Raw genomic sequence first — 144,179 nt, 5'->3', positions numbered from 1 at the left:
GTGTCATTAAACGAACAACAAAATGCAGCCTGCGGTTAAAAGACTAGATCCTACTCCCATCCATGCAAATGGCATTACATGATCTTGATGAGAGGATATGTGCAGGTAAACAGGTCGTGGCAGCCATGGCTGGATGCTCAGCTCAGCTTAGCCCGTGCTGTGCTGCAGAATGGGCAGGTGTCCAGCCATCTCTGTCCAGAACAAAAAGTGAAAGCATTGCATGCGCATGACACTGAAGCCAGCTAGATATCTGCTACCCAGGCTAAGATCTTGATGAGATATACCCGCAGCTCTGGAGCTAGTCTGCGAAGCATGCTACAGACATACTTTTCAATAGAGCAACAATTGTAATAATGCCTTTTCCTATCAGGAAAACACTCCTCCATAAGCCTCACTAAATGATTTAGGCTGCTTCTCATGGTTCTTATCTTTGTAATGGCTTAACTACTACAGTAGGTAAGTATTGCAGAGGAAGTTGCACCACTTTCAGGAGATATTCATTACTACAGAAGAGCAGTGGAAAATCTGTCATGAAGAGAGTGATGTTTCTAGTGAGCATATTGAGACATAGTGAAAATAAGCTCCAGGCTCTAGAGTAGACCTCCACCTTTAGAATCTTTAAGCATCTTTAGAAGCTGAAGAAGTGACTCCAGGAGAAAAGCTAAGGCAAGCAAGCATTCAAGATAACTCTGAATGCAGACAGACCCACACCTAACAATTCCTAAATTATTAGGAAACTAATTATGTTATCTCACCAATCTCTACTTACTTCAGAATAAGTTAATCCAACCTCAAAGTGTTGACCCTTTCATTCAAAGAAATAATTTTACTTAACTTCCCTTTGTTGTTGCTGATGTGAAGGTTTAGCTACCATTACAGAATCACAGAATCACAGAATCTCAGAATAACCAGGTTGGAAGAGACCCACCGGATCATCGAGTCCAACCGTTCCTATCAAACACTAAACCATATCCCTCAGCACCTCATCCACCCATGCCTTAAACACCTCCAGGGAAGGTGACTCAACCACCTCCCTGGGCAGCCTGTTCCAGTGCCCAATGACCAATCATTGAATATTTTGAATAATATTGAAAATTATTGAATAATAAGTAGGCTGAAGCATGAATTTACTGTGTACCAGCTACTCGTCATTAATGCTATGGATGCTTTAATCCATTAAAACAGTGCATCGCTCCTAAGTAGAGGAAAGGGTCTCTTCACTAATTTCCCTCTATAGACCAATTCTAATTACACCATACTACTTCAGTACAGAGATGTTGTGTGTTTGTCCTCATGTAAATGCTGAAGTCCCACTTGGCAAAATATAGAAAAACCCAAGCAGAACAGTGTGCAAAACATTGCTTTTAAAATTGTATTTAATCTAATGGATGCAGTAGAAGGGGTGTTCAAAGCATGGCATGAATATTTGCCATGCTCTGAACATTTGACTGGAATGGAAATGTCATAATTAGACACTTGGGAAAGGAATAAGGCAACAAGAGGCAGGCATAAGTGAGTATTAAAATTTCAGCTCAAACTTCTAGATAATGTTAAGAAAGATCTACCACTTTTGAACAGAAATTCTGCTGCTGGGGGGAAGAAAAGATACATTTCAATATAGGCTAAAGAAGCAATGATAGCAGCTTCTTTTTATTACTGAATACCACTCAGATGCAATTATAAGCAGTCCACACTTACATAGTAAAAGCAAGCACAAATTCATTTGCAAAAAAAATGAAAGACAAAAAGTGAAAATTGCTGAGGATAAGACAGAGAGTCAAGAAGCTGGGTGTCCAGACAGCATGACTCACGACACAAACTTTAAATCTGACACATCTCTAGCCAGGAAATCACTCTAATTTGTGACATTGATTGCAATCAGTGAAGTGGCTACTGTACATAATAGCTTCTCTTCTGTGCAGTACATTTTGTGCTGTACTTGGCTGATGCAAGCCTATTTAAAGACTGGTAGGTACTAATCCCCAAAAGGGAGGCAGTCTTACTGCTCCTCTTCTCTGAAGCAAGCTTTTACTTTTCTTCCTGTGTTTCAACCCCATTTGTAAGACCTATATGAACACTTCACTGTTCTCTTGGATGCCAGCGTACACCAACGCTACTTAGCTGGCAGTCATAAAATGCAATACGAGGCTGCCTCAAAGAACAATGAACCAGTGGAAGAAAACCTACAGAACCAAGGTTCAAGAGAACCAAGCAAAGAAGGTGGGTAGCACAATCCATAAAGAAGGTCTATTTTAGTTTCCTCAGTCTCTAAAATATCTGTCACTGTTAACAAGAACAGCAGAAGAAAGGACATGAATTTTGCTTTACTTTCTCTACTCATTTGCTGTTATATTCAGTGTTTGACAGGCATATAACTATATATAAAACATAATAGATGAATGTATCTAATATAATAAAATCAGGCTCTTAACATTAATAGTAACAAAGTACAAATAAATTATAATGGAATGACAATCAGCTTTTCTAACAAGAAAAAAAATGAAAAATGGCAAGATACTTCTGGGAAAAGTATACAGAGCCTTGCAAACTCTTTTTTAAAATATAGCCTCAAAGTTATATCTCTCAGATTGGAAAAGATGTTTCCTGAATGCTTAACTTTTGAGTTCAGAATGGACTACTATCACCATTTAGTCACCTCAGTCTCCTTTACTGCACAAGCAATAGAATTTCATCAAGTAACTCCTACTTCATGATAGAACTCATTGATATAAGGCATATGTTACTTTTAACAAAAACAAACTAAACCAAACCACCAAAAAAGTCAGTCCTGGTGCAAATCTACCTACCAGCAGGTGAGTTGCTAGTGGTGACCTGCTTTTTAAGTTCACTTTATGTAGCCCATGACAGCTGGCACAACAATTTCAATCTATTCTGACTGACACCAAGGCTCTGCAGAGTTGTATTGTCTATACCACAAAAGACTTTTTCTGTGAGAAGAGAAAAAGACCTTTTGTAATAATGAAATGAAATGAACAAACCTGAGCAGAACAGATGTATGACTACTCTAGGCAGTAGCTGGTTATGAAGTTTTCGAAGGACCAGATGTGGCATTCCAAAGACATTCCTGACTCAATCCAATTTCTTTGTGATTCAGCTAGAACCAAAACATGGTCTCTTCTGTGTCTCTCTTCATCTTAGTCCTCACCGCTTCATACTCAGCCACTGAGCACAGAGCAGCCTTCTCCATCAAAGCTGCTATTGCCATAGCTTGGCTGGGTGAAACTACTCTCTTTGCAGCAGGTTATGTTCTACACTGTGGCTTATTGCTAGCTGCAACACCTAGTAGTGTGTCTTCAAAGGTTCAATCAGCATTTGAACCCTAGACATTAGGATCTGAAAGTAAGCATCTCAGAAGAGTAATTTATGAGTCCCCAGGCTTCAAGATTACAACTCTCTCCAGCTGCTGTCAGGGGATGTGAAGTCATAAAGTCCTGGGAGGCAGTCTAGTTTCAGTGGTTTGAGAAGCAAAATGGATGGAGAGAAAGTCTTTGAACAGCCCGTGCTTGCTGTGGTGCACCCCCGTTTTCTTCACTTGTAAGACATTCTTGATTTTTCACTTTGTCCTTTCGCTGTCCTCTTCTCAGTAACTATGACCAGAAGCTAAAATAATATTGCTTTAACACATATTAGAGAATCTGTCAAATGTAGCTCCTGCATGGAGACTTTCCTTCCCATGGCTATCTCTTTCCTGGAGCATATTCTGGTTTCTCTGATGGATGTGAGAGCTGGAGCACTGAGCTATGCTGCCTTCTGGTGGCACGACAGAAGTCATCCTCACAGAGCTTTGCCACAGCTAAACCTTATGATTTAACCAGGTAAGTACTTGTGAGCTCAATCTTGCCTACAGAACTTGCAGGTTGTTGTGACAAGGTGCTAAAGTTGAAGCTAGTGGCAGAGTGAGTAAATTATCCCCGAGAACTTTGGCACTGTAAAGCTGGGGGAAGGGGGGGAGGAGGGAAGGAGGAAGATGACTTCCAGAATTCAAACAGAAATAATGAAAAGAAAGGAAAAATAGTCTATGAGGTTAAATTATATATAGTACAAAGAAACAAGACTATTTGCTTTTCATTTTCCACATCCAAAAAAAAAAGTGCAATTGATCACAAGATAGGAAAAAGAAGTGCATTTACAAAGTCTTCAAGTATGGGGTTACTCCAGCTGTTCAGTTCAATCTGAGGTTTATTTTGAAATATTCTTTTAGCAGCATTAGGAAGGATAAGAGCTGTTATCTAGATGCATGTATTATAATTACCAAAAAGAAAGCACACTTCTGTTAAGGTGAAGTCTAACAGCTACTTCATAAGATATGCTTCCTTCATTGTGAACGCATCAATGAGTTGTGTCTGCAAAGTAACTGATTCAGTAAGTACAAATGTAACACTATGTTTTTTAAATTCAGAAATATTTTTCTTTTCTTTTTTTTCCTAATCTTTAATCTTACCTTTCAGCCTTTCCAAAGCAAAAAGCAATCTACTGGTTAAAAAAAACCCCACATTTATTTTAGATACTGAAACTGCCACTTTAGCGTAGTCTCTGAGGCAAAGGGCTCCAGAGTGGACAATCACGTGTGGGGGTCCTTCCTGAAAGTGACAAAACTGCTTCCAGAACTGCAAAGGTGTTTTAAAAGCCCAGAAAGAGAGAGTGCCCCAGCCCCTCTCCCCTCCAGTGCAGGTGAAACTTGAGTTCCTGCTGAGCTCTCACACCACATTGACTCACCAGGGGCAGAGTGAAGGGTGACAGAGTCACCCTTCAGGAGCATGAGCAACCAGGAGCACAGTGAAAATGAGTGGACAAACAGGGGCATTCCTCATCAGAAGGGCACGGTAAGGCAATTTGTGAGGCAGTTCACACAGGCACCTTACACACTGACATCTGTGATCAGGATGTAAGTTCAGTCAGGGAGAGGGAGCCCAACCATGGTGTCTACCCATCAGGAGGCTGCATCCTCTATACCTGCCAGAAAGGGTGTGTCAACCCAGACAGAACTCCCAGGAAAACATGAAGCTGTCCAGGTCTCTCGCTGTAGGGAGTGCCACCAGATGGCACAGGACACAGAATGCAGCAGAGACAATAGTTGTATAAGGTGTGAACAGGTGGAGTCTCTCCTCAGCCTGGTGGCAGGGCTATGAGGGGAAGGCTAAGGAGCATCAGAGAGCCTGAACAAGGAATAGACCAGTGGAACCACAACCTGAGCTTTCTGAAACATGAACAGAGACAACCACCAGATAAAGCCCCTGATCAAAGAGATTCCCTCACAGTGATGTAAGCAGGGACTGAAAGGGAAGTAGTGAGTGGAAGCTAGACCACAAACAGGGCAGTCAGTGAACCCCTTCCTTGCTCACGCTTCCCCAGGTGCCTCTGCACAACAGATACAAGGCTGCAGCTGTGAAAGACCAATCAGCGGGTGCCGATCCATTTACACCAGAGGAAGGGCCAAGACCAGAATGACACACACACACCATATTACCACAACCGCCATGAGGAGGAAAAGATGAGTCCTAGTTGTAGGACACTCCCTGCTGAGGTGAACAGAGGGTCCAATATGTTGAGCAGACCTTGCTGATAGGGAAGTGTGAAGCCAGGTTAGGAATGTTGCTAGGAAACTCTTCAGTCTTGCATAGCCCTCAGGCTACTACCTGGTACTGCTTTTCCACATGGGAGGTGATGAAGCTGCAGTATGTAGCCCAAGGATGATCAAAAGAGACTTCAGGGCCTTGGGACAGCTAGTGAGGAAGTCCGGGGCCCAGGTGGTATTTTCCTCCCTCCTTCCACCTATGGGCAGTGACTTGTGGGTGCTGATTGATGAGAAGCTCAATATGAGTCAGCAATGCGAACTCACAGCCCAGAAGACCAACCATATCCTGGGCTGCACCAAAGGAAGTGTAGCCTGCAAGTCAAGGGAGGCGATTCTCCCCCTCTACTCTGCTCTCCTGAGATCCCACCTGGAGTGCTATGTCCAGTTCTGGAATCCCCAACACAATCCTTTCCAAGAAGGATATGGAACTGTTGGAACTGGTCCAGAGGAGGACTATGAAGGTGATCAGAGGAATGGAGCACCTCTGTTATTCATTTGGCATATGCAATAAATTCTGCATTTGTAAACATGAGTAGTGTTATACAGTACCTTATTAAAGCACAACAATTAAAACATATCAGATATTAATTATGCTGAACTGGTTTTAATCTCAGTATATACCTTAGGGAAAAAATGTGTTATTGACCAAGAATAACAATAATCTCAAACCAGAGTATTGGTTACAGAACATTAATATATTTGGGGGGTTGTGATATTAACTTTGAAAGAGACTACAATAAAGCATTTAATCAGCATTTTGGTATATTCAGAATTATGAGACTAACACCTAACTTTCTGGATACCCAGGCTCATTAGTTCAAAATGCTAGTTCAAGAAGCATGTCAATCTGTTCATGTAAGGGGGAACTGCCAGAGCATCAGCTTTTACGATATAACACAGGAAACTTCTTATATATTTTTTTCTTTGAATAATATAATAACTAAAAATTTAGAAGTTATGAGTTAGTAGTTTAACCTTTACTGTGAATGAGATTGTTTAAGAGAAACTGGTGTTATCAATTGTCATCAATAATTGGTGTTTATTCTAAACTTGTTACTGTTGCTTATTAAAAACAGAGCTGGAATTTACAATGTATTTTGGTTACTTAATTTGACAATTGTGTAGGATTTTCAGAAACACCTCATGACTCCAGGCACTTCAGTTTTTCAGATATTCAGGGGAGGTAGAAGATGGTACTTTTTTAATTTTTTTTAAAAAAAGGCATTTCTTAAATTATTGCTGGACAGGCAGTTCTAACTCCAGTGTTATTAATCTCTTTGGGAAAATCTTGGATAATCAGTCATATGCTATAAATGGAGCAGGTACCCTGATATTGTGTGTTTCGTGCCTGTTGAGGGGAGCAGGAGTAACTGTACATTAGGGATTTTTTTTAAGTGTATACAAGTTACAGACAAGAAAACAAGGTACAATAGGGAAAGATAAAGCATGTCAGGCATTAAAATCCAAATAAATTAAATCAGTGTATTTCACTGTTGATAGTCATTAGTTCTGTTTCATCCCCTGTAAACTGGCTATTGGGGTGCCAGACTCTGAAGCATAACTCATAGGATTCAAACTGCTTTCTCAGATTAAAAAAAAAAAAAAATCATCTGATTTTATGATGTCTGTGCCTCTGCAGAGTTGTCAGGGTAACACTCGTAATTCCAAGGGAAGAAAACCAGTTCTTTTCACAGACATTCTGTACTAACCAGACCTATGAACTAAGCATCTCTAAGTATTATTAGGGTTTGGGTTTTTTGCATCTTCCACTGAGCCCCTGTCTAATTGATCTTGAGTACAAGGCATCAGTATCTCATCCAGCAGGAGCCTGATCAGCAGGATTATGCAGGTCAGGGAGCTCAGCAATTTGAGGAGACCTGCAGGTTCCCAATGGAGAGCAGCACTCTGTGCCCTTTAGAGCACCACAGTGATGAAAGAGGAACACCATCTTGTCAAGCTTCTTGTCCAGAAGGAACTGTTGTGCAACATACTAGATGGGAAATAGTGCAGGAGGTGTTCAAGAAATCATGGACTTGGAACCACAGAGACAAGAAAAACTCTCAGCTCCCTTAGCACTTACATTCCTTTCCTGTCCTATGCTATACAGTGAAAAATAACAAATACTCGTGTTGGAAGCCAACCTTGCAAACCAAGGAAAAAAGTAGATGTTTTATCAGCAGACACTTAACAATACATGGTCTAAGAAGGCTCATCTGTGTTATCATCCACCTTAGCTTACCTGGGATAATTCTCCCAACCACATTCTGGATACCTATTATCTATATAAAGTAACGCTAAAATGAATAAAAATAGTAAAGACACTGGAACCCTGTGCTCATTAATATTATACTGATTAAGATAAAAGAAAGATGAGGGGACAGTAGGGAGTCCAAAGAGAAAAGTGTAAATTTTCTCTAACTAGTCTGTTTCTTTTACACTGAATTCAAGGAAACTAATTCATTTACATACTGATAAAATATTTCTACAAACTGTATGAAAGCTGACAGCAGAAGCTTTGGAAACATCTCCTACTCCTACAGATAAAACAAGCCCCTAGATTGGAATAAGAAGTCCACAGAAGGGATATTTTGAGATTCAAGTACAAGAAAGTCTCAGAAGTTAGAACTATGGATGCATATATGAAAACAGAATATTTGGGTAGTGGGTTAGTTCAAAATTTAACAAAATACATAAGTTTTATGATGTTAAAGAGCACTTTAGATGAAAGGAAATAAAGCAGAGAACAATAATGACAATAATGACCTAATGACAGAGAACCAAATCCTGCTTATTTTACTCAAGTTCAATGTGAAGATGAAGGAAACTCTGTATGATCAAAACCAGAAGAATTTGATCTAGGATAGTAGTCTTACTCTTCTCCCACTGATGGAGGCAAGTTGAGATCTTATATGAGTAATTCAAGTGAGTGACGTTACAAAACATTTCTGTGTGCAAAATCACGGCCTGAAATTCAGTTTTAAGAAAGGAAGCTAAATATTAATAGACAAATGACAAGATATGACAGTATAAAATACATGTAAAAAAGTTGATAAATGGTAGAACCCCTACAGACAACGTAGATTTCAAGTAGCTATGTAAACCATGAAGCAGAGAACATTGCAGAAAAATCAGGGAAAACAAACTGGGATGAAATACTGAAAAAGCAAAAAGTAACACTATATACACAAAAACTGAGAGAGGAAATTGGGAAGGGAGTAATTCATGCTTATATTTTGAAAAGCAGAGAAATGCTTAGGGATGTACAGCAAAGGTGGAGGAGTAGCTAGTCAACACTAATCATAAACAATCTGTGTTTGTAAGTAGGATGATAGACATACATAGATGGACATAAACAGATCACAACTAATCAGAATAAATCTTGGAGGGACATGGAAAATACAGGGGGAAGTGATATGCGATAGGGCAATAGAGTGGAAGGGAACAGTGGGGAAGTTGAGAATGCAAAATAATTAATATATGCCCAACTGCTTTGCGGCTCTTCCCACAGTTTTTAGAGAACATTAGACTGATGAGTAAGGAAGCACAAAAAGTAACTGAGACTAAAAAACAGATTAAAGAAGGATTATAGAATTAAGTTTGCAAAGAAACCTCAAGGAAAAAATCAGAAGACAAGAATGAAAGTTAAATTGCACAATAGGTTAAAACAAAAAATGAAAGATTTTTAGAAATTGAAGAAGGAACCACTAATGGTAATTGCAACAAACTTTAAGTGTTTATCCAGTTCAGCTTCCCTTTGTCATTAGCAGATGTTGAATTCAATGAGATCAATGAGTTCCTCTGAAGTATTTGAGTCATTCTTATTCTCTAATAATAGATGAAAGCTATTTTAAGTTGTAGATTAGATTGCTGGTGTCATGCCTGAAAGCAAAGGTACATGAAAAAATGAAATCCTTTCTTTATAATGTGTTTATTTGGGGTATTTGTCAGCACTTCAGAACTATCTACATCACTGGTTTTCTGAAAGTTCATTCCCTTTCTTCATCTCCACAAAACAAAAGTGTATGCCAATAAAAGCAGTAGCAAAGCAGGAGGTGGAAAAGTAGCAGGAAATGTATATAATACATAGAAGTGTCAATAATTTATGTTAAGAAAAGTTAGACATGCTGCAAACACAGGTCACTTTCAAAGATAATCTCTGGGAAGAATCAAATGACATGATGTGACTTTGTGTGATGTAGGAATGTCATATCCCAGTAAGTCAACACTCACAAAGCCAAAGTATTAACTCTCCTGAACAGTCAAAAGTAAGATAGTAAACACCACCAAAATGTTGCTAAAATGAGAAAATGATTGAAGTATCTCAGAAAGAATTACACTTGTCCTCCATTTCTGAAAGACTACATGTGCCTACTTATGTTAATTTTGATAAGATTTGCACATACCACTGAGTCTTTTAAGAAAGAAGAAAGCCCCCTATCCTGAGTCCTCTTTCTTCTCTCAGCTACCTAATAATGAGTAGGTTTGGGTTTTTTTCATAATGATGTCAGGAAATGTTCTGCTCTCGAGTTTTCAAGAATAAAAATCATCTCAGCTTTCTGATACTGTGGATGTTTACTCTAAAAGCTATCAATTTAATACATTCTGAGTTTTGTTCACATATATGGGCAGGACATAGCAGAATATTTCAAACAGTGATTTGGAAGTGAGACCTTTATGTAGAAAGGTTGAGAAGTATAAAGCTTGAGAAAAGACAACATTCATAAAATTTTGACCAGATATATGATGCAGAGGGGAAAACCTTATAAAGTCATAGCATACAGCTTAATAGAATTTAGAATATTCTATAGCCCACAAAGCAAGGAATCAAATATAAAATGGAGAAAATAGATCCAGCAGCAGGCAAGTAATAAAGATCATATTTGGAATAATGGGCATCGTTCTGGTCACCTTATTATGGAAGTGTTGAAACCTCATTGGCTGACACCTGATATGAGGTGGTTTTGGATGTCGTCTTGTTTCCTCCATTATTAATTTTGTGCTCAAGGGCAAATGCCAGCAGTGCTCATTTTAGTTTTTACCTCCTGCTGCAACTTCAACTGTCAGAGAGACAGCAGGAGTCAAAAATGAAAGGAGCCACCTTATAGAAATGCTGTGCCACTATGTCATTTTTAAACTGACAGCTTTTTACAGTCCAATTTCTCAGGGAAAGAGAAAAAGGACTTTCATTTTCACCTCCCACTGCTGCTTTGACAGAGAAAGACATTCACCCAGGTTGGAATGCTGGTGGGAGGCAAAAATGTAAAACTGTGACGGAGTGTTTGTAAGTGGGTTTTGACTACCTCGTAGAAGGATAAGCTGATTTGAGACAAGTTGAACTCTAGCCTTTGCTTACTAGGTGGCAACAGAGAAAAATGTGTACACCTGCCCTTAATGAAATAGATAGAGACTAGTCTGAAGGATATATGTGAAAACAGAAGAGCCAGATACACTGAAGGATTTCAGTCCATCTGAAAACATGAAGTCTGATTTATCAGTCTTTGGCATTCAGCAAACTGGCAATTGAAAAGATTCTTCAATGAGAACAACCATTGAGAATGACAGAATTTAGGAAAAATACAGCATGCTATTTCTATTAGTAGTATGTAGAAAATATATAAATTATAACATAAAATATAAAACATATATATTAAATAATATAATATACAAATATACAAATATATAACTAAATAAACAATAAACAATAAACAATAAACAATAAACAATAAACAATAAACAATAAACAATAGACAATAGACAATAGACAATAGACAATAGACAATAAATAATAAATAATAAATAATAAATAATAATATATGCGTATATAAATTATATGCCCTCTATAGTCAAAGGACTCAGAAATAGAAGCTAGGAAAAACCTAAATGCTGAAGAACCATGCATAGTAATTTTTCTAGTTATTAACAGAATAGGTACAAAAGAAAAATATTTATGATGGTGAAAGGAAAGTCATAAGGAACAGTTGTATTTAAGTACATCTGTGAGAATTCCCTCTAGCATTGTAATCTATCTGGCTTCCATGGCATGTATAGAATTTAGAAAATTCAGAATCTAATAGAGTAATATAATGTAGTAACAGAACATAAGAGTAAAAATAGCCCCTAATCACTGCTTGATTCAGTTTTTCATTTTCAAAGTATGTTACGTACTCTTCTGAGCTCAGAGTTCAAATTAATTGCAAATGACAATGCCATTCAGGCTAAAGAAATTAATCTCCTATCATTTAATACTGTCTATTGTTGAGCTTGTATTCCTTGTTTTGGGTCTCTGCTTCCGACAACGTCTATGACCTTCTCGGGCTTAGAAGAATATTCTTGACTAGAACATGCAAAATGTTCAACTCTCAAGGACAAGGACACTGAGTATCTTCAAATGCACTGCTTATTGAGACTACCTAGAATAGCAACAAAGCTGTGGTATCTGGAAAACACACATATTTTCCAAAGAAAATAGAAGAGATAGATATAGATCTAGATCTAGATATAGATATAGATATAGATATATGGGTTATGCACTCACAGATATGCACATATATATATGTATTAATATACAAAATATTATGCATTAAACACGAGCTGTATCTGGGATTTTCTAATGAAAGTTTGGAAATCTGAGCCTTGTAATGAAAACACGTCACCAACTGATATCGTAGCAATGATTTCTCAATTTCTAATTAATGTCATAGACCTGGCTCCAAACTTTTTTTCAAGCACATGAGATAGCAAATAGCATTGCATGGAATATAAAATAGAGTTCTGCATCTTTTACAAATTTTATTTTCTACTATTTCCTTTGGAATTATTTTGAAATCCTGTTTTATTTATCTAAGCTCACTGGTAAAATCTTTTTTCATTACATACTTCTTACTTCCTGATAATTTCAGATGAAGAAAGTTATTTCCAGGTTCATACCATCATTTTCTAAGATGCTCAGCTGATGCCAAGAAACCACAGTCCTATCTTCCCTGTGTGTTTCATTTTCACACAACACATCCTGATCCACAATTTTCCTTTAAAATAAGTGGGCTTTCTCACATGGATATTCTCCCATACAGTCAACTCTGTGGTGAAAGATACTGAAACAATCCTCAGTAGAGTTGCCTTGAGAGTTTCTAGGCCTTACTTCTATAAAAGAAAGCTTGAACACATGGTCAAAAAATGTCTGCATAAGTGCCCTTGTAATATGAAACATTAGCAGCTGTATTTATGAAGGGTTTATTGATGGAAACATCAAGATAATGATGTAATACACAAAAAGAATGGAAAGGTAGAACAGCATTAAACACATAAAATAAGCAGTACTGCAGTGGCTGAACTGGAACTTCTGAACTGATTGCATAACCACTTCTCAGTTTAATATTGTTATTATTATTTATTCTGAGATGCAAGGTAAGTTTCAAACTCTCTATCAGAACAGTTTACGGCAATTTTAGAGCAGAATTTTAATCTGGTTTCTCTGGCTGAAGCCAGTAATAGGTAAACCAAGGAGCACAGAGATATTATATGCCATCATATTTGAAATACTCATGCAAAGAAAGAGAGAGGCAGGCAGCTGGAGCAGAGGCACAGGTAGCTTGGGAACAGGCTTTGAGGAAATGGGGAGGGAGGAAGTACTCAGGATAAATAGAGCAACCGTCTCAGTGATGTGAGTCTCAGAAACGGAGTATAAGAGCCCAGGTACGTTTGGAGGTAATTGCATGGAATAATAGAGATAGGTTTCTCCTAAGTAATAACCTTAGGGAAGAGAACATTTTTATCTTTGATAGCAAAAGCAAGGCAGGCTGCGGAGAAATTATATAAAGAAGTTTGGGTTTTTCTTTTCTTTTCATGTGATTAATCCAAACTTTTCTCAGTTTCTGTCTGAATTCAGGGCAGCTCATTTGCCTCACTGCCTTCTCCACTTACAATTGTGTTGGTTTTCTACTGCCTTTCTGTGGTGCATCTGCTCCTGAGTCAGTTTTGAACATCAGCTACAGAAAGGGACATAACTGCCAAAGTGTCTGCATACCCAGTGATTTGAAGGAGGGGCCAGTGGAATTTCACCTGTTTTGCAGGAAAATCCCATCAGCAGTGGAAGAATCAGGTGATTCTGAAAATGTTCTGCTATGTATCCTTTTCAGTTGAGAATTTTAGAAACTCTGGTTCTTAACCAGGCTGATAAAGCCAAAGGCCAAGTCAAACAGAGTATATGCTGGCTGTATACTGTGAATAAAAGGAAAAGGAGGTGTCAGGAGTAAAAAGGGGGGGAAGGAAAAAAGCAGAAGAAAAAAACTGAGATAATATTGGTTTAGACTTTGCTCAGATACTTCCTGATAAGAATTTTAACACAGCATATATGAAGTCCAAATTCCTGTTATTTGCACTGATAGCTAGAGGAAATATTTTGACTGACAAGAAGTCAGCTTATATTCTGATACACAGCTTTTCATTACTACAGTGTTATATAGGTTCAACATGAATCCCCAAGAGCAAATCCATAGTATATCATAGCACTCTGTTCTTTTCACTCCTGACGGTTGAAATCCTAATTGAAATTTTGTTTATTTATGTAAATTTTTCTTTCTCTCACTCAAATCCTTAGTGATTTCATTGCAATATCTTTCTTTTTAATAACTATTTGACCTGCTCTGCGTCTCACCTTGTCCATGCTAATGCAAATACTCTGATAAATTTTATGGGGCTAAATACAAGCAGAAAAGACACTTCAGTGTGTTTACAAAATTGTACTTTTGTTTGGCAAATTATTCAGGTGCAATTATTAAAGATACTGGGTTTTTTTAACTGACAGATTGGTTGAATGATGTAAGTGCAATGAGCTACGTTTATTTCTAGTATAAATCCCATGATGAAATGGCTGAGAAATGAACATCATCAGGATATGGCTGGGATGTTGTTAGAGGTGAATCAACAGCTACAGAATTGACTTGACAAAAATTGCAGTGAGCCAGCAAGAGAAAGCTTTGGTTGTACAGCAGGAAAGTAGATGCCAGGTTAGCCAGGAGGGCATAATAATGAGAGCTCTTTCTATCAACTCCTTCCCTCACAGAAAAACAAACAAGCCAACAATACCACCAACAAAACAGTAATTACACTCCCTATTTCTACCAAAAGGGGAAACAGCTTTTTCTAGCCAATCCACCAAGGCATCCTTGGAGTGATAGCCTTTTAGAAATATGTTTGGAAGAACCACGCCTGAAAAGAAACCTGCTTTGCCATCTCTCCAAGTGGAAGAAAGCTCCAGATGTAAATGATGTACTCTGCTTTATCAGAGTGAGAATATTTGAGAATTTTTGCTATGGATTACTGAGTCGCACAGAATATCCTGTCTTCTGAAGGCCAAACAGAAGAGGGGCTGAACTCAAGTTGAGGCTCATGATTAGTTGTTAAGCAAAAAGAAAAAGCTGTCCATTGCACTTCTGATATCCCCAGAAGCAGCTGAAACATTTAAAAAAGCAGTGCATTCATTTTCCTTTGGGTTTTTTTTTTTGGATAGAAGGAGAGGAAAAATAAGACCTCACAAAAAAGCAGTCTTCCATAAACAAGGGGTTGAAAGGCTTGGACAAAGACTGACATCTTTACTCTTGTAACCAGAAATGAAAAATAACTGTCTTATACTCATTTCATCACCATCCTGCTGCTATTATAATTAGTACATATTACAATACCGATACTTTAAGAAACAGATCAAGTAGTTATTAAACAAATCGTAAGTATTTCACAGGAGCAGATTACATTTTTATATGAGTTATATAAGTTATTGGGATTTGTTTGAAATAGCAGTATTTGTGAATGTTGAAACAATAATAATGAAGGTCTTAATACAGAACCTTTTCATTCCAGAAGAACACAGATACAAATTATTCAGTTGTATGTACACATGCATATAAATAGATGCAGACACTCATTTAAAAGTATTTCTATACAGAAGTTTTTAAACAGGGCACAAAATTCTTAACACAGGAAGAAAAAACCACACAGCTAGTGTGATGCTGAGGAGCTGCATCAGAGTCAAATCATAATATTTTTAACTTAAAAAGAAATAAATTCTTTAAAAGTATGTCTCAATTCACCAAATGGTTTTGAAAATCTTGCCCAACAGAGAAGTGAGCCTAGAGACAGACTAGTTAATTTCACTTCTCTGCTAATACAGTTAATTTCTGATTCTGCCAGGATAATGGACAATGAAGCAGTAAAACTGGGCTGCAATTATGCAGCATTTAAAGGAAAATTTCTACTACAGTTTATGGAAAAATCACACTATTGTCACATTGATGAGGAATTTGTTCATCTTTTTACAAAACCTAGGATGTCCCAAAAATTCTGAATGTCTTTTAAAACCTTGATCTTAGACTAGGTACCTTTCTTACATCAGAAAGAGCCTTGGGAGTACCTATCTGTATTTAAAAGAATTTTAATTACACAGAATAGCCAAGATTTATAAACTCTGACTTGAGCAATTCATTTGCTATTATTTAGAATTTTAAAGCCTCACTAATAGTGTAAAACGTAATATTTTTAGATACCACAGTATTTAACTTGTGCACTTAACTTTGAATCAGATCTGTAAAGATAAGTGAGGCAAAGTTCAGTTGCTATCTCTAACTGCCTAAAATCCACAGAAAAAGAAAAGTAACATTGCCGGTGTTTTCTGACTTTAACTCAGTTGGGAGGCATCAGTGGTAAGTTTCAACTGCTGAGATGCATTTGATGAAAATCTTAAAAGCAATTGAGTAGTCTAAACTGTTGACTTTTATGAATTTGTATTGCGAATTACTCTTTGAAGACTCTTTACCTGGGAGGCTTTGAAATGCTATTGTTGTGCTAAGCTTCCTGTATTTGGAGATAACAAAAATTAACTTTTCGAAGATTCAGTGGTCTGGAAACTGGGAAGTTATTTAAAAGATTTAGTTCCAGGAGTACAGCAACACCCTGAACCCTTAATTATTAAAGACAGTCACTAATGCTTATCATCCAAATAAGAACAGGTCTATTAATTATTTTTTTTAAAAACAGATAATCTGAGCCCTTTCATTTGTGGATTAGTTGGACATTTGTTTCCACAGAATTTTATGGATTATTTGATATTGCCTTTGAAATGGTGTCGTACACAGCAGTTATTTACTTAATTTTTGATTTATCCCTGTAGATTTTTTCACACAGTCATTAGGATCACAAAAGTAGCTTCATAGTGAGTTTATCCCTTCCGTTTGTAAGGCATTCCTTAATGGTAAGATACATATTTTTTTGATTTTTAAACAAAAAGGGCCTGATCCTGCATGGTAATGAGCACTTTTAGCTTCCTTCAAAGCTAATAGGCAGCAAGTTTGTTCAGCATACTGCAAAATATACCCAGCAGGATGAAAACCTGGGCTCAGAGTGATTTAAAAAGACAGTATGTTTTTCTGAGTCCCATTCAAACTACATTTCTGTATAAGAAATTCATTTCAACATGACTGAAAGACAAATCAGGCATTCATTTTCTTTCCTGCGCATGTGAAACCATTGACTAACAAACTCAGGAGACACATTGTTTACTGCAGAAATGTGGCCACTGCAGTGCTAGCCCATTCAATCTATCTAGTAAGAAACTATGTTAATTATAGTACCGTGTAAATTACAGCAAGTAGACGTTGGAGATAAACCTCAATACTATCACAAGCTTGCCTGAACTTGAAGAAATGCACTTGTTTTTAACATCTGAAATACAGATGATGAAGACTTCTTTGTTTCAGCATCCAGTAAAGTTTGGAAAGAATACAGACGTTTCTTGTTATGACTAGGGCTTATCATACAGTACTTCACAGGAATTTTTAACCACCAGTTTTGCATAACAGAAGGCTCATAGACTGCAAACAGCCATCTACAAGGTCAGACAACTAGCAGACAAGCCAAATATCATTCAAATCCAGGATGCAACTTTTTGCCATGAAACATTCATATGATCCAAAATTAGGGTTGTCTCAGAAAAAAAGAAAAAGCAACAAATTTTTGCTACATACTATTTTTAAAAAGTTATACTACCAAAAAGGGACTGTAACTATTCTGTAGGGAAAAAATAACTAGGGTTTATCATATCTTTAAAACAGAAAGTAAAAATCCAGTCTTGAATCTGACAAGGTCTCTCAGCATCATGATCATTGGATGTGTGCATGCTTTAACTCCTGGATACTCAGAGTCTCATTGACCAGCAGTATTTCTGTATATACCATACCATTACAATAAGCAAAGCAGATTAGCAGGAGAAAAAGTTGGAACAGACTAAACTGGAGACAGCCTAAAACCCATTCAAAACCCACACACCAATCAGATAGAAATATATTCAGGCAATGCCACAAGAGTAATAGAAATAAAAAGAATGTTTTTTTCTTTTCCTGCACACAGCTGCAAAATACTGACTGACAAGGATCAACATTTCACTGGATGAAACGTTGGATACAGCAAACCCTGGAAGATGAAAATGACAGTGATAAGAGTGAAAATATGCTTCAGAAAACTACTGAAAGACTATTGTTATTTTCCATTGAAGACAATTGCCCTTTGTTCATCAAATGTCAATCTAACTTGCTACAGCTTTCATAATAAGGACTCATGAGTAGGTGTAAATGAAAGAAGAGTCTCTTATTTAAATTTAAATCCTTTTGCAATTCCATGGTATGTAAATTACAGATTATGTTATATGCTGATAGAGATGGTAAAAATAGATCTGGCAGACTCTAAGGGAACTTTTTTGAACTTTTCTAAGTGACACACACCACATCTGAATTTGGCCTTGAATATAGACATAGAGGCAAACATAGAAAGGAAAATTTAACTGCTAGTAGAGAAACTTTGAATGTGTCTGTAGGCAGTGCAGAAACGAACAGGCACAGCAAGGAAGATGATACATCCTCCCTTACATTCAGGGTCAAACAAGGATATCAGTAAAGACAGGCATTACACTTCCTGAGGAAAAGAAAGTTTCACAAAATTGTTTAAGATTGAAAGGGACTGTTAGCAGTAAAAAGTCTCCAAATGACAGCAAGACCTAACACCTTGTGAAATCCAACCCTGCTTAGTACCATTGGAGATGTAAAGCACGAGAATGAAGGTACCATGACACAGGAAACCTTTAAGTCTATAATGGTGACAAGGATTTTTTTAATCAAAAAAACTTTGACAGAAGCATAAGCTTGTAAGTCTTTGGGGACATAACATATGGCCTAGCCTTTTAAAACATCTTTGTTTTTTAACTGAGAAACCAAGCATTTTAGACCTGAAGCTGCAAACTTCAGCAGGTCTGCTAATAACAGTATATTGAACTTGTGTGGCAGTTTAATACTCTGGCCTTTCTTCGCCTACTGTAGATGATATATGCTGTGCTGGAGGATAACATTTTTTATATTGTCACAATCATCAAAACTGCAACTGACAAGAAGAAACTAAAGGGTGGGCTTAATAAAAAGGATATGCATCATCCTGGCTCTGAAAGGAACATTACACATTCATGTAATAGAATACCTATATCGAAAAGTTAAATGCTACAAAATAACAGAAAAGTAATATACAGTATCCTGGCCATAGGCAAGGATGACAGAATGATAAAGCACTTAAGGATCAATCTATAAGGTTATTTAGGTGTCAAGCTACCTATATTCATTCATTTCAATGGAAAGTAAGATACTAAATAGAATTTAAATAACTAGAAGTAAGTGTGGATGCAAGACATTTCATTTTATTTTATTTTTTTCTTTTGATCATGCCTTTTAAATGGCGACTAAATAAGCAGATGATGTTTTCCACTAACCATGCTTAGCAGTACAAATATGTTTCAAAATGTAAGTTCAGTACTACAGATGCAAATATATACATAGCATGAGCAGCATCAATAAGAGGGAAGGACAGGGACAGAAAAAAAGCCAGATATGCAGCAGCCAATAAACCTGTGTAACAGTTTTCAAGGCAAAATCTTTTTTATAAGCTGTTTTAGATTTAAAAGTCTTGTCTGCACAACAAATTCTGTAGGCATTTGTGTGACATTCACAGTCAATATAAACAATTTTTTTTTGTATCCTATTCCAAAATTCAAAAGGGAGGAAGTACATGACTGCATAACTAAAGATGTTTTTCCTATCCTATCTGAGATAAAAAAAATGTATAGTTAAGGTAAGTGTATCCTTTTGACAGAGAGCAACATCTGTACTAGAAATGCTCCTATTACCTTGTTAAATTTCTTTAGATAAAAATCTTCTCATGACCCTTAAATCAGAAATGCTAACACTATTGCTGACATTCAAAAAGCCCTTTTGTAAAGCACAGGGATGCTATAAGTTTGAAACAACTGAAAAAAAAAAAAAAAGAAAAAAAAAGAAGCCTTATAATGCTCTATTAAATATATCCTGACACAAATAGAGATGATGGTGACAGAAAGAAAAGTTAAGCAATCCACCACAGTCTTGACCTTAAGCCAATGACAAGATTGGCACTCCAAATCTGTTCTGGCAAAGTGCATTTCATAGCTGCATGAAGAAGCTATGGGACACAGTGATTTATAATTCTCACTCTGAAAAAATGAAAGCCCAACATTTTCACACTTGAGTAAAATTGGGTCCAGACAATAGGGAACCAAAAACTCATTTGGATACATGTAGTGTTTTAAAACACATCACCAGGATCTTAAAATTGAAACAGTACCTAGTGGCCGGCAGCACTGAGATCGCAGCACAGAGACGTATTATGACTGGCTATTGTGCATGTTTAAAATCTCAGTGGTTGCATTATTGTACAAGTTCTTGTTTTGTGAAAAGAGGCCTGAGCGAGACCTTCAAGCAGGGAATTACAGTAATCCAGACAAGATGTCACAGAAGCATGAATTAATGTTTCAGTATCTCTATGTGACAATGCTCTCAAACTTGTTATATTTCTAGGTTGATAATAGGAGTTTTGTTCCCCCTGAAGGCACATGATCCCCAAAGAAAAGCCCTCAATTAAAGTTTACCTCTACATTTTGCACAGATGAAGACCAAGCAGTATTTATGTGCAGTACAGTGAAGGAAAAAATCTTCAGACACAATGTTAACAGCATTATTAAGCACAGTGGTCTCATCTTTTTCATGTTTAAAGCAATTTTGGGGCAGTCAGAACTACACTTCATAAGAAATAGGGATCAGATGCTCCTATTGAGTCTGTAGCAAAATAATGTAAGTCTTCTTTCCAACAGCTGTGCAAGCTTTTTGCTTCTGCTCTTCTCATCATCCCCTGGATCTTATTATCCTCTTTTGTCTACGATGCTTAATCAGAGACACAGCAGTTTAAACTGCTATATGACCTGAGAGATGACTTCTTTATCACCTCTGCACTTTTATAACATAAGTAAGTGACAGATAAATTGTATAAGAAAGCCTAGACTGTGACCTGAACTAATAATTTTTGTGGGCTAAGTCCTGGCATTATAAGTCTTGCACAGCGCTTGTTCAGGCAAAACCCACACAGGAGTGAGTAAGAGCTTTATGAGAGTCAAGTCTGAATAAAAGCAGAGTAAGGACCTAAAGATTTTGCCCTTTTTTACCTTCTACTTAAAATTTCTTGCAAGCATATTGGGTCACATTTTCAAAAGAATTCAGAAGACTGAAAGTCCTCTCTACGTTATTTTATAAAACACCACAGTTCCATACCTACATTATTGAGGTATTTTACAACTATTTTCCAAATAAATCTAATATGCTGCATAATAGCAGTTCAAGTTTGCCAGTAAAATAATAAAAAACTTTTCCTTCACAAATTACTTTGGCTAGAAGAGGTAGGGTTAATACTGAAATGCCTCTAATACATCTTGTTATTTTATAAGGTCTATGCTTTGCAAATAAGCTTAGTGGTGCTTACAGTATCAAAAAACTCCATATATTCAGAACTACAGTCACCACTCGACAGTCTTCACTGACAAAGCAAAAAGAAGGCGCACATTTTTCATTTCTCTTCATCAGCCTATCCCAGGTAAAAGGGTTGAGGGTGCTTTCTCCCAGGAGAGCCTCAGCCCCAGTGTCCAGGCGTGAAACTCAAAGGCAGTAATTGGGAGCAGCTCTCTGGATCACCTTTCAGACTAAAGGGGGTTGCTGTGTAGAGCTGTGGGATACATGATGGGATGAAGGGAAGAAAGGTTTGGAAAGCAGTTTTGCAGTAAAAGGCTTGGTTCCAGTGGGCAGTGAGCTGAACATCAGCCAAAAACGTGCCCTTGCAGCAAAGGCAGCTAATAGGACATGCTGGGATATGGCATGGGGAATGCTGCCAGCAGGTCAAGGAAGGTGATTCTTCCCCTCTACTCAGCACTGGGGAGGTCACACCTGGGATAGTGTGTCCACCTCTGGGCTTCCCAGCACAAGAGAGACATGAAAATACTGAAGAGAGTCCTGTGAAGGGCCATAAATATGAGTAAAGACTGGAGCATGAGGAAAGCCTGAGAAAGCTGGAGCTGTTCAGCCTGGAGAAGGCTTAGTGAAATCTCATCGATGAACATAAATTCTTGAAGGGAGGGTATAAAGAAGACAGAGCCAGGCCCTTTTCAGTGGTGCTCAGTAACAGTACAAGAGGCAATGAGCACAAACTGAAACACACACGGTTCCCTCTGAACAGCAGGAAATACTTTTCTGCTCTGAGGGATCGAGCACTGGCACAGGTTGTGCACAGAGAAATTGTGGAATGCGCACCCCTGGAGATATTTAAAAGCCATCTGGACATGGTCCTGGTCTACTAGCTCTAGGTGGCCCTGCTCAAGCAAAGGAGTTGACCAGATGACTTCCAAAGGTCCCTTTCATATATATAGATAGATAAAGATGGAAAGGTATCACATATTTTAATAAGCTAACATGTATAAGGATTTTCACTGGTTATCTCTATACACACACTTCCTATAGCAACTCTGACAATACAAAAAGGCCGTTCAGATTTGTAACAGAGAGTTGTAAAAGTTTTGCAGAGCTTTTACAGGTGACTGGCCACGTTTTTTTGTTTTCCAGTACTTAACAGGGAAGTATTCTTGGTTTAAAAGTTTTATCCTGGTAATAAACAACCTATATTGTTCTTAAACTTCTGTTGCATTATGTTGCTACTGCGCATCCTTACTGAAACAGAATGGCAAAGAAATGTTTTAGCAGGTTGGATCCCTGCAGGTGCCACCTGCAATTGCAAAAGACTTCTGATATTCAGGTGAATTGTTACTTTTAATATGGACAGCAAAAAAAAGAAACATAAAAGATAGTACAAATTATCCTGAATTGCAGCATATATTTTAACAACATCCAGTAGTCTGGATGTTCCTTGACAAAACAAACCATGAGAATCAGAAACTTAAAGGTGTGTAACAGGCCCAGTCCAAAAATAAATATCCCAAATAATTATTGTCCACTTGACAATTACAGCAAGGGTGCAGCCTATCAAAGGAATAGAAGGATAATTGAGACAATTTGACAGAAAGTGCTCAGGACAAAAGAGTGCTGGGTCAGACAGATGAAACTATCAATGTTATAAAGCACCACAAGAGCAAAAGCTTCTAAATATAAACGTTGCCCATTGCCCTAGAATAAAAAATATATGCAGCTTAAAAGACAACAAATTAAGCAGTCAAGTCACATAATGAAATTTGAGAAAGCAAAAGGTTGCCTATAGAGAACTGGGCAGACAGTTAGCTGCGTATGAGGTCATTCTGAAAAACAATGAAGATTGAATCTGCCCAACAGAAAGTATTTAATTAATTCACAAGGAAAATGAGAAAAAGAACGTCTTGGCTCTATATAATATAGTACTTGTACTTTAACATCTCATATTTCATATCTACAAAAGGAAGATTTAATATTGAATTGATGAAATCATGCAGGCAGCTATCCATTGCATGCATAGTGAGTCTTAAAACAGGAATTGCAAGTGATCCTGCTGATGGTCTCCACCTCCACATTATCATCTTTTGGCCCTACAGTGTTCTGCTGCAGGTCTCCAGACAGAGATGCCAGCTCTCACCAGCTCCATTGGGTTCATGTTCCTACTGCCTCCAGCCCACGTCTCTGAGACTCCTCTGGGCACTTGCTAAAAGACCAGTGCTGTGAGAAAAGAGAGGAAAAACCAAAGAACTCGTAGACCGAGCTATCCATATTCTTCTTCTGTTCTGAACATCAGTGCTTAGAGCTCTGATACAACCAGAGTAGATATACTTCAGAAAACTCATTCTAATAAGAGCATTTCTAATTCCTGGCTATAGTCAAGCTTTACTCACTGACTGAAATTAACTCTTCCTGCTGAGGTGACTCAGCTATACATGCTCCTTTTAGCACCACACTTCATTCTGACACTTCAGGTGTAAGTACTAGAGCTGATAGGGTCTACTGATTCACCTGAGCTACCTCTAAGTACCTTACATGACTTCTGAGGGCTTTGCAATCTACTACGACCTCATGAACTTTCTACTTAAGGTGTACATAGAGTATGAATTCTTATAAGAATAAAATAAAAATGTAGGACTATGAATTGCTCAATGTTTCTTTATTGCAATCCAATGTAAAATATTTACCCAGTGCAGTTATTTCTGATTAGTACTGCTCTGCTGTAACTTGGCTACAAATTATATACTACATTGCCACCTAGTGAATAAATATGTAAATTCAAGTACAATAAAATAACGGAGTGTACAGGAGTATTTCAAGTATCCTAAAAATTATCTCTGGCTCTATTATGATAGTTATGAGGTGTGTAAGCAGGTATGTGTAAGCAAGTTTGCTGATGACACCAAGCTGAGTGGTGTAGTTGCCACACCGGAAGGACAGGGTGTCATAGAGAGGGACCTGGACAGGCTGGAGAAGTGGGGCTGTGAAAACCTCATGAGGTTCGACAAGACCAAGTGCAAAGTCCTACACCTGGGTCAGGGCAGTCCCTGATTTCAGTACACGATGGGGGATGACGTGATTGAGAGCTGCCCTGCACAGAAGGACTAGGGGGTTGGAACTAGATGATCTTTAAGGTCCCTTCCAACCCTAACTATTCTATAATTCTATAATGCACTGACCATCTTAACCTTTGTGCCTGTGTGCATGTATGTTGTCCCGCATAACCGTAATGCAAATATGCATAACTATGGGTTTATTTGCAATATATTCACTTTGACAGATGGTAAGTTTTGCCCTATAAAATATAGATACTTTCACCAATGTGAAGGAAGAACAGAAACTTTCATGTGGTACTGTCTGTCATGCTTGTTAGCAAACCACTATGCCTAGGGCACATCAAATCTGATTTGTTAAGAGTAATGAGGCAGTACAAATTCTGTTTGGATAAAAATGTTGCATTCATCAGATCATGCTGGTTTACTCGGACTTTGCTGCCAACAAGGTGAACTACATGAAGATTCGCCATGTTTTCTAGGATAGGCTGTGGTACTAAAAGATCTGTGGTGGAGCCCCTGGTCTGACAAATTGCAATTGATATATTGACAACCACCATATAAGCTTTTATGTTACACTCAAGGCACTTTAAGGAATGACACAGCAATGCCAGACAAGAGTAGACAAGATGAAAATGTGCTGATCAGAGATTACGAAGGCATAAGGCAGTGCTGTACGGAAGTCTTTTGAATGTACTCAATCACCCTAACTGTCAGCAGAGTTTCAGATGACATCTTTCTCACTGCCATTCTCCATTCAGCAGGCAAGGTCAAGACCTGAGAAATTTAAGGACCAGTTTGTCATTATTTTCTCCCACAGGAAACATCCAGTTCCTAAGCAAAAGATGACAAAATGAATTTCATGACAGAGACTGTCTGTTTGGAAAACTCTGGATCCTTACAGAGAGAGACTAATTTAATGCCATCGCTGCTGGCATTTTCTGTGAGTGTGACTATATAGAAAGATACATCCATACAAAATTACAATCCCTAATAAACATGAAACAAGTGTAAATTATTCATGGCATATATGTCAGCCCAGATATTTTTTTCTAATACTGTTGAGTTTTAATCAGGATTTCACATTTTTGGACCAGTAAAAAGTAAAGCATGCTTCACTAGCAGCTGGAAATGTACTAAGTTCCTTGCAAAGACATCCTTCATTTTAAGTGGATACATACAGGGGGCAATGAAGAGTTAACCTATAATTTATGATTTATTTTTTTTGGCTTCAAAGTCTGTTTGCTTGCATGCATATATATTTGCATTACATTTACATCTCTACTGCCCTCTAGAACCGTAGTGGACAATACAGTCAAACACAGCTGATCCAGACGTGCATCTAATTGCTATATCATTTGCTGATCAAGGGTCGTTCCCAGTGGTGGACTTCCTAAGCTGGGTTCATTCTTGTTAGTATAAAAAAACTAGAATGCCCTCAAATATATACAGTGTATAGAACCAGATGTAACTTACGTTTCACAAGTTAAGCAATGAAATCTGCACCTTGAAAGCACACATGCCTATTTTACAAAGTTCAGTGGAGAAGTAGTTCTATGTCTCATCTGGTTTTCAAGGGAATTTTATTATATATTTTAGATATATTTTTCAGCTTCTGGGTATTATGTTTATTACATGGATTGATTTGTAATCTGTTTTCCTTCTTGACTGAAACCGTTTTTATGAGTGAGATACTGAAATAACACACTTTTTCATCTGTTAGTTCTTAGAGACTATAGGTAGAATCATAATTTTGTACTGTCTGTAGCCTAGCAGGAGTCTGTATTTGCTGCTTCAAAGCCACATATGTGCAAAGTTAATGAATGCAAGCAGAGGTATTGTTTCTAACTAATGCTTGTACAGTTATAGGAGTAAATACTAGTCAAACATAACACCTTTGTTGGAATGCCTTTTAATGAACAAAAAATAAATTTGACAAAAAAATGCCAAACTTCTAGAACTACAGACTTACTCATTTTACATTATCTGATCTACTTAATACCTGATTCTAGATTTTATTTAAAAACACGGAACAGACTTAGTTTCCAAGTATGTCTTTTTACCTACTTATGTAGAAATGTAAGTGCCACAGACCATATGACAGAACAGCAGTACACACACTACCGTGGGGAAATTATAGAAAAAAATCAGTGATATAAATTATTACTGTTTAACTTTGAATACAAACATTACAAGAAAGAAGGCTTAGACTGCTGAGGTGATAAACATTGTAAACTAAATTAACACCAGACAAGGTGAATCCTTTGCCTGAACAAGTACCTGAAAGAATGGCGTGTCACTGCTGGACATCAATGGAGCCATTTTTAATAAAGCATTGGATGGTATTTTTGGTATTAGAAAATAACACAGTCCCTGATTCTGTACATTTTTTTTTGCATATTGTAAACAGGACTCATACATTGGATAGGAAATCATACGCTATTAGAATGCATGTTTGATCAGCGCAAACTCTGATAAGAGCAATGAATAAAACATAATATCCAATTTTAGAAACTGAGTTAGAGAAAAGTAGTGGCACTGTCCAAACTATCATATACTTGAAATATCATACGATACTCACTCTAAATATAAAATTTTAAATATAAACTATGCCTTTTTCACTCTTTGCCTTTAGTAAGTCTGCTTACAGGGGAGTCAGATATGATAAATTAGTCCTATTATGTGAAGCAACATAAATGTGCAAGTCCTGGGCATTTCCTGGTAAGTGAATTGTCAGTACAAGGGTTAATCCAAGCAGCAGTACACCATCTATTAGTCTTAAAACAGATGACACCCATGTATTTGTATTACTTGTGATTATGAATTTGAATCTTCAGCTCAAATACAGTCAGCTAGAGCCAGGTACCATATGGTATCCATACCATAGTTCAACAGATATCACTCAAGCTACCCAGCTGTGCTTAATGTATATGAAGAACACATGATAGAACATATAATACATCAAATGTGTTTGTATAAATAGAGGGAAAAGTGCTAACACAGTTCCTCTCAATAAGAAATGTATATACATCTTTACGTGTATACATATTACAAGTGAAAATTCTGGCAGATTCTCTTTACATCCACATCCAAAAAGCATTATTTCTATTTAGAAGCTTGATCATTTTTATCAAGTTGCAACAAAGGCATCTGTTACCAGAGTAGCTCGAAAAATTAACATCTGTTTGGATGGAGGTCTGTACAGTAACACCATAGTTCCAAGATAACATTACCTAGCTTTTCATCAAGCATTACAGCTCCTTTAAATAAAGCCTAAATGATATTACTGCTACAGTGATTGACAAGATTTTAAAATTTAAAGTTTTGTAGCAAATTTAAATTTTCTTCTAAATAAAGAATAGTGAGAAGGCTGTTGGGAAAATAAACAGACAATAAAGACACTGTATGTGACCAATTTCAGCAATTTTAGCCCAGTGATGTTTCTGTTTAATATTTTATAAACTGTTTTGTGAAAAAGTATATATGAATCTTTTTTATGGAAGACTTAAATTCTAGAGTCACATTGAAAGAAGAGGCATTGCTTTTGTAGCATAAGTATGAATACAGATTGTGGATAAACAATAGTTAAATTGACCTTTCAGAGTCTTACTGCTGTGGATGGTCCCATTGGATCACTGCAGAGGTATCTGGTAAATAACTACTCCCTCATAAACAGAACTAGTTCACCTACAAGGCAATTGCCTGGAGCTCTGTTACATGCAGAGACACAGCTGGCTAATTTAGGTGGTCATTTGGAAATAAATGCACACATACCTAACCTCCTTACCTGGGGCTCCCTTAATCTGTAAAAACACAAACCTGGGGAGAAGAAAACACAGGAAGTTATATATTTTATTGAGATTTATCTAGCGTATGTGATGAGTCTAACTCATAACATTTTTCCAAAAGCGAATATCAAAGATGACAGCAAATGCATAAAACAACTCCTTTTTTTCTAGAACTTGAGAAACACTTACATAGAATGAAAATACACAAAATTTGAAGCAAAATTCTACTGTTGCTTCAATCTCTACAGTCTCCTTTGCATTCTGTAGTGCTGGACTAGTGTGACCAGGAAAGACTGAGATTATTACACTCAAATAATCAGACTAAATTTTTGCAAAGTAAGTAAATTCAGACTCACACCTGCTACTTAGCTGTTGGCTTGCCCTCTTGTCTCTGGACTTCCTAACCTATGATTAAATCAGTATAGAAGGTCAATTTCTGGAACAAAAACAAACTTGAAAATGTAGTGGTAGCTCATAACTTCGTACTTCTGTGCTTTTTATCTCAGCCATTTCAACTTAAATTACAGTTGGTAAAATGCAGTCAAAAGGGGTTTTGTTTGAGATTCTAGTTTGTCATTCTGAAGCCAAAAAGATGTATTTCCCACTTAATAACCCCTGTGGTTAGTCTCAGAGTCCAGCAGAACTTGTAAAGGACAGTAATTGAATGGTTGGTACATCGCTGAAACAGATTCTCAAAACGACTTTGACCTGATTTGTACATTTCTTCAGTGGTTTAGAAACGCTGCAGAGCTGTGGATACATCCAGTTCAGATATCATGGAGTAGGAACAAGCTCTTTACCGCTTCTCATCCCTATTCTTAAAACCTGTCTTCAAAGTTTTTCAGCCGCCTCTACACTGAACATTAGGAGGCTGTGATACATCAGCAAGCTTTACATGGATGAACTCGAGCACAAGACACAGCCAGCATAAAACAAGGGTTTTGGTTTGCACAGCCTAACTACATATGGAAAAACACAGAATGGCATTCATCTGTCCTAACAAAGACTACAGAGAAAACAACTTGGGCAGAGCACTACGCACAGATATCGCACAATTTTCTTTTCAAGGTCAGGGCTTACATATTGTAAATTACCTCCCAAAGCCATTATTTATTGCTTTGAGGTATTCTAACCATTAAAACATCAGTGTTGCATGTGTCCATACACCCTCTAGTCTTAGATAATCATAACTCAGTGAGGATCCTGATTAATTGGTAGGCATACCCAAACCACATGAAATAGCTTACACACTGCATGTTGCCATATATCTCAAATAATATTTATATAACATAAGTCTGTCTACCTTCCTTTCGACATTGAAAACTTTAAGTATGCTCATTTAACAATGTCAAGGTAACTTTCAGACATGGGAGAAGCAAATAGTAGTTGCTGTATTTGTGCAACAACTTTATTATTGCCATGGATCACATTTACAAAGACATCATAAGTTACAAGGAGTTGTAATAAAAATGCAGTTCCAACACTGGAAAGTGGACTATTACATGTTCCATATGACAACTTTATTACTGCAGTGGACCAGTATAGCAATTACAAGTAGGAAATATATTACACATAACTTGTTTTGAGACAGAATACTACAACAGGCCAAAATAACACTGTAAGAACACACTATTATATGACAAGCAAGAATTATTTTGACGCTACAAAGTAACAAAGCCTGCTACTATAACTTAGAAATCTGATATAGAAAAGTAGTAACAAAGGCAAATTTAGCCATGCAAACATGACTATGTTATTGTTGCTATTGATAGCTGCTTGGTTATTACAATTAGCATCTGCAATTTTTCTCACTATAAATATTAATCATGTCATGATTAATAATATCAGTCATGGAACAGGAGATCTTGAGTGCTATCATGAGGCACATGCAAGAGAACTGGGTGATCAGGCCCAGTCAACATGGGTTCATGAAAGGCAGGTCTTGCCAAACTAACCTGATCGCCTTCTATGACAAAGTGACTCGGCTGCTGGATGAGGGAAAGGCTGCGGATGTGGTCTTCCTGGACTTCAGTAAAGCCTTTGACACAGTTTCTCACAGCATTCTGCGTCGGAAACTGTCAGCCTCTGGGCTGGACAGGCGCACACTCTCCTGGGTGGAAAACTGGTTGGATGGCCAGGCCCAGAGAGTGGTGGGAAATGGTGTGAACTCCAGCTGGAGGCCAGTGACAAGTGGGGTTCCCCAGGGCTCAGTGCTGGGTCCAGCCCTGTTCAATGTCTTTATCAATGACCTGGATGAAGGCATTGAGTGCACCCTTAGCAAGTTTGCAGACGACACTAAGCTGGGTGGAAGTGTCGATCTGCCGGAGGGTAGGGAGGCTCTGCAAAGGGACCTGAACAGGCTGGACCGCTGGGCTGAGTCCAATGGCATGAGGTTTAACAAGGCCAAGTGCTGGGCCCTGCACTTGGGGCACAACAACCCTGTGCAGTGCTACAGACTAGGAGAAGTCTGTCTAGAAAGCTGCCTGGAGGAGAGGGACCTGGGGGTGTTGGTTGACAACCGACTGAATATGAGCCAGCAGTGTGCCCAGGTGGCCAAGAAGGCCAATGGCATCTTGGCTTGTATCAGAAATGGCATGACCAGCAGGTCCAGGAAGGTTATTCTCCCTCTGTACTCGGCACTGGTGAGACCGCTCCTCGAATCCTGTGTTCAGTTCTGGGCCCCTCACCACAAGAAGGATGTTGAGGCTCTGGAGCGAGTCCAGAGAAGAGCAACGAAGATGGTGAAGGGGATGGAGAACAGGCCTTATGAGGAGCGGCTGAGAGAGCTGGGGTTGTTTAGCCTGGAGAAGAGGAGGCTGAGGGGAGACCTCATTGCTCTCTACAACTACCTGAAAGGAGGTTGTAGAGAGGAGGGTGCTGGCCTCTTCTCCCAAGTGACAGCGCACAGGACAAGAGGGAATGGTCTCAAGCTCCGCCAGGGGAGATTTAGGCTGGACATTAGGAAAAAATTCTTCACAGAAAGGGTCCTTGGTCACTGGAACAGGCTGCCCAGGGAGGTGGTTGATTCACCTTCCCTGGAGGTGTTTAAGGCATGGGTGGACGAGGTGCTAAGGGGCATGGTTTAGTGTTTAATAGGAATGGTTGGACTCGATGATCCGGTGGGTCTCTTCCAACCTGGTTATTCTATGATTCTATGATTAATGCTTATCAATGTATTATCAAGGAGTGGTAAGCTAGGACACACTGATGCTTGATGCTGTATGAACTTAAAATGAAATTACAACCCACACCCAAGTGACTTTATTGTACAGGTAAAACAGAATAGAGAACACATGGAAGAGGATAGTTGGAGAAGACATTAAAACATGTGAACATTATGGGAAGCAGACATCTGGATAATCGGATGCTTAAAACATTACACAATTTTACCTCACACCAATGCTGTGTTTTATGGAGGCTTCAGGTAAGGATAACTAATTAGCTTTGAAAACTTTTATGCTTTTCTCAAACATAAGAAAGAACATAAGGGTCTTTCTCTGAAGACTAAGGTTACGGGGACATTCACCAGTAATACATCTTTTCATTCTTTTCAATTTCATTCAGTGAATGAGTGAACACATATATTGTAAGAAGTCATGAAAGAGATTGAAAGAGTAAAAAAAAAAAAAAGAATTTTAAAAACGGAGAGTACAGAGCTTCCACGAACTTACTCAAACCAGAAAACCACAATATAGGGTGATTTTAAAGTGTTTGGGTTTTGGGTTTTTTTTTTAATTAGAAGCATGATGGATTCAAAAGCCAAAGTATCAAAAAATCTCATACTTAAGTAAATTTCCATAGTAAATGCTAACCAGTTGATTATTTTTATTAAGAAAATTATTCTCAGATTTGCTTTACATGTGTTTGTGTGTGTTAATATTAGAAAGTGTAAATAAAATCAAGGTAAAATGTAAACAAATTACAGATATAACTACAATACTTAATTATATTTCAAAGCATACTTGTGGAAAATTTGAGGCAGTGAAAAGGAGCTAGTCATGCGTTTTTTAACAGCTGGTGCTAGATAAGGTCACATAGATATAATTGAGGTCAGAATTTGGCCACAGTAGGAACAGACACTCAGGAAAAGGGGTGAATCTCCTCCTGAGTTTTTCATTAATTACTCAGTGCCATTCACAGTGTTGTCTTTTGTAGATCCTCTCAGTAATCCCTTGTCCATACAAGTCTTTCTCTAGACCTTCAATATTGTGCATTTAAAGAAAAATTCTGTTTGTGAAAACATTGATTTGCTTTTTAGCTGCAGAGATAAAACTCTATCAGTATCACAATTTATCTTAGCTGCAGTGTCTAAGAGAACAGTAAGCACTGAGGAACAAACAGATTGACATGCATTTTTACTGCTGATTTAAGAAGAACTGATATAAAATAACATCTAATTTTCATTAAATACAAGCAAGTTTTACATTCAAAGAACAATTTTAAAGTATTTTATATCAGAGACAGAAAGCAAATCAAGAACCCAGATGGATGTAGCAGAAGTGACTTGCAGAGTTGTCTTGTACAGAAACTGCTTAAATTCTCCCCAGCTTTCAGCATGTAAAAACAGAGTTTTATTGACCTTGCCATTGATTTTACACACTGTATCTGAAAGCAGTGCTTGCTTTGTGAGTTTTTTCATACTTAGCATGAAAATATATGAAATCAAATAACATTGTATACAGTAAAGCATGAATTTATCATTGCACTTATTTCTAGCAGGAAGTCACGAGAGTTAGACTTTGATTCTATGATCTTTAAGGCCCCTTCCAACCCAAACCATTCAACGATTCTTTGATTCTACGATCTTTAGGGTCCTTTCCAACCCAAACCATTCAATGATTCTTTGATTCTATGATCTTTAAGGTCCCTTCCAAGTCAACCTATTCTATAATTCTCTGATTCCATGATTCTATGAGTCTATGACCTTTATGGTCCCTTCCAACCCAAACCATTCTACGATTCTTTGATTCTATGACCTTTAAGGTCCCTTCCAAGTCAACCTACTCTATGATTCTATGATTCCATGATTCTATGATTCTATGACCTTCATGGTCCCTTCCAACCCAAACCATTTGATGATTCTTTGGTTCTATGACTTTTATGGTCCCTCCCAACTCAAACCATTTGATGATTCTTTAATTCTATGACCTTTATGGTCCCTTCCAATCCAAACCATTCAATGATTCTTTGATTCTATGACCTTTAAGGTCCCTTCCAAGCCAACCTATTCTATGATTCTGTGATTCCTTGATTCTATGACCTTTATGGTCCCTTCCAAACAAACCCATTTGATGATTCTTTGATTCTATGACCTTTATGGTCCCTTCCAATCCAAACCATTTGATGATTCTTTGATTCTGTGACCTTTAAGGTCCCTTCCAAGTCAACCTATTCTATAATTCCGTGATTCCTTGATTCTATGACCTTTAAGGTCCCTTCCAACCCAAACCATTCGATGATTCTTTGATTCTATGATCTTCATAGTCCCCTCCAACCCAAACCATTGTATAAGTCTATGATTCCATGACCTTTATGGTCCCTTCCAACCCAAACCATTCGACGATTCTTTGATTTTACCATCGTTAAGGTCCCATGCAGCAGCACCCCCCACTCCAGCAGCGTTCCCCCCGCCGCGCTCCCTGCCCTTCCCGTAGGGGGAGGGGGGGGCCCTGGCCGCTCCTCCCCCGGGCGTTCCCCCCACAACCCCCTTCCGCGCATGCGCAGCCGCGGGCCGGGCGGGGGCGGTGATGGCGGCCGGCGGGGCCTGGCGGTGGCTGGCGGTCGCTCCCTTCCTGCTCGGCGTGTCGCAGCCGGGTGGCGCTGCCTCAGCCGCCGCCCTGCCCGTAGTCATCAACACCTGGGCGTTTAAGACGGCCGCGGAGACAGGTGCCCCCCGCGGGGGGGGGCCGGGCCGTGCGCTCCGTGCTGACGACCCGGCGGGGGGAGGGTGAGGGGGTCTGCTTGCTGGCTTGAAAACCGAGTTTAAAACCTCGCTTCTGGAGGCCGGACTCCCCGCAGGGCTCCCCGCGAGCCCGGGTACCGCCGGGGAGGCTCCACGCGATTCCTGCCCGCTCGGACGGGGCGCGGGGGAGCCGGGGACCCTCCTGTTCCCAGCCGGTTTGCACTGATGGGGCTGTCGCTGAGCCCTAGGAGCCTGCGAGCAGATGGTTTAACTTCAAAAACCGGGGGAAAAAATGCGTTTGGAAAGAAGAAGAGGGAGTTCTGAGCTGTGGGAGAGGTGGATTAAAAGCATTTTTTCGCTGATAACGTGATTTACACTCTTATGACTCTTCACAGTGGTGATTTGTTTTTAATTTTGCCTTTCTGAGATTCATTCCGTCCCCAAAGATTTAAATAGGTCTGAATATGATACTTTATTGGAGCTTCTGTGTTTTCTGATGTGTTACTGACAGTCAAAGCAGGTTTTGCTATTGCAATGTAAATTTATTTGTGAATACTTACTAAAACACTCACAGGCTATACATAAACTTAGTTGTAAATAGTTATTAAAAGTCTCATAGGCTGTTTTAGCATGATTGAGTTGTAAACACCCCCTGATTAGAGAAGCCTTCCTACTGAAACGGGTTACCTCTAAGACCTTGTATTGTTCTGAAGTGAAATACAGTTGTGCGAGGTCCTTGCTTTACAGCTTTTTGAAAGCTTGTGCTAAGGCTACTCACGGTGGTAAAGGTAATAGGAATTGAAGCAGTGCCCCTCACACTGAAGTTTGTAGTAAAGACAAGCATATGTTGAGTAGGAAGCTAGGTATTAAGTCTTTTTTTTTTACTTGGTGCAGGTGGTTTCATGCAGTTGCATGCAGCATGTGTGAAGGTGAGGCTTGGTGAGAGAGTGTAATAACTTCTGCTGAAAAGAGCTGGGTTGTGTGCTTCTGCCTCCCATGTGCTAGGTCTGGCAAATGGTGAAGCACCAGAGCCGGCACAAGGAGGAGGAGGCAGGATTGCAGCAAGCTCAGGCATCTTGGAAAATCTTGCCTGAGGTCCAGCCTTGTGAAATGTCGTGTGCCAAGCCTTCAGGCCCGGTGTATTCAAATCATGTTGTTTGACATGTCTTATGAAACCGCACCATGAGCTAGAGCCTAGAGAAAAGAAGACTATCGCTTGAACAGGAGAATTTGGAGACTGCTATTTCTTGTATATAATTTGCAGTTCTTTTTTATTCTTACGTAGTTACTAATGTAGGTTTAGATCTTTTGGGTCACCATGTTGTAGGCAAAGGAGGTTATGTGGTATATAGAAGTTGTGATGATTACAGTAAATAACACCTTACAAGTCATTAAACCAGCTTCATTTCTCAGTCAAAACCACTAATCAGATATGCAAAAAACCCCAGTGTGTAGAAAAGTAATGCTTTACATTTTTTTGAATACATTTATACTTCAGTAAATTTTAGTTTATTTTTTTTAAATCCACGTACATAGTGTATCTTAATTATTTCTATCTTTAAAACATTTAAAACAGTAGCAGAGGCTGTTTTCACTGGTGTAATTTAATTATTTGTGTTGATTACAGCTTGGAGAGTATTACAGTTGGGAGGTTCTGAGCTGGATGCAGTTGAGAGAGGCTGTGCTCAGTGTGAGATTGATCAATGCGATGGGAGTGTGGGATATGGAGGGAGCCCAGATGAAAGTGGAGAAACAACACTGGATGCCATGATTATGGATGGGTAAGAAAACTATATGAGAAAAGAATAATCCTTGTAATTCTTAGCATGTTGTAGTGTAAAAGTTGTTACAGAGGTCTTGTTGGTTTAGGTCTGACTGTGGGACAAGTTATGTGTTCACTTCTGGAACTAGGAATAATACTTACCTGATTGGTGGAAGAGTAATTAAGCGTGTTTGTTATTGAATCTTTACATGTAATGCAGTAAGCATATGGTCTGTAATATTGTGAAGTTTTCCCTTTACATTCTTTCCATAAATATTTCACTTCTGGAGCAATTGTCTTCTATGCCTTATTTACCATTTAAATCTGTACTGTTTAAAAAGTAATGGCAAGTGTTTGGCTCATGTTATGAGTTTAGGTAACAAAATATTAGTGTGGATGGAGTTATTGTTAGTTAAGCAACATCCCCATGCCTGTGTAAGGAAATAGATGTATGAAGCTTTTCCCTACTGGTGTGATGCCATCTGTCTGTAGCATAAAGCAATTAAAACAGTGTGTTAAAGGAGGAAGCTTTCTAATTTAGATGAGAACAGATTTTGTCTAATTAAAAAATGAACAATTACTATTGTATTTTTAATAAGTTTTTAAATATTTCTTGTTTCCAGCAACACTATGGAAGTTGGTGCAGTTGCGGATCTCAGACATGTAAAAAATGCAATTGGTGTAGCTCGAAAGGTCATTGAATACACTAAGCATACATTATTAGTGGGAGAGTCAGGTAATTATTTCTTTAACTGTTTCCAAGTCAATACCCTCTTATTAAAACATTTCCTGTTAAAGTGGACATATTAATCTTGGTAATATAGGTGGAAGGATTTCCTGACAATCAAATAGATCTGGTCAAATAATTCAGAAGTACTTACACTCTATAAATTTGGGTTTATTCCATTATTTGCACATGAAAAGAAAAATACAATTTTATGGTCTTCCCACAAAATTAGCTGCAAGTATTAACTTGTAATCCCAAAGCTTTTCTAACGTCACTGATATGAAAGGTATCAAAGATTATTTGATACAAGACACTATAGAAGTTATTAGATGTAAATATTTCATTTAAAACCATGGAATAACATTTTCTAAGGAATGACATAATTAAGAGTCACTACAGTTACATTTTACTATTTCAGTATATATCGAGCACAATTACTGTATTTAATTGTTCAAAAATATTAGTGAGAACTTGAACATAAAAATATTGCATATGGGGTTGTACTCCTACACACAACAGAAGAGGGAGAGCGGCCTGGAGGAGAAGTTAAGCTTTTCAGATATAAGCTGCTGCTGTTTGCATAATACTGGTTTCAAGAGATGTATGTTCCAGGGAGGTATACGAGAAGGGAATGGAAGGTTACTTGGCTCATAGTTAAGGACTTTCACTTTGTATCTGCCTGCTAAGAAAGGCATTTACTCAGCACTCGTGAGGTCACACCTTGCATACTGTGTTCAGTTTTGGATCCCTCACTGCAAGAAGGACATTGAGGTACTGGAGCTTGTCCAGAGAAAGGCAACAAAGCTGGTGAAGGGTCTGGAGCACAAGTCTTGTAAGGTGGGACTTCAGGTTGTTTAGTCTGGAGAAGAGGAGACTGAGGGGAGACCTGATTGCCCCCTACAATTAACCTGAAAGGATATTGTAGAGAGGTGAGTGTTGGTCTTTTCTCCCAAGTTACAAGTAATAGGATGAAAAAACAGGAAAAAACATCAGGAAAAAATTTTTGACAGAAAGGGTCATTGGGCACTGGAACAGGCTGCTTAGGGAGGTGGTTGAGTCACCTTTCCTGGAGGTATTTAAAAGATGAGGTGCTGAGGGGCATGGTTTAGTGATTGATAGGAATGGTTGGACTTGATGATCCAGTGAGTTTTTTCTATGCGATTCAAGCAGTTGGTCATGATTAGGTTATGGGTGGGTTTGGTAACAGATTTCACTGGTGATTGTGAAAAATAAATTGGTCAACTATTAAATAGAGGAGGAAGAAATGGTCGTAATACTTCTTTCACTGTCATTGGTAGCTATCAAAATATTTTTAATTTCTGATTGGTAGAATGAGCAGAAAAGGCAAGGAGGATGAAGAAACGGAAGAATTCAAGTGCTGATTTAAAATACCCTTTCAAGCCTAAGAAGATAGGTCTTTGCGTAATAGTCATGTGGATAAGGCTGTTATGCTGAGCCCTTACTATCAGGGAAGTCTTCATCAGAATAAATTGTCTAGTGGTAGCAGCAAAAGACAAACATAAAAGCTGAAAATATATCTGAGTAAAAATTGGGTATGGTGATGAGTGTTAGTGAATGATTCAAAGCAATGGAGAAATTGAGAGAGTAATATTGCTTGTGGAGGAATGTATATTCTTGTGGAAGCAAAACCTTGGTTCAAGGAAAGTATAGTCTTCATTACCAGATGAAGATTGTTAAGGAGGAAATTGAGCTCTAGCTTCAGAATAATACCTTTGAAACTTCAAATTAACATGCGAGAGAAATAACAGTTTATTTTCTAAATAAAAATATCTGCATTTTCACCAGAAAAGCTAGCTAGAATAGTAAAACCCTTCCATATAAATCTATATAACCTTTGCAGGCTTTTATTATTCATTGTGCAAAACTGCTGTGATTATTCCCTATTCTTTTCCCGATAACTAAGCTGCACTCTGATTTGAGTATGTTTAGTGATATAATATAGGAAGTTCTTCTTGGCTACTAAAATTTCATTTCTATGAATAGTTGATACTAGAGAGGAGAAGGTGGCAAGCTGTGACATGCATTAAATTGCAGCTGATCATTTTTAAATGTGCGAGTGGTACATTGTTTCTGGTGGTAAAGTTTTAATGGCAGCAACATAAAATTTCTGTTTTCAATGTTAAAAATATGGATGGAATCTGTTAGAGTGCCATGTCAGCTAATAGTCTTCATAGTTCTGTTTACTTTGACTCAAAAAACTGAAATATTTTAAAACCTTTGGTACATGGAGAACTTAAGGAAGAGGATGTATTACAGTATCGCGGAATGGTTGAGCTTGTCAGGGACATGAAGACTTCTGTTTCAATCTACCTTCAACTAGGGCCACCTGGAGGTGGTTCCCTGGGACCATGTCAGGATTGCTTTTGAGTATCTCTATAGGAGTATCTGGGCTACTCTGTCACCCTCAGAGTGTAAGAGTGTTTCCTGCTGTTCAGAGGGAACCACCTGTGTTTCAGGTTGTGCCCATGGCCTCTTGTCCTGTTACTAGGCTCCAACAAAAACTGCCTGATTTGGAATATTCTCTGTTGAGATATTTTTGTACACTGATGAGAACTTTCTGAGCCTTTTCTTTATTCAGGCTGAACAGTCCCAACTCTCTCAGCCTTTCCTCACTGGAGAGATATTCCAGTCCTTTACTCACCTTTGTGGCCCTTCACAGGACTCTCTCCAGTATGTCTACATCTCTCTTCTGCTGGGGAGCCCAGAACTGGACACAGTGTGGCCTCCCTGAGTAGAGGGGAAAGATCTGATGGCAACAGATTATGATCCCTTTCTTTAGGAAAGGTCACAGAAAACTGGCAATAAAGAGTCTGGTGAGGGATGTTCCGTGCAGAATGATTACAAGTGAGGGGAAAAAAAAAAAAGAATAATTTTTGTTATCATCTGCCAAGAAATTTTCAAGTTTGTCTCCAATAGATAGGAAAGTTCCATAATCGCAGTGTTCTTGTGCTTTTCCGTTTTTGTCCAAGCAATACTTTGACCAATAATCCAAGTGAAAACTTCAGAGCATAAAAATGACCGGCTTTGCTTCCTGGAATAGAAACAAGGCTTCAAAAGTCATGAAAGAATGACTAACAAACATGCAAAAGCACAATTTTACCTAAAAAAAAAAACCCAAAACCAAACACCTGCCTGCTTGTTCTAGAAATGGGAAAATAAGTGCCTGTTTTATTGAAGCTGTCAGTTTTCTTTTTCTTGAGTATAGCGAGTTCTATTGTGTCAGTTTTTAAGAAAAACAAAGGAAAGCTGTCCAGAAATAATGGAAGGCTTTTCTCGATTCCTGGACTGGAGAAGCTTGTTCAGCTGTGTATTACAGTGACGTTATTATCAAGGATTGGTAATGTAAATTGTTCAAGCATCTGCATCTAGCAATAATATCTGTTACTAGGTAGTATCAAAGGTATCTCTAACTAAAGGATGAAAGAACAGTTGATCTTATTTCTTTTTCTCTTCCCCTAATATATAAGACATTCTTGGAAGTGCAGCATTCTTTCATTGCTTGTGTTGGTATTTTGTTTGCTCCCTTGGCACATAGTATATTAATTTGCAAAAGAAGGAAGCAGTCACTTTTAAAACTGTAAAGAAGCAGCGTAATATGATGTAAGCTGGTGGATTGATTCCTGTAAGTATCGGTGTTTTAATGGCAAATGTGCTGTTACTTACGTTTCATAGTAGGCTAATTTTCTAAGGAAAGTATGCTGTTATTTGTATCATTTAAATATTTCTGTGATGCACTCACCTCAGGTCACTTTTGCTTCAGTTTATTTGTGTCCAGTTGATTAACAGAGTTGAATTTTTTTCTCATTCAATGGTAAAACTTCACTGCGTTAACAGACGTACAGTGAATTGGGAAAATTTGATATTGGCTGTGAAGGGCAAGTTTGTTACTGTAGTTGTGCATGACTGTAATGGCTGATACTGCTTTCTGAAGATTTATTTCTCATCTCCATAGAGAATATAGAATTTCTTTGTTTCCAGATAACACTACATAAATGCATTATCATAAGATACATAAAGTGAATGAATTAATGCTTTTTGTTTTGTTGCTGCTTTTTAAGCCTCCCTGTTTGCTGTAAGAATGGGATTTCCCTATGAAGATTTAACTACCCAAAAATCTCTCTCGGTATATTCACAGTGGCTAAATCAAAGCTGCCAGCCAAACTACTGGAAGGTACAGTGCAGTGGTGATGTTGAAGGGTGGGTTTAGAAAGTCACTGCAGCATAGCCTTTTCCTTTCAGCTTGTATAGGTGTTGTGTTTTTCACGTGAAGAAAAAAACAGATTGCTTATTAAGCAGAACGAACTTGGAATTACCAAGTATTTTGTAGACTCAGGAAGAGCCTATGTCTAGCTCTTACTTCTTTGACCCTGCTGGTTTTGACTTTGCTGCAGTACTATTTTGGTGGGAGAAATATTTTTTCAGTTCTAAATTTGGGTAGAATTTCTCAAACTAAATAAAGCTCTATGTGTGTTTATTGATGCATGTATGAATTTCTGAAAAAAAATCTGCAGTAACAATATATTAAGATCCTTAAACAGTTAGAGAGGCTTTATGCAGACCTGTGAACACATCATATTAAGGCAGCTCGCCATGTTAAAATTGCCTGTTATGGTGGTTGGTTTGGGCTTTTTGTTGTATTTTGTGGTCAGTGTTGCAGATTTCTACATGTTTGTACAGTGTCTTCGTTGTTTCTTGGATATGAAATTCATTGCTGAACTATTTTAATTCAATACATGTTCTGTTTTTCAGCTGGGAAAATAACTTGACTGTAATACTGACTTAACAATAATATCTTGACTTAGCGTTAGTAAAACAAGCTGAGTTCATGTGGTTATTTTTTTTTACCTTGAAAATTTTCTTCATTTTCCTGAAGAAGGAGCTGCTTTGTTTTTATCATTAATTTGAATAACATGACTTTTTAGAGAAAAAACTTTTTACTGTATAATAACGGTCAGTCTTTATTATTTAAGTGGAACACTTTACAAGATTTCAGTGCAGCTGTATAATTTAAGTATTGGGCATCTGATACATGTATAGTAGACCTTGTATATTGATTTTAGTATTTTTATCTGTAATGAAACATTATATGTTATTCATGCAAATAAAATAATAATTACAGAATGTGGTCCCGGACTCTTCAAAATCCTGTGGTCCATACAAACGGCCTGAAAAAGTAACTTGTAAAGAAGAACAGACCATCTCACAAAGAAGTGTTCATGATCATGACACTATTGGTAACAAACTTTGGTAACTCTGATGCTCTGTTTGTTTTTTTTCTTTATTCCCCTACAGATTAAATCATACTGAATTTAAATAGAAGTATTTCATATAGATGTTATTTTTTATTTATAATGGTTTCAAGATTTGTCTTCTATTAAGATGGAGAGCCTAAAATTAGGATTTGTTGGTTTGGGTTTTTTTCCAGTGCACTGCATGCATAGCCACTTGTTTTGGTTTTTTGCCCTTAGCTATTTGTTCATTGCCCTGCTGCTTTTCCCTCATATATCTTGGCATAATTACTTGGGCAGCTGTGGATGCTTAGAAAGCTGATCAAGGTTAAAAATAATTATTCTTATCTTGATTATAGTTTACTTAGGTCAGTTCTCCCCTGTAGCTGTCAGGCCAACTTAAAAGGCTCTGCTGTAGTAGAAGAAATGAGTAAACAGTTTGCCAACCAAAAGGAATGTTTGTCAAACAGTCCTTAAACTTATAAAATAAAGCTCCTTTCATTTTTTTCTGTTCTGTCTTTGGACTAAATCAATAAATTTCTACAGAAACTACTATGCCTAAAACAAGTTAGAAGTAGTAGTCCCCAAAGACTTCAAGAGTTTACTGACTGAGTACTGTTAATTGCTTAGCCTATAAGCTGATTAATGAGCAGATCAGAGAAAGGACTGGAGCAGTTACAGATTAATGTCTTTCAAAGCTTTATACTTTGTAGTCTTGAAACTTACACTCAGTTTAGCAATTCAGAACTCTTTGCCTGACAGTATTTGCAATACCAAGAATTGACAAGTTGTTTCAAGTTTAAATCTTTCTTCTTTGCTTCCAGTCCACTCTACTAATAACCAATTAACGTTCAACAGAAGTCAGGCAACTTACCAAAAACTTACCAAATTCTTAAGTTGGTAGGTGGCTTTCTTTACTAAGATATACAGTCTTCAGTATGTTCTATAAAACTCAAATTCCAGAGTGTCAAGATAAGAGGTCAGTCTGCTATATACAATTCAAGCATTGATGACACTTATATTTGTACTTCAAGTTCTCCAACTTCATTGTTTATGTATGAAATGTCTCCTTGACTGGCACATGTTGAGAAGTCTTCATTCAGAATGCATTTAGAAAGTTGGTAGGAACTGATGCCCTCCCAGTCTTTTTGCGGAGGCTGATGTTGGCCATAGAGTTGGTGCCTCTATGTTTTAGCTCCTATTGGTCAGGAAACTCGTCTATGAGAAGGAGGTACTGCTTAATGAGATCATAGAATTTGAATTCTGCTTCTTGGCTCTTGCTTCATTCTGGAGTTTGATGCTAGCAGCAATTTCTGCCTTCTCTTAAAGAGATGAAGTCTTGCTTTATGGAGAAGCATCTGATCCCAATCCTGTTCCAGATGCCAGCCTAAGCTTTTCTAAGGAGGCAGCGGCTTCCTTATCAGCACAAAATTAACAGTGGGTAGGCTTATCCACACATCTGATTGCCTTCCTTTTAATTTTGTTACTTTTATAGGCAATATTTCACCTTTTGCCAAATATAAGCTCATTGTTCTGACATGTTTCTTAATTTCCCCTAAGTACCATTTATAGTTTCTAAACTTTGTTCTTATGATACTAGCGCAGGATATGATGATGCCAGTTACTTGTTGTCTACTGGTTAATATTGGTGTATATTAGGAGACGGTGGTTGCTTGGGCAGCAGTAACATACAACTTTGAACAGTGTGGCACTTGCTGATTTAGATTCCATTCTGACTTCTCATAATACACCGAAAAAGTTTCCAAATGTGTTTTAGAAAGGACTTGTTTTCTTTAGGAGTGCAACTTTTCTGTGTTTCAGGATGTCAGTAATTTGAATATTCTGAGTATTGTGGTTCTGCTTGATAACAAATTTGTTCAATTCACACTTTGGTGAGGAATGTTTCTAAGTGTTTCAACCCTATTGAAAATTTTAGGTATGGTTGTAATTGGTGCGAGTGGAACTGTTGTTTCGGGGACATCTACTAATGGTGCAGTCCACAAAATTCCAGGGTTAGTATCTCTGGTTTTACATCAAGGCTTTGCTCTCCACCTCATTTCCTATATTAAACTTATCCTATATTAAGCTAAAGTTACACGTCTTAGATTGCAGTGATCAAAACTGGCCTTGCTTATTTCTGGACATTGCCATAAATCCCAGTGCTGAGAGGCTAATGCAGTTTCAAGATCATTTGTGTTTGTTTGGGGGAAGGTGGTTTTTTTCAGCTGGCTTAATTCACTGTACATACACAAATAAGTGGCAGAGTTGTAAGGCAGTCTGTAACACAAGGCACTGGAAAGAAATGAGCATTGTAGAGAGGTGCATGCTCTCTGAAGAACTGTACATAGATTCAGAGCCCCAGGCTTATATTTTGTCTTTGAGATTTTTTTCTACCCAGTTAGGAATCTTCTGTGTTTACCAAGTCAGACAATTTTTGGATTTAGCAACAAATTATTGAACATACTAATGTCCCCAGCTGCTTACTGTTGCCTGCTGGTTAAACCTTACTGCTCTAACTATAGTCAGTATAAATAACAGACAGTTATGCATTAGAGGTAGATTAAGCCTCAGGTCAGTCAGGTTACCACAGATCACTTTTATTGATAGTTTTAAGACAAGACTTCTGACTGCAGAGCAGTGACCTCTTTACCTGTTCTGTTCTCCTGTGGGTTTAATGCTAACTCAGCTGGAGGCAGTAAAGTTGACAAAGTTAAAATTGTACCCAAGTCACAAGAACGTGCTGATGTGAGGCCAAGAGCTATTACATTAATGCAGTCCCACTGGAATTAGTAAATTATAGTTTTCTGTAGTTTCCAGGTTTTGTTTGTTTGTTTTTTATTTTTCATTGTTCGCTACAGCCGTGTAGGAGATTCTCCGATAGCTGGAGCAGGATCCTATGCGGATAGTACAGCTGGAGGAGCTGCAGCTACTGGGGATGGTGACATCATGATGCGCTTCTTACCCAGGTTTGTCCTTAGGGCAGACTTGCTAGTGTTCACTAGCAAAAATGTGAACTCAGTAAATGAAGTAATTGAATAAAAAGACAGCCTGACTTACTGGCTCCTAAAGTGGGAGTAAAGGAAGGAATGCAAGGGGAAAGAACGGTAGCAGAATCAAGTCATCTTTGTGATCTGTCTTAAAAGAAGTGACTTCTGAAATATCTTGATGACAGATCCCCTAAATACTGCCAAGCTGAGAGCAAACAGGCAATGATGAGTATATTCCTAACCTGTATGCTTTTTAACAGAACTGATAAGCTTTCTCCTCCAAAGTATTTTGTTGAGTAGGATGTAAGTGTTAAATTGTAGAAAGTGTGAGGGATGAGTCTGGGATTGCACAGGAGGGTAGGAAGGTGTCACTGTAACAATCCTATTTAAATTGAATCTAATTTGAAACTAAGAGGTGTTTTAGTGCTGTCATCATCATTGTGTAGTTTGTGTAAAATATGTCTGTTTTCCATCACTGAGTCGACAGTTGTGTGTCAGTCTCAAGAGGAATGATTTAAGGAAGTCTGTGCTAAACATTATGGACACTTATGCTTGGAGGGATATATAGTAGTGGCGTCCATATTACTCAGGTGTTATTTCTGAAACCGGTAGTTATGAATGCCTACTTAGTTGTTGCATATTTACAGATGTCCTCAGTGAGTTTCAAGCTTGTTCCAAACCAGTCTCGAAATAAAAGGCAATTGATAGCTTCATGAATTATCCTAAGGTATCAGATACTAACAGTAGTAGTGAGTTGAACTCCACTATGAGGTCAATCAATAAAAGCTTATATTACAGTTGTGTAGCCTGGAGGATTTGGCTGTATTGCTTGAAATATTCTGTGTGGGCACCAGTGGGTTTTAGAAAACAACCCAAACTAAATGGTTAATCACAGGTTCCTTGTACATAACAGATCTTTCCTAATTCCGTGTTACTTAGCTGTTCTGATGTATAAACAAAGAATAGAATAGACCTGCCAGAAGTGAAGGAAGTAGCGGATAAAGGGCAAAATTTCTAATATTTTCTGTCTGCCTTCTTTGAGATAGTAACATCTTACTGAGTTTTTGATTAGTGAAGAGACCCTTGTAAAATACAGTTTTGTATTCAGATAATTATCTTTAGATAACTTGAACCTGTTTGATGGTTAGAATAAATCAAAGGTAATGGGGAATCTCAAAATGCAAGGAAAGTTCTCTTCTGCAGTGCTTTGATAACATCTATAGTTAACGTTATCTGTAGATGAGTCAGTGCAACAAGAGTTGGTCCACGTATGTGCATCTTTCATCAAAATAAGAATCTAGTGTTTGTTTGTAAGTATATTATGCATTATCTTTTAATCTTCAAGTTCTTGAAGAAAATGACAACAAAACTAATTTTTTGCCTCCTTAAGACATTTTGGAAATGCAACTGATCCATCTTAAGAAATGCCCTTATATTCTAATGATACTGTAGATACAAAAAAAAAATTTTTTGATTACTCTTTCATTTACAGTAAGATTTTTTTTTTTAAATTGTCTTGCAAAAAAATTGGAAGTGGCTCATAGTCTTGATCAAAACATTTTACCTTCATATTAATGAAATAAAAAAGTATCAATTTTGAGGTTTTTAGAAACTTAAGGTTTTTCTGAAAGATATTTTTAATGCTTACTTAAGTCAATGATTTATCAGTAATGTAACATCAGAGGTCAGCTTCCTAAAGAAAAGAAAGTCTAGACTTTGGGCGTTTTGAAAACTAGTAATAACTTTTGATATCAGATGTAGTCATGCAATGAAAAATAAAAGCCACTAACTGTTTAACTGCTTCTTTGCAGTTCTTTAGCTGATCTGCTGCTTAGCCTCTTCTATTGAAAGTTATCAGTGTTATCCCAGGCTTGGTTCTGCCTTAGAATTGTAGATGACATAGATGGCATCTTGCAGTCCCTTTTAGTTCTGCTTCAGATTACTTTCCATGTAGAACTTGGATAACAATTGATAATAGGAAGTTTGGTTAAAGGTTATTTATCTTGTGTTTCTATTATTCAAAGAAGTAAAGGTGTCTTGATGGTATTTTAGAATATATAGCCCAAGTATGGTTCTCTCATTGTGGGATTGGGGTTTTTTTTCAGTTACCAAGCTGTGGAGTATATGAGGATGGGAACAGACCCAACAGTAGCCTGTCAGAAAGTTATTTCCAGAATCCAGAAGTATGCTCCAAAGTTCTTTGGTGCCATTATATGTGCCAATACAACTGGAAGTTATGGTATGTGCTTTGGTTAACAGACAAAGCTTATTGACCCTAACTATGTCACAGTAGTACAGGTGGATTTTAAAGCAGAAATGTTTAATTTTTCTCTGATCGCTGCAGCAGTACTGGCCATTCATAGTATCAAATACTGTTTAGCACCAATATTTGGTAGCTGTGCCATAGTGTGGACTTGAGATATTTGAATTTTTCCTCTGCCTTTTGATGTCTTAGACTTGCATAAACTTTTGAGTCTTGGTAAGAAACAAAAATATTTACAAACTTCATGTGTTTTCCTGAGCTGTGTATGATTAATTTGGAGGTTTTAAAAAAGAATGCTTATGCCTCCCGTCGATGTGGCATAAGACAGGGAGTATATGAATGTTAAGCATACCTTCAAAGCAACCCAAGATCAGTCATTGTGCCAGGCATCTCATTAGTGAACTCTTAGATCAGTAGGAAATACGATTTGCTAATCAACGTGGCTTATTTACTTAGACTGCTTATCGCTGTTCTTTGATCTCTTATTTCCCATAGTTCTGTATTTTAAGAGATTAGTGTTGGAGGAACTCATTAAGTTAATCATGACTGAAAGAGAAAGATATTTTCCTAACTTATGTTGCTGTGTTATAAGGGCATGAATTGCACTATAGCAGTCAGTAGCACTGTGTTTTTCATAAGAAGAAGTATTTTCAAGATGTCTTGGGTTAAACAGATTGTAAAAGAATAATTTTACGTTGTAGTAGTATTAGTAACTGAGTCTTTAGATGATAAAGTACAAGGACAAAGACACTAATCCTAAATGTAGCAAATTATAATTTCTTTTTCTTCTTCTTCTTTCCTAGGTGCTGCTTGTAATAAAATTCCAGGATTCACTCAGTTTCACTTCATGGTTTCTAGCCCTTTGCTACATCAGCCAACTGAGCAAGTAGTAGATTGCATTTAATTTCTTTTGTCCTGTTAATGCCTTGACTTAGAAGAGGAAGGTGCTAAGGTTCCTCAGGTGTTACCTTTTTAAATGGATGTTCACATTTACAGTTGCATAATGTCAACAAGTACAAAGGTGTGCTGATGGTGCATCTACTACTTCACTGTTTTTATTATCTTCTACTTTATTATGGCTTTGTGTAGTGCAGCTAAGCTTTATCTGTAGTTTCCTAGTGTAATTATCTTGGTAACTTATTTCTAAATGAATGTAGACTGGTACTATAATCTAGAGAGAGGTTTAAAAAGCTGCCTCTGTGTAGTTTGAGGGAAGTGAACATGATTGAAAAGTTAAAGCTGACACTTTCACAGTTAGCATAAGCAGTTAATCTCTGCGTAAAAATTTACATCTCAGTGAAATAGATGGGACTGATGAGCTTCACTTCTGAGGTCTCTAAGTCATGAGTTTAGTAGGCATTACCTTACATCCCAACTCAATTTTTAACCTTTTACAAATCTGACAATCAAACTGTGATTCTAAATACCACAAGAGGTTATCTGTTTTATGCTTACTTCCAAGTAGTGCCAAGTTACAATACCTGCTTTTTGGGGAAAGTAGAGCCTTTGTCACTGGATAAAAGCTTTCAAAGAGAGCACAGAAGGTGAACAGGTGGTCTACACATGCAAAAAGACCAAGCATCTAATGACTCTTGTAGTCTGTCTGTTTTCATTAGAACTAAGTAACCAAAAGTGATGAATCGTAAACATTGAATTGCACCTTTGCTTTTCCAATTAAAAACATGTTTGGGAGAAATCTGGATAAGGGGCAGGGAATGGGAGCGGCTCTGCCTCTACACTTGAGACTTATTTTGAGAGTATTTCATTGTCTCTTTCTGAGATTCAGCCCAGGTTTTCTCTTCTCTTGAAAAGAAAATTACGTGCAGATGCTGACAACCAAGGAAAGGGGGTTGAGAAGTAGTGAAAAGATTTCAAAGCTTTAGTTAAGAGGTAAGGAGCATCTCCTTGTGGACCTTTTTAACTTGTTTCACGACAGCTGAGAGTACAAGCCTTCAGAGTTTTGCATTGACTTTAACTTGATGTGAAGACAGGTGGAAATCTTCCTGTCACCTTTTTTTTGTAGTGGAAGTTAAGTTACAAATCTTAATCACAGTGATTTCCTTGTCACTAATAAACTGTACGCTTGCCCTTTCCTGTAGCACATCTACCTCTGCAACAAAGCAGTTGCATACCTACAGGGTGACAGATAAGTGCAACTGGTGAAGCTGGGTTTGTCACTTTCCATGATTTATTTGTAATAACTTCAGCATTTTGAGGATCCTTCCATAGATATTTGAAGATATGATCATATTCTTAACTTGGTGGCTTGCTGATCATTTGATTGAAACTCTGCTAAACTTAATTAGGAAGAATTAAGAGGAAGGAGCATAACACTTTACTTACACTGTGTTTACTAGAATAAAATTATTGGGTAATAAAAGCAGACCTTAATGGATCATCTACAAGTAAGGTTTAGATGCTTGTCTGCGGTGCTTTAGAATGGTTGTTGCCATACTAACTCAGTTGGTATCTCTAAAAGCTGAACAAAAAACCATTCAAACTAGAATAGTCAAGTTTAAGGGCCTGCTGTTGAACTTCATCAACAGAGTGATTTATTTGGAGAATTTACTTTTGTTACAGGATCTTTAGAACATCTCGTAGGACTGAGTTCAATGTAGGCCTCAACAAGCTTTAGTCAAAGGAGCTCTTACTGGATCTATCTGTAGTGGTTTCAGATAAGTTGTCTGTCTGTTACCTGACTCTACCTACAACTCTTCTGCCATGGCTGCTGTACCTTCTAATAACTCAGGCAGTCAAGTGCAAGTAGATTGCTATTTTGAAGATAGCACTGTGGATTGTAAATGCAGAAGGTTCGGTACTGGCAGCTGACTTATAGTGTCTCAAACTGCTGCAGCTAAATCTACCGTGATTCATTTTTGAGAGAGGTTGGGAACATCCACAGCTTACTTTCTAGTGTGCTTATGCCACTTTGTGTTAGCTGGTGTACACCACTAGAGGTTTTGAGTGCCCGTGCTGAGAGATGAGTGCTCTGTAACAGTGTGCTGTTACACTTCCTAACATATTGCATGGTTGGCTCATCTATACATGAGAATAGAATTATTTGTATCCATGAGACATATGCACTAATACATGTGGCTTAATAATGTTGGTTGCTTTGTCGTGCTGAATTAGTTGTCGTAAATGAAAGGGTTACTTTGTGTAAATTTTAATATACTGTTACTTTGACAGTATAATAAATTATAATATTTATAAATTACTATTTCAAATAAAAAAGAATGTTCTTACTATTTTGTATTAAAAAGTATTTCTTTAAAGATTGTTAATAGTAGTGCTGTTTTCTTGCACTTAGCAGATACATGAAAGCTTTTTACAAGTACAAACCTCTGCTAAAAGTAAGCAAAAACTCTCACAGTTTCTGCTAGAGTTGCAAAAAAAATTATTTTACCTTTTACAAAATTCCTTGAAATTATATTTTTTTAAGTTTTTACTCTCCAGCTTCTACTACAAAAAGCAGAAAATGAGTATTTGCAAGTTAGTAGTACAGTTGAATGCATCCTGTCTGTAAAGTTGTGGGACTTTTTAAAATCCAACTGTGTTTTAAGTTCTTTTGCTTCTAGCTACTCTACTTTTTTTTTATTTCTAAAACTTCTTACCAAATTATGGCTTCATTTAATGTAGACAGGAAAAGAATCTTATCTCAGTAGTCTGACTAATAATGTCAATTATGCGCTGGTTTTGCCTGTCACTAAATTGTTATTTAATAAAAGTAATCTATGTGAACCCTGACAACGCTTTGCGTGCACTTACTGAAGAAAACTTCCCTGTCATTTTGCTGTTTATAGGTTACCAATGAAATATGTTCTTTCACCTGCAACTGCCTAAGTAAAGAATAATTCAGATTTTCAGAGAATTCAAGGTTCATCTTTCAGATAGTATTTACAAATAATAACTGTGTAAACTCAAGTAAATCTACAATCTCTTCACAGGGTAAAAACAACACTGGCGCTTCTTGCTTTTTAATGTAGAAATTCTATTAGCATTCGTTGTTTGGGTTTGGTTATCACCTGAGTGTCGTAGCTCATTAACAACTTTGTTCATCCTTGTTTTGAAACAGTATGTGTTGGATTTCAGAGTTATGGTCTGTGGTTTGTGTATGTGAGGAACAATCAGTGAAAATTTGCTCTAGCTCTAATACACAGCTAGTATGTTATATGTTAACCACTGAACTACAGATGTTCTCACCTGAGTGTCTATTCATTCCTCCACATAAGTTCCATTAAATTTACAGCAAAAGAACTTTACTGAAGTGTCCATGAACAGATGTGCAGAATCCCAGGATTTTGAGACTGGTTTTGTTGTTATTGTTAAAGCTTCTGTGTCAGGTAGCAAACATTTTTACACGTTTGTGCATTTAACAATATTTGTTGTGTTTTCATTCTCTTTTTTTTTTATCCCTGACTGTTGTAATTAACCTAGGTAAATGCACCTCCTGGTGCAATGCTGTCTTGGTGCAATCAGCTGACATTTACAGTGACAGGTGATGATCTGTGAAACAAAAGCAACAGTAACCTCGAAGTGTAACTTTTCTTTTTTCCTGATAGGACAGGGAAAAATCTTTAAGAAAAGGTTTTGATTATGCTTTTCTCAGGTAAAGCTTGACATAAACAGTTGAATTTTAAATGTCAGGGGGGTTTATTGGTTAGAAGTGGTGATTTCAGAGCTCTGCATTGAGAAAACCTTAATGTGTTAGATGAACAGGCTTGTTACGCAAGCAAACTCTCATAACAGGAGAAAGGCTTTATGTGAAAGCGTCCACTTGAGTCTTTATTTTCTGACTGCATTTGCAGACTGTGAATACAGTCTTTGTAGCATGTCACAGTAACTAAACAAGAAAAATGCACTGTGCTACTCCGACACTTTAATTTTTTGGTTTTGTGGTTAAAAGTTCAAACTGTTTAAGATACTTCTATGTAGAAGATTTAGTAACTTGAATTCGCAAATTGATGTGGTTTCAGTTACAGATGAGCTTTTTGTCAAACAGATTTTTGTAGATTTTTTTCCTACTGATTAATTTCTTGTAAAATAAATTATGTGATGGTAATATTTCATAATATTATATTAAGCAACCATAATATTAGATCAACTTGTAATTGCAAAACTGAAATGGTAAGTATAAACCAAGTAATGTCTCTCACATGGACTTCTAGGATCTGGATGTTCTGCTCTTTGAAAGTCTAAAGAATGTTTGCCATCATGTTAGATTTCCAGAAACTACGTTACCACATTCATTTTACTCTTAGCCTTCACTTAAACTGCTGTATAGGTTCTCTTTTGTTGCACAGGACCTTGACAGATTATTCTCTTCAGCAATGTGGGATAAACAAGGCTTTTAGGCAAGATGTTTTCTCTTGTCATGCAAATTCTTCAGCACTCCTTCCTGTCCTTGGTTTCTGTAATAGATACATTGCTCATACTTATTATAAACTACAGCAATTTTAAAAGTACTCTGTGGTGTGTCTAAAGCTTCTTCGTGTATAGACATGCTCCTTTTCCTACCTCCCATCTCTGAAATCGGAGGAATACTGCTGATATTTCTTCCCGATCTCTTGTCATTAATGGTACTTTATACTTTCTTCAAATGTGCAGTTCGATTTATAATTTCTCCATATTAAGTTGTTTTCTTGTTGCTATCTGCAGGCTTGTCTCATTGTAACAGCTTTTGTGACACATTCTGACTACACCCATCTAGGTTCAACTGTTAATTTTCTTTCTGAAATTTACTTTGTGTGTGTGATGTAGGTTGTCTTGTATAGGTTGGTGCAAAAAATAATTGCCAATTTCTGTTATGAACCTTAAAGGAGATAAGAACCATTGGAATCTATGGATTTTTGCCAACAAGAAACAAGTCATTGCAGTAGCATAGAGTCCTGGATTTTTTGAAGGTAGCTTGAGCAGCTGCTTGGTTGTGGAAAACCTTCTCTTGCAGGAAACTGTCAAGATGATTCAAAATGTTGTAATAGGTGGGAGAGAGATCTGGAGAGTAAGATGAGTCAGGTAGAGTTTTGTAGCCCAGTTCAGCTTCTGCAGTGGCTTGTCAGATATGTGGCTGGGCATTGTCATGGAGATCAGCTGGTCCTTCTCCATTCACCGGTGTTGGATGTAAACATTGCAGTTATTGGTGCATTTTGTCTCTTCCCAGGCAAAAGTTCTCTACTGTGATGGTTTTGCCATGATTCAAGAAGTCATAGTGGGTGATTCGCTTTGCTAACTAGCAAACAGTGAACATAACTTTTTTTTATACAACTTTGGTTTGGGGAGGTATTTTAGTGCTTCACCTCTGTCCTGTCATTACATAGAACACCATCAGCTGTCAGATAGAATCCATTTATCATTGCATGTCACAGTGCAATCAGGGAATAGTTTGGTTTTGTTGCACAAAAGAAGTGCAGAGCAGCTTTTGTAACAGCGATTTTTTTTTTTTACTTTATTTTTGTTCAGCTTATGCAGCACTTATTTTGAGCTTTTTTGATTTTTTCCAATTTGGTGCAAATGTCAAACAACTGTTAAATGGTCAGTGCTTAGTTCTGCAGTCTCTTGAGTTGTTTTGTGTGGATCCACTTCAATAATGGCCCTCAGCTGGTTGTGGTCTATTGCAGAAGGATGTCTGCAACCCTCCTCATCTTCAAGGTGCTTATTTCTATTATGAAATATTTGGAACAACGTAAAGCTGTTTGTTTATTAATGGTTTCCTGCCCAAATGCTTTGTATATATTGCTAGCAGTTTCTGCTGCTTTACATCCTCCTTTGAACTACAACAAAATCACTCAAATTTGGGTTTTTTCCATCTTTAATTTGACAGTGTAATAAAAAAAAATAAAGACAAAACCAGTGAAAACAAAACCATTATCATAAATAAGTAGAGCAAATTTCATGCTTTAAAATGGTATACTACATGAAACAGTTAAAAGTTTAAACCAAAATAAGCATCACAGTTTACAAAGACAAAATAGGCAATTATTTTGCACTAACCTAATATTGTTTTGCCCTTGATGGGGAGAATGCAACTTCTGGATGTTAAGTCTTCCTAAAGGTGGTGTAATGCCTCAAGCAGTTACTCAATTTTCTTCCTGTTCAAGGAATTATTCAAGCTGAGAAGCAGTATCACAGTACATTCCAGTATTGCAATGCTACAGATTTAGGGTTATATTTTGGTAGGTCGTGAATGTGTGTTTTCATAAGTAGATGCTTGATGGTAAATGTGTTTTTCTATTAAATACAATGTGACAGACAATTTGAAAATAATAATGGTTGTGCTGCTAGCTTAATGCTGCTTCTGGATAGTCATTGTTACAAGAAAAATTTCAAGGCAAATTATCATAAATCTTCTGTGAGGATGAAGGTTGAGTTGGCAGGCTAATACATAGAGAAGTACAGGGGAACAAAATTTCCCCAAAATTAAAATTTTTATCTGCAGCACTTTTACTGAGTATTTAGCAGCAACACAGGACTGACAGTTTCTTGTCAGCTGTATAATCAAATCTTTAAATTGGATTTTTAGATCAGAGCAGCCTGATCAAGCAGGATGTGTCCCTGCCCATGTCAGAGGGGGTGGAATTAGATGGTCTTTAAGGGCCCTTCCAACTCAAACCATGATTCTATCTAGGTGAGATTTTTTTTTCCTGAAGGATTTATAGTAATAGTTGAAGTAAAACATTATGGATTTAAAGGGTGAATATATAAAATATTCTAAACAGGTCTAATTCATATGCAACCAAGTGTGTTTTGCTAATTTGGTTGTTACCAAAGACTAATTTGTATGTTATAAAGTGGAAGACAAATTACATGGAAGTAGCTGCAGTGTTAACTATTTAAATTCAATCTCTACTCATTCATATGAATCTGTCAGCATGAAAAGTCCTGTAAGGTCGCTACTCAGCAAGAGGTGTGACAGTTTTTGTACTGCTTAGTCAAAGTGCTAGCTCCACAAAATGGGTTTTAGGGAGCTAGCATTACTTTGCCGCATAGGCTTAGGGATGTTAACAGCCTATAACTGATTTCTGCAGTGCTGATTCTCCCTGCTCACTCTTATCTCTTTGCTGGGGGTTGCTGTTCCTGTTCTAGGACTGGCAGACTAGAGTGTACGCATTCACCCTAACAGCTTCAAGCCAGATCAAACAGTTTAACCTCTCTGACCTCCATCTGCACTTTGCACTGAGAATAGCAAATGCCTGCACCCCTTTCCCCTGGCTCTACTGTGGGCTTCGTAACTTCTGATCCAAGAGCAGTAACAAACAGCTCCAGGGCAATCTGACTGCAGCTCTTTGCTGGGAAGGTATGCATCAAAACCCTCAGGTATGTACATACTATCCTCATTCCTGTGAATTGAGCTCCTAAGTTTATAGTTACGGAAGTGGTGGTAAAAATCCATAAAAAGCAAATATACTGAACAGAGAACAATTAGCTAATCGTGAAGTGCTGTAGACAAGGTTATGTTTTAATATTCCATCTCTGGAGTATGAGTTCAGCTGGATAAAGATTCTGCTGCTCTAAGAGACTAATTCTGCAATGAAAATCGTATGCATTAAATCAATTGTTTCCGGCTGTGGAACTGCAGGAAGGAAGCAAGGCAGTGTCTTTCTGTGCCAACTTCCTTATCTTGCAAGACTGGTCTTGCGTGCCAAGAGAGGTCATACTGCAATCCTGCCAGCAGAGGAAGCAACGGCAAAATGATCACTAGAGACATGTCTCACCAAGGACCCCAGACGCATTTCTAGAACCTCCAGAAGGGGCACTGCACAAGTGCACAAAAAAACCCCTCCCCTCAAAGACCCTAATCTGTGAAAAACACTCTGGAGATATTGCCAGCGTGTGCATCTGCCATTCTCAGAACCTGGTGACAATGGTGGTGATACTTTACTATTTTATCTTTCTCCTTTTCTGTTTTACCATACAGCCCCCCCACCCCCGTCCCAGCTGCTAATACCAGCACAAGGTGGACTGCAGGAATATGCAGTAGGGTACTGAGGAACATGGGAAGTTACCCAGCTGGTGACAGCGCATACTTGGATCAGCCAAAGCAGGCTCTTAAAAAATTTCTTGGGAGATCAACCCTCAAGCTAGATGTACATCCTTCTATTTCTCCTCAGTAAAATTCAGTAAGAGACATGAGAAATCAGGATTTGAATCCAGGACTCCCACTACTTCTGGAAACATTCTCATCAACGGACTAGTGTTATGTTCCTCATCTTTTCTGTCACATAAGTAATTGTTTACCATAGGTTTCCTAGCACAGAGTCTCCATACAATTAGGTTTTTTTTTCTGATTGCGTTCTCTTTGTTAAAATGGGGATTTTAATTTCCTCTTACTGAGGAGGCTTTACAACTTAAGTCTCGTACTTCAGAGCAACTCCTGTTACCACAGTGCATTATGAAGATGTGGGTACCGTGAATTCTGTCTCCTTGACTGTCTGAAGTCACTATGAGATGTGCTTTGTGTTTACACCACGGTGTTTTGGACAGACTACTGTATTGGGCTTTTGGGGCTTTCTGTCACAAGGGTTTCTGGTTACTGAATCACAGGACTTTAGGCAAGAGGCAAGCGCCAATATGCTCAGCGGAACCAGAATAAACTCTCCAATCACATTCAAGAATAGAGCTCTAACCCTCTAGCTTAATTTGAAAAATCAAGTCTCTTTCAGAGTTGAGAATAGAAGTTTGATCTTGCATAAAGTTGCATAAAAATCATTTAGTGCCTCACTATGAGAAATGTAACTTCTAATGCCAGATAAATATTCCATCTGTCACTTATAATTGTCATTTATGTACCTTTGGTCAGTCTTGGCTATTCATAGTATGTCAATCAGTGTCCTACTTAACCATTCTACTTTGCTATAAATGTTCTGCTTTTTAGCTGTGATTTTTCCAGGTTTAGCATTTGGGAAGAACTTCAAATGCATTCCAGAAATTGAGGCAATCTGGTCATATAATAGACCATCTTATGTAAGTGCCTCTAAGGCATTTCTCGCAGTGAATAAAAATTACTGAACAATACAGAACTACTGAAGCCTTTAGTCTCAGTATGCAAAGATTTGAGTGCTCTGTCCTTAGAAAGGGAAAAGTTGCCCTTTCTTGCAAAAATCCGAAAGGGACTTAACCAGAGTCTAATGTTGTAAGCTTTATAGGGACCTCACTACTTTGTCTCAAGTGCTGCTTTCTAACTTTGTAGGTATCCCTAATCTCCTATAGACGTTTCTGTTAGCAGGGATGCATACAACCAGTAAGCCCTCAAGTTATTAAGTCATTAGTTATTAAGCCCTCAAGCTCTGGTCATTCTCTTATTTTTCTAAGCCTAGGGTCTGATCTGATGAGGATGTTGACACACTGAGTGCTGCTTTGCACATGGCAGTAAGAAACATGAGATGGTGAGGAAGACAAGACATGAAGATCTGCTTCTCTATAAGACTGAAGTAAAATTCCATGAGGACACACAGCCTGACACGTCTGTTCCTCTGCCAGTATTGGTTAGGTAGTATACAATACCAAGCATCTGGTAAGTGCTCCTTGAATACCAGCAGAGCCTAGAAAACTGGCTAAGTTCCTGAACAGTTCACTAACAACAAGAATTTAGGGGCAACTTTCTGGTGAGTAAAGAATAAATGTAGATTTCTGACATCAAGAATCTTCTATCAGTGAGGTTCCTTATATTCCCATCTACTGAATTTCCACCATAGTGTCTGTTCCCAAGGATGTTATAAAGGCGTGTGACATAATAGTGCATAGCTAACAATATACCTCTCTTCTGCTGAAGCATCACAGGGTTACAAGCTAGACATTCTTCTCATTTGCCTATGAAATGTGATTGAGTAGACTTTATTCACAAGAATTCATGAGATTTGCCACACTAGGCACAACCTTTCCTTTTATGTACTCAGAGTTTCACATCTGCCATTCCCTATGTATTGAGAACAATACAAATCTCTCCCCTTTACACTGTTGACAAATTTCAGTGTTTTTTAAGGATGTTCTGGCAGTGCCGGCAGCCTATCCACAGGAGAACAATTCAACAGATATCATTGTAATCTGAATAATTAATTAATGAACAGTAAATTTCTCTTACATGTAAGAACATTTATTTTAGCCTTATCTAAAGGGGTTACCAGGACCTTTGTTCAGATGTGATGCTTCAGATTATGCTACATGGTAAAGTAGTGTTATAGCCTGAAAAGTGGATGTACTGTCTGCTGGTTTAGGTGAGAGATTGTAATTCTGTGTATGCTAATCATATGGCCAAGCACACAAGATGTATATGTTTCATGATATTTTAAAATTGTAAGAGCTACAGTCATTAATTCTTGTTGCAGGAAATAAGTGGGAATTCTTTTGTTTTCTTCTGAAATCTGAATATATATTTTCCTGAACCTTGACTGTCTTAAACTGAAACCTGATTTGGAGAGTCTTCCAAAAGTGTTGGAAAGAAGGTAGTTTTATCTCTTTTCAGTTCAAAATGAAAAAAAATATGCTTTAGTTGTTCATGTGCCAGTAGGAGAGAACTAGCAACAGTTGGCAGGCCCATGAAGAAATTATCATAGAATAAATTATCACTATTATTTATCATTATCAAAAAAGATGTGAATGGACTTAGAGGGTATTTGAAGGTCATTCCTGTTGACCTTACACTACTTCCAATGCAAAAGTTTTTTACTATTTTCAACATCTAGGAAATTATATTTTCGGTGGATGCAAACAGTATTCCCTAATTTAGATGCTTTCCATAAAGCAAGATAAAGTAAGATAACAATTCTAAGCAACTTGATTTTAAATACAGTGGGAGTTAGTTGGATGTACTTCTCATTTTCAGAGTTCATGCAGGTGTGCTCTTTTAGCACTGACCAGCTGATGTGCATGGTTCTTGACTCACTCATGAGCAGATTTGCAGCTTGCTGCCAGTTGGTGACTGAATCTGCATAGGAGTGGAAGCAGCGAGCTGCAGATTCTATTTTCTGCCCAGTGTCATTCTTGTTCCTAGGAAGTAATTCCTCCCTTGGTTACAAGTTTTTCATCAGTAATCTCTTCAATCAAGCAGCTAAGCAATTTGTAGATAGAGATTGAATATAATAACCTAAGCAATAATTAAAAGATTCATCTCAATCAGCAGAGCTTTCTAACTGATTGTCACCTGAAACCTTGTAATTAACACAATGACTAGTATTTTTGACAGAATAGCTGTGTGGCTTGATTAACAGTGCTATCTCAGGAATGACCTTTTCCGGTATTTATCACCATCAAAGCTGTCAGTCCTGAATAATGTGTAATTTTTTCAGAGACATTACAACAGATAGAGCTACATGGATATATGTGAGATGAGCTTTATCTGGCTTCTGGAGATGTAAGTAACAAAGTTCAAGTGCTTGAATTTTTTAATGTATTCCATTTATTGATGTAACAAACATAAAGTAAATCCATCTTGTGCAATGAATCGGAGGCTTTAAATTGAATTTAAAATCCATGTATATTAGGTAAAACCCAAACAGAGATTGTGTAGAGCAGTTGGGTGGCGGGGTGGGGGGAGAGAGAGGGAAGTGACAGTTGATTATTGTTATCAGAGGCCGAGTTCAGTATTACAGCACCTGATCCATTACATTCAAACAAACATCACATAGTGACCACTCATCTAGACTGTTATGTTTCAGTTTCTCTAGGAGGAGGCTGTGGGAAGCTAGATCAAAAGCCTTGGAGAAATCCAGGTAGACAATGTCCAACTTTCACCCCACATCAACTGAGCAGGATAATTTGTCATTAAAGGAGAACGAGTTTGTCAAGCATGATCTGCTTTTGGAAAATCTGTGCTAGCTTTTCCCAATAGTGTGCTTCATTAGACTCATGATAGCCCCAGGGAGGATTTGGTCCATAACTTTCCCTAGGGACTGAAGTAAGACTGATGGGCCTGTAATTTCTTAGGTCCTTCTTTAAGCCTTTCTTGCAGATGGGGGTGATGTTACTCTTCTTTCAGTTTTGTGGGACATACCCTCATCTCCACAACTTCTCAGAGATTATAGAGAGGGGCCTTGCAATGGCATCAGGCAGTTCACTGAACACATTCTGGTGAATGTTGTTAGGGGCCCATTGATTTATAGGGGTCAGGCTCCTGTAGCAGTTCATATACTGACTCTTCCTTCACTGATGGTCGGTCTGTGTTTGCATCAGCTTGGGTTGAACTTGGGAACCTTTGTTCCCAAGGCCTGGTAGGCTAGATGATTAGTGTAATCCTTTCTAGATTTAAAGATATGTGAATAGATCCTTCTGAGGAATAAGATTCTGCCAAAAGTGCGATGTATAGAAATACATTTTTCATTTATAGGAAATGATAAACTCTTGTTTTCCTGGATCCTCTAATCAAAATGGGAGGGGAAGTCCTCTTCAAGTTGCTGCCTAGTGCAAGCTGCATATGTACATTTCTTTAAAAAGCTGCATTCGCTCTGCATAAACTACAAACTAGTGGAATATGGGTGAGTTCTTATACAATGATGCGATGCTCGAGCTGCTGTGGTAAGACCCACTTTGAGTACTTCTGGTTTTTGGGGCTGACTGGAATCAGCCTGCCTGGAACACAGTCCTGTCAGCAATATTCATGCATAAGCCATTTTTTAATCTAGTGAAATGTGGTTAATGTGAGCGCAAAGCATTCAGATTGCAGGTGATTTGTTTAGTTGATCAAAAATTCAGATGGAGATAATATGGGTTGGTGTAAAAGACCACATGGACATATAAGGAAGGACTTAGGTTTCAGCTCCCTCGGTAGCCAAATGGGTTGTCTTGCTTCACTTTTCCCTTCACTGTTCCTAACTATGTAGTTTCATCCAGTATTTAAGCAGGGCTCTGCTGCTTGGTTGTGCCTTCTGATAAGTCTTCCTTCATTCTGCCAACTCTCTGTTAAGGTCTCACCTGAAACCTTAGTATTAAAAGAAGCCTAGTGTTAGCATCTTCCCACAGTATGGCCACATGACTAATTGTGAGAAGACAGTCATGTTGTTTGCCGTTAATTTTATAATAAAATCGTAAAGCATACAAACTCTGCAGGGACCTGCACTTTGTGTAGGAATAGCAATTCAATAGGCTAAATAACTAAAGCACTGCCTATGTTTAAACAATACTCCGTACAGTCTGAATTCTACTCACCCCTAAGTGTGCCTGTTGCATTTTTAATAAGCTTTTATCTGGAAAACAGTTTTATCATTGGGTTGGATTTATTTTGTTGTTCCACTAAAACGAAGCATTGCATATTTCCACACTTCTCTAATTGGATTTTGAATGCATATTTTGAATATTCAAGTAAAAATTTGACATAATAAACAATCTTTCACGCATTAGAGGAATAAAAAGGCAGAAATGCAGCTTGTTAAGTTATAGTAGATGCTGAATGCTGACTGTCATCAGCAAATGTCAATACAAATGTAGCTGACAGCAACTTAAATTGCACAGTGCAGAAAGGTGCAAGAAAGATGTTGAAAAAGTTTTAAATCTTCTAGAGATTTTGTTCAGAGAGAAAGAGGACCGATATAGAGTTGCTGGTAAGTCCATAAAAGACTTTACGGTACCTTCTGGTTCCATTTGAAAGATACTTCGCAACTAATGATGAACATTCATACAGTTATTAAGGGAACTATGGCATCTGCCACTTCTTTGGAAATCCCATTCCACCATCAAGCTAAAATGCTCATATATGTTTTCCATTGCAGAGAAACAAGTGAGAACTAGCACCATTTTACACAGGAAGATGTATGTTGGGAGGCAGTCCTGAAGGTCAAAGGGGTCCAAGAAGGCTGGATATTCTTCAAAAAGGAAGTCTTAAAGGCACAGAAGCAGTCTGTCCTCATGTGCCAGAGCGGGAAGGATGACTGGCCTGGCTGAACAGGAAGCTTTTGCTGGGACTCAGTAAGAAAAAAGGAGAGTTTACTACTTTAGGAAGAAGGGGTAGGCAACTTGGGAAGATTACAAGGATCTCATTAGGTCATGCAGTGACAAAAATCAGAGAGGCAAAAGCCCAGCTAGAACTCAATCTGGCCACTAGTATAAGAGATAAAAAAAATGTTGTTACAAATTAATTAACAACAAAAAGAGAGACAAAGAGAATCTCCATCCTTTATTTAAAGTAGGGGTGGCAGGGGAACATTGCCACCCAGGATGAGTAAAAGGCAGAGGTACTTAATGCCTGTCTTTAATAGTCAGACCAGTTATCCCCAGGGTGAGTCCCCAAGGCTGATCACCAGTCCTCATTAAGAGGGGTGGTCCCAGATGACTGGACACTTGCCACTGTGATACCCATCTATAAGAATGACCAGAAAGAGGATCTGGTGAACTACTGTCCGCCTGACCTTGGCAATGGAGAATATTATAGACTGGTTCATTTTCAGTGCCCTCAGCAGGCACATGCAGGACAACTAGGGGATCAGACCCAGCCAGCATAATTTCATGAAAGGCAGGTCCTGCTTGGCCAGTCTAATCTTCTATGACCAGGCGATGCACCTAGTGGATGAGGCAAAGGCTGTGGATGTTATCTACCTGGACTTCTGTAAAGCCTTTGACACTGTCTCCCACAGCATCCTCCTCGAGAAGCTGGCAGCTCGTGGCTTAGACTAGCATAGTCTTCGCTGGGTAAAAAACTGGCTGGATGGCAAAGCCCAGAGTTATGGTAAACAGAACTAAACCCACTGGTCACAAGTGGTGTTCCCCTGGGCTCAGCACTGGGGCCAGTCTTATTTAATATCTTGAGTTATCTGGATGAGGGGATTGAGTGCTTCCTCAGTAAATTTACAGATGAAACCAAGTTTGTTCAGGAGAGCTGGTCTGCCCAAGGGTAGGAAGGCTCTGCTGAGGAACCCAAACAGACTGGATTGATGCACCCAGGTAAATTGTATGAGATTTATAAAGGCCGAGTGCCAGATCCTGCACTTCAGTCGCAACAACCCCATGCAACCCTACAGGCTTGGTGAGGGGTGGTTGGAAAGCAGCCTGGCAGAAAACGACCTGGGAGTGTTGGCTGACAGCCAGCTGAACATGAGCAGCAGTGTACTCAGGTGGCCAAGAAGACCAGTAGCTTCCTGGCTAGTATGAGAAATAGTGTGGCAAGCAGGACTAGGGAAGTGATTGTACCCTCGTATTCAGCGGGGAGGCCACACATCAAATACTGGGTTCAGTTTTTGGTCTTTCAAGACATTGATGTGCTGGAGTGCAGCCAGAGAAGGGCAATGAAGGTGGTGAAAGGCCTGTAGCACAAGCCTTGTGAGGACTGTCTGAAGGAACAGGGATTGTTTAGCGTGGAGAAAAGGAGGCTGAGGGAAGAGCTTATCACCCCCTACAATTACCTGAAAGGAGGTTGAAGTAAGGCAAGTGTTGTCTCTTCTCCCAACAAGTGATCAAACAAGAGAAAATGGTCTCAAGTTGCATCTGGGAAGGTTTAGATTGGATACAAGGGAAAATTTCCCTTCTGAAAGAGTGGTGAAACACTGAAGCAGGCTCCCCAGGGAAGTGATGGAGTCACTATCTCTCAAGGTGTTCAAAAAACATGTAGACAAGGCACTTCAGAAGGAGATGGTTTATTAGACGTGACTGTCTTAGCCTAACAGTTGGACTTGATGACCTTGGAGGTCTTTTCCAACCTTAATGATTCTATGGATTAAGAAAAATGCACATCTGTCTTTAACAAACAGCTGATTATAGAAGTATTTTAAATCAGGGTATAAAAGCATGGAAACAGACATAGAATCTATTGCTTCTAACCTGAATATCCCAAACTGGAAAACAAATGTTACCCTCAAAGTGAATGGTATGCTCTACCTAAAGTTACTTAAAAATGTAATCGTAAATAAAGTGTTGCCATAAAGCAGAAAGCGAGTATGGCACTAGCATTTTCTAGGTTTAAAATTTTTTCTTCACCATTTGTGTGACCTTGACTCAGTTCTTTAAAAACTATTTTACATAACATCAGAGAACTTTACGGGGTTAGGTCCATAGTATACAAAACCAGAAAAAAAGTGTTTTCTGAATAAGGTTAAAGACAGGCTTCTGTTATGAGTTATGCTGTCACTTTGTAATGTTGTTATCTACAAAAAAGCTCCCTAAAAAAAAAAAAAAATAGTATCTATGCCTGTTTAGTCAGCTTTACTGGAAAAACTCCTTTTTAGTACAGAACTGCCATCACCACTTTGTTCAGAAGGGATTCAGAGGAGCGTAAGTGGGAACATCAATACTAATAGCCTCCAGTAGACACTGGCAATACATCCCATTTCTCTTAGCTATATATGTGTACCGGTTCTGTAACCAACTTTCATGAAGCCTATTATTTAAAGATATATAATGTTTGGAAAAAGTCCATTGAGCAACGTAAGGATTATAGCTTCTACCATCTGATTAGATTAAATTGCCTTCCATAAAGGCAAGTTTTGAAAGATTGGAAAGGTATTAAAGGCTACTGAAAAGAGTAAGAAAAAAAGCCTCTGAAAATGTGTTGGTCAGGACAAGAATTAATTTGTTTCAGTTGCACCATGATGAGGAAGATTTAAATTAGACTGAAGTTCCACAACTTTCTCAAAAAAATTAAGTAGTCTTCAACCCTCAACAACCCACAATAAAAAAAAAGGCAGTTTACACTCAGAAATAACACTAAGTGTTTGCATAGATTGAGGACCCTTTGCAGAAGCTTTTAAACCTGTTTCATCTCATGCCATTTTGTTGGGAAGAAATGCTACTTCCACTTACTTCCTTTAAAAAACATCTGTTATGCAATAATTTGTGACTCTATGGCCATATCTTCATTCGTTTCATCTACCTTGTTATCTATAGTACATGCTCCAAAGATTTGAAGAGTTCTGATTTTGCTTTTCTTCATGTTTGATAGCTTAGCACCTTCTATTTACTTTTCCCCTTGTTTCATCAAATTGTAGTAAGACAAGCCAACATAAACTGAATTTTAACCATTTAGGAGGTATGATTTTACTATGCATTACACAGGGACTGGAGGAAAAAAAAGTTCAGTAGCAACTAGAATAAAATGTGAAGACCTAGATTTAAGGTATGTAATTAAGAAAACTGCAGGGCCACATTTTTAACTATAAGGCAGTTTTTATTTTCCAAATCTGAGCAAGGACACACATCCAGCTCTGGTGAAATTCAAAGCATGCGGTCCATTGCTGTTTCATTTTAAACTCTAGATAAATAAAGTATAAAATGGTATTTAAAAGAATAGACTGCCTTATTATTCACTTTTATTAAATACATGTTTACATTTATGAAGAAGTCTACCAATTTAAAATACTAATTTAGATAAACTTATCCATTCTGTAAGTCACATATATGCTTGAAAATATGCGGTGCTGTCAAAGTTCACTGATATTGACAGGGAAAAAGGAAAACACTTCATTTTTTTATTAGAAATAACAGTATGTCACAATATATTGCAAGCTAGGTGCTTATTTCAAAATAGTGTGCAGCATACAAGCAGTGTTTAGTTTTTATTGCACTATATAAAATTACTCTTTCCAAATCTGCAGTTCTTTACATGTTGGAGCTCCTTTAATTATGAACCAGTGAACGGGGAAAAAGACAAAATAAAACCAAAACAGAAATGGCTAGGCAAGTTGTATGCATTTAAGACATCCCAAGGAGTAGTTAACTAGAGCATCTAACATCAACGAATAATCTCCATACCTGGCCCATTTTCTGCCCACTGGAAAAAGCCACACTGCTTTTCCTTCCCAAGAGGGCACACAAAAAAGTTCTTTCCATTATTTGGACCAATCTTCAGCACAGTCTTCATAACACATCGCTTGCCATGTTTACAAAATGGAAAATTCAAGTCAGCCCACTGTCAAAAGAAACATATTTCAGGCACAATTTTAGCATATGTGATGGGTACTTTAAAACTAGCAACAGAAACAGATCTACAGGGAAGGCCCTAGAAGAAACTCTTCCTAACAGTTAAGATAAAACTATCTTATCATCGCCAATTTTAGATTTTTTTTTCTTTGACATTAATTGGAACTGTAAGCATTTTAACTGGAGTAACTCTAATTGATGTTAACACAGAGTTTGCTTTAAATTAAGGCATTATAGTCATTACTGTCTTGATTTCATCTATTAGCTGCCTGGCAGTAGGTGACCAAGTCAAACTCTTCTAAGTCACATTCACAGCAAGGAACAACGGCCACCAGTTGCAGCCAGGAAGGTCAGGTTAGTTATTACTGCAGCAGTTGGAGCAGTTGCCCAGGCAGATGACAGAATCCTCATCCTTGGAAGTTTCCAAGATTTTGGCTAGACAGAAACATGGCTGATGTCTAGTTCTAGAGTTTGCCATAGTCCTTCAAGCAAAAGGCTGATCTAAACAACTTGTACAACTCCCTTCAAATCAACATTTCTGCTATGCATCTGTTAAGAGTATTTGCATAAGCACACGCCTTCTCAGCAGTAGGAGGAGTAACTAAAACTGTAAGTGTATAACTACTATTAAACTCTTAAATTTCAATTCACTGTGGAAAAAGTATTTAAAATTACTTCAAACTTTAAACAGATCATCTGTCCATAATTACAGATTACTGAGGCAAGGAGGCTGCAGGAAAAAGTGCTTATTCAAAAACAGACCTTGAATTCTTATACATACTTGAAAGTAGTCACACTGAGTTTCTCTGGGTAAAGGACAGCTATAAAACTGCCTGCCCTTGTTTTCTCCGTCCTTTCTTACAACTCTGAGGCTGCAGAGACGGCTGTGTTTACTGCAGCGAGGATGACGCGCACTTAACATACGAGTATCATCTGTTACATTCGCTTGGGGTGTGCTGTAACGACAGGTTACAAAATGACTCCTGTTAAAGATTAGAGATTACCAACCAAAAAACTCCCCTGCCATTACAATACCTCACTCAGTGTTCTTTGACACACAATAACAGAGAACTTGCTTCTGTAATGCTGTCTACTACACCTTTAAAGCTGAATCTTTGCTAGTAGTAAACAGACAAGACTGCATGTTTCCTTGCAGTTATTATACCAGTTTTACCCATCATTAGCCCATGTTTTAAATTATTTCAAAGTACTCAAATTAATCTACAAAACAATATACACATTAGCATCATTATTACACTACCCACCCCAAATTCCAACATACTTTTGTAGACTATTCTGATCTCAGTGGGAAAAAGACCAAGAGCAAGCAATTACTTCAGGCTGAAGGTATTTCAATGCTTCGCAGAAGACTCCCACTGCTTTACTAAAAAGTTACAGTAATGCTCCAGATTGTATCTGGACAATAAGTAATTTAGCTAAGGTAGTGGAACAGTGTTCTCTGAATGGCATAAAGTGTTTTTTGGTTTTTTTTTTCCTTTCTTCCTCATGACTGAGGTAGTCAGATTATCTGAATGCAATATACAAGGCCTTTTTTAAACTGTATCATGAAAAAATTAATAGTCTGAAATTTATCTTTTCAATGTAATTATATAGAGCAGAAAGCAGTGATGAAACCTTAGTAAAAAAAATTAATTCTTGTTATCAGCTTAGGAATTATGCTCTCTTATGTCTGGAATATTGCAGTCCTGCATTTAGCAGTTTTCTTCTGGCACCTCATTAAAATGAAAGAAAAAAAACCACACAATTTTTTTGTTCTTTTTTGTTATAAAGTGTTTGTCTGGTTTTAAACATTTAAGTTGATGACTTGCTAAAGCTTGCTTTCTTCTTTGCACTCCTCTGTATTCTCTGTTATCCTGCCTAGATCCTCAGTTCAGGAAGGAGAAAGTATATTCATACAGCCTAACCTGGCTAGCCACTAAGATCCTGTTTCAAAACTGGTGCTTCAACAATGGAAGAAATAATTTCTGTATTTCAGAATAAACATATGAACAAGAATTTTGTAGCATATCATTAATATTTCACATTCACCTTGCACAATTTACCACTGCAACATCTACTTTGCACTGCCATTATTGTTGTGTATGTCTGCCCAACTTTTCCTTGACAACCCTAATAGGTTCTCACATTTCTCTTAACTAGGCAATAGATGTGTCTGAATAGGCCTATGTAAATAAGAATTCAGGATGGTTAGAGTGCTGAAGTAATTACATATAGAATGAGGAGGAAAATTAAGAGAAAATAGTGCTGGGAGGTTAGTCAATGTACCTGTACAGAGCTTTCTATCATGGAAGAACTCTGAAAACTCTTACTTGACAAATAAATTCAATTAGAACATATTAATTCATATTACCACTTTTGTCATCTTTCACAATGACTTCAATATCTCTAAGCAGACAGCAACTACAGTGCTAAGACCAGACAACTCCTTAGGTAGAACTCTGCTTCTTGAGCTATTAGAGCTGTACCGTCCTGTTCCATGGGAAGAGCTGAACAATGAACAGCTGTTCAGTTAACGCTAGTACTGGCCAGATGACAAAAATCAGGACTTTTCTAGTGACAGCCTAGATCATTCAGTGCTTTTTAAATCTGAGTATAATTTTAGCTGCATGATAGTAAGTTACCTCTGGCAGAAATCCAAAGAGGACAGTGTCTGAACCCAACAGCACAGTATTCCATTAATCTTTAGGGATAAAGTTGGTTTATGGGATTATAAAAAGAGACTTGTTTACATTCTAGGATACATACCTGATTCCTGTATTATGTTGGTGAACAGAGGATAGATTATCAGTTTTCTGTTTCTTCTCTATGTGTTTGAAAGAGAGAAGTTGCTGACAGGAGGACAAAGCCATAGCAGTTCTGTGTGTTGAGCAATCTTTATCTATGCTTCCCCCTGACTGGTAGACATTGTTTTGGATTTGATTGCAATTTCTTTTTGGACCAATACATTGAGAGTCTCCATGAGATATTTCGGTATCATTTTTCAGAACAGCTTTACTACCAAGATCTGTTAATACAAGAGTTGTAGTTCCAAATGCAGTTTTCCTATTGATCTTTATTTCTGTGCTTGGCTTTCCAAAATTATTACAAGGGTACTTCATTAAGTTTATGTTAAAGGCTGCAGAATCTTCAACATTCTCTGTCTTTGTAACTAAGGAAAAATAAGTTATTGGTTATAATCCATCTGTGGAGAGTTATACATCATATTTCAGATCTGTATTTGTAAGTCATCATATAGGGAGTGAAAGTAAATGCATCATACCGTCTTCAAATATCTCAAAACTTGTCACAGATTGGATATTGTACCAAATTTCTTACAGTAAAAAAAAAGCTCATGCACTTTTGGAATCACATACGATATGTGTTTCAAGGTAACATTACTATTGCTAAAATAAGACCAAATGTGAAAAGTATTAATGAAAACTACTGCAGAATTAGCCATACAAAATTGAATTTGGACCAGATATAGGGATATATACATTTTTCAAAATAATTTATAACCCCAGCACTGGGAGATTGCAGGGTATGGTACCTCCCAGCAGCAAAACATTATCAGCTTTTAAAGTATTGTTTTATTGTCGACACAAAAAGGAATATTCATTTGTTGGGTTTTTCTAGTGCTTTCAGGGTTTCCCATCCTTTCCAAACATTGCATCCATCCAAACTTATTGATCCATTACTGTAAGAGGCTTCAGAAGCAAACAGTTCAGACACTTACTTTGCATTTATAATATCTCCTGACATGAACAACAATACATTTCTTCACAGAATCAGAGCCCTGTCAAACGGGCAATAATCACTGGGGATAATTTATTAGTGCCAGTTTACTATATAAGGAGTCTGTAGGTAATCTGTCCTGAAAAAATGGTGAAAAGAAACTTTATGAATTCCCTATGTACAATCTTTAAGTAGCTGTGAAGCCACAGTGTTGAAGAACAGAGTCCTTTCTCATCTTCCATCTTCCCTCCTTACAAGGAAGGGAAGGGGAATTAAGCAGAAGAAAATGAGTAGATAAGGCATACACAAGGCCACACTCTCTCCAAAGGATTTTCATCCAGAAACAAAATAAGAATCCCTACAGTTTACTCTCAACAATACTTGTTTCCAGGATCCTTCCATTTTGTTACTGCTGCACAATAAAACCTACTGGTTCCAACACATTCAGATTTGTTTAAGAGAGAATAGAATCTTGGCCTTGTATTTAGAAAAAGAGCAAGGACATTGAGATGTAATGGTAAATAGTTCTCTCTCTGCAGACTAAATTATTTCAGCTGTATTCCCAACAGCTAGCTTTATGTGCCAAGCATTCTGTCCTCAAAAGTTCAAACGTTTCTGCTGACAGTTAGTTTTAGAAACACAAAAGACAAAAAATGAACAAAATGAGAAGGCAAGGAATCTTAAAATTAAGAGGAGAGAGGTAAGTAAAACCATGTTTAAGAAAATCTCAAATATTAACTCCTACAGTGCAATAACTCTTCTTTTTTTGAGAAGAATTTTTGTAACAGCATTCCAAGTTTAACATATCTTTAAATTCCAAGCCTGTTTTCAGTAATGGCATACAGCTAAGCAACTGAAACTTAGAAGTACAAGAAAAAGAACAGGATTTTGTTAGGCTTAAAATAAACCATTTGCAGACATGCCACTATATATTTTAAGGACCAGCTGACAGTATTAATTCCAGGATAAATGTTAGTTGGTACATCTGAGTCTGTGGACAAATTAAATCTTTCAGGTTTCTGGGGCTGATTTTGCATAATTATGCAAGATTAGCCCCTGCTGGCAACAGCCGTCCTGTAAGGCACTAAGACATACTTTTATTGATTCTTGGCCTGAAGAAATGGACTTTAGCTAGTGTAAACTATGAATGGAGCGATGTGTGAAACTCCTAAAAGGAATAACTAGAATGAAGCAGTGCTTTAAAAAAAGCATAAAGACTTATAAAATAAGAATAGAGATTGGTACCACCAAGTCCCTTCTTCACGGGCTAGGAATTGGGGGCACTTTGGAAACTATGGCTTAAAGTACCATCAAAAGCTATAGGAATGTGGTATTTAATTCTGATTTCAGCATATGTATTTTGAGTCATATAGTTAAATGTATTGAACCTTTAACAACAGGTTGTGGAGCCTACGTAATACAAATTCTTCTCAGATATAAAAGCCTATATATATTGTTTACAACTATCTTTCAGTTCTGCAGCTCTGAAGCTAGAAAAAAATATAAATAAGTTGTAGAATGAAGATTTTGGCCACTTCATTGAGTATTTTGCTACATATTAAGTGGACTATTGGTTTTTGATGTAGAAAAGTTTCAGTAGGGATAAAGCTAGTGCTAGAACAACTCTGTAAGTCACACACATGCACATCATTAGACTTTGTTTCTTGAAATACGTGTAGCAATTCAAAATGTTTCAGAATAGTCTTGAGTCAAATAACTTCCTGTGAATCCCTCAGAGGGATAGGACATCTGTAAAGGGATTTACTCGCTCTTTCTACAGAAAGTGAAAAAGAATACACACCTTCCTCCTCAGGTTAAAAAAGGTCTCCGTGAAAGTCTGTCCATTACCTCACTAATCCCTTCTTAATATCCAAATTTCTATACAAAAGTGTGGAGGCAAGGTAGCATGTTACTCTTTCTCTTTTCCTGTCCCTTTCTAAGTCTCATTCACTGCTGCTTCTGCCCACCAGATCTAGATAGGACCATTAAAAGCTCCAGTAAGAGACATAAAAGCACAGAATCATCCTTACTGTGAACTTGGAGGAAAAAATACAACCCCTGAGAAACCTGATATATTTTTCAAAAGGATACCAAAATATACTGCTTTTGTTCAGATGAAAGTGTGATAGTTACTTTTCTAACCCTGGTGATTTCTCTATCAGACATGCACTCCAAGCATCTAATGATTTTAAAAAGCGTTGAAGGAATGGCATTTTGTCTCACTCCTTGCCCCAATAAAATCAGCAGTCATTGCAGAGGCTTGTCTATGTAATTCTACCTGCACACAAAGCTGGAAGACAAGACACTTTTAGGGTTTAGGACACAACAGTTTCCATGATTGTCTGTATAAGGCTTCCCCAAAATCTAACTTTAAGTTAGCTAATATTATATTAATGTGATTCACAAGGAGACACTCCTATAGTTCTGTAATTCTAAAAACTATATCAAAACCACAATCCTTCCTCCTTTCCCAGCAGAAGTTCCAGACAAACTTTCAATACCTTCAGGCCTTGAAGTCAAACAGGCATCACAAATTTCAGCAGAAGGCTTGTTTATTAGGGTACAGCGCACACACGTCCACTCTTCTTCAGATTTCTGAGCTACATGTTCATTAGAACATGACCCCCTGCCACATGCCCAGCCAATTAGGCTATTTCTAGTTGGCAGTTTGCTGTGAAACAAAAGAATGATGTTAGTGATGTTTTGTGATGTTTCTTCTACAAATTGCCTTACACCACTATGTACAGGGAGGCACAGGGCTAGAGAACAAGCAGTACACAGTGTTAAGCTTGCCTGTCACAGCTTGGACAGCATGTCATGGTTAGCTTGATTATTTGTTTTTTCTTTTACCTCAAGGGCAAATCCTTCCCAATGCTGAGGTAGTAAAACAAACAAAAATATTTAAACGAAAATGGACAGAAAGTTAATAATTAACTGATATACGCTCCAGCACAATGCTCCAGCCTCTCTCAAATTCACTACTACTTTCAAGTACTGCAGCAGGAAACTTGACAAGAAAGGGAGACTGTTTCAGTACTTTCTCCCCCATCCCTTGTGCACAATGCTTGCTAACAAATGCAACTGTTCAGAGGCTGAACTACAGAAAGGCACACAATCCAACAAACAAGTTTTTTTGCTTTCATTTAAATGGCACCCATTAGACCAGTCGTAACAGCCAACAGAACTGAAAACCTTGAAAGTTATAGTTTTTCTTGTGTGTCACCATTTGCTGGAAAACTTTAACATTTAGGAGACTGTTCAGAATTAAGGATTTTCTTTTTGAGTTTTTTTGTCTTTTTTTTTTTTAATTATTTGTTTGGGTTTTTCTTTGTTTTGGGTTTTGTTTGTTTTCATCGGAAAGATTCAATAATGTCCCAGCTGACACTGGTGAGCCAAAGCTGTACTCCAGACATCTCTATAGATATTTTTTAATTTCTTTTCCTGCAAATTATACCTCCTATGTTGATAAGCTGATTTAGAACCACAGTTACTATTTTTGAGTTGCTGTACTTCACCAAGGTCTAGTTTTGTCATAGTATCTGAACACTGTTAGCATGCCAAATGTAACTGGAACATACCTATTCAGTAAGATCTGTATGCAAACTTTTAAGTACTATGGCTGATAAGTCATTAAGCATTTTTCGCCATAGTTTTTGTGGAATTAACTACTTTTCTGAGACTTAATCCTAAAAAATTTAAGCACTTCAATTAATAATGCAAATGCTGTACTTGGGAACTGTTGTGCCATTCCTTAGACCTATCAATTATTCCCTAATCATTGCTCTCCATAACAGGCTAGATTTCTAAGACAATGGTGGAGATATCTACTATGTACCACATCTCACCCACAACAGGAAAGCTAAGGAAGATAATGAGAACTGCTGACATACCAGATATCCTGTGCTGTCAAGAGGCAGAACAGACACTGTTTAATTATTTGTTTCAAGAAATCCCACAACTACAACAAAACCCAACAAAACCCCAACCCCCTACTTCTAGAACAGAAAGATTTTATTTTTCTTGCACTATTTTCTAGTAATCTGACTCAACAGAACACTGCTGTCTTCCTATCCTTCTGCAAAACATTTCTCATTATTACTTTCTGAAAATACAGCAGACTGGGGTTATCAGCATGTGAAATATTTATCTCCCACGCTGGAATTTTCTGTATTTGATCTGTACTCAAAGGCGATTTTTAAGCTTTAACTAAAATCTCTTCAGCTGTCTGAATCTTGAAAGAAGGTGGGAGACAGATTCACATGTCCTGTAAACCTTACTTTAAAAAAGTAAATACGTACACAAAATAACGGAGGCAGTTTGCAAAGTGAAGCAGTACCTTTTGATAGGCTGACAGACCTCAGTTTAAAAAGGCAAGATGCTGAAACCTTAGATGAAAATTTTCAAGAATACCTTAGAATTATGAGTAAGGTACTTTTGGAACTTTTACCTTTGGATCCTTTGTGATATCAAACGCATTTTTTGCTTTTCTAAAATAAGGTGGAAAGCTACTGCTAGCACAATTTATGTGGAACTGGCAGTGTCTCTGGCAAACCTGTAGTAAAAGCTTTCCAAATCCAATAAGAAGGAAGAAAAGTCATACGCCCTACCATATTTGCTCCACTTTGAATTTACTGAAGTTTTAGTTTTTCTCACTGTAACTCTACAGCCAGAATAACATTTCATACATACACAGCTACATAGGTATTCCAAGACTGGAGTGGCTCACCTGTGGGAAAAACAATAGAGACACAAATTCCTACCTTCTTTCTGCTATTTAGCCCAGTTGTGTGTAAATATCCTAGCCTATTATATCGGTAACACCAAGAACAAGGGGCAGCTTTTCCAGAAGCAGTGAATAATTCAAACTCTGAGTTGTTTTATAATTCCTACATTTGATTAGAGTAACACCTATTTCATAAGAGAAGGGGCCTTTAAGAGAAATGGTATCATAGAATCAAAGCTTATAACCATTTTTAAATATCAATGGTCAAAACATTTGTCTTTTGCAAAGTCAAGTGAACTTAGATATAAAATGCACAAGGATCCTTTCTATTTGAGAAGTGATATCCTATTACTGTAACAGCGCTTCAAGGCGCTTAAGCACTTTGATGCTCTAAAGTGTTAAAAAGTAAGTATAATATCATACCCAACATTGACAAGCTGGGGATCTGCCTTTTGACATTGAGAGCAGAAGTAGGTCATCCTGTTATTCTCTCCTAAACGACACACAGTGATCTTTCCACTGCACTGACCACAGGTTGGGCGCTTGTATACTTTGTAGTGTTTGTAGAGTGGAGACCCAGTCTTGCGGCACTAAAACAGAGGATGTTTAAAACCTAAGTTAGGGACCCAGTATGAATTTTGTATCAGTCTACAGTTCAGCTGAAGGTAAAATAAAAACTTCTACGTAAACTGACAGCTCCGTGACCACAAAAATGTTTAAAGCATACTTATAAGGGCTATCATCTATATTTCATATTCTTTTATGAAAAGAATAGAGTTTAAACCAAGTGGACCATTGTCTGGAATTCTCCACATAATGCAATAAAAGACAAGATTAAAAAAAAACCCAAAACAACTAGCATGGTGCAAACAGGGAGCCCCTGAATTCAGCTGCACCAGCTAGAACTAATTCAGCACCATTTGTCTTTGACTTGGCACCTGCAGGAGTATTCTTAAAAAAAGCTGACAAGCTCCAATCAATGCAGCACAGAAAACAAAAATAAAACAAACACAAAATACAAACCAACATCATCTTTCCTCGCCCTAAAAAGAACCAAAAATACATAATAAAGCCAGATCAATCTGGGTTAATCAACCTTCCCAAAACCTAATGTACTGTTGCAAAGCAGAAATATTCCAGAAATTCTGCATAAGTCATGTAGTACAGTTGCTCAGCTTCACCTTAGCTCTGGCCATGCCAGACAAGTTGGCTTATAAAAAGGCCACTTGACAGTATGGCAAGCTCCCCAGATCCTGGCAGAAAGTCATATTAAATTAAGTATAGTACATGCCTAAAGGCCGCAGTGGCCTAAAGAGCCTCCAGAGAGCTGACAAGCTCATTTCATGAGACAATTGACATGGAATCAGTATAGACTGGCAGAAAAAGAAAAAACAAAAGAAATACACAAACTCAAAAACTAGAAAAGCCCAGCAGAAAGCCCAGCAGAGACACAGCCAACTCTGCAGAGCCACACTAGTTTCTGCACTACCCTCACAGTTCCTTGGGCACAGTTCAAATGATACCACAGCTGGCTCAGCAATACCAGCCCAGCTTTGTCATGGTTTGATAACTCTAGCTCCACAATGCATGAAGATCCTGGAGTTTTCCCAGTCTTTAAGCACAGCATATTTGTTACTGCTGTGCTCTTATTCACCAGCCTTATTGAATGAATATGCTTTTGCCAGTACAATCTAGTAATTCAATCACAAGGAATTGCTAATACATATTTGTATGAATGTTCACAAGCAGTTTGCTTTCTCCTCAAGGTTTTTCCTGAAAGTTTACAGTTAGTTTCCTCTTAATAGTTTACTCCCATCCAGTTATTTAAAAACCAGGCAAAAGCAACAGCTTTTTACACAAGATTCCTCGTCCTTGCATCTCTAAGGTGTATTTCCACAAATGATACAGCATTATTGCTACAAATATTCTATAAAGTGTATTAAAAAAATTATCAAGTACTATTCCTCTTTTTAATCTATTTTCATTTCACTTTTATCTTAAAGAGACTTGGGTGAACAGGATAGCTCTCCTTTAAAACCACTTGATTGGTGAATACTTGCTGCACAACTGAGCTACACAAAGTTTAACTTGTTTGTTTATTGTCAATCTAAAAGCATATGACACAAACCCCCTAGTATTATAATTGTTGCAGAACTGGATGCTCTCTCTTTACTGGTAGACTTCACTATGTTAACGTAGGGAATGAAAAGATTTCCCTTGCCAACAGACTAAACTATTCTTCAATGGCTGGGGGAAAGCAGACTATTAAACAAATTACATTTTTAGCCTTTATGATTGAAAGAAGGAATTAGGAAAGTTAGGTGCCCTCCTCTCAGCCTACCAAAAATTAATTTTAGCAGCACTAACTTCTTGCCTTTCATGAATACCAAGAGAAACAGACAAAAATTTCACTACTGCTGTTCCTTTCTCTGCACATAACAAAAGAGAAACATACAAGAATTAGGTCAAATTCTATTTCTCTTTTTGGAAAGTTAAAAAGCAACCAGGAGTTGTAAAGTTTAACAAGGGAAGAAATGAAATTCTAGTGAAATAGTGGCAGCAGGGCGACGCTTGAATTTATTTCACTTCAGCAACCTAAAAAGTTGTTTCAGGTAGAAAAATAAAGATGTTAGAAGTTACAATCAATTTAGTCCAATAAACATATTTGCTATTACAAGTTCCATAAAGAAAGCCACATGAATTACCTTCATGCTTCCTTGGGGCAATCTCTAGTTCCCAGTTTGAAAAGTGACCTTTATGTTACCTTACATATAAGAGTGCTTAACCTACCTCAGTTCTGACATGTTCAGGGTGACATTACAGCACATGCACAGCTGCACTGTACTGGCCCTCAGGGAGCATCTGTCAAACACTCCTGCTACAGCTGGGCCAGCCTGTGCACATTCTTACAGCTTAGACTCCCCCACCTTTCCATTGTTTGACAATTCACAATTAACAAAGACCACACAAACCAACATTCATATCATGGGTCTCTTCTCTTGTTACAACTTTTTACTGGTTTTGCTAGATAATCACATATAGCTAACGTGCCAGAGTTAAGTTTTGGAGGTTTCTCAGAAATGTGTGCCGATACCTTATAAAAAAGCATTGTAAAATCACGTGTCATTTTCACCAAACAACATATGTGCTCATCTGTCAGCTGACAAACCTGTAAATAAGACAAGAATGATTTTCAGAATATTACGATGCTAAGGGACAACAGCAGATAGTTCTATAATGCAGGAACACTTTGAACACCTTCAGCTCATGTGGAATTGCATTGCTTCCCATGATGATAATTCTCTAAATTCACATTATACATATCATCTCAGTAAAACAATATGCTTTCATATTCTATACAATGCAAACTCATTGTCTGAATACCAAAAATCGTACTTAACCTCACCCACATAACACACTAGGTAAAAATTTCAGGCTTCCTCCAAACTGAGGAGAGTTCAAGATCACATGAAGTTAGCAACTAATCCATCTTAATTTCTTCATGGATTATGAAATGACCTATCATTAGAGGCTTTTTTCTGTGAGAGATCTTCAGGAAGAACACTTGAGTGAAAGGGATCACACTTAGAGAGACTTATCAACCAAAACACATTTTTGTTAAGAACTCAATTTTAAATCATGTTTTTCTTTCCTCTGCCAGCTCACATTGCAGGTACAATTGAAATCCAGACTGATCCTATGAAGAACTTCCAGAAACATTGTTTTTAAAAAAAAAAAATCCTCTGGTTACTATCTTCACCAGCTTTCCTTTACATTCCATGCAATCTCAATCTGTTTTACAAACATCAGACTTTTCAACCAAAAGTCTGAGGATGCATGCTTGAGGATCTTAAGCAAAAAAAGTACAGTAAACAATGGTAGAAAAGGAAATCATGCCATCTAGCAGGGCAGAAAAAGGAAGAAGGAGCTGCAAAAATAAATCAACTCTACCACATAAACCATTTTGGGTAGTAACTGAACAAAGAAAACCAGAGTACTCTTTCCTTTATTTATAGGCTGACAATTTAATGGTAGTACACCAGGATGCCAGACAAAGTTGGGATTTGAAAGTTAATTGAATTCCCTAATAGAGATGTTTCAAGTTGTAAGAGACAAGGCTTAGCCCCACAAAATATGTCCACTTTGTGAGGCAGCAGCAGCAGCAACAGGTTCCAAGGAATATCATGACAAATATCTTCAGTTACAATAATATTTATTTAGTGTCTTAGAACAACTTAAGAAATGACAGACCATAAAGCAAAGGTAAGAAGACTACAATGTTATATAAATACGTATTTATGCTGTTAATACTTTAGAGTCATTAAAAAAAAAAAATCTTGAGACATTTCACCCACCTTAACAGCTGGATGGAGACCACTGTCAAACAGTGCTTCATTTTTTATAATATTTCCCACACCAGGTAATACTGCTTGATCCAGCAAAACATCACACAACATGCGGGTTTTCTGTTGCTTAATCTCACTTTCTGCTCTTAAGAAGCTAAACTTTGGGGAACAGACATCCAAGCTTTCCATCATTCTCACTTTCTGCTCACTCTCAGCTGCACTTCTGGAAAAAAAAAAATACATTAAGATTTAGTTTTATTTTAACTATATGCTAATATACCAGTATGGCTTAAAAGACAACACATAAGAGTATAATAGAGCACTAAATGCAGATAACAAACCATGAAAATACCAGTGGCAGGAAGAGGCACAGAAATTCCATTAAACACCACCCCCAAAAAATCAGGTCAATGATACATGCGTAGAATACACATCTGGTCCAACATACAAGAAATCTTCCTCATTCTTTTCAGGTTGAAAACGAATTGCCAGGTCCTTGCTCTAAAATTACTTCTAACATGTCTTCTGACAGACCATGTGTTTGGACCGTCAACCATAACCAGCTAAGTGTTTACATGCTCCTGTAGTTACAACATGATAACAGCAACAAAAGATATTTTCTGAAACCTTGATTTTATTAGGTTAAGTATAATCATAAACCAAAAAACAACTAGGGTGAACATAATACAGTATAAGTCATCTCAGGCTTACATAAGCTTTTATTTTTGTAATATTAAATAAGCATTTATACATTACTTGAATTTACATGTTCTTTTTCACACAAGAGCCTCAAATGCTTTAAAATTAAGCTTGCTATGTCATTTTTATTTGCAGTGAGAATTGCAATGATGATGGACAAAAATGTCCCCTTAATCTCTATTAGGACGATTATACCAATTTGCTTTTAAAAAGAAAACAAAAATAAAACCACCACCTCAGCAGTATAAAAATCTGAAAGCAGTAATCTTCACACATGGGGGTTCAGCATTCAGATCCAAGGATGGAATTAAATCCAGCTTTCATTCCCAGTCTTGACACTATCTGAGGCTATGGCACAGAACTACTTTAACTTTATATAAATTCTGATATACAAGTAACAAAATTAAATTACCACACCAATCTATATACAATATGTTTACAAAGTTTTCTTTTGTTTTTGTGGCTATGATGGCTTTCACCCAAGTAGCTAACAATTTGTGTGTGACTTTTTCACTATGTTCTTAGAGAATGTTATAAAAGAAATAAACCAAGCTGTGTATAATTTGGTTAGTTTGTGCTTTACCTATACTCCGCTGTCACCTCAAAAAAACAAACAGTATCCTCTGCAAGCTGTATCTCCAAAACTGCTGGTGCTCCATTTCTGTCTTTGCATCCATCAGGATTAATGCGCATGGAACCGTTCATACCAAAGTGAATCCTTGGAAAGAAAGAGTTCTTATGGGTATTTTATCTTAACAATGTTTCCAAGTATCAAGCTAGTCTATTTTTTAAAGATATGAACCAAGTCCTTACCTAACCAAGTCAGGATCTATGTACTCTAATTCTAGTCATTAAGTGTAACACTGCAACAAACTACCTGCTTACATAGTGCTCAAATCCCAGAGAAGCACCCTTCCCAGAAACATTCCAAAACATAGCAGTTTTGCAGTGGTCTTCATAATTCATTATACAGAAGTCAAACCTGTTCAATTAAATACAACAATTTTCTGGTGTATCACACTTGATTTTTTTCACTTGTCACACTGGTCTTCCAACATAGGTTGTTAAATCTTCAAGGAGGCTGAAAGAAATGAGGCTACTTTACCAGACAATTTTCTGTTAAATGAGGCAGAAGTCACCTGGTACAAAAGGAAAGATTTCAGTCCTCACATTGACAACACTGTTATATCAAAGCTGCTTCTAATAAATCCACAAAAATTAACATCTGCCATGTGTTGTTTTCCACTTTTCTTTGCCTAAAACCAAGGCAAAAGCTGCAGGTCAATTAAAAATCAATGGAAGAGAAACTGAAAAACGCACAGATGGCAATGGAGTGGAACAGATTCTTTCAAGCATTCCTTTTACAGATCACTAATGCCTTAAGACATCTTACAATTTCTAATGTATTCTACATAGAGAGCTAGTTACTTGGGGCAGGCTTGACTGTGGTCTTCTACACTTATTTCTTAATGAGTTCAACTGGTACATTCAAATACAAAATAAATATAAGACAAGAAAGAGAGCACCCTAATCCTTCATATTGTATATCAGGAAAAGGTGGATTATTTTGTAGATACAAAAAGATTTAAGAGATGAAACTGCATAAATGTTACATTTCAGGAAGAACAGGCATTCAAAACATTTACAGAATGGTTAAGACAACATTTCATTAAAGTCAATTCTTTATGCAAGTTCCTTATAGCATTTATTCATATTTTCAACTGCTTAATGCATTAAATGCTTCCAGAATGTTTTAATAAAAGAAATGGCATTCACATTAATAGCTGATGGTTTAATTAACCAAGCTTCAGTACATTGTTGAAATGGTGCATAAAGAATTACAACTATTAGCTCTCTTAGTGACTTGTCAGTTCATGATTAGAAAAAAATACTTAAGTCATCGCTACACATTGACGTTCAAAAGCCTTAGGAAATTTATAAAATTTCATATCAATGTGTTTCATTACCTTTGATGTCCTAAAATAGTACAAAACACAAATCTCCTTATTTTAATTATAGAATCATAGAATGGTTTGAGTTAGGAAGGACATTAAAGAGCATCTAGTTCCAACACCCCTGCGATTGGCAAGAACACCTTCCACTAGGCCAGGCTGCTCACAGCCTCATCCAACCTGGTCTTGAATACCTCCTGGGACAGAGCACCCACACCTTCCTTGGACAACCTGTTCCAGTGCCTCAGCACTCTCACAAGAAAATTTTTTTTCCTAACAAATAATCTAAATCTATCCTCTTTCAGCTTAAAGCCTTTACCTCTCACATCCTATCACTACACTCCCTGATAAAGGGTGCCTCCCCAGCTTTCCCATAGAGCCCCCTTTATGTACTAGAAGGCTGCAAAAAGGTCTCTCTGGAGCCTTGTCTTCTTTTAAAGCTAAACAAGCACAATTCTCTCAGCCTGTCCTCATACAGGAGGTGCTCCAGCCCTCTGATCATCTTTGTGGCCCTCCTCTAGACTCGCTCTAATTCGTATCCTTCTTGTGCTGAGGACTCCAAAACTGAATGTAGGACTCCAGGTAAAGTCACATGAGAGCAGAGTAGATGGGAAGAATCACCTCCCTCGACCTGCTACTCACAGGTCTCCACTTGGATATTAAGCCATTCACCATAACTCCTGTGAGTGCAACTATCCAGTCAATTCCCTATCCACCAAGTGGTCCATCCATCAAATCCATGCCTCTCCAATTAAGAGACAAGAATGTCATGCAGGACAGTGTCAAATGCTTTGCACAAGTCTAAGTAGATGTCAGTTACTCTTAACTTATCCACCAACGCTGTAGCCCTACCATAGAAGGCTACCAAATTTGTCAGGCATGATTTACCCTTAGTGAAGCCATGTTGGTTGTCACAGATCACCTCTTTATTTTGCATTTGCCTCAGGGTTTCCAAGAAGATCTGCTCCATGATCTTGTCAGGCACTGAGGTGAGACTGACCAGTCTGTAGTTCCTTGGGTCTTCCTTTTTCCCTTTTTTAAAAGTAGGAGTTATGCTTCCCCTTTTGCAGTCATGGGAACTACACTGGACTCTACCACAACTTGCCAGATATAACGGATAGTGGCTTAACAACTTCATCTGCCAGTTCCCTTGGGACCTGCAGATGCATTTCATCAGGTCTCATGGACTTGTGCTCTTTCAGGTTCCTTAGATGGTCTTCATAGAATCATAGAATCACCAAGTTGGAAGAGACCCACCAGGTCATTGAGTCCAACCATTCCCACCAATCTCTAAACCACGCCCCTCAGTACCTCATCCACCCACACCTTAAACACCTCCAGGGAAGACGAGTCAACCACCTCCCTGGGCAGACCGTTCCAGTGCACAATGACCCTTTCAGTGAAGAATTTTTTCCTTATGCCCAGCCTAAACCTCCCCTGGCGGAGCTTGAGGCCATTCCCTCTTGTCCTGTCCCCTGTCACTTGGGAGAAGAGGCCAGCTCCCTCCTCTCCACAACCTCCTTTCAGGTAGTTGTAGAGACCAATAAGGTCTCCCCTCAGCCTCCTCTTCTCCAGGCTAAACAACCCCAGCTCTCTCAGACGCTCCTCATAAGACTTGCTCTCCAGCCCCTTCACCAGCTTTGTTGCTCTTGTCTGGACTCACTCCAGAGCCTCAACATCCTTCTTGTGGTGAGGGGCCCAGAACTGAACACAGTATTTGAGGAGCAGTCTCACCGGTGCTGAGTACAGAGGGAGAATAACCTCCCTGGACCTGCTGGTCACACCATTTCTGATACAAGCCAAGGTGCTATTGGCCTTCTTGGCCACCTGGGCACACTGCTGGCTCATGTTCAGTCTGCTGTCAACCAACACTCCCAGGTACTCCTCCTCCTGGCAGCTTTCCAGCCAGGCTTCTCCCAGTCTGTAGCACTGCATAGGGTTGTTGTGCCCCAAGTGCAGGACTCGGCATTTGGCCTTGTTAAACCTCATGCCATTAGTCTCTGCCCAGCAGTCCAGCCTGTTTAGGCAAGTTAAGCAATGAAATCTGCACCTTGAAAGCACACATGCCTATTTTACAAAGTTCAGTGGAGAAGTAGTTCTATATCTCATCTGGTTTTCAAGGGAACTTTATTATATCTTTGAGATATATTTTTCAGCTTCTGGGTATTATGCTTATTACACAGATTGATTTGTAATCTGTTTTCCTTCTTGACTGAAACCGTTTTTATGAGTGAGATACTGAAATAACACACTTCAGTACCTCAGCCTACTCCATATTTGGGGTAACCAGGTCTGCCGTTTCCTTCTGGAGAGGGTCCACATTCTCCCTATTCTTCCTTTTATCACTGACATACCTACAGAAGCTTTTGTTGCTGTTCTCAATGTCCTTGGCCATATTTAATTCTATCAGGGTTCTAGCTTTCCTAACCTGAACCCTGGCTGCTTGGACAACTTCTCTGTATTCTTCCCAGGCTGCCTGTCCTTGTTTCCACCCTCTGTAGGCTTCCTTTTTCTGTTTGAATTGGTCCAGGAGTTTCTTGTTCATCCATGCAGGCCTCCTAGCATTTTTGCCTTTCTCTTCGTTGGGATGCATTCCACCTGAGCTTGGAGGAAGTGATCCTTGAATATTAACCATCTTTCTGGGGCCCCTCTCCTCTCCACAACTTCATCCCATAATACTCTTAACAAGCAGGTCCTTGAAGAGGCCAAAGTCTACTCTTCTGAATTCCAGGGTAGTGAGCTGCACACCCTCCTCACTGCCTTAAGGATCTTAAGCTCCACCATTTCACAGCCACTGCAGCCAAGGCTTCTCTTGATCTTCACATTCCCTACCAGCCCTTCTTTGCTTGTGATAACAAGGTCCAGCATAGCACCATTTCTGTTGGCTCTTTTATCTCTTGGAGAGGAAAGTTACCATTAATGCATTCCAGGAACCTCCTGGATTGCTTATGCCTTGATGTGCCAGGAGGGCTAAAGTCTCCCATGAAGGCTAGAGCTTGCAAATGTGAGGCTGTGACTATATGTCTGCAGAGGGCCTCGTCTGCTCACTCTTTCTGGTTGGGTGGCTTGTAACAGACTCCCACTATAGCACCACCTGACCCTGCTTTCCCCTTAATCCTGACCCATAGGCTCTCGGTCAGCTCTTCATGTGAAGCCCCATGCACTTCACCTGGCCACTGACATATAGAGAGCAACATCCCCTTCTCATCTCCTCTGCCTATCCTTTATAAAGAGCCTTTATCCCTCTATCCCAATCATATGATCATCCTACCATATCTCTGTGAGGGCAATGATATCACAGCCCTGCAAGTGCACACATATCTCCAATTCCTCTTGTTTATTCCCCATGCTACGTGCATTTGCAATTACAAATAGAAAACCCAAGCTAATTAAACTTAAGGCCTGTTGTTCAATGATAGCTATTAGGGAGCTGATTTTTTTTTTTGCTGTTGTTTTTAAGTAAAAAGGAGAGGTTTTAGAATTTTCATGCCATACAATTTGGAAGGATCTGCTTTTTTTAGAAAAAAATTTCCCCATAAAAAAAAAATCAAAAGATTAGTAGCAGCACAGCTGAACTATTATATGGAGATGTAAGACAGTGACAATTCACTTTATCAAGTTCTAGGAGTCAAGATGCAATTTACAGTCTCTTTCCTAACTGTCTGTTTTCAGTTAAGCAAAAACACACATGCACCACCAACTACCAGAATCTTTTCTAAACCATTTATCACTCCAAACTTACACTAATAGCACACTACAAAAACTAAACCCAGGGCAAATTTCCTCACACAGCTGTATTGCTTTCATAGCAAAACATACAGTCCATGCAAGCCTCTCTTGCACAACTTGCAAGTATCAGGTTTGGTTTTTTTTCAATTTTCATTGATTATTTAAGTGACTTTCAAGGCAAAATTGAGAAAAAGGCCTCAGATTAAAAAAACAAACAAACAGACAAAACAAAACAAAGAAACCCACTTTACTTTCTTCAATGACTTTAATGTCCTTATGTAAATGAACATCAAAAAGTATTAATTTCTTCAGAAGGTGTCATTTGTACACAAAAAAAAAAAAGAAAAAAAAGAAAAAAAAAGGCTTTTACTGCCCACCATGGGTTGCAAATATACAAGTAATACTGAACTTCATTTGCCAATCACTATCCACAACATGGAAATACTTGAGAAGTATTCACCTGATTTTCAAGTCAGGCAAGCAATCAAAGAGTAGCCAAACTGCATAAAACTATTTCATGGCTAGGTTATCTTCTCCTACCAGGCAGTCATTCCCCACTTGAGAAAATCCAGGAGCATAAAATGAGTAAATAATCCTTCATGGCCCAGTCTTCCACAAGACATGTCTGACTAACATTATTCTGGCACGACTACCAGCTTTTTACAGGTAATCTTAGCATACAGGAAAAGCTGGCTTTGTTGTGCTAAGAAACTATGTAGAAATACAGAATCTGTCTAATCAGTAGCACTTCATGACAAGAAAATCGTATATTTGAGAGCTAACTTTAATAAATAATACATTCTCTGAAGAAGTATTCCTTATGTCCTCTCCTGACAATCTCAGCAGCCAATCTTAATCTGTTGTAAGATGCATTTTCTGAGGCCTTCATCTGCCTCCCCTCAACATCTTTAAGATGCACAATATACATTTTAAAAACAGAATGAAGACTTTCACTATAAAATAAATAACTTCTTCCTCCTGTGTAGAGGAAATCTTTCTAGTATACAACTTCTACAGTATTACCAACCAGTGACATGATCAAAATGTCTTTTAAATACAGTTTCTAAAGCTACAATAACTGATGAATTGATGAAACTTTTATGCTCATTAACAAGCAATGAAAACAACCTTCAGTTATTAAGTACAAAAACTTAATTCTTTAGCTTGCTAGCCAATGCAATATTTAAGATCTTCCATGGTCAAAGGATATTTTCCATATTAGAACTTGGCCATGTTTTGTTTCTATTTGAAGAAGACGTTTGCAAAATGCTTACTTACATTTCTTGGTAATAGCTTTTTTCTTCCAATAATGCAATTCAGTCTGTTGTAACAGTATTTTCTTATAAGTTACTTATAAGTTACTCCTTTACTTATCCAATCAATTTGTAATACATGCAATAGTAATTTTAAAAAGGCAAACACCTGTATCAGCTACCTCCCTTGCCTTTATTTTGTAATCTTCCTTTATAATTGACTTATCTTTTTCTTTTTAAAACCCACTTTTTCTTCTCCATTTCTATTTAAGAAAGCACAACAGAAAGCAAGAGAAACTGATGAGGAACATAATCCTGTGCTTCATAAACATGAGTTGCTTTAAACACATCGTTGTTCTACTGGTTACTTCTGTGATTACAATGTAAAGACTGGTATGTACTAGTAAGACTAGTTGCATTTCTCCAGCAGGAGGACAAATAAGCATATAGCACTATTTACGGTAACCAGCAGGCCCCTGCTACCAAAGATCAGTCTACACATTATCCCAGGTAATTATTATTATATCACTGCCTTTATTTATCCAGCATGCATCCACTGTAAACTGCTGTACTTGAAGCCAAGCATTTTCGCTTCCATCTCCCTCTTATAATATTTCACCAGTGGTACTGCTGTTATGTCACTGAGTTGTAAGGTATTTGTTGATATTACCAGCCTAAGTGAAGAAAATTCATGAACTTTGTTCATGATCCGTTACTAGGCAACAGACTACCCTGAACGTAGAAGTGATGTTGTTTTCCCTTTTAAAGATTTCAAAAGATTAGAATTATGTTGTAAGTAGAAAGGTGAAAGAAAAGGTTTAATACAAGCCTTAACTATTAAATATAAGGGCCTTACTTAAGTAGGCTATGCTAATTATCATAAAGAATGAGAAGGTTTTTTTTAATAACCCATCACACTGTGCATTTGGGTTTACTTATTTTTAGCTGACTTTGCAGCACAGAAGTATATTGAGCTAGAAAAAGTAAAACAGATTCCAAATACAACCTTGGTGGCTATACAAGAAGATGTCCAAGTGGTTAAAGCATATGACCAAATCCTTAACATGCCAACAAACCCCTAATAAGCTCTGCAAAGAACGAGTGAAGAACAATTTGGCAGTTTTACCATTTGCTTAGGAGAAACTGTTTCACCTAGAAGTTAAGAGGTACACTTATGATAACCAAACCATTCGCCTGACACATTTCAAAGACAGTTCCAAAACAAAGAGTTGTAAATAATTTTTTAAAGAAATCAAGGCAGCATAAATGCATACACATATAATATTTTTAAGTTAAGCAATGTTTTCACACAAGTTTATTATCAGAGCAACTGAATCATTAAAAGTTAAGTACAGAAACTCAATCTAAATTTCTGAAGGAAAGCTAAAAGAAATTGCAAGTGGAGTTTGTTGTGGAAGATATTAAGTAACGGTAACTGCACCCATTTCTCCAAGTTCTGTCCCTAGAAAATGCAATTTCCTGTTTGAAACAAAGCGTTCCAGGGAATAACTGTCCTTTTCGCATACATTTACATGGAATCTTAGACCAAGAATAAAGCAGTAAATTAATTGAAAAGGTAAGTGACTTAGCCAGTATTTTCAGCACTGTAGAAAGGCTTCTGAGAAGTTTCTGTGTGACACTAACATGCAAATTTCTGAAATAGACATTAAGCAAGAACAAGATAACCTCCCAGATAGGTACAGTCTGAATGCATAGGAAACCGTTTTCTTGCCTCTTACCTTAAAGCTTTCTGATCAAAATACATAAAAAGTTCCTTTCCCAATGTCTCCACACCCCTGTAAACATGCCCAATAAGAAAATCATGACCAGAGATTCTCTTCTCACTTGCAGCAGTCTGAAAATGAGTACACACATATAAAGATTAAAACAGAATTTATACTACTTTGATTCTAACATCTGTACACATTCAGCAAGTAGCTGTATGAACTAATTCTCCAATTTGGACAGTATTAAATCTTCTCTCCTTAAGCAGCTCTATCAGTTCCATGAGACTATTAACACAGGAAGCACAGTCACTGTTGCTAATGCTATCATAACTTAGCTCATCCTTTTTCAAACTGAAACAATATACATAGTTTTTAATCAATGTATTTCCTGAGTTTTCCTTCAAGTCATGAATTCACAGTAAGAGTTTTAGGCTGATATAAACTAAACAGGTATAGTTTAAATATTAAATACTTATCAGAATGTCAATTCTGCCATTTGCAGACCTACATCCTTCTCCTGATGCCTCTTGCTGCAGTTTCTATCCAAGTTAATAATATGTTTTCAGTGCTTCAGCTGGGGCATTGCGTATTACAGAAAAGCCTCCACTAAGCCCACAGGGATATTTCTGTCATTCTACTAGCTGGAAGCCTAAGATTTGGAGATGGTGAACAGCAGATGGGACACTACTAAAGGAGAAGATAAAGTTAATTGTGAATTTGAAGCAATAATTTTCTCTCATTTAGCACATGAAACTCCACTGCAATTATAAGATGGGACATTTACAGGTTATCTGGTCCAGACTGACTTGGATTAGGCAGCCCAGGTCAACTTTAGAGTAGCTTCAGGAATGTAGACTTCCGTTTCTGTGCCCTTATTCCAGGGCTTCACTATTGTCATAATGAAAAAAAAAAAATCCTAATAGTTAATCACAATTACTACTATTGTCGCTTGCATCTGCTGCCTCTTACCCTACTGCGCACCTCTGACAAGAGTCTAGCTCTTTCCCTCCCATACTCCCTTTTGAGGCAGCTGAAGAGAGCAGTAAAACCGCAGCTCACTTATCTTCTCCTTGGGCATCATGTGCTTCAGCCTGCTAATAGTTCCAGAAGACTCATTATCTTTTTCCTCCTAGGAAGCCAAAAACTGGACACAGTAATTCCGTGCAGCCTTGCGGGTGCTGAATGGAGTTAAGATCCATTTCCCTCAGCCTGCTGACTACACTGTCATTAGCACAGCCCAGTACAGAGCTGGCCCTCTTCCTCGGAAAGGTGCACTCCCTGAATACTTTTTTGTCCATGGAGCTGTTTCCTATCTGACCAACAGCCAGGCCTGCGCCATTGCATGACATCATTTTGTTCTAAGTGCAGGACTCAAAGCCCTGTGAACGCTGTCTGCCAGCCTATTTTTCCTCAGCCTGTCAAGGTCTGCCTTCCCCCAAAGAGCGCCTCAAGTTTCCCAGAACCCACTGAAATCTGCAAACAGTATATTCACTGTCATCAGAGCCTTAACTGTAAGGCACAGATATGCATACAGATATGCCCCCACGGCCCCAACTTCTCTCACCACGGCCCCCACTTCTCTCACCGCAGCCCCGGCCGCCGGGTCGCGGCCCCGCACGCCCCGCACGGTCTGGCCTGGCCGCAGGCGGCCCCGCAGCCTCTCCCCGCACAGCTTGCAGCCCGGCCCCTCCACCATGGCCGCGGCCTTCTTGCCGCCCCGCTCCGCCGTTCAAATCTGCCGCGCCCGGGGCGGAGCTGCCCGGGGCAACGCGGGCCGGGGCGTGGCAGAAAGGAACCTCTCGGTCCGCCCGGCCCCATCCGCCTCGTATGGCCTCTGCGGTCCCGGGCAGCGGGTGGGGAAGCTTAGGCTGCCTTTTGCGTGGACGGGAAGCAAAAGGCGTTGTTTTGTGAGACCCTTCGAGGGTGTGTCCTGTTTGTTTTGTTCTTAAGGGTGAACTTGTCCTCAAATACCTAATTAGCTGTCCCAGGCTTCCTAGTGGTGTCTAAACTACTCTTGCAAGTACATTTTTAAAGATTTATTTAACGTAGAATTGAAAGTTAATCTTAACCTTTATAAAGGCCATATTTAATGGCTTTTTTTTTGCAATCAGCCCGTGTTTACACAAGGAAACTAGTCCTTTATCAGCTGCATTTGAAGTAAGTGTTCATGAGTTTTAAGAAAATTGAGGGAACTTGCATTTGAAGACAGAGCATTAGACACCATCTCTTCATATCCACCTTCTGAGGCACACGCACGCTGGTTGAAGGCCAACCGTATCCTGGGCTGCATCAGAATATGTGTATCAGAAACAGCGTGACCAGCACGTCCAGGGAGGTTATTCTCCCTCTGTACTTGGCACTGGTGAGACCGCTCCTCGAATACTGTGTTCAGTTCTGGGCCCCTCACCACAAGAAGGATGTTGAGGCTCAGGAATGAGTCCAGAGAAGAGCAACAAAGCTGGTGAAGGGGATGGAGAACAGGCCTTATGAGGAACGGCTGAGAGAGCTGGGGTGGGGTTGTTTAGCCTGGAGAAGAGGAGGCTGAGGGGAGACCTCATTGGTCTCTACAATCTACCTGAAAGGAGGTTGTGGAGAGGAGGGAGCTGGCCTCTTCTCCCAAGTGACAGGGGACAGGACAAGAGGGAATGGCCTCAAGCTCCGCCAGGGGAGATTTAGGCTGGACATTAGGAAAAAGTTTTTCACAGAAAGGGTCATTGGGCACTGGAACAGGCTACCCAGGGAGGTGGTCGAGTCGCCTTCCCTGGAGGTGTTTAAGGTGTGGGTGGACGAGATGCTAAGGGGCATGGTTTAGTGTTTGATAGGAATGGTTGGACTCGATGATCTGGTGGGTCTCTTCCAACCTGGTTATTCTATGATTCTATAATTCTATGATTATATGATTCTATGAAAAGAAGCGTGGCGAGTTGAGGGAAGTGATTCTGTCCCTCTGTTCCTCTCTTGTGAGACCTCATCTGGAGTACTGTGTACAGCTCTGAAATCCCCAACATAAGAAGGATATGGACCTGTTGGAATGGGTCCAGAGGAGGTCTACAAAGATGATCCGAAGGCTGGAGCACCTCCCATACAAGGACAGGCTGAGAGAGTTGGTCTTGTTCAGACTGGAGAAGAGAAGGCTCTGAGGAGACCTTATAGTGACCTTCCAATAGCTGAAAGGGGCTACAAGAAAGCTGGGGAGGGACTGTTTACAAAGGCTAGTAGTGCTAGGACTAGGAACAATGGGTATAAACTGGAGAGGGGCAGATTTAGACTAGGCATAAGGAAGAATTTCTTCACAATGAGAATGGTGAGGCACTGGAACAGGTTGCCCAGGAAAGCTGTGGCTGCCCCATCTCTGGAGGTGTTCAAGGTCAGGTTGGATGGAGCCTTGGGCAGTCTGGTCTGGTGAGACGTGTCCCTGCCCATGGCAGGGGAGCTTGGAACTAGATGATTGTTAAGGTCCCTTCCAACATAAACTGTTCTATGATTCTATATTTATTCTTTTTTTGCAGCAATGTTTTTGCTATGATCATTTTAAATTAAAGCAATAAAGGAATCTTAGCTGGAGAATTTAGCTCACTGGTCAGGGAGTAGAAATCATTAATGTTCCAAAATGGTGTGTGAAGCTCAGAATGATTTTTCTGTTGCCCTCAAGTCCTGCCTTAATGTTCTTCCAAGGCAGTTAGGAATTGATACAAAACTTGGGTTTCTATATTCATATGTAAGCACCTTAAAAGTACAGACAATAACAATTCCTGTTACTTGGCTATCAGTTATAATGTTCTTCGTGATAAATGGATATTTTTCAGTTGATGGTTTGTGCAGTATGCTACAGCAGACTGAGTTTTCAATTCCACATCTACTTCTGCAGATGCATCAGAAGCAGTGATACTAACCATTTATTAAGATTCCCTACTCCTTTTCCACTCACGTAAACGATGAATTTTAACTAGAAGTTCTGCAGACACTCACCTTTTGCATACATTTTTATTCCACTAGAAGTTGAATTCCAGGTATGTACGAACTCATTGGTGATCTCTATGTCAAAGTGCTTGGTTGTGGTTGGTAAAAAATTTGGGAATTTCTTTGCTTTAAGATAACGTTTAAGAATAAATTTGCAACAGAAGGAAAAGAGGTAGCAGCATTGTAAGAGAGGCCAGTCTGACAATTCTGTAGTTTGAAACAAATGCCCAATGCTGAACTCTAAATCTGAGTGGTTTTTAGGTAAAAATACCTAATTGACAGCAGCTGAAGAACAGTTACTGGATGAAACTATTGCTGATACAGTTTTTTAATGATGTAGTAGTCCAGCCAAGACAGAAATATATAACTTTTTTTTTGTTTTACAGTGTTCCAAGCAGAATAATCCTAGCTGCTTTTGTGACGGTAATTTCTTGAGTCAGGAAATCTCAGTTGCTATCATTCAGTTTAAACACTGCCAGGCTGGAAGGGAACATTTTTTGTAAGATGCAAGTTTTAAAAGGAACCTGATAGATTGCTTATAAAATAAAAGCTTTTGTTAAATTTATTTCAAGGTCCTTTATCAGAATATTACATTTCTTGGCAGGTAATTCCATCAATAGTTGTTCACACCTTATTTTGACTTTGAAAAATCCAGTATCCACAGAAATAATCTCTCCCATAGGTAATTAAATGTGCAAATTTCAAGAACAAACAACCAAATAAATCTCATTGGAGTATAATTGTAACATTTGACTATTTTTTACTTCCTGTCTGCTGTTACATCAACAAAATCATAGTGTTCTACTGTACTATGGTAATTGATAGAGCAAATAATAGCAAGTCACCTGCAGTGGAAGGTAAAATCTATTTTTCAAAGAAAAATTGAGTAAATCTACATATGCTCATAAATTTGTGCTCTGTTATTGTAGCTGTGTGCACAGCTGCCTCTGTTATTTTTCCCAGTGGTGTTCTTAGGCACCATTTCTTCATTTGTTTGTGAATTTGCAATATTTACATTTGGATAATTGCAGTTGTGATCTCATTAGAAAAAAGAAAATGAAAAGTACATTTGTTTCAAACATTTCAGTTTTCCCCCAAATTATGGAATATATACTATCCTTTTTTTAATGCTGTTTTCCAGCATTTATGTAGAAGCCCCAATTCCCTGCCTTGTTGTACCAGTTCATGTTGCAGGACATTTTGCATGAAATTAATGGTGGTTAATTTGCAAGAGTTGAGCAACCAACATCCAATTGCTCACACTCCTTATATGCATTTTCTCCTCTGGGTTGACATGTTAGTCTTAGAACATTAATGTGCAGTTTAAGTATGTAAGTTACATTTGCAATTAACAAAGCTTTGAAAAAAGGTTGACAAGAAGTGTTTTCGTATAGCGAATATAGACTAATTTAAACAGAGTATCATTTTAGACCAAATAATAAAGTTACATTTTTCTGTAGGCAAGATGAGAGAACAGAAGCGTGCAGAATACAAGCACAACCTGTTCTTCTAATCCAACAGTCCAAAAACCAATGTCATTATTGAGGTTCTCACTAAGGCATAGTTTTTTTCTTCCATCTGGTTAAAGTTTACAGTGAACTATAAAGACATTTGCTTTATGGTGACAAAATCTTGGATAAGAACTAATAAGCAGTGGGTGACTCATCTATTTCATGGTTGCTTAGAGAGTTAATATGAACAGTTAAGCATGATAAGAGTAAATTGTGCCTGAGAAATTTGGTGGCCTTCTACAATGGGACTACAGTTTTGATAGATAAGGTAGGAGTAACTGATCTCTTCTATCTGGACTTGTGCAAAGCATTTGACACCATTGTCCTGCACAACATTCCTGTCTCTAAATTGGAGGGACATGGATTTGACAGATGGACCACTCGGTGAATAAGGAATTGGCTGGATGCTTGCACTCACAGAGTTATGGTCAACAGCTCAATGTCCAAATGGAGACCAGCAGCAAGGTGCATTCCTCAGGAGTTGGTATTGGGATTGGTGTTGTTTCATATCTTTCTCTTAGACATGGACCATGGGATGGAGGACACCCTCAGCAAGTTTGCCAATGACACCAAGCTGTGTGGCATGGTCAACACACTGGAGGGAAGGGTTGCCACTCAGAGGGGCCTTGACAGGCTTGAGAGGTGAGTCTGTGTGAACCTCAAAGTTCAGCAAGGCAAAGTGCAAGGGTCTGCACCTGAGTCGGAGAACTGCATTCAGTTCTAGAGTCCTCAGCACAAGAAGGCCATGAATTAGATTGAGTCCAGAGGAGGGGCACAAAAAAAGATCAAAGGGCTGGAGCACCTCCCATGTGAGGACAGGCTGAGAGAGTTGGACTTGTTCAGCCTAGGGAAGAGAAGGCTCCAAGGACACCTTATAGCAGCCTTCCAATACTTAAAGGGGGCCTATAGGAAATTTGGGGAGGGGCTCTTTATGAGGATTTGTAATGGTAGGATGAGGAGTGATGTTTTTAGGCTGAGAGAGGTTAGATTTAAATTAGGTATTAGAAAGAAATTATTTACTGTGAGGTTGGTGAGGCAGTGGAACAGGTTGTTCAGAGAAGTTGTGGATGTCCCATTCTTAGAGGTATTCAAGAACAGGTTGGAAGAGGATTTGCGCAAGCTGATCTAGTGGAAGGTGTCCCTGCCCATGGCAATGGGGTTGGAACTTTAAGGTCCCTTCCAACCCAAACCATTCTATGATTCTGTGATTCTATCACATTTTACTTGGGAGAAGAGACCAACACCTGCCTCACTACAACCTTTCTTCAGGTAGCTGTAGAGAGCAATAAGGTGTCTGCTGAGCCTCCTTTTCTCCAAACTAAAAAAACAACCGGTTTCCTCAGCCAGTACTCATAAGACTTGTGCTCCAGACCCTTCACCAGCTTCATTGTCCTTCTTTGCACATACTTTAGCAGCTCAATGTTGTTCTTATAGTGAGGGGCTCAAAACTAAACACAGTATCAAGTTTTGGCCTTACCAATGCCAAATACAAGGGAACAATCACTTCTGTGTTCCTGCTGGCCACACTATTTCTGACACAAGCTAGGATGCTATTGGCCTTCTTAGCCACCTGGGCACACTCATATTCAGCCAGCTATTAACTAACAGCCCCAGTCCTTTCGCTCTGGGGAGTTTTCCAGCCACACTTCCCCAGATCTGTAGCATTGCATAGGGTTGCTGTGACCAAAATGTAGGACCCAGAACTTGGCCTTGTTGAGCCACATACACGTGATTTCAGCTCATTGTTCCAGTCTGTCCAGATCCCTCTGTAGAGCTTTCCTTCCCTCAAGCAGACGAACACTCTCACACAACTCGGTGTCATGTTCAAACTTATTGTCTTGTCTTGTCTGGGTCATTGATGAAGATATTAAACAAAACTGGCCCCAACACTGAGCCCTGGGGAGCACCACCTGTGACCAGCTGCTAACTGGATTGAAGTCCATTCACACCACTCTTTGGGTTTGGCCATCCAGCCATGTTTTTACCCAGCGGCGAGTATGCTTGTCCAAGGCATGACCAGCCAGTTTTCCCAGGAGAATGCTGTGGGAAATGGTGCCAAATACTTTACTAAAGTCTGGGTAAGCAATATCCACGGGCTTCCCTTCCTCTACTAAGCCAGTCACCTTGTCATAGGAGGAGATCAAATTAGTCAGGCAGGACTTGCCTTTCCTAAACTCATCCTGGCTGGGCCTGTTCACCTTGTTGTCCTTATATGCCGCATGATGACACTCACAGTAATCTGCTCCATAAACATCCCCAGCACCAAGGTCAGGCTTACAGGACTGTAGTTCCTCAGACTGTCCTTACAGCCCTTATACTAAACAAGGAAGTCAATTTCTTACTTATAAGTTTAATACATTGTATTTTAAGCTGCTGAAGCAGTACATGGGTGAGAGACCTAGAGCCTGCAAAAAGGCCCAAACCACTTAATTATGTGTGCAATTATATTTCAAAAAATACAATATTTAAATATTGTCCCAATATTACTGGGATTTCTCTGAATAGTGATTAATAGTATGACAGATTCACCTGTCAATGACTTTTGCTGTGAGCAAGACACCGGTCTGTTAGTAAAAAAAGCTTCTTTTCTTTGTGTCAATTCTTGATTTCCCTAGGGATGCAAAAGAATAACAGTCTTTGAAAATTGTGGTTAGTTTGACATGTTAGTTTACAACACAGTAATTTTGCCATTTTCAGTCAGGAATTAGATATGGATTGTTTTCAAACAGTGCAAATCATACTTGCGACCTTTGTACTGTATTAATGTCTTGGCCTTTGCTGGGTTAAAAAAAAAAAAGAAAGAACGAGTAGAACTAAAGGGCTAAATCCACGAGAGCGGATTAGAGTTAAAAGGAGAGAGGCAAGCTACTCACACTCCCTAAAATTCAATAATAATTGAGGTCTATCGACTATACCATATTTGTAAGGTAATAGAAACTCTGAACTCCCTGTCTAATCAATGGCAAAAGGTAGGCACCTCACCAGACAGTGATTTAGAGCTGAGACCTCATTAGGTCTTTCTGTCTATTAGTCACACAGGGAACAATGCCAGTTCCTGCTGTTGGATACCCTGCTGCGTAACTTCAAGCAGTCACCTATTTTCCTTATGCAGTACAAGAGGAAAGCCATGTCTAAGAACATGATTCAGTTGTATGCTGAGCCAGGTACTGTCTGGAAGTGCCATGAAGTTGCCTAGATGCCTCTCTGCACTCTGGATTTACAGCAGTGAAGCACCTCCTTTGGTCAGATATCCAAGCAAAGCCATTTTTTTAAAAAAAAGAGACTGTCACAGCTTCTTTAAGCTGTGACAGTCCATTTATACCTGGATAATCAATGATGCATCCTTCCCCTGGGAAGTGGAAAGCAATTGATCTTGAGTTCTTAACTCCCTAGAAAGTATGCAGGAGACTAGAACGGACAGTGTTCTGAACTGACACTAATTCTGTCTCTCTAATCAGAGGGCTTTTACACTGCATAACATACTTTGTTTTTAATTAGAGTAATGACAGGAACCAAGGCTGTTTAGTTTAGCTTGGAATTATCAAACCTAATTTTCAGCATCTGACTGCTGAATGTAGCCACCACAGATTCCATCTTTTTAAATACAACTGTGTCTGGAAGGATATTCTGATCTTAGGCTGTGATCTTGCTGTTAATTTTAATAGTGGCTTTTTAGAGTATGAATTTCCTTTTGGCTTGTTGGGCGTGACTCTGTGTCTTAATGGTGCAGTTATTAAGTTATGTTATTAAGTATTCAGTATCCATCTACATCCTTTGTTTCTTTTTATTTTTTTTAATTGAAAGGAAATGTTTTGCTACTAAAGAGATTCCTCTTCCTTTCTCCATCAGAGTACCTAATAACACAGTGATAATGGCAGTTCCTTTGGTGACAGGAGATCAACAGTCCAGATGCTGCTATAAATCATATCAAGCACATTGAACCTAGATTTATTATTCCTTGTGGGACTATTTTAAGCCAGCAGGAGAGAGAGTTGCGGAGATCACTACACTATTCTCCCAACTATGTTTCTGTTCAGGAGCTGACCTATTAAACAGTGCAAGAAACTACATCTCTTAGCAGAAGCCAAAAGCAAGATTAGTTAATCTACATGTGAGGTATAAAGAAACTGCTGTCTTCAAGTCTTGATGCTTGTACACATCCTGGGGCAAAAAAAATTTTTGCTACAGCAGAAACTTAGCCTCCTGGGAACATGAGTGTCTTCAAGGCTAGGTAGCAATGAAGTTGAATGTGTGAAGGCCTATTTTTTGACTACTTATGTCTCAATATCAGACTTCTGAGAACAAACTGTTACAGACTAAGATTTTTGTGTCTGTATGCTAGAAAGCAAAGCTGGAGAAAAAAGAAAGATCTGAAAATATATGGATTTCTTCAGAAGTGTTTGGTGTAATACACAAATAATGATACATTGAAGTTTTATAACCATATTAAGCAATATCAAGTTTATATTTATCAATATTATGCCCAAAGGAGACAACATCTTTTGCAGTTCTTAAATTCTAGAGTAGTATTGGAGAAGAATTGGCTAAGACAAAGATTAAATTCAGTAATAAAACGTTTGAAAAAGAATTAAAATACCCCAAAAGTATTTAATAAATATGTACTGAAAATTCTAGATTCCTAAAAGACTCTTACTCCCTTCTGAGTTAAATCCTCTGCTTGCTTTTAGATATTTGGATCCATTGGCATAGATGCCTCTACCCATTCACAATAGCATAATCTCATTTACAGTCACAGTTTAACTTCATTTGGAGAAACGAGTTTGACAGCAATGTGTAACTGCCTCAGGGTGGGAACAGCAGATCTTACTGAAGCTGGATATTCATGGGATAAGTACAGACAACCTGCCTAGCAACTTATGAACAGTGTGCATAACTTTACTGCATCTTGAGACACAGTTCAGTGCCAGTAGTTTTCCTTGTTTTGTTGATGGATATTAGTTCCTCTCAAGTTAAGTAAAACTTGCAACATTTGTATGGAGAAGAAAAGAAATTATTTGAAACTTTCAGTAGTTTATTCAAAGGGTAAAGCTTTTAAGGTATTTAAGGAAAAGTGTCCGGCTATGCCTATAGGCTATCTACACACTAAAACAGTTAAAAGAAAAAAGGAGAAAATTGGTACCTGGAGAGAGGCAGAAACAGTCTTTGTAGCCTTCTTGCCAGTATTGCATTTATACATTAACTGTTCTCATGTGTATTCTCTTACCCTGGATGTTTTACTTTTAAAACTAGCACCTCAAGGAAAAATAAGAGGATGAAGGACAAGATGATATTGGGATGAAGAACTTGCTATCTTTCCTTCAGGTTTAGAAGTTGTACTTTAATGCTGTCCTGAAAAACATTAGGATAATAGTTGTTGAAGCATAATATTCTAAGATCCATGAAGCTATAATAACTGACCAAAATAAGTCTGGTTTGCTGGGCAAAATACAATGGGGGCTGTAGCAAAAGCTGTCCTAGCAGATTCAACCAGTATTCACTTCTTTGTTACACAAACAGTACAATTCCTAGTACCTTGCTGCAAGCCTTTATCAGCCACATATGTATATTCAGCACTCCATCTTAATTATCCTGAAGATTCAAGGCTTAGAAGGAATAGCAGGGGTCTCTAATTCTTCACAAACTAGTGATCTGCCCAGAAAAAATGAAGGATGAATAAGCATTAAGCAGTCAGAGGCTGGTATTCAATCACAGAGAGAAGCAGGAAGAGTGGATGATAAATGTAATTTTCGCTAACTTGTCTGAGTCTTGAAAATTACTGAAAATAATCCTTTAGTAAAACACACTACTTCTAGATATAGAGATTTTTGGTTTATTCTTCTCAGTAGTGTTGGACTAGATATTTTAGGATAAGCTTTTTCTCATGTCTGTGCCATTTTTCTGATATTTTTATTCTAAGTATATTTTATATTAAGTGTTTAGGTAGCGGTAACATATCTTGAAGGACTCTTAGGTCAATAATGTTTTCCAAACATGGGTTATCATTTTTGAGTCCAAGTTCCAGGGAAGTGAAGACTATTTACTTCCCATGAAAAAAATTATGACATTGAGATTCAAATCATTGCTGTACACAAAATGACCTTAACAAAAAAAGGCAGAGGATTATCTTCTCAGCAACTTTTGAATCAAAGCTGTATTATTGATATGAAGCTAAAAAGACTGCAGTTCTTTATATAATTAAAAGCAACTGTTATTATGGAAATTTTTCAGAACAGCTGTTGTCTTGGAAGAAAGGTTACAGTCTTCCCTGTCAGTAATCGCTTTAAATCTCTGACATGATTCATAGCTCCTCAAACAATGCTTGTAAATGAAACAAAACTGGGTGCCTTCCATAGATATATTTATTACTTGGACCCCTATTCAGCAAGTCATGTAAGAATGCAATAACAGAACTCAAACTGGTTCATGAAAGTAATGTGAATATCCCTTTTTATGAACTTCTATTTCTAGTTTTGTTTCCTAAAATACTCATTTTGCCTCAAAATGGTGTCCTGCTTCATGATGAGGCCATAAAAGAACTGGCCTAAAAAGCTTACAGTTGCTACTTTATTCTTGAATCTCAATCAAAGGTAAAGTATTGGAAGGAAAGTATAGACCTTGCTGAGTTTTCTAAAGGCTAGAGACAGTTTTTAAGTGGATAAAAAGATTTAGCTCTTCATGAATGTCTGCCTTTCTTTGTGAAGACTGGAAAAATATTTTTCCTCCTGTCTGGAAGGAAGCAGCGCATCACTAGTGCAGCTGAATTTTTCACTTTGTTCCTGGCTCTCGGGCTAGGTAGGGCTTTGGAAATGGGAGAAGGACCAGACAAGATTTTTTTTGCCTCAAGTGTTAGGAAGTACTAGGAAGCAGAAAGAAGCAAAAGAGAAAACAAGTGTGAGTCACAAAGCCCAGGATTGGTGAATGACTTGCAGAGTTTCAGAGCATATGATGGTAGCATGCTTGAAAGACGCGAGAGAACTCAGACACTAAGAAGCCTGGGCTTGTATAGAAGCAAGACGATGCTTCTTTCTCAAAGTCCAGCTACTGAGGTGGAATAACCCCATGCAACAAATGCTGGCCGAGGCTCTGACTGGCGGAGAAGCCATAGGGACCTGCAGGCATCCTGTTGGCCAAGTGGAAAGTGAGCCAGCAGTGCGCTCTTGTGGCAGTGAGGGCTAACCGCATTCAGGGCTACTTAGGTGGTGTGTAGTCATCAGGTCAAGGGAAGCGATTATTTCTGTTCAGTTAGCACACGTGAAGCCACGTCCTAATTCCTGTGCCTAGTTTTGGATTTTCTCAGCAAAGGAGGGCATTGACAAACTAGAGAGAGTCTAGTCGAGCCCCACTAATGCATTTAGGGATCTGGAGCACATGGTGATGAGCACAGGAGAGAGAAGGGCAAGTCTTTCTATGCTTCTCTGATTGCTGTCTTCACCTGCTTAAGGAAAGGGGAAATTTTTAAGGGTGCAGAAACTCTTCTCAGAGGTGCACAGCAAAAGGACAAGAGGCAATGCAACACATTCAGGAAGGGAATTTTTTGTTATAATAAGCAAAGCAAGAATTCATGGAAAGGGGTTAAGCACAGGATCGGGTTGGCAAGGGTGCATATGAAATCTCCACCCTTGGAGAATACAGCTGGGGAAAACACGGGGCAACCTGGTCTCAACTTGAAAATTGCCTTGCTTTGGCGTGGGATACTGGACAAGGTGAAGAGCAGAACTCTCTTCCAATCTGCATGTTTCTGTGCATCTAAGATCCACCCTGTTCATAAGCCAGATTTCTGTCTCTGTGTTTTTGAATTGCATGAAAGCATTCGTATTACCTAATTTTCAAACTGTATTTTACACATGCTGCAGCTCTTTTTTTTTTTTTCCCCCTTTTGGTAATGAAGTATATATATATAAGAGGTGTTGACAGATGACTGTCAATAAGGAGTTGCAGATTAAACTGCTATAGCAGTAAACGATGGACTTCTCTGCAATAAAGTTTCTCATGATTTGTGAAGTGGGGAGAATGTTGCTTTGGCAACAAGGTTATCTGTCAGGGTATAACCTGATAGCAGCTGATGAGGAAGACATTTGACAGGAGCACTAGGAAGTTCAAAAAGGACAAAACCTTGCTTTTGGACGCACTTTTTCAATTTAAGGGCTGGCAACACTGCAGTACTAGGAATGATTTATTCCTTTTGCCTTCAGATGTTTTGAACTCTCTTTAGTGCATTTCAGCCTATGCCTTCAGTTCCCTCATGCAGACTTCCTAAATGATGGGCATTTTGTATTAATAGAGTGTGGCCCATCACAGGCTAAGGAGGACAGTTGAGAAAGTAGTTGTGAACTATGCTTGTTCGGATCTAAGGAAAAGAGAAGCTGTATAAAACAGTGAATAAAAGTGTCAGTACTGTAAAAGATTTTAGACTGGAGTAACTAGGGGAAGATTAATGTTGTTTAATACAAGCAGAATCTGCTGAGGGAAAAAAAAAAGCCCAAAAGAACTGCTTAAAATAAACTAAAGACGTCCTCCAACTGGACTTTAGAAGAACACTGCATGAGTATTTATAGGATTTGTATCTAAAACCAACACAAATAATATCTGAAACATGAAAGTGCACAGTAAGGAGCTGCCCAAAGAAATAACCACCTACAGTAGTCCTGTGCTCGAGCAGACTGCTCTCTTGCAAAGTAGGGCCCCTGGACTCTTTGTAATAGCAGCAAGCTTCTGCTATGGCTCACAAGAGGTAATATAAAATAGAATAAAAACTGTTGAGACTCACAGTGACCACTAAATGTCTTGTTTTGTATTTGTTTTTTCAAAGGGGGAAAGATCATGCTTTGACCATCTGTGGACTGATTTACCAGAAAGGGAAAATACACCAACAAGCTATGACAGACAATGGGATGCAAACCACTAAAGAAGAGTAGGTGATAACAAGTAGGTAAGAACAACACTACCTAAATCATTATCAGGGAGGAAAATTAAATTGAGAATCCTCCATCTGTAGAAGTCTCTGTCTAAAGTAACTTAAATGCAGTTCAATTACTTCTAAATAGATTTTGCCCTCAAAGATGCAGAAGAACCTGACTTCTCGTTAAGTCATTTTCAGCCTGCTATACTCTGGTTTGGGAGCACTATAAGAAAAATAGGTTGTTTTCTTCTAGGAGTTGAAGTTTATGTGGTTGGGTTTGCTTGCTTGTTTGTTTGTTTTTAATGAGAGTTTATATCACTCTGTCTCAGTTTATTCAGTAGGGCTTCTTCTCAAAATACAGGGATTTGCTTTAATGACTTGTCTGTCATCTAGAGTATTTAAAGTGATCTAGTTGCTGAACTGTCTTTCGGGTGTCAGGAACTAAAAGGTTTAGAGCTCTTCTCCAGAACCTTATCAACAATCTTCATTTTCTGACTTGCAGCAAGAAGTAAGTAAAGTTAGTGACATTTTTCAGTAATTGGTATAATATGTTCCCTGTGGTTAACATAGCTAAGCAGGTGGTCAGCCTTCTTTTACACCACCTGTATCATCCAAACAACCTCCAAACAAAGACTATGATGAATTATGTTGTTAGGAGAGGTATCTACCAAGGCACCATGGGATTAGTGTTCGAACTGCTCTTATTTAACAACTTCATTAATGATGTGGAAGACAAACTAATCAGACCATTATTTAAATCAAGAGATATTACACAGAGCTAATTCTAAGATCCTATCTAGAAGAAAAGGCAGAACAAAACCAAAGACAATTATTAAGAATATAAGATTAATTTGGGAAAACAGTTCCTCTTCGCTTGCAGTTGCATCTGGGTTATTTTATAGATTGTGATTACATATACATTTGTATCATCTGCACATTTAAACACTGTTTATTTTACAATTAAACACTCAACAGCTTGAGAGAAGTAACAGCTACAGAAGATACAGAATATCCTTTTTAGCAGGAATAAGGATGTACCATGTTACAAACAGTATGTTCTGATTTCTGACTTGATCAAAAGAGTGCTCTATAACTTATATTTAGGCAAAGTTTAAGTGATTCTGTCTCCCCTGCACATTTACCAGTGATAAATTCTAGATAAATTTTATCAATACAATAATTTTTGACCATTCCTAAAACCTCCAAGTGAACAGGACTAAGAGTAGCACTGGATGGATCCCTCTACAAATGTCTCAACTTGATATTCGTAACTTTCTTTTTTAGATCTTTCTAGTGGTTTAATTCACTTTGTGTTTTTACAAGTAACCTTTTAATTAGAATTGCATATGGTCTAATAATGTCCTCAAACTTCTTTGATTATAAGGTTTTCTAGAAGTAATGTGGTTTTTAAAATTTATTATCCTTTAATTCCTTACTGAATGTGTATCAGCAGTTTCATGATTTGGTTAGAGTTCCATATGAGTCTAACCACGTTGCAATCCCTTCCATAGCCTATTTGCCTTTTAAAATTTATTTTTAAAAGAAAAATGAACTCATTATCTATTATGTACCAGTTTTACACAAGGTCTTGTTAAGTACACAAAAGAATAGCTATGATCAGCAGCTCATATCAGGCACATACAGTCAAAACAACACAGAATACAAATCTGCCTGATTTTTCAGAAGTTGTGAACGTATCTTGTATGTAATATTCTGTATAGACTGTGTACAAAAGAATGTGTTTCTTACCTGGGTCAGTGAGAAAGAGCTGTCTGTGCCACAGTAGTGTGGGCTGCATGTATTTTCTCTGGAAAAGTCAATTGTTTCTGTAAGTCATGGATAAATTTGCACAGCATGGGTTAAGTTGGAAATAAGCAGTGTATCCTTAGGACGCAGTAATGCAGTTCTTGTGGTGCTTGGAAGTCTACTTTAGTTTTACTTCCATGCAGAGGAAGCAGGCTCCTAATACAGCAGCGCTCTCAGGAGGAAGCTGGCAATATAGCAGCATTTGAATAAGTAAAAAACTAGAAAAGTATTGCTGCAACTGCATCTGTCAAACCAGGAGATGCAGGAGAAAATGAGGTGGTGACAGGCTAGGCAGAAAGAGAAATAGCATAATATGAAGTGAGTTAATGATGCCAGCAATTTTTAGCACTTGAGAAGGTAAGGGCTGCAAAGGCAAGGTGGCACTCTATGATTTATGTGCAAGAAGTAGGCAAGGTGATATTTTTTTGAAGTGTATGTTTTAAGCTGCTAGGGTAAGTTCAGATATTCAGGCTCACTGTTGTTCAGGATATAATTATAAAAACTATGTTGATGGAATTACCCAGTTATTCAGGGATTTGCTGTCACTTGTGTTCCAGCCCAAATGAGAAGACTTGCTATTAAAAATATTTATTGAGAACCTAAGGCTTTGTTTTCCCTATGCCAGTTATATTTTAAAACAGGCCAAATAGTTTCAGTTGAATTATTACCCCAACTTACCCTATTAAAAGTAAAACAGTTTAACTGAATTAAAAATATTTATTATAAAGATTATTTTTTTTAAGTCATTTATTGTGGCCCAAGTTGCCTGTTATTTTCATTTTACTCATAAGAAACTTTATCATGTGCTGCATAGCAAAAAAAAATCATGCCATTCCAGGTACCTGAGTTATTGTTTGAACTAAAAGGATAAATGCTAAAGGAAATTAAAAGCAGCAAAAAATTTAAAGTGAGCTGTCATATTTTCTTTATGAAAATCAATGAAAGTTGAAAAGATATAAACTTTGACAAAAATCTACAATATAACTCTAAAAATATTCTAATAATGTCAAAAATCAAGGGGTTTCTCACATTTCCTTGGCAAAAATTCCTTTTCAATGTGTGCTAGAGTTTGTTAACAGGTACTTTTTCCAAAAAATGATTGTACTTCATTGGTGTTATATGTGCGAGTGTATTTTTTTGTGAGCTAATATTGTAGGAATGAAGCATTTGCTATAGATGTAAAATATTATTAACATGATCTAGATTTAAAGACTCCTAAAAGTAAATTAAAGAAAAGGTAGGTCTAAGTATTATGTTACACAATGTTCATTTCACCATCCATACCCCAGTCTTGTCTAGTATCTCAAACTATTGTTTTCTTGCTAATCACAGTCCTAGGCATAAACTTCTGAAGCTCTCACTTTGGGTGACCCATACTTTAGAATGAGTTTGATACCTCTTCTTGAAAGGTGCTTGAATGATGAAACCTGAAGCTAAGGAAAGACATTATCCAGAGGGAATAGTATTCAGTGCATTGTATATTAGGGAGCATTAAAAAATAATAAATAATAGCTGTCAAAGGAGGCTTGTTGAAGTAAATAACAATAAATAGTCTTGGAACACAATAGCTGAGGTTTTTAATAAATAACCAAGTGGTCAGTTCAGCTTGCAGTACAGCAGTAACTGATCACTGTGAGGATAGTAGCTTTTAAAATGGCAAAGAAAGTGGAACGTGCATTCATCAGTGTACGACTGATATGCTGATAGAACCCTAATTATGTCATGAACAAAAGAATGCTGTGATAAAACTTCACCATAAGGGACTCAAGGCCATAAATGTATTTTACCAGCTGCTGTTTGGAAGTAAAACCCATTGCAAGAATTTGGAACTATTTATGGAACTATCAAAGAGGTGTTGCTCACTGAATCAAGTCATGAGTTCTCAAGATCATCGTAATCAGAGAGGGCTAAGCATCTGTTTGATGTAAGAAACATCTGTTAAAGAATTTCTCCTGAGTCTCATCTGTAATTGGCAAATCGCACTGCTTTAGCAATGTTTTCATTATTGCTGTGTCTATTAAATGACATAATATGTTTGGTACTACTAGTCTTTTCTGTATTCTCAGTGCAAACTACTAACAAGTATTTTAATTCCAACTTATTGTTAGAAGTTGAAAAAATATGTAAAGCAAAACAATTTAGTGCTTTTCAACTGCATAGTCCTATATTGGAAATTTCAGTTTCTGTGCTACTATAAATCAGTGAGTATGAAAATAACCTATATCTAATCTATAAGCTACAGATCTAGCTCTGTTTTAAAATTAAGACCTATTTACTTTGGAAATGAAGAAGTACCTATATCCTTTACTGCATTAATTTAGAAGTAGATGTAGTAGATGTACCATTACATGTACTTGCTTTTCTTTATTGTGTACGCAGAAAAGATAGGTTGCATAATGAGCATTTATTAAGAACATGGTAGTCACACCTGCACTAACTAATCTTAGAAGAGGAACCTACAGAGAAATAAATAGGCTAGCCTGACACAGGAATGACTATGCCATGCAAAATAAATAGTCCATTTCTCTATTATTTTAAAGGAAACAACAATGGTCAGCATCAAATATTCCAGCAGAGTTGAAACAGATTGCATTGCAATTTATTTTTTTTTTAGAAAAAAAGAACGAAATACAAGAAATATTTTCTCCTGATATCTCTTTAAAAGTATCCGTTCTAGAAAAGTTGGGCTTAAGAACTTTAATACATGGATAATTTATCATCATTTATGCTGAATTTGAAGATTTTACCTTTACATAATTTTAAAGTAATCTCCAGTTTTTTTGCACAAACCTCATGGACGAAGGAGATGCTTTACAGTAAAGCCTGTAAAGCACACCCTCATGACTGGTGGTGCTTGGGCTTTGCCAATCTGCTGAATGAGGGCTGGGCACATGTACAAACACACTTAATCTTCCTTTTAAGGAACTATGGAACTTTTGCCAAACAAAAGGAAAAGATTCATGCACAGATGCTGGTGGACAATGTATTTAGCCCCAATGCTTCTGCTTCATCCAATTTAAGCAATTTTTGAAGAAAGTACTCTCTTAGTGTTTAGAACAGTGGTCCATTACAGACCACACACTGCGAGATTAATTCTGCTTGTCAAAGACACCACTTTCTATTATCCATTCTAAATTTACAATTCTTCACCAGACTAATACATGCAGCAAAACTAAATGAAAAAATAAACCCAAGTGTACACATTTTTATTTGAAAAGGAATAAGGATGAAGAGAAGGGGAGATCTTAACTAAGAGATTTATGATAAAACTTAAAGTCAACTTAGATAGACCTGTGGTACATAATCTGTTTTGTATAACAACTGTGATAACAGTAAAGTTTGAATAATGGATCTATACTAGTATTTCACTTTCATTTCCTTGCTTTTATTTGTTTGTCATAACATCTGATATATCTAGCATTATTCTAATTGCTTTACATCTGTTAAAATCTATTTTAATATTCTGTCTAGTGTAACAATATTTTCATTAAATGTATACTTCTTCTGTCTGCTGCTATCACATAATTGTTATCTTGTGGTGGAGAATTTATTATCTACTTTATAACAATATTATCTTTCAACTTCAAGCCTGTTGTCCTTTAATTTTCTTGAATGGCTCCTTGCTCTTATTTTATGAAAGAGAATAAATAGATCTTCACATTTTCCTCTTCAGATTCAATTTAGATTCCTTGCTTTTCAGAGATTATGAGCAGTAGCAAAGAATTTAATCTAGGACTGAAATATGTTGGATAAATTAATTTAAAATATATACACATATATTTTTCCTAGCTTGCCATGCTTTAGGAGCATGACTAGATCTCTGGTTGACTTGGCTATATGTAATTCCCTGATAGTTCCTCTTCTTTTTGTCCCTGCTCTCTACCGATTGCCATCCTCCATTCCTCAGTAATTATTTTTTATGCATTAGACTTTTCCGAACAAATGTGTACTTTTGACTACATATGGCATATCATTTTTATTTGTATGCTGTGTAGTCTTCATCAGTCTGTTTCTTTAGAGTGACTTTAATTTTGCTTCTCGCAAGCACGACCCCATATTTAACATATCCAGTTTCTTAATACAAGAATATTCAGTTACACAGTGCTTGTCTTACTTTGTTAAAAACTGTACTAAAATCAGTATTCCTGAAGTAGTGAATAGTATCTTTATGTCTAACATGTAACGTTTTGTTGCTCCCTCAGCTAAATTTTAATACCAGATACACAAGTGGAAAAGGGTTAGTATTAACATGGGAACCCTAACTGCACCATTAATGACATATCAGCTGCTGTGAAATATCTGAAGAACTTGTTCCAAATCTGAGTTAAAATAGCTCCGGTAGAGGAGGGGAGTGATGAGGCTGTAGACATGATCAATATTGTAAAAAAAATGACAAAAACACCCCCCCCAAAAAATCAAAAAAGAGGCAGAAAAAAAGAGGCAGACAGTGGCAGGTGTCATCTTTGGATCTTGAATGCTTTTATCATCCTCTGACTCATGAATTTCTCCTATTGCTATCAAAGACAGGATGAAACAGCTTATCTTCAAGGCAATACCTAAGCCCTTTACATCTAACTCCAAGCACCTGGCTCTGTTCAGAAAGAAAAGCTATTCATCTGCCATTCTCCAGCTTGAAACTGGCAGTTCCCAGTCACTGTTTGCCAGGTATGATTACATCAGTTGGCACAAGACTTTAGGCTTGCTGTTAAACCATCACAGAGTTCTAGGGAAGAACTAAGTTCCTTATTTTTAAGAGTTAGTACTTTGGATTTCTTTAAATGCTGAGAAATTTCTTTAATTGAAAAAAGAATGATAGCGAAGGATATAATAATGAAGTGTTTGCAATGTCTTCTAGAAGCCATCAAAGTCCAAAGCAGATCTTCCTTAAGACAGTTATTATTTGTTCAGCCTGAATTTAAATGATGCCATACACTCATCAGTGATTCCCAGGTCATGTAGAGATTCATTGAGACAGACTGAACTAAAAAAGTAGGAAAGCTTTTCCAGCTAGACAAGCTAGAAAAACAACAAAAAAGTGAGAGTTTTACCAAATGCTATTTTACTATGCATTAGGGCAGACTAGAAGTACATACATGGACAGTTACCACAACTCCATATCTCAGTTGAGTGTAGTATTTAATGACTGAGAAGTGTCTCTCTCCAGCTGAGCTCTAACAGACTGTTCACAGATTATTAGCTTCTCTGAAACCATTCTAAGAAAGGAGTGTTGTTTATAGTGTCTAACAGAACCTAACCTGTTAAAAAATGCTTCCATTTGTTGTCTACAGAGTACTTAATGTGGTATAGCTAGACTCATAAAATTAGCTTAGAAAAGGAGAACAAGGGGTCGAATATATTGTTTGCAACAAATAGATCCTAAGTGTCCCTCTGTTGACTTTATTAGGCATACACTAGGGATGAACTTGGCTCGGTCTTTCTCTGGTTGATAGTAACCTCCAGTTGCTGATGCCATTATTGAGTTAATTGTTTGGATTATCAATCTATGTCAACAAAGCTTTCAGAGTGCTTGATGAGATTTCAAGCATCAAGCTGTGAGGCATTAAAAAATGATGAATTTACATCCAGGTAAAATGATGCCCTTCAGCTATAATAATGAATCAGTGCTTTGTTTACAAATAGATATTCATCATGAAACAAGGCAAGCACAGACATTTTTGAAGGGTTAAGGCATTAGCACAGTAAATGATCTTTGCAACTAAGGCTGAATACACAGCAAAGTGAAAAAAAGAGAACATGTCAAATTATCTTTTGAGAAAGGAATTATGAATGCAAATTCACACCAGTGTTGCCTGACCCATATTTAAATAGTAACAAAAGACGCATTTCAGTATTAACACGTCCTTTCTCAGTAGACACAAACCAACACAATGTACTTCCTCTGAAAGTTTCATTATTGGAAGAATTTCTCAGCATACACTCTCAGATCCTGGAGTAAGAGCTTAATCTTTTACTCAATATGAAAGACTACTTTCTCTAACAGGCAACAGGTGCCAGTGGTCTACCTCCCACCATCCGGGCAGCCAAGGAAGATTCAACAATTTTCACTGTCCTTCCCATGCTGCTTCTGCCTTTGGCTGGGAAGATTGATGTAATTTTTTTAGGCCTGTCTGCCCAAGTAACTGTGTGATCACGGCACTGGTAAATTTAGTGTAATTAGCCTCAAAATGACAGTGAAGATCCTAGTGCACAGGCTCAAGTGTCTGGAAAGCATGCAGAGAATTGCTGGAGGACTGATATTGTGGTTCCCAGCAAGTTACTAATACTAGGCAGATTATAATTATCAGAAGTATTGTAATCAGACCTGGATAATGGCTTACAACTCTATATTTGGAATCCATCAGTGTTACAACTTTAGAGTCTTCAGTACTGTCTAGAAAAGTATCTTCCATGCCATAATGTCTGAATTCTTATGATACATCTCTAGTTGTCCAGAAATGTCTCTACATTGGTACTTCGCAATGGATTATTCAGATGAGCAGTTATTGAATGAATATTCAGTACTGGAACACATCAACACAAAGAGTTCCACAAAAGCTAGAGCGTAAACCAGACACACATTAATAACTCAGCAATAAACTGCTGATATGAAGATCTGGATAAGACTTTTGTTAATTCTGAAAGCCCCAAACCTCTCATAATCTGTCCTTTGGGAGAGAAATATACTGTACAAAATGCAAGCATGGCAAAAGTCTGTAATCAAATGATCCAGGCAGGTTACCATCATTCTTATGATTAAATATTGACTCCTGAAGCAGGCCTTTTAGGATGCCCTGTGACTGAAAGTCCTTAGAGTAGTCTTGGAGATTTAGTCAGCAATTAAGTTGCAATTGTCTCAACAGCACAGATTGACAAGAAAAGAGTGCCCTGGTCAACATGTTGCATTTTGATGAGGTTTTTGTATTGAGGCATTAAATATTTCTGCTAGATAACCAGTGATTCTGAAGTTAGGGAAAATTTGTTCTTTCCTTAGGGTATGAGGAAGGAATTTGTGAAGTCAGCAACCAGCATTCCTTGTTATCCATTCTCTGTGCAAAATTCTTGTCAGCCTAGCCACTGGGGAGAAGGGAAGGAAACCTCAAAATAAACAGACTTTCATACCATTAACATGTTAGTTACTTATAATGTTTAACACATAGGTCCTAGGGCTTGTTAAATTTAAAATACAACTGACACAAGCTTTGAGGCAGAAGGTAATTTTCCACCTTAAATCTGCAATGTGCTGGCAAAAAATTTGTTTCTAAAAGGAAAGGATGGGTAAGGGATGGCTTTGTCTTGTATAGAAAGTGCAGTGAAATTCAGAATCATTTTATAACTTCAAGGCAGTCAGTAATACCTACAGTGACTATGTGTTAACAGTGCTCAGTACCATCATGCATTATTGATTCCTTTTCCTGAAGAAAGGCTTTTTTCCCCCTTAGATACGGAGTTGTCTGCCAACATTCATGAAAAATGGCAAATAGCTCTAGGAATTGTTTACACAAGGCAGGATTACCTTGAAAAGATAGGCTGGAAATGTTGTAACAGTTCCCATTTCTACCATGCATCACTAAAGAATCACCTTTGTGTTCTGAATTTGAATTTACAAACACAAATGACTGCAGTTGGCTTAAGCAATTACTGTTTGTCTGCCTGTCTTTCTCTTGGAGATTATTGCTTCAGCAGCAGGAGCAACCACTCATGAAACAAGTTCTGAATAAATGCTATCTACTACCCAGGATATTAAAGTAACCCTAAGCGGCATCAATATAATTTGGTATGGTGATCTGGGTGAGATGGTGAAGCAGCTGAGATGGTTCAGAAGTTGTTCATGCTGGGGAAGCAGAAGATTTGAGCTGAGAGGCAGGGAAGATTGCCAAGAATGATGAATTCTACCGTCATCCGTGTGGCTGTAGCAATAGTAAACAGCCGCCTCAGATATTTCTTATTAGTCTGTTTTAACTTACTTTCAAGTAGAAGTGTTTGTGTGTCAGAAACTAGGCATGCTTCATCTGAAATTCTGGCCCTGTACCTTCAAAGGGCCTTTACTGTCAACCCGTTTACCCTGTAATTATCCTCTTTATTTTTACTGAAAAAAACTGAGAACTCTGATTTTTTTTATTAATTTTGTCAATTTGTTATATATGTCATTCACATCCACAGTAAGACTAGTAAAATACAAAGAAATTTATCTATAACACAGTACAGCAAATTAATGCATCCAGAATTATATAGAGGGAGCCCTAACTTCATGTTCCAAAGCAGTAATGCAATGAATATTTCTGGGCTATGACACATTTTGAGTTGGGATGAAGATTATTTGTTATAGGCTAAAGCAATAGCACCCAATAATATTGTGGTATTTGCTTACTTTCTCATTTTTCTGATACAGAATAATTAGTTTTCCTTATAATGCAGATGTTTTCAGCTGCTGTTTGGTTAATAGACAGAAGTTAGAAGAATAAACTCTGTGTGACATTGAAGCTTTGTGATCCCCCATTGCTCAAAGAAGAAATTTCTCATGCTAGGGTGTATAAAATAACAGTAACTCTACAAAAATTATCTGTAGAATTATTAATACTTGTGGTGTAGTTTGGTTTCTCCCTTTATCTTAGATTTGTAACTATGCATTTCATTCCCATCATTGTTAACCTGTTATTTAAACCACAGATGCAGTTCAAAACCTTTCATCTGTTCAGTGTGCTTGTTGTGTTTCAGTTTTCCTTTTCCTGGACTTGTTTGCTTTTCAGTGAATGTTTGAAGTCTAGCTGCTAAACAAACACTAGAAAGAATGAGGTTTCCTTCCCTGCTACTTATGTGGGAACTTTAAAATTCATTATCACAGATATGTGAAAGCATTTTCTTTTGTAGGAGATTGGAGAGAACATGCTTCACAGGCCCTTAGGGTGGCAGACAGAGTTCCGTGCAAGGAAAACAGAAACTTGAAACAAAATCTTAGGCTGCATGTACTAACAAACCAAATACTCTTACGGGTGTGATTTTCTAGAAGTGGCTGACCTCTCTTGTGTACCAATTCCTTACCTGGCATTGTATTCATCTTATAGTTGTTTACAATCTACAAGCTAAGCAAAGAAGTATTTTAGAAAGTTGTTAATCACACAGCAGTTTTTTTTAAGAAAATGACACCTGCCAAATACAGCACAGCTTATGAAATAATACTGTGTAGTGTCTACAGAGTATGCCTTTCCTTTTAATTCAACGTGCTGGTTTTTTTGCTCAATAAGCTAGACTAGTTATATGAACTGGCTGACTGTCAGTCATGAAGGGCTAAGTCATCTGGCTGCTTAGACTGGATACTGTAGTGAGTTTTACTAGCTGAGTTTTGAGGGGCAGATGTGTAGCATTCTGTCACATTGCCATTCTCCCTGTTTGAGTTATTCCAATAAATTTGTAGCACATGAAGTATTTATCACGCATCTAGAATAAATTAAGATAATTTCAATAAGGTCAGCAAAGCTCTTGTTGATAGAGGTGGAAACATGTTGCAAAATCTTTTCAAATACTTTAGGGCAGATTTTTGTCATGTTACTGGTTTTAAAACTCCTAGGAATTAGATTCACTACTTGACATGGCCAAATAGTTTACAGAAAGATGTCTGCACTTTCAAATCTCTTTAAAATATTTTATGTGTCTGCAAGTAGGTGTTTACTGTAGTAGGCACAACCTGAAGCTTTAAATGGTCCAGCAGCATCAGTAAAGTAGGATCAGTGGTAGGAATCAATGTTGTCGAAAGTCAATTGTTGTTCACTGATAGCCACCTAATTTCAGGATATTCCAGGACAGAGACGAGAAGATCATCTCAACCAATTCCTTGTTTGTCTTTTTTTTGTTGTTGTTTTTTGAGAACTACAGTATATTGCCCTTGGAAAGCAATGCTTTGGAGGCTGGTTATAAGGTTCTGTTCTTTGTAAGCTCTGAGAAAGGTTGTTTTGGCCTGGAAACAATAAAGGATATTCCAATCTCTTAGCAGGAAGAAAAAGTGTGTCTCCTGACTCGGTCCCCAAATTCTACAAATCTTTCCCTCTTATATAAAAGTAAAGAAGGATTTCTTCCTACTTGTTTCTTGCAGGTGGCCTATTCTGTAGGCCTGTGGCATTAAACTCAGTTAGGGTTTTAGATTCTCTTTAAGGCACCGGCTGTACAACCTGTTAGGTGATGAAACCAGCCTGCATGTGAGGCATTCTGGCATGACTTACCTCTGCAGAACATGGTCAGCTTGTGTTTTGGACAGGAAACTCTGTTCTGTTTGATGTAGATACTCCAGCAAGCCAGCACCATGAAGACAGATACTAGGCACTGTACCTCATGAAGACTACTAGCTTCCAGAATGTACAAAGGCCCTGGAAGGACGGTATAGTTGTCTGCTAACACAGAGGTACTGCCCTGGCCCAAAATATGCACCACTTTTGCTACAAGACACTGGTGGAGTAAGGTAGAGCTCCTTATGTTGTACTGTATAATAAGGTTGTAGCATAGCTGTGATGCAGGGGCTTGAAACTGGAATAAATTCTAGAAGGTCTACTGTGTGAAAGCAGGAAGGACGCTTTATTGAGAGGTGCTTATAGGGATGCCTGTACTAGAATGACCCTCAAGGATTGTATGGACACAATTTTTATCACCAACTAAAAGGGAAAATCCTAGGGATGAAATTGCATTTTTTTTCTATGTAATATTATCCCTGAAAGATATTGTAAGAAAAATAACCTGCTAAATTATATTCTTTGAAAATGTGGGACTTCTTTTTTGATAAATCACAAAAGTTGAAAGCAGAGAGAATAATAACAGATTAAAGCTTTCTTGCAATTTTTATTTTTGGTCCCAATGAGATTTCCAGTTGGTAAAAAAGTTCAGCAACATTTTGCCCTATACTACAAAATTTTGGATTTTGCTGAGTCCAAATATGCTCTTCTCTAAACTCTCTTTACATTTTGCAGTGGATGCTCAGTAAGCTTTTACATTATTCTGGGCTGGGTGATCTATCAAAAAAAAAAAAGACCCTTATCATAATACTACTAAAAGAAAAATTGAAGGAATGTAGCCAGTATATTTTACGGCCCTATGCTGATCTGCATAGACACTTGCCAGCAACATGGATAAATTTCTAGACTATCAGTACTAAAATTCTTGTACTTCTGAAAAAAATACAAATTTGTCTTTTGATTTTTTTATATTTATTACCTAGTAAGTTTATTATGTGTCCTTCATTTTTGCAACTGCATCCTGTAAATCGAGTTTCTCTGTGTGCAGCCCTTATGTATTACTGTAAGAAAATAATAATAGTTTGTAGAGAATAGTAGTAATAACAACATTGTTCCTGAGGAAGAAAGGATATCTTCTTGAAGAGCTAAGCATTATATTCCTTGACCTATTGTCACTGAGTTGCATGGCTAAGCAATCAAAATAACTGCAACTCTGTCCTATAGTAATGGCATTTTATAATCACAGATTCCACAGTGTTTGATCCCAGACGATCAAAATCACCTATTTTTTATACATAGCCTTATTGGTAATTGTGTCTTGAATATAAACATATACATATATAATTGTACATGTGTTACAGTGTTCCTGCATTAACAGTGTAACCTTTTAAATGCTTGTATTTACAGTACCTGTTTTGGAGATAATTACAGTAGTCATTGAGCTATTTGTGTATACCATTAGTCTTAACTCTGACTTGACATAGTTTTTGTTCCAGACTTTGAATGTTTCCTAGTTTGCATAAAGAATAAAGCACAAAATGCTGGATTGAGATATCTCTGATTATCCCAGGGTAGTGTTTTCCATTTCTTTAAAATTCCAGTTATGTATAGGGTATATTTTGGTAAATGCTGTCTTATCTGGTGTATATGTACTCCTCCAATCCAAAGGATTTGAAACAGAAATTCACATTGAAAGTGGCGAGTGTAATAAGAATGTTTCTGGGTCTAGAAAAGGGACAGAAAGGATCATGCTAGAGAAATGCCATCTTTGAGGCATAAATTTTAATCACTGTTGATCAAGTTACACTGCAACTCTGAGTCCTGAAAAGATCAGAAATTGCTGATGTCAAATCACAGTTCCACGAGAGTTCTTGGCATGAACCAGGCATTTCTTATGACATTCCTTCAGAGCAGGCAATGAAATATGTCATGTAAACTTGTCTCACATGAAAGAGTGATAGTTTTAGCTACTTTTGTATAGCTAGTAATAACAAGTTAACAAAGTAGTATGAAAATGTCGCTATACTTGAACTTCATCATAATACTTTATAGTTTTGTTTTACATGCTGAATTTAATTTTCATTGATGTACATCTTGTAAATTGATGCAACTTTTATATATACACATAAATAAAAAAAGTAGGCTCATATTCATAAAAGATATTGTAAAAACAATCTGTTACATACCCAGTGCCCGAACACATACTTATTCAAAGCTGAACAATGGCTGGAATCTATCCAAATGTGGACAAATGCTAAATACTGCCAGTATACTGCCACTATACTGCCAGTACAAACCCAGTCTTGCTTGCAAGTAAATATTCGGTGTCCCTAAGTGAGCAGTGACCCATGCAGTGCCATCCATAATAGCTGCTTTCCCAGGAACAGAGGGGAAGATAATGTTTGTACAACTAACTTTGGTAAGTTGAATAATTTCTTCTTAATATTTTATTGTGGTTTAGTGGCAGTCAATGGACCTGGAGAGAGGAGTGTCTTGTTAATTGAGATTTCAGAGGCAGAGGCAGAAGAATGAGTCAGAGCAAGTGCTAACTCTCTACTTATCTGTTGCACTACATTGTTTTCTAGTTTGCTTTTATATTGTCCTTTCTGTCCAGTGGTGAGTTTCATACTGTTCATTTGATTTTGGTGTAACTTACAACTCTTCATCAACTTATTTGGAATATCATTATACAGCTCAGTTTGAATTTAGTCATTTTGAGTAGTGAAATATGAGGCCTTACCAGAACTCTCCAAAAGCCAAGATTGTATATGGGAGACAAAGAAGAAAAGGAGTCCAGGAAGTCTTAAATTAGGATTTTCTCCATCTCAGACAAGGCCTACAGGACAAAAATAACCCCCATATTTCTTAACAGAGGAGAATGTTTCTGACAGCAATTGCCTGATTCAGGCAAATTCTTAAATAAGGATATAGATAAGCAAAATAACTCATTAAATAAGTAGTTTTCCCTTTTGACACAAGTTCCACATTCTCTCCAGAGTTTATGGCCATGGGAAAGGAAATACAAATGTTCCTAGATGTTTATGAGCCAGACAGGCAGAATCTGAGCTATTCCAGACAAGCCTTGTCCTCCTTTTCCATGACACAGTTCTGCTCCCTAGCTCATGAAAATGAAGAGCTATCCACAGCACATCAAGAAAAATTCAAGGGCTGAAGTAAATTCCATGGACTATAAGAACACTGTGAATGGGCAAGACCTCCTTCATCACAAGCGAAGAGCAGGAAGGTTTTTTTTCATCCTTAATCAATATGTACAACTGCGTTCATTGATAGAGCAAGAAGAATTCACTAGTGCCTCATCTTTTTTTTTTTTTTTTCCCCTTGTTATTTTTACTTTAAACCAGAGCAGTCAACTGTGTCTTAATAGGTGGAAGAAAAGCAGCAGAAGGGAATGGGAAAGGTAGAGCTGTTGGGAAGAAAGGGCACTGTTGCAAAGAAGATACTAAGTCAGACTTACAGAGACAGGCACAAACCACCTTTAATGGGGGAGAATAACTTAGGAGCAAAAGTGTGCAGTAGGTGGTGATGATGAAGGGTGAAGATGATGACAATTTTACACCATACTGTTTCTCTTCTATATACTTTTCATGAGGATTTGCTCAAACTCCTGCTGATTGTTCTTGTTTCTAGCGCTGTTAGCAATGACAGGAGTATGCTAAATAGATAAAAATGTTGCACTGTGGTGGGCTGATATGTTATTGAATAATATTTATTGAATATTTAAATATCTAACATCATATCTGTTGTACCTTTTGTTGCGTGTTTTGATTTTCTCTAGAACTAATTAAAACTTACAAAACAAGATGTAAAGAACAAGGAGAGAAAGAGGTGCTTCTCTTGCCAGTGGTAGCTGCTTCCCATAAAAACCTACGTTAAAACACATTTGATGACAATTGGACTGAATCTTTCCATCTAGGAAAGACAAGGAGGTTCACATGAGCAGTGTACTAACAAGTCAAGATTAAAACCTGAATGCAGATATGCCCTATGAAGAATATCTTGGTGGTCTTACAGAGAGAGGTGAAAGTTCTGGGGAGGAGGCAGAGATCTCAGAGAATCATGAGTTGGACAATTAAAGTTGCAAGCTCTGATTTCCTCACTCATGATACAAGGTCTGTGACTTGCATTCCTTGTTCCTCTCCACAGATACTAAACAGTCACAGCTGATGCTTGGAAGTAGGTTACTCCTGTCAGTGTGTGCTAGGTGTGATCTGAAAACACCTGCTAGATCTAGACTCTTAATTTGTGTGGTGCTAGTTTTCTGAATGATACCAGGCTTACATGTGAATTAGGAGGTAATTTCCTCCAAGCATATCAATTCTGGGTTTGAACAAGAGCCTACCATAGAAATGCTATATGCATAGCTTAAGCAGGGAGGTACTCATTGAATCAGGAACTTCCAGTGTTTGGCAGTAAGAGATTTTTATTGTAATTTTTAATCTAGATAGTTTGGTTATTTCTGTGTGCTCAAGAAGAATGGAATTAATAACTAACACACGTTTTTGGTGGGTTTGCATTAGAAGCATTCCTGGTGGGTATAATCATGATTAAGGAGCTGTCCTGTTAAGCACTGTGCAAAATATAATGAAGGATAGAGCTCTGAAGAATATAATATCAGAAAGGCAAAAGAAAAAGGGAAGAGGTAAAATTCCTTATCTTGTTTCAGTAGTGGAAGAAGGAATAGAATGTTTATCTCATTAATCTTATGGCACTTGACCCCATGTTACTGTGCTGTCTAATGGAGTTTTTTAGTCCCTTCAATGTTACTGTAGGATGATCATAGAATCATAGAATAACCAGGTTGGAAGAGACCCACCAGATCATCGAGTCCAACCATTCCTATCAAACACCTCATCCACCCGTGCCTTAAACACCTCCAGGGAAGGTGACTCAACCACCTCCCTGGGTAGCCTGTTCCAGTGCCCAATGACCCTTTCTGTGAAAAACTTTTTCCTAATGTCCAGCCTAAATCTCCCCTGGCGGAGCTTGAGGCCATTCCCTCTTATCCTGTCCCCTGTCACCTGGGAGAAGAGGCCATCACCCTCCTCTCCACAACCTCCTTTCAGGTAGTTGTAGAGACCAATAAGGTCTCCCCTCAGCCTCCTCTTCTCAAGGCTAAACAACCCCAGCTCTTTCAGCCGTTCCTCATAAGGCCTGTTCTCCAGCCCTTTCACCAGCTTTGTTGCTCTTCTCTGGATTCGCTCCGGAGCCTCAACATCCTTCTTGTGGTGAGGGGCCCAGAACTGAACACAGTAAAGTCTCATGGGAGACTACTTAAGGGCAAGGGAGCCCATGAGGGCTGGGAGCTCTTCAAAAAGGAAATCCTAGCAGCTCAGGAGAAAGCCATCCCCATGTTCCGGAAAAAAAGCCAGCGGGGGAAAAAAACAGCTTGGTTGAACAGAGAGATCTTGAGTGATATCAAGAAGAAGAGAAATGTTTATGGGCTCTGGAAGAGGGGACAGGCCTCTTGGGTGGACTACAGGAGGGAAGTGAGATTGCGTAGAGAAAAAATCAGAAGGGCTAAGGCTCAGCTAGAAATCAGATTGGCAAAGTCTGTGAAAGGTAACAAAAAATCTTTCTATAAATATATAAATAATAAAAGGAGGACTAGGGAGACCATACAGTCCCTATTGGACGTAGAAGGAACAACAGTGACAGGGGATGAGGAAAAGGCTGAGGTACTTAATGCCTTCTTTGCCTCAGTCTTTAATTGTAAAGAAAGTTGTTCCGTCTGTGTACAAACCCAGGAGCTAGAGGAGCAAAATGAGGCTCCCATGATCCAAGAGGAGGTGGTCAGAGCCTTGCTAGCCTGACTAGACACCCACAAGTCTATGGGGCCGGATGGGATTCACCCGAGGGTATTGAAGCTGGTGGATGTGCTGGCCAAACCCCTTTCCATCATCTTCCAACAGTTCTGGAAGACTGGGGAAGTCCCACTGGACTGGAGGCTGGCTGATGTTGTGCCCATCTACAAGAAGGGTCACAGGGAGGATCCAGGAAACTACAGGCCTGTCAGTCTGACCTCAGTGCCAGGGAAAGTCATGGAGCAGGTGATCTTGAGTGCTATCATGAAGCACATGCAAGAGTGATCAGAGTGATCAGGCCCAGTCAACATGATGCATCATGTAATTGTATCGCATATTGTTTGCTACTTGTTTTGCAAGATAATTTACTTGTTTTAAAACATAATTAATTCTTCTAACACCCTCTGGCCCTTCTTGTGCTTACCTCTTTAGCAGCTACAAAGTTTGCCATCTCTGGCCTGATTATGTAAAGTACTTAGATCTAGTAACTCTACTAACTCAAGCCTTAACTCATTCTAGGATTAAGCCTTGTCTAACTGCAACAGAAATGATCTGAATTAAAGACTAATAAAATTGCATTTTGCTGACAGGTCAATCAAGTTGCTATTGTAGAAGTATTCAGCAGTGTAGAATTCCTAATCTTTCTTGATTAATTATTATAAATGTTGATATCCATTCTGCACTAACGTAGTCTGCTTTCTGAGCTCAATTTATCCATCTCTTCTAATATAATTTTCTCTGTTTATTAATAAAGTAATTGCATTATCATATATTTAACTTAAAAGTTGACAAGCATGTACTGTAGATAGTGGAAGGAGCTGCCAATTCATTATTGTAAGAAGTGGAGAGTAGAGAATTATCAAGAGAAGATGTTTACACAAATGCCCAAAAAGGAACATTTGGATACATCAGCTATATTAGCTGAGTTAATTGCTAAGCATGACCTAACTCCCTTCAGTCTAATTACATCAATCCCTGAATTCCATAAAAAAGAAACAACTGAGCAGTACACAGATGGAAGAACGGCTTCAAATGCAGCTGTCTCGCTCTTTTTAATGGAGGATTAAAAAGATTCAAGAGATCATTATTATAAACAGAAAACTTTTCGTCATGTAGACTATGGGGACTGTCTGCTTGCTCTCTGCTTTCTCATGAGTGTTTGGAGATAATGAGAACATGTAAGTTTTTTCTCTGAAAACCATATGTAAGGCACAAACCGGCTTGTTACTGAGCATAACAACTTTGTTCCTGAATGCTACATCATTCATTGCTCAGCAAATTCAATAGCACTCTAGAGACTCTAACTGAAAGAAGAATCTATGATTTTGTCATATCAGAATAATTTTTTCTTTCTACTTCAACTGTTTTGTTCAAAATTACTCTTTTTCTTTCTCTTTCAGATGCTTCCTACATATTATGTAAATCTCTTTAAAAATGAAAAATACTGAGATTTTTGTTAAATTCTTATTTAAAAAATATTGCAACTGGCTTATTACATGACCTTTAGGACCAATATCTTTGAAAACTCTTTGTGGACTGATCTGAATCACATGTATATATTTCAATATGATTTCTGACTTCTTTTTTATGATATATGTATTCAGTGTGATTAATTCCTGTTCATTGACATTTCTGGTTTTTTTTCTCTGTAGGAAATCATATGGATGTTACAAAAAAAATACATTAATCATTTAAAATATTTTTAGCAAAACAATGAATTCTGTTGCCAGGGAAAAAAAATACTTCATTAATCTTCTGTCAGCTCTCCTTTGTTTTGAGACTTCTCTTTTTAGAGTATAAGTACTATATGCATTGTACAGATATCCGGTACTGAAATGGGACTGCTAGTGCAGTTTACAAAGAACTGAATTTTACTCAGAAAGAGCATTAATTAAGTCAAGGTGAAGTCAAAAAGTAATCTGGCCTTTACAACATTCTCAGACTAAAACATCTATAGACGTGAGTTGAATACAGGAAAATCTGTCATAAGACTGCAAGCATATCACCTCTGTATGATGAGTACAAATTTCAGTCCAAGCTGTTTTAGTTTGTCATCTGCTTCATGTGCCAATGTTTGGCAAGGAATTACAGCATCAACTGACATACATAATTAGGGCAACCAACCGTGGAGAACTCCAAAGATGGCGCTGAACTTTCCTTGCTCCTTAATGTACCTGACGATGATCCTGTGTGAAAATATGTTGCATAAGCCTTCTCTGTTTTGCCTGATCCTGCATTAGATTATAACAGCTTGCAGGGCTTTCTGCATCTCTCTCTGCAAGTAAATAAGATATGCCATGTCCTTTGGCCATATTGGCAGTCTGGTCTGTACAATCTGGAATTTCATTGCAGTTTTCTGGATCTCGTAGAGCTAAAAATGCACAGTGTCCAGTATGACTTTAAAACTTTGCTTGCCTGATGAGTTTTCTTGTCTGGCCTGATCTTGTCTTTTCATATGTTCTGTTTTACTACAATAGCATGCAGCTCTATTCTGGCAGTCCCCCAATTTCAATACAGGATGGGGAATGATATGTTTGAGAGCTGCCCTGTGGAGAAGGACTTGGGGTTGCTGATTGATGAGAAGATTGACATGAGCTGGTAGTGTGCACTCACAGCCCAGAAGGCCAACTGTATCCTGGGCTGCATCAAAAGAAGCGTTTCCAGCAGGTAGAGGGAGGTGATTCTGCTCCTCTATTCCTCTCTTGTGAGACCCCATCTGGAGTATTGTGTCCAGTTCTGAGATCCTCAACATAAGAAGTATATGGACCTGTTGGAATGGGTCCAGAAGACGGCTGCGAAGATGAACCAAGGGCTGGAGCACCTCTCAAATGAGGACAGTGCTGAGGAAGTTGGGATTGCTCAGCCTGGAGAAGAGAAGGCTCTGAGGAGACCTTATAGTGACCTTTCAGTACCTGAAGGGTGTCTACAAGAAAGCTGAGGAGGGACTGTTTCCAAAGGCTTGTGGTGATAGAACTAGGGACAATGGGCATAAACTGGAGAGGGGCAGATTTAGACTAGACATAAGGAGAAATTTCTTTACAATAAGAGCAGTGAGGCACTAGTACAGGTTGCCCAGGGAAGCTGTGGCTGCCCCATCCCTGGAGGTGTTTAAGGCCAGGTCGGATGAGGCCTTGGGCAGCCTGATCTAGTGAGATGCTCCCTGCCCGTGGCAGAGGAGTTGGAACTAGATGATCTTTAAGGTCCCTTCCCATCCTAACTATTCTATGATTCTATGATTTTGTGATAGTTTTGTATTTATTCTTTGTTTTTTCAGCCACGGTCAAATCTGATCCAGCTAAAAAGATGCTTTCAGCGTGTTTTCTTTCTTAGGAAGTACTTAAGTTGCAGCCTTTAAGACTACTTACTAAACCTTTTCCTTTAAAAAAAAAAATATTTTGGAACAATATCAGTACCAGCTTGTATGTCTTATCCATGTAAACCACTTTTGATCGAGCAATTGTCTGCTTTAAATTGAAGGATATAATCTGTTATAAGAAACATATCAGCAAGATGTGCAATTTGTTAACTCCTCACTTACTAATAATAGAAATAGTCTCTCTAGAATAGGAATTCTGTTTTGTTTAAAGAAAGGTAATTCCATTTGCTTGAATTTTCAACATTTTATATCCTTCTAGTCCTAAATGAAACTATCTAGATCATTAGTGAAAAAGACAGACACAGCCTCTGAGATGAAACATCAGTCATTTTAGAGTTCCTTGAGTCATACTTAAGAAATACAGGACCATACCATCATATCATAAAAGCCCAAATGCTTTCACCTTTAGTTCAAATTGTATGCTCCTGTAAATTCTTCAGGACCCTGGAAGACTCTAAACCACAAATGGGCTTCTCTGAAACCATAAGAAACCTAGGGGTATGCTGAGGGCTAATAGAGAACAATTTATATAACGTTGACTAGAAATAAGAGGTTTCTGAAAAAAGCATGGGTCTATCAGAAGTTTGTCAAGAACTTGCAACAGGTGGTTTTAAATTGATGACTTAGAAAAACCTAAAGCAAATGGTTGTAGGCTTTTCTTCTGCTGAGTGAATTTAAACTTGAGAGCAAAAGCTGTATTTATTTCACTTAGAGTTGATTCCCACTGCACTCATTTGATTGCATTTTAAAATCTGGTATTTGTTGTCTAAATTGTATTTCTCTGATCCGTCCTGTGCAAGAGTGTAAGGAGTAGCTGCACAGTCCATGAGCACACCAGGAAATTAATTATGACTCAGAATCACAATTTCCCTTGTGCTTTTCCCTTCCTGTTTTGTGGGACTCTAGGACTACCCCACTGTTTTGTGTGGAGCAGATTACTTGCTGTTGTTTAAATGGACAGGTACTTTGGCTAGCAAGTATCAAAACCTTACTCTCAGGGCAGAGGAAGGAAGAGAAAAATGAATATTCAACTTGATGAAAGGTCATATTGCTAATAGGCTTATTCAAAGTAATATTCTACTTGTGGAGGGAATGAGATTACCTGTGAAGTGTGGTTCTTTGCTAACAGTAACAGAATCTGCCTTTGAGCTAATATTCCGTACTGTGATTCTAGTGATCCAATGTTGCAATCAACATATTTTTTTATTTTGCAAAGACTGCAGCTCAAACATGAAAAACATTTCTCTTGAAATTACTTCTTCATGCCTAGGAGCTAAATGTATTGACTATATTATCTTACTATATAACACGTCATGCCAATTTTGGTTCTGAATAATACTTTCTTTGTAGTTAAATTAAATATGAGAAATGACACTCATACATCTCCTTATTCATTCTCCATCTCCATAAGCATATCTCCTTGTCTTAAGTTCTCCTTATCTCCATAAGCAGAGTCAATAAAAAGTCACAGCGATGTATGCATTTCTTCAATAGTACAAGAAAAATACATTACAGAAATAAAGTAGCAAAAGAATAAATTACATAGAAGACAACCTTCCTTTTTTGACAGGCACTTGCTGCCAACACAAGCTGTCCAACAGATTTAAAAATATCCCAGTTTACTCTCTATATTCAAAGTCCTTATTTCAAAAGGAAGTGAAATTAGATAATCCTTTGCTTGCTTTGTTACATGTTGGAAAGCATTAAGCCATAGTGAATACCTTCAAAAACACATGTGCCTTGGTGTATGTCACATTGTAGCACAAATGAAAATTATGCTTGATCAAGAAAAATAAACATCTTAAAAGAGAACATCTGATTTTCATCATCTGTCCTGTATTAAAAGCTTAACCTAAAGGTAACCTCTAAAGATTTAGCAAAATATACATCGGAACAGGTAGAGAACTTTCCGTTCTACTAATAAACGTGCTGCAAATATAGCTAAGGTCCATATGAGTTATGTGATTTTACAGGCATGTTTGGGCCTTTCTAAACAAAATACAATAAAAACCAGAAGATCAATAGTAAGATTAGCTTTGCTATATGAATATAATTATTCTTATAGAAATTAATGTGCATGCTGTAGAAGTCTAGGCATAGATCTGCACAGGTTTGTTTATCTTTGTTCAGATTCTGGCCTGCATATACTACTTTGCAACAGAAAGCAGACTGATTGATTTCCATGGGAGGACAGTGCCTTTTTTTTTTTTTTACCCTTACAGAACAAATATTTAAGCAAGCTCTGCTTTACATGACTAGTATTACCCCAAGTCATCATAAGAGTTAGTCAAGTCAAGATCACTTTTTATGCAGTGTGCATAGATTCAAACATGCAATCTTCTTGACAAATTTTTGAGAATTACAAGGAAGCACTAATTAAGAGCTGATTGCCCTTTTAATGTATAAGAGCTGATACTAAGCAACAAGTGTCATAATACTGCATTTCATGGGGTTTAGAAACATATTAACATAAAGTGATAGATCAGCCTCTTCCTGCTTTCAGTAATTGAGAAGAATTGCCCTTTGTATCTTCTGACTCCTTTGTTAATAAAATGCAAACCCAGTCTGAAGTAGAAGAAAAACTCAAGGTCTAAGTAAATGCCAATTTTTAATAAAGCTTGATTAGTTCTAGTCAGTGGAATTTTTTATTGACTTTGCCAGGACTGAGAAAGGGACTTTGTCACATTCATCAGAGTTAACACGAAGAAAGAGAGATTATTATCTCTTTGGACTCAATTTGGTTTTGGCTTTCACTCTTGTTTCCCAAACCTTTGTTTGAAGCTCAGATGTAAGAAGAGAACTAAATTAACTGAACAAGAGGAGGCCAATATTAAACACACAGAAGTGTGTGATTGGCAGTATTCCTGCGAGCTTGGTTGTTGGAGGTGATGAGAGCATAACTGGACATCTGAGCAACTACTCCCACAGAGTGGATACTAGTTTTAATTTTCCTTCACATTCTTCTGAGTGGCAGAGGCTCTCAGAAAAGACCACATATTCTGTTGCAGCTCTTCAGAGAGCCCATAGGCACATAATGCTGCTGTTGCAGAGGCTTGCATTTCATAATATCTCTTTGACAATATGTGTATTCCTGACAGAAATATTTTGATATAAAAACTCCCTTGCTCCTGGAAACTCTTTTAAGAAGCATTTTTATACTGTGGAAAATAGATTTACAATATAAAAAGCACTTAAACTAACAGTCCACTTTAATTTTCCTAATAATGTCTTGCTGGACTCATGGGGACATGTTGCCATGCATAGTAGTTTGCACACTTTCATCATTCACGGGGTTTTCCTCAAAGCTTCATCTTTGTATTTGAGAAATGATATTAATAATTTAAAAGCCCTCCCTCTAGCTTTTGTATCTGAAACTCATTTGTATACCCGTATACAGACTGGATATGTAGAGTGAGGGAGAATTTTCAGTCAGAGGATACCTCTGGATTATTTCAAAGAGTGATTCAAATCAGTGAATGAAGGCAAAGCATATATTAAACTGAAAGGGGTGAGAAGGGTGAAAGAATGATCAGAGAGAAGGAGATGGTAGTAATATTAAAATATTTATCATTCCATTTTGAAAAGTGTGGTAAAACAAAAAATATATTGCTGTTGCATACATTTTCTCAGAAATCAAGTATGATATTCTGAAACATCAGAAGAAAATTATTTTCTGTAAGATTGTTACTTTCTTATCATAATAGACTAGTTTTAGCCAGAAACAACTTTGTACATTCACCTATTTAGCTTAGCAAGTTTTGTACTAAATTCTTGTACTTTTGGCATTCCAGGCATGAAAGTATATGTCCTCAAACTGTCTGGAGACTGAATGTCACAGAGATTTTTAATAGCACACAGACACCTTCATTTAGACAATACAGTAATAAATCTTCAGGTTCTGTTGCACATTTCCTTGCAAACAGAGGCTTTGAGTAATGTTCCTAATAAGGTTACTTCTGTTGCTTATATTCACATATATCTGTCCTTCAATTTGAAATGTACCTTTCTTTAAAAAACAGGGAAGCTGGGTTTTAAAACCAAGATAGTAAATTTATATGTAGATCTAATTGTAATGAAATGTATGGAAGTGTAAATTTTCACTTATTATATTGTATTTAAAAGTAATTTATGGTATTTTCCTACTGATTTATTCCATTTAGTACAAAATCATGAAGCTCTACAAATATTGAATGTTGTTTACACACTATTGCAACTAGGTTAGTTTCCTTACTTGACAAATGCTTGGATATTCTTGCCATGGACACTGTATGTACTCACTTAATATCTTCTGATAGGAGTAGTGGTGATAGCACCACGAAATTGCTTTCCACCTAAGAGATTGTTTATGCAAATCTTCTCTGAAAGTGAAAACAAAGTGAATTATTGTAACTGACCATAATTCATCCAAAACACAAGACACTGATGGGAAAACAACTAGTCAGAAGGTCACGGTAGGAACATTTTCCAAACAAAATAGCTTCACCCATCTCACTGGGTGTGAAACCTGGCAGGACTCTGAATTACTAGATGTTCTCTTTGTCTACATGGCAGATTCGTACTTAGGTTTCTAATATACTGTTGGTAATTTTATTTTGCGACTTATAAAGTAAATAGGCTGAGTACAGAGTCTGAAAATATTCAGACTAAAAAAGGAATAATAACTAGCAGAAAAAAAATCCTGCTTTTTTCAGGTTTATATATAACTAGGAAAATATGGTTAAAAAATATTACTTTGTATTAGACCAGTAAGAAGTTACTAGTTTTTAACTTAATTGGTCTATTATAGAAAGTAAGATGAACGATACCGTTAAACATGATGTTTCTCTGCGTATGAAATCTAGAAGAACGTGTCCTGAATAATTTGAAACTGGTACAAAAGAAGTAACTTTTATGAGGTAAGATAAGCAGCTTAAGAAAATGAACATTCCTAAATTCTGAAGTTAGATTGTCTTTTATTTACTCTGACACAGAGATAAAATGATTTAGGATTATGAGCTGCTTACTAACATTTTCAGTACAAAAGATTTAAGTACAACAGTGATTCCATAGTGCTTCTACAAGTTCAGTCTGTGAACACAAAGAAGCTGTGAAACTGCATCCAGTTACATTTGCAAATGCATTCTACTGGAGGAAGGTGACCATTGAAAGCATTTTTCAGTCTAATTCAAAGGAATTTATTTGTGCAGTTCCCATCAACTTATAATACAACATTAAACAGCAATACCTGGATAAAATATCTGCAATATCTGATAAAAGTAGACATTAGATATGACTGATACACTGCAAACATTACCTATTTTCCTATCTTAAATAATAATAAGAGGAAATAGAGGAAAAAGTTGTTTTCTTATAATTTCTTGATACCATAGCTTGTGTCCCTTTGCAGGAAACCACTTGTTTGGAAAGTCTACTGAAACCAATTTTTTGTGATTTAGTTAAATACAAACATGAACTTTTCAAGTAATCTCTACGCATTATGGTGACATAATGTTTTTGCACACTGAAAGATTTAGATAAAAGAGCTTAATAGATTATTTTCCCATTGAAGAAAGAAGTTAGTAAATCTAAAATAAAGACTGAGGATCAAAAAAATCATCAAGACTAAACTCCTCTTTGAGAAATAGGTTTTTATTTGCTTTGTTCCCCCACTCCCAAAAATTAAATCAAAACCAGTAGCTACTTTTAGGCACATAGCAAATAGTTCACTTCAGACCTGTTTCTCCTTGCTTGAATTCTTTGACCTTCCCTACCAAACTTCAGTTTCTGCACTGACTGGAACGTCTGAAATCCAGTTTAAAATGTGCAGAACAGAAAAAGGCGCTAGAGGGAGACATGAGCACATGAACTTAACTAGTGTATTATAACGTTGAAGTCTTGAGAAATTTCTATACAGACCAGGTGAAACGTTAGTCCTAAAAGAAGTCTTTAGGTAGAAACACTCTAATGATTTAATGTCTGATTAGTCATTACTTTAAGAGTTCCAAAGAATATTTTGAGAGCCCCTCCAGGTTTAAACAAAGTGGCTTACTGCTGAGTAACATTTTCACTAATGTACTAGCAGTTAGAAATATTCTTTCAAATACACTACAATACACTATTGTAAACCCTAAAATGTACAAAAATGCAAGGTAAAGGTAGCATATATTTTCAACATCCTTCACAAGCTCTCCTGTTCAAACCTACCTGTATTTCTGTATACAAACTTATTTCTGGTCTAGACACTATTTGAGAGGGGATATAGACTGATACTAGACAAATAATTGACATTCCTTTTGAGATTTTATCATGGAAGAAAACTTTTTATTTTCTTTTGCAGACTATATTTAGAAGTGAGAGATACAGGTTGTCGTGTAGTTTATGATTTAATACAAAATGTTACCATGGGTTTAAAATTATTTTTATTTTTTAGTTTTAGTTTTAGTTTTAGCTTTAGTTTTATAAGTTTGTTTGGTAAAGAAATGTGTAATAAATACATTGTGTCATTATTTTATTATTTATTATTATTTATTATTTAACAGATCACTTTACATCCAACTGTCTAACCTACTAATGGTTTAGACACATGGAACATGGAACATTTATGTGGTAAAGCAATCAAGATACAGACATTTTGTGACCTGTGATGGGATATTGAAAGATACATACAATTTGTTTGCGCAAGTCATCTGTATAAAATCAGGATGTTTGCCCGAAGGTATACTTAAATCAGATATTCTTCTCAGCTATATTCAGTTGTTTGGGAGTAATATACTACTTTCCCTGCTTTTTCTAATTCCATTTGTAACAGTGATTTGTGCATATAGAAGATGATTCATACACAAATTTTTAAAAACTTAATATGTTTATTTGACCTCTTTAATACTTTTAATGGTAGTTATTTGGGTGGTTTTTTTCAGGTTATAGTTCCATCTATAATGTGTGCTATTCCTTCTATGCATGTGAAATTTTGATTACCAAGATGTGTTCTATTAATCTATTTATAGCCGAGACACTGCATATTTATTTGCCTGTTGTTACAGTATAAGAAAGTTGTTGTCAACAAACTGGAAAAGTAAATGAATAGACTCCCACTGCTACTCTATGTCACCTCAGTATGCAGTCCTTGCTGTAGGTCAGAAAACTAAAATATTGATGGCACATCTTGTCTCTATTTCTGCAGTAGCAAAGTAGGGCTAATGATACATACTTATTTTAACTGTGTGTGGTTAGCAATTAATATCTTTACAGCACTTTGCACTTGTCAAAGCTCTTGCCATTAGAAAAGTTTTCATCAAATTAAGAAACAGACTATAAAGATACATAGTATAAAGTATTTTCTACGTCACTGAGTTGTCATTTTAATAAACTGATGTTTTTACATTCAAAATATACGTATAGACAAATACATTTATTGATGTTCTTACATATGAAGTAGTTGCTAGCAAGATCATAATGTAAAGTTGATATTGTTTTTTTACAGTTTCTTTCTCAGTAGTGTAGTATTTTTCACAGAATCATTTAGGTTGGAAAAGTGTTTGATATTTCCCTACAAAAGACATTTCTAATTATTCAATTAGAAAGCAAGAATAAGAACCATGAAGAAAAGTTCAGGATGAGGTAAAACTATTCAAAAGATATTAAAAGAAACCAGTAAAATAAAAGACCATAAGCCTGCTGTATGCTGTTAGAGACAGAGTCTGCATGCCTGAGGAAAAACTTCAGATGAATAATTGTTGGGCTTTTGCATAATTATGTTTATTCCTAATGTTGCCTGTAAAACACCAACTTATAAGAGTGTAAGAGCTATTTCATGTTCTTAATACAAAGGATTTTTTCCAAAAGTTTCACTCTTTGCACCCAGAATATAGATACTTTTGTCAGAAGAAATAAAATGTAAGTAAAAAGAACTAAGATGATAGGTAAAATGTTAACTAGATGATGCCTTATGTTTCCAGCACGCCTTGTGAGCTGAGATACGCTATCATTCATACATTCGTCTTGTATCCTGATAACCATTTAATTATTTGCAAATTGTGACATTGTCAGGAGGAGACACTAAGAATCTTTTCCCTTCAATACACTGGTAGCCAGGCTACTTGGCTAAGGTAGCAGTTCAAATTACTGCTTGGCATTGTACAGAATGCAGGACTGAACCAGTTGTTCTCCATCCAGGCAAATTCTTTAGTTCTGTGGTTTGAAGACTCCTTCATATTTATTTCTTTGTGAAAAACAGACCTTCATAAAGAGATGACCACAATAAGGAAACTAAATTCAGGATGTTTTTGATGAAAACCACAACTGAAGGGAAATACTTATTTCCAGTCAGGCTAGATAACTAAGCCTTACTTTTTGCTACCTTTCATTCCCAGCTCCTTATGAACTTCTTACGAACTTTACATACATTCTTAAATCATATTGTAAATTACATGACAAGCTCAAATGCCTAGTTTAGGGTTCAGAATTTAACCTTCAAGCATTTCCATTAATATTTTTACCTTATGTCTTCCATACCATAAATTCAATTGCCTATGTTTTCTTTTTTCAAATTATTCAACTATCATAAAAAACATTTCAGCTAATAGTAAAATACAGTTCAGTAGTAGTAACAACATATTTAACAAATACGTAACTATCATTGTAGTAAAAATGTAGCATGCTCAGTGGAAATAACTTCTATTTCTTTGGAAGAAAATATCCTCTGTCTTCTGGAAGTGTTTCACTATTAATCTAATGCTGTAGAGGTGAAGGCATCACAAGAACAGGGCTGGAGTCTTTCTCTCTTTCTTTTCTGAAAAGACACGAAAAATGGAAAGTTTCTTTAACAAATACATTAATTATACTTCTGATTAAAATAAATAAAAGCAGCTTAACTGTGCTCTCTGAATTAGAAGCAACTTCTGTAGCATCAACAATTCTCCCAGTGACAAATTTTTACATTAGGAAAAGTATAGTACAGTAGGATCTTCATATTTTCACGAAGGTGTGTTCACCCAGATACATTATAAAGACCCCCCTGTGACAAGTATCTGGAGCCAATTTCTACAATTATGATTACAGAATGCACTAGCACAGTGTGCATCCTCTAATCAGACCTATGAGGTCTAGGAAATTCTAATAGCATTGCAGATATTTTATTCAGATGCCTCTGATCACTTACTGGATGTTCAGGTGATTTGAGTTTTCTCTATGGTTAACTAACTGGACCTAGTAGATTGCTTTATTGTAACTTAATGATTGGAAAGATGCTTCATAGTAGTCATCTATTACAAGCCTTCTTCGTTCCTGAAATATGCTATTTATTATTTAAAATATTGTTTAACTGGTGCTGGCAACCTCGTGCAAAGATAGACTGTTGATTTTGAGGTAATCCACCCTACTTAGTTAACATGGTTGCCTTATTAACTTGGCTAATGTCAGGAAAACTCGATGCTTAACTTGCCTTACAGCATAGCTTTATGCAGGGTCAACTTAAAGTCACAAAGACTGACCCAATTAGGTAAACTCTTGGAGGGATTACATGCATATTCTGGACACATATTAGCCATAAGAAAATCACTTTGAAGTCTGAGATCCGTAAAGCTGAAGACAAGTTAAACACAAGCTCTTGTGTATATCCAGCATGTTGGGTAGATTAGTCTTACTGAAACACTTTATAATTTTATAGGGCTATTTTGGAATAGCTGCCTTAAATGTGACTACTAATCCGATTGGAGTTGCCTAAGCTGTTATTTGGGCCCTTCAGTTTTTTTTGAAAACCGGTAAAAAAATTGGCCTGTGTATTACCTGAGGGGAATTGCATTAATTAATCTAGTTATAACAAAAAGGTGTTTCAGACTCATAAAAGGAGTATAGTAATTGTGAACTTGTTAAAATCAGAACCTTCACTAATGTTTATTCTTTTTGATACAGTGCTTTCATAATTATATAGAAGGTAATAAATATATAGTAAATTTTTAGAAGACAAGATAAATCGAGGCTATAGTAAGGGAGATTTTTCTTCACAGAATTCCAATTGCCATGAACAAAATTTTCAGGTCTATAAAATTAACATTTAAGTATTTTCTTGTTAAAAATTACCTTAAATTGAAATGGGATTTTTGTAAGAATAAATGGTCAAAACCCAAATGCTCAGCCTTTGGATTTATAATTGGTGAGGTAACATTACATCCTCTTTACTGATGGTGGCCGTCTGAGAATGTTAAAGCAACGCTGAAGCTTCCAAAATTATAAGTTCATCTTAAAACCACCTTTTCCTATGCTATTTATTTATGATGTTTTTTAACTTCTGAAATTCATTGTTTAGCAATGTAATCATATATATGAGGGTTAAAAACACTACTTATTTTTTAAAAGGGGGATATTCTGAGTTTGCTTATTACTGGTTATAGAAAGAATAAAATGATCAGACTTCTTAAAGCTCCGTAGTGACAAAGAAAAATGCAAAAGTCCCATCTAGATACTTACAGTTAAAATTAAACTGAACAAAAAACAGCATGGGGAAAAATATTTAAGAATGAAAGTTGTTGTTTTCAGAGGATACATTAAACATATCAAAAAGTTACACAGTTCAGTGCTTCCCATTTTATTCTTGGCCAGAAAGACCGGGGGCAGAGTACAAAATTGTTAAGTTTTCATTTCAATAATAGAAAAGTGAATCATATTAGGAAAATAAAAAAGAAATTGCTTCAAAATAGATAAAACCTTTTTCACCAATGCTTTTTCAGCAGTCCTGTTGAAAACTGGTGACATATTATGTTTAAATAGAATGGAAAAAAGGAGCTTGAGTTTATCTCTTGCAGTCTAGTGCCAAATGTAACAGGCCATGCATTTGTTTTAGACTACAAGGTAAACTGAATGTTGAACAAAAAAAAAACAAATGTGGTAGCAAACCAAATTAAATTGCTGAGTCACAGCACACTTCTGTGACTGTACCAAACTTACACAGACAAGAACTGGGTTTAGAAACATGAAGGATGAAATATTAGATCAGGTCACGTATTTATATACATATGTGTGTATATATACACACACGCATATATATTTATGTCCTAAAAGAACACTATTGAAAAAAACTGGTAAGGACAATTTCACTTGAAGGTAGGTCAGTTGCTTCATTTTCTCTGCAAATTTGGTTTTCTTTGGTTTTGGTGATGGGTGATTTATGACACTGTTTCTGTACTCCTAACTGAAGTTAGAAAAAAAGAAAATCAGAAAAAAATAATATTTGCAACCATCTGATGTCATTGACCTTCTGCGATGCCATCCAGCCGGAAGAAACTCATATAATTTAAAACATATAAAAGTGTAGTTATTTCAGACAGACAGTCAAGAGAGAATTATTTTATCTAGAAATTTTACTGGGAGCCCATACTGACAGGAAGAAGTCATTAGCAATAGTCTAGCTATGTAAATGCTTGGCCTTCTCACTGAAGCAGAAGGTAGGTCTGGAAAAGGACATTATTTACACATCCATGTGGCAATTTGCCCTTATTTCTCAACAGAAAGAAAAGTCTTGCCCACAAAAGTGTAAAACTAGATTGTGAGGCAGAAAGTTCAAAATAATTGGGAATAGGATCTGGTGGCTATGAAGAGTAATTTTTCTCCACTGACAGTAGTTAGTGTTTCTTTTCATTTCAATATGTTATAATTTTAGATGTCATTTTTAGATGTCATAGATGTCATTATGATTTTAGATTTCATTTCAATATGTCATGATTTTAGATTTATAAATGTGGGAGTTTTACATCATACTGTTTGTATCCTACATATTTTATCACCTATCATATGTTAAATTGAAATACTATTTGATCATATTGCTTTTTTTCAGTATGTGAGAAATGTCTCAAAATGTGAGAAATATCAGCTGAATGTACAATTCCCATCATTTGTGGTTTGATTTTGACCTCTCAGGAACTACAATTTCTGGAATTCATAGAATAGCATAATCTCTTATAGTTCAAGTCTACTTTTAAAGTTTCTGTTACCTGGAGCTCCTCTATTGGATCTTAACATCTAATTATGTCTCTAAAACCATGCAAAAATAAGGATAACAGATATACTTAAACATTTTTTCTAACAGGTCTGCTGAAAAGTGTTGTCATAAGAACTTTATCAGATTCTGTGTAGCAATTGGGGAGAAGCTTTCTTGGAGAGGATTATTCTTTTATAAATTCAAGCAGTTATGTTCTATTTTCAGTCGCATTTCTATGAATCAAGTACTACTCCATTTTTTCAATCAATTGGATTTAATCCAATGAGAAGACAACATTAAGGGTATGTTTAATTCCTTCTGAATGATACATTGTTATTTTGTGCCATTTCATGTCTGTTAGACATTTTGTAAAACAAGTATGGAAGGAAGAAGCTAGAATATAATATAAATGTATCCCTTTAGAGTTCTGCTTTGTTACATATGGTCTTGAATGTTAGATTATGCAGTGTACTGTGGCAGATGTTTGTTTCGATAACTTTGCAAGAAGAGGTAACAACATTTTTGAAGAATGGAAATCACACAGGTCACTAAAATGTAAATTATTAAATTAAAGGAATCTACAACTGGCACAAACATTCTAGATGATACTATGTTGATACTGCAGTTTCTGTACCCTCAAACTTTTTAAATGATGCTAGAATAGGAAGGCTTGCACTAAAGTAAAAAGATCTTTGCCAGGTAATTAAGTTTGTGCTTTAGTAACTTTGGTACCAGACATAGACTGTTCTGTTTTTATAATTTTTCAGTACAGATTTGTTGTATTTTACATTTTTAACATCCTTAAAATTCACAATACTTATGTTTTCTTCCACATAGTTCTATGCAAAGATGCTGCAATTCTTAGGCAGTCTTTCTTGAGTGATATAATCTTTGCAATGTTGATCCTATATACATCATCTGCCATTCATTATGAGCCTGACCAACTGTGCTAATAGAGCCTTATTGACTTTGATGGATCATGAGCTTTGGATTGTCAAATAGGAACAAACACTCCAGTTCCTGAATTCCCTTAAGCATTTATGTTTTTAAATTTCCTGAATCACAACACTAACAATAAGAAAACTTTATCTGGTAATTTCTGTTAACTTTTGCTAAGACTTATCTAAGAATTATAGAAAACTACACTGCCAGCAGAAATAAACTATATTCTGAAGAATAAGAATTTGAGGCAAATCAAAGAAAACTCATCCATAATACAGCAGTAAATAAAGAACTTCTAAAATAATCAGATTTGTGTTGTCTTTCTGTATTTTATAATTTTTTTTGTAAAGTTCTTCTCCCTAAATCCCTGTTATTTGGTGTTAGAGGGCTGTTTGGATTTTCTAAAATCGAATTAAGACAGTTACTTGCTTTGAATTATTATGACCTTAGCCAATAAACATATTTCATCACTATGGTTGCAAAAAACAAATACCCACTATTGCAGTGTATCTCATAGTCACATAAGAATTAATTGGCATGGAAGGATTTGCTGTCTGATATGAGGTTAAAAACTGAAATCTTGAAGAAGAGAGAGTGCAGATAGGGTGAATTGATTAGATTAAATTTCAGGTATAATATTTTATTCTTAATGTAGGTTTTTATTTCATCAGGTTTGATGTATTCTTCTAAGAAAAAATCTGCTCTGAGACTCCACTTTTAGTATATGAGCAGTGCTTGTATGATGGCAGAATAACTGTTTCATGACATCTTTTCCAACTGGCATAATCATTATATTGTCTGTGTACCCGTTCCCTAGAAGAAAAGAAACCGTGCATGGTAGAGTAAAAAGCCCCGATGTGGTGTCCATGTGGGGGTCAATGCCATGAGATAGTTGCTGGGGTCACAGGATGGCAGGAGTTAATCTGTTGGTTTGAGGAACTGCCACAGGAATATTAATGTTCCAAAATGAAGAATTTTAAGATTAACATTGAGAGTTTTGTGCAGCTTTGATGGAGCTGCACATGCATTATAATATACATTTTAATTATAGAGACGTGCGCTAGCTTCCTTTAAAAAAATTCCAAATACAACTCACCACACAAATACTCAGCATCTGTTTAAAATTCATCTTTAAAAGTGATCTAGAGCTTTAGTTGCTAAATTCATTCAAACCCCATTTGAGGAAAGCATCAATGTTTCTCTATGGACTTTCAGATGACTTATTTCCCTTTAACAGTAGAATGTTTGCAATGGGTTGACCATGGCTGGGTGCCAGGTACCCACCAAAGCCAGTCTGTCACTCCTGTCCTAAGCTAGACAGGGGAGAGAAAGTATAACTGAAAATGTGTGGATTGAGATAAGGACAGGGAGAAGTCACTCACCAGTTTCTGGCACAGGCTAAAGAGACTTAAACTGCAGAAAATTAATTTAATCTATTACCAGCCAAAATCAGAGTAGGATAATAAGGAATGAAAACTCTTAAAACACCTCCCGCCCACTCTTACCTGCTTCCTGTGTTTAACTTCGCTCCCGATTTTGTCTATGTCCTCTCTTCCAGCTGCTTAGAGGGAAGAGGAATGGTGATTGCATCACACATTGTCTTTGCTGCTCCGTCCTTCTTACCCTGCTCCAGTGTGGGATCCCTTACAAAGGGGTCAATTCTTCACAAACTTCTTCAATGTGATTCATTCCCACAGGCTACAGTTCTTCATAAACTGCTCCAGTGTGAGTCTTTTTCATGGAGTGCAAGTGCCTTCAGGAATAGAATGCTCCAGTGTGAGTTCTCCATGGGGTTGCAAGTCCTGTCAGCAAACTTGGTCCAGTCTGGGTTCCTCTCTCCATGGAGCCACAGGTCCTACCAGGAGCCTACTCAGGCTTCTCACAGAATCACAGCCTCCTTCAGACATCCACCTGCTCCAGTGTGGGGTCTTCCATAGGTTTCAGGTGGATATCTTCTCCACCGTGGACCTCCATGGGCTGCAAGGGGGCAGCCTGCCTCACCATGGCTTTCACCACGGACTGCAGGGGTATCTCTGCATGGGTGCCCAAAGCACCTACTCTCTCTTCTTCTTCACTGACCTTGGTGTATGCATAATTTTCTCTCACATATTCTCATTCCTCTCTTCTCAAGCTGCAATTGTGCAAGGTTTTTTTTCCCCCCTTCTTAAATACATTATCACAGAGCCTCTATCACCATTGCAGGTTGGCTCATTTATGTATCAAGCAGTGACATTGACAGTGGGATCAAGTGTTCCCACAAGTCCAACAATGGCACCCACCTGACTGGCACAGTGTGAAACTCATGAAGTTCAACAAGGCCAAGTGCAAGGTCCTGCACCTGGGTTGGGGAAACCTTTAGTATCAATACAGGCTGGGGATAAAGGGATAAAGAGCATCCCTGCCAAAAAGTACTTGGGGTTACGAATGGATGAAAAGCTGGACATGAGACATCAATGTGTGTTTGCAGCCCAGAAGACCAACCGTTACATGGGCTGCATCAAAAGAAACCTGGCCAGCAGGTCAAGAGAGCTGATTCTACCCCTCTACTCTGCTCTGGTGGGACCCTACCTGAACAACTGCATCCAGGTCTGGAGCCCTCAGCTCAGGAAAGACATGGAACTCTTGGAACAGGTCATGAAAATGATCAGAAGCATGAAGCGCCTCTCCTATGAGGAAAGGCTGAGAAAGTTGGGGCTCTTCACCCTGGAAAAAAGAAGGCTTCAGGAAGACCTTATTGTGCCTTTCAAATACTCAAAGGGAGTCCGTAAAAAAGTTGGGACAAACTTTTTTATAAGGCCTTTTGTGGTAGGAGATGGAGTAAAGGATAGATTTAGACTAGATAGAAGGAATAAAGTTTTACAGTAAGGATGACTAAACACTGGGCTGGGTTGCCCAGAGAGGTGGTAGAAGTCCAGTCCCTGGAAATAATCACAGGTTGGATGGGGCTCTGAGCAACCTGATCTAGTTGAAGACATTCCTTCTTATTGCAGGGGATCTGGACAAGGTGATCCTTAAAGTTCCCTTGCAGCCCAAACTATTCCGTGATTCTATGATTCTGTGATTCTATGACTTGGTGCCAAATTAGAAACATCAGACACCTGAATAAGCAGCATATTTAACGGTACATTTTAGTATTCACTTTCTTACCATAAGCCTAAATTACTTCTTAAAAATAGTTTTAATCAAAGGTACTGCATCTAAAGCTACTTTGCCCTTCCACAGTACCAAGCACAGGAGAGTAATAAGAGAAATAGATCATGCTAGATTCATCTTCCACCTTGCCTCTAGTCGTGTATGGTTATTTCTGTGCAAAAGTTTTCATAAGTAAGCTAGTGACCTCTCTATTCTTATCTGAAATGGCAGGTAGCATTTATCTTATTTCTCATTTCTTTAGTGCATTGTATTATTTTCTAACTACTTCATTGTTTTCCTCTGTAAAGGAGAGATTATTAGTATGATAACTGGCTTTCTAGAAATGAAAGGGTGGAATGAAGGCTAAATCACTGCAGAGATTGTCTTGGTCTTGAAATGGAAAAAAAAATATTGCTATACTACTAAGTACATGACAAGAAGGACTACTTGCCCATAAAAATTGTCTTTTTTCTTTCTCCTGAGTTGGTGCAGGAGTCATTAATGACTTAATATTTTTTGTGTGTTGTTCCCAAATCAATGTGGTTATTAGATTATTTAAAAATGGCTTTAACTCTGTTAGGAGGACAATCTATCATGCCAGATTCGTCAGCCTGCGAAAGGCAAGGCCATGCAGCTTCATGTCCCCAGGTAACAATGAGGGTGTGATCCCAGCAGGCATAATCATACAGTGTATCCATATACACCACAAACACCATAAATGTGGCGTAACTGCAGACATTGCAGATACTAAGAGCAGTCACACAAACACAGACAAGAGCAACCTTGTCTTGTTCCCCTGTCTGGTTGAAGAGGATGGAGGTCCAGTCTTGAGAATATGCATACACATACACACGTAGACACACACACAAAGGACTTTAATAAGAAAACAGAAGAGACTGTATTGATCTGTTCACATGTGACTGGCTCTTCTTATCCTCTTGCCTCTTTCTCTTCCCTCACTTGTTCCTCTCCAGATCACCCACTCCTCCCCCGCCACACTTTTTCCCATCTTCTATTCCTTTCCTAAACCTCCTGCAAAAATTCTGTGCTGTCCCTGACGGAGACCAGCTCACAGGGACGTCTTAGAGAGACTAGACGGACTACTGCTCTGGTGGCAAGTAGCAATTCTTTATTCCTCAACCAGAGTTTTTATGCTCTCCTGGGAGAGCTTGCCAGTTTCTACCGAGCTTGAGTGCACTGTTTACATTACGGCTATTCTTACCGTGAGAATACAAGTTCTGCAAGTTCTACAAGTGAGGGACTACGTGTCTGTTCAAGGATTCACCCATTATTCTGTTTGTGCTGGTCTTATCTTAGACCTGCAGGTGTTCTTGAAATATATTTAACTCGGGCCCTGGAATGATGAGAAACTAAGCATGTTGCCAAGAGCCCTGATAGTCCACATCCTCCCTGTCAGGAGGAGCAGCTTTGTTGTTGGCATGATATTCCGTTCCTGACCCTTTCAGGCCAGACAGAATATTGCTCTCCAGGCTCTTGGCTTTCATTATTCTGTCTTTGACCCTTTCAGGCCCCCAGAATGTCTAATAGTTCTCCTCAGTCCCGAAATACTCTTCATCTGAATCGAGTAGTGTGTCCCACGTCCCTAAGCAGAAAATCCCCTTAGGCCAAAAGGTCATCTTGTGAACTGCTCCCTGATGACTTATTCAAGTTTCACACCTGGACAACAGGGCTGTAGGAAGGGTTCAGAGAAGTTTTTTCTTCCTTGGGAGTCTCTAATTTGGGTTCACAGCTGCCATTATACCCCTGTGCTCTTCTGGGCTTGTGGAGATGGGCAGATGGCTCCTGCGATAGGCCATTGTCTCTCTTGGATGCTTTGTGGATGTGCAGATGAGTTTTTATTGTATAACCTAACAAAGTCCAACAAAGATGTTATCAGTCTTGTTCATGACTTCATTCTTCCTTTACCTTTCATCCTTTTGGAATTATTCCAGCAGATGTCGTACATTTGTCTGGTGACAAACAACTGTGGCAAAATGTAAATCACATTTCAGGCATTTCCTAGCAGGATTAGGCAAATCTCATGTATATCTGTGTAGATACTTGCAGTGGGCAATCTAGACATGTCCAGAGACTCTGCTAGGTTGAGCACAAAAGAAACATTCCAGACTTGGGGAGCCTTCTTTGGTACAGTCCTCATCCATGTCTGATCAAAGCAGTGTAGAAGCACCGATAGTGACTGATACTTTTATTGTCTCTGTTTTGGTATATCACACTTCAAGAGAACTGGTATTTCAGCATGTGAATGCCAGCATTTTCCAGAGGCTGTGCTCATTTTAATATTTTTAGTGGCATTCAGTTATGCTTGAGACAACAGTTTGAAATCCACATATTTTTAAGAGCAATACTCATTTTTTCCAGGAAGGCTAAGCAAAGACTTAGATGAGATGTGAAATTTATTTTTTTTCTGCTCAACTAATCTTCTGTGATCATCTGAGTCTTCTTCCACCCACAGAAAATTACTATTTGTGCGGATGTTTGTTAATATTTGCTGTTACATAATAAGTTTTTATGTGTAGATAAGATGAAATTTAGACTTTTTAGTGGAAGAAAAAGGAACATACTTTATTGCATTTGAAAATTGGTTATTTTCTATACAAATATATTTTGAATAAAGCTGCACTTGTTGAAAATTGAAATAAGAGATAGCATAAGGTGCATAACGAGTATAAGATGCTTGTTCAAATAGTGTAAGGTTAATGAAGGCATGCTGTGAGAATCAGAGGGCATAATGCATGCAGCATGTGTAATAAGCTCTGAGATAAATAAACTTTCTTATAAAATTATGCTTCTATACTCAACACAGGGCCAGGGGTACTGTATAGAGAAGGTGTAATTCTCCCTTTGAACATCAAGATAAAAACTGTGTAACTGTCTAATTCTTAGAACAGAGCATGAAGATATTCTTATCAATTTATGGCACAGATGAATGTGCTAAATAGTTAGTCTTCCCTATTAGGTTATATCTTAGCAAATGAAAGGTAAAATCATTGCTTAGCCTGCACCTCAGCTGCTCATTTATTTTCATATCTACTCTGTTGAAAACTGTACCAGAACATATGCAGAATAATCTACGGAGTTTAGTTTACTAATGTTTCTTATTTCATTCTAATAATGTACAAAGAGTAAAGATGTAGGTTGTGATATTCAACTGAGCACTGTTTAGCATTTTGCGGGAATATGAAGGAGATATGCAGAAGCTTTGCATTAGAATAGTCTGGTATGTGATAGCAGGGCAAAATATAGATAGTGGGCAGATGAAAAATGACAACTGGATAGCAGCTATGCTTCAGCAATAATTTCCCCTATATTTATATAGTGTTCAGGTATCCAAATAAAATTTTAAACACAGTTATTTTCCTTCTTCTCTTCTGCTCCGTTTTTTTCCATTGAAAATTCTTTTGGTCCTTGTTTTGAACGGGTGCTTCATACTCACGTATATGAACAGCCTACACAAGTTTTCAGTCTTCCTAATTCCTCTTCTGCTATAGTGTCATTGTGATTACCTATACTACAAAACCCTCTCTAAGTCTCCAAGAGGGAATTACCTTAAGAACAGAGTAGGATTTTGACACATTTGGCAGCTAAAACCAAGCAGCTGGGCTCCCAGTTCTCTCCCCACCACCACCCCAGGGAAAGGGAGATGAAAGGACTCTTGTGATCTCTCAGTTTTATAACAAGTGTGACATAGATGGGATGGAATATTCTGTTGGTCAGTTTGGAGGCACCTGTCTGCTCCTCCCTGTAGGTGCGACCTTTTTTACCGCTTTGACTTAAAATATCCACTAGTGTGACAATGGCCTTGGTTATTATAGGAATAAATATAAGCATTGGCCTTTTTGCACACGTCTGTATCATCACTTCTAGAGCAAAAGCTATCTGAAAAACATGCGGTTAACTTTCAAAAAATGAAATTACTTAGATGGGACTCAGCTAAAGTTAGAAAACTGATTCTACTTTTATCTCAAACCCCAGCAAGCATACAGTTTGCCCTACTAAACAAACTGTTAAACACTAACTGGTTTCTTTTTAATCAGTCCATAAGCCAAGGGACAGAAAAAACTTGATCCAGTATGCTTTGTTGTCCTGGATGCCTCCTCCTTCCTCACCTGAATCTACAATATTCTTGTAGTACTGTTTAGTGCAATTTAAACTGCTATTACCTGTAACTAATTGAGTATTACAATTTAAAAGGTCTACAGTGAGAATGATGACATAGAAAAGAAGCTATTGAGAATAAACACCATTTAAATTACAGATTTCTGGTAATTTTATAAAAAAAAAAGTGCCTGAAAAAGATCATTTTTAGACATCTCTCTGCTAACAAGAAAATAATATTTAAAAATGTCAGTTTACATGCAATG

The 144,179-nt window shown here is 37.7% G+C and overlaps 2 protein-coding genes across 2 annotated transcripts; one reads left to right on the top strand and one right to left on the bottom strand.

Annotated features, from left to right (window-relative positions):
• Positions 1 to 34,037: 34,037 nt before the first annotated feature.
• AGA (aspartylglucosaminidase) lies at positions 34,038 to 50,937 on the top strand. Its single transcript, XM_069855858.1, has 9 exons — positions 34,038 to 34,183; positions 35,827 to 35,980; positions 36,585 to 36,697; positions 40,768 to 40,880; positions 41,829 to 41,943; positions 43,874 to 43,949; positions 44,796 to 44,903; positions 47,030 to 47,163; positions 47,991 to 50,937. Exons 1-9 carry the CDS (start codon positions 34,045 to 34,047, stop codon positions 48,089 to 48,091), a joined length of 1,053 nt encoding a protein of 350 aa, XP_069711959.1. The 5' UTR covers positions 34,038 to 34,044; the 3' UTR covers positions 48,092 to 50,937.
• Positions 50,938 to 65,039: 14,102 nt separating this feature from the next.
• On the bottom strand, positions 65,040 to 89,878 carry NEIL3 (nei like DNA glycosylase 3). Its single transcript, XM_069856560.1, has 10 exons — positions 89,747 to 89,878; positions 88,195 to 88,310; positions 80,105 to 80,239; positions 78,832 to 79,045; positions 77,571 to 77,645; positions 74,900 to 75,066; positions 72,255 to 72,424; positions 68,785 to 69,187; positions 66,800 to 66,974; positions 65,040 to 66,007 (listed from the first exon to the last, which is right to left on the bottom strand). Exons 1-10 carry the CDS (start codon positions 89,876 to 89,878, stop codon positions 65,831 to 65,833), a joined length of 1,764 nt encoding a protein of 587 aa, XP_069712661.1. The 3' UTR covers positions 65,040 to 65,830.
• Positions 89,879 to 144,179: the final 54,301 nt, after the last annotated feature.

Source organism: Phaenicophaeus curvirostris, chromosome 4 (genome assembly GCF_032191515.1).
Source record: "Phaenicophaeus curvirostris isolate KB17595 chromosome 4, BPBGC_Pcur_1.0, whole genome shotgun sequence".
Classification (NCBI taxonomy): domain Eukaryota; kingdom Metazoa; phylum Chordata; class Aves; order Cuculiformes; family Cuculidae; genus Phaenicophaeus; species Phaenicophaeus curvirostris.
Note: the sequence above shows the minus strand (reverse complement) of the source record. Positions and strands in the feature narration are given on the sequence as shown.

Excerpts from the sequence above, each read along its gene's own strand:
- AGA (XM_069855858.1), top strand. The coding sequence starts at position 34,045 with ATGGCGGCCGGCGGGGCCTGGCGGTGGCTGGCGGTCGCTCCCTTCCTG. Across the intron at positions 36,698-40,767 it reads ATTATTAGTGGGAGAGTCAG|CCTCCCTGTTTGCTGTAAGA; the intron begins GTAATTATTTCT and ends CTGCTTTTTAAG. Across the intron at positions 44,904-47,029 it reads ATGATGCGCTTCTTACCCAG|TTACCAAGCTGTGGAGTATA; the intron begins GTTTGTCCTTAG and ends GTTTTTTTTCAG.
- NEIL3 (XM_069856560.1), bottom strand. The coding sequence starts at position 89,878 with ATGGTGGAGGGGCCGGGCTGCAAGCTGTGCGGGGAGAGGCTGCGGGGC. Across the intron at positions 66,975-68,784 it reads CAACATAATACAGGAATCAG|CACACCCCAAGCGAATGTAA; the intron begins GTATGTATCCTA and ends CTGTCGTTACAG. Across the intron at positions 66,008-66,799 it reads CTCAGTGTGACTACTTTCAA|TGGGCTGACTTGAATTTTCC; the intron begins GTATGTATAAGA and ends TTCTTTTGACAG.